The sequence below is a fragment of the Falco rusticolus genome, chromosome 3, assembly GCF_015220075.1.
Source record: "Falco rusticolus isolate bFalRus1 chromosome 3, bFalRus1.pri, whole genome shotgun sequence".
In the NCBI taxonomy this organism is placed as follows: Eukaryota; Metazoa; Chordata; class Aves; order Falconiformes; family Falconidae; genus Falco; species Falco rusticolus.
In genome coordinates, this window is record NC_051189.1 from 118,377,860 (window position 1) to 118,515,982 (window position 138,123).

Below are 138,123 nucleotides of genomic sequence, written 5' to 3' on the forward strand. Positions count from 1 at the left end.
GAGTTCCCTTGCTCTTAAGTTGGGCTCTGGTACATGGCTTCAGGGAAGCAAATTTGCAACTACCTTCATTAAGTTGTTTGGGAATGATTAATCAGAAGTCAGAGACGTAAAATTTTTGCACATTGTGAAATGTTGGTTGAATTCCTGCAGTTACGTACTGTCTGCAAGGGCCGCTTCAGGGAATAGTCAGGGGACAGGTACTGGTGGCTGACAGATGCTTCCTGTCGGCTCTTATCTCCTCTGAAAGCCGGGGCTGATAAGCTCCTGCGGGCTGAATCACAGCCACCTGCATCACGTTGGGATCAAAGTGGTGCAAGAGACGTGTGGCAGAGGCTCCAGCCTCCCGTGCGGTGCACGCCCAGCGCGCAGCCTGTCCGGGCACCCTCCATGCAGGGCACTGCCGGCACAGGGGGGGCCACTACAGCAGGAGACACTGCCGTCACCCCTGAGTGCGCTCTGCCACGTCCATCCACCAGGTGCCTTCCGTGTCACCGTATGCCGTGTCCAAGCAGTGGCTGATGGCAGTGCAGCACAGAGCACCTGCGCCAATGTGCACGAAGCCTGTGGCTGCACGTTCACACCTTCCTTCGCGCCTTCACACCTTCCTTCTGCCTAAAGCTGCCTACAGCTTCGGCTTGGCTTAAACAGCAGTGGCTTGTCCTTGCACCTGATACAACCCGCTGCCCCCGGCCCTCTGTCCCCTCTCCCTTCCTGGTTTCAGCTGCTTCCCAGCCATGTGCCGGGCACGCCGCGGCCACCCCCTCCTGAGGGTCCTTAGGCCCCAGCCTGGCCTTTGGCGTGGCGGGGGCAGCGGGCGGTAGCACCATACACCCCGTGCGGGTCGGGGGGCACCCAGCAGGCGCCGTGGGGCTCTGGGACTCAGTCACCACTTGACACCCACCTCTGATGGGGGGTGGGGGGTGAGGGGGGTGGTAGTTAAAAAGGGTCAGGCCTGGAGTTTTGACGCATTGGTTTTAACCCAAGAGCAGCCAAGGACAAGCTGGGAAGACCTCTGAGGAACTGGCTATCGCCCACGCCGCCGCAGATGTGCCTGCCTGTGCCAACGGGGGGCTTCGCCGCACCGCCCGCCGCTGGCACCCCGCACAGGGGGCCGGGGGCCGGGGGGCCGGGGGGCCGGGGCAGAGCAGGAAGCAGAAGGGCTCATTTCCCTAAGGAGCAGCTTGTCGGGGCAAATCTGCCCGCGTTGCTACACGATTTGCATAAACCCCAGGTGTTTGCAGCAGGGACCTGCCTCTGCATCTGCCGGGGTTATTCCACAGGCAGCGGCGGCGGGGCTGGACGGGGCCCAGAGGCGGCCGCCAAGCCGCGGCCCCGCGGCGCTCGCCCAACGAGGCAGGCCCGGCGGGCCCCGAGGCGAGGCCGCAGCCCGAGCAGCGCCGCCTCCCCGCCCCAGGGCCGCGGCCGGGCGGGGCGCGGGGCGGACCGGGAAGCGGCCGCCGCACCGCCCCCGCCCGCGCTGCCCTTCCGCGTTGGCGCGGCCGCGGCCCGGGCCCCGGTATAAAGCGGCGGCCGCCGCCCGGCCCGCACCGGCCCCATGGAGACGCAGCGGCGGCCCGTCGGCGGCGGGCCGGTGAGCGGGGGCGGCGGGCCGGGCGGGCTCGGGGCGGGCGGCGCGGCCCCGCGGAGGCCGGGCACGGGGGCGCGGGGGGGGCCGCGCGGAGGCGTGCCGGGGGCCGCCGCTAACGCCCGTCTTGGCCCGCAGGTCCGGGGCGCGACCGGAGGCCGGGAGTCCCCCGCGGGGAGCCATGAGGGCGGGCAGCGGCGGCCCGGGCTGGCCTGAGGCGCTCCCGGCCGCCAGGCTGCCGGCGTCCCGGCTCGGCGGGAGGATGAGCGGCAGAGAGCCCTGCGAGGGCCGCGGGCTGGGCCCGGGCCTGCCCGGCGCGGAGCCGGCCGAGGAGGCGGGTAGCCCCGGGCGGGAGCCCTGCGACAGCGCCGAGATGCAGCTGAAGGTGGACTTCTTCCGCAAGCTGGGCTACTCCTCGGAGGAGATCCACGTCGTGCTGCAGAAGCTGGGCCTGGGCGCCGACACCAACACCGTGCTGGGGGAGCTGGTGAAGCACGGCCCGGCCGAGCGGGACACCGGCGAGACCCCGCCGGAGGCCAAGGAGGCCCCGCTGGTCCCGCGGGGGGGGGCGGCCAACAAGGCCCCGGCGCCCGCCCCGGAGGAGACGGAGAGCGAGAACCTGAAGCCCATCGTCATCGATGGCAGCAACGTGGCCATGAGGTGGGGCTGGGGGCTGTGGGTGGGCACCGGGGGCTGCCCGTGCGGGGCCCGGTGTGGTGCGGCTTTTGCCTGAGCTCCAGTCCGGAGATTGGCGTCTGACACGCTCTGGGTTTGGCACCGAGAACAGCCACCGCTGGCAGCCCTGGTGATGCTTCCCGAGGCACCTCGCCGATACGTGCGGCGCTCGCCAGGGCGAGTGTCACCCTTGCAGGCGCCAGCCGTCTTGCTGGCCTCTCCCGCCCGTGGACCCCACAGGGCTCTGGCTGGAGTGGGCATGTTTGCTGGGAGTAAAGATGTTCCCTTGTGCTCTGGCTCATGGGTAGGATAACTGGAGATAGGTTGTCTTCTTACCTAATGGCTTTATGTAAGTTTCTGTAGCAGGAAGTTGCTCAATAAATAATTATGGGGTTAATTAGAGAAGACTTTGTAATATGGTGCTGTCTCCTGCATCGGAGACTGGTCTCCACATTACGACTCTCCTATTTTGGGTGGATTTGGTACAGCGCAGAGGACGGGTGAGAAGTTGAAGAGACACTGTAGCCTATCGAGTCACCAAGGCAGGGCTGCGACTCCTCCTCAGCATCTCTGGCGTTGTGGTGCCGATGGGGCAGGTCCTTGGGCGCTGCAGCCAAAGCAGCCTACGAAGCCGCTTGGGTTGGAGCGGTAATTTGGGAATGCCGGAGCCCTAATATCCACGGAGCACCCAGACTCTCTGGGATGGGTATTTACTGGCTTGATGACCCTACTTTCACCTTGGCGTTTGTTTCCCACGATGGTGAGCGTTGTGTGCTCCCCACCTCTGCACAGGGGGTCTGGGCTCTGTGAATTTAACGCACCAGGTTTCTAAACAGGGCTTTGTCGTTGCAGTTGAAAAGCAAGCCTCCTTCACAGTGTTTTAGCCTAATAGGTTTTGTAGCATATGTTTGTGTGCACAGAATTTTTAATAAAAAAAAAAAACAGACCAAAAAACCTGGGTGACCACAGAGCTGCCGTGTGTGTTACGGTAGATTTTTTTGTCTAAAGCAAAAGTGTTGAGTGGAGCTTTGTTTACGTGTGTGGTTTTCTCTAAGCCATGGTTGACAGTTCTGAGAACAGGACTGAGAAAAGATGGGGTACAGTCTGCTGTGTGTCCAAGAAACAGAGCCTGCGAGTCCCAGGGCAACTGAGGAATTCCGATGGCAATCAAGCAGGGCTGGAGAGTAAAAGATATGACCTTGGTGTCTCCAGGAGAGCACAGTCCTGTTCCTGCAGCTCTCCAGCAGCTGTGCAGTCACTTGAGGAAAATGGCCCACTGCGGGACCTGTGCTGAGCGGTGTGGCTCTTGCAGCGGAGTTTACCTTTGATAAGCGTTCAGCCTTCAACAGAATTGGCTGCTGCTTTTGAAATGAGGAGCCTCTTACCTCATTTATCCCAAAAGCACAGGAGGGATCACAGCAAATGTGACTTAGGGCAGGCCGGGCGGTAACAATGCTGCCGATAGGAGTTTGACATGAGAAAAGCAGTCTGGCTTTTTTAAGCAATTTGCTAGAAGGGGAATTCCATTCTGAAACTTCCTGTATTGATGGTGTGATGTTCCCTGCTGATTCATTTGCAGTGTGTACCGGGGCCTTCCTGAGCAGCTCTTGACAAACATATGCAAATCATAGTGGAAATTAGCTTTTACTTCCTTCTAAGGGAATTTTTTCTTGGCTGTTGCCAAATCAGATCAGCCCAATTAGCTACCTTCTGTAGGTTTGAGACCAGCAGCAAGGACTCAGGGGAAAAAAAAAAAAGTTTTTAAAAAACTTCATAGTAACTTGTGTCTGGCTATCTATGGCAAAAACAGACTGACATTGGAAAAGTTTTCAGAGCATCGTTCTGCTGATTGTTAATATCAGCCTTTCTGTAATTTGGGATTCTTAATGAAGATGCGTTAGGTGTCTCTTCAGGTATTAGTTTTATTGCTAAACTTAGAGTTCTTTTAGAATAAGTATTTTGGTACAACTTTTCAATTTTCATAATAGGAGGAGGGTGAGGACAGGAGGAGAAGTAAAGCCTCTTTCTAGTGGTACTGTAGTAATTGTGCTGCTTAGCTGTGCCTCTGCTGGGATGGAAGCTCCTCAGTAACTTACGGAGGAGTTCACTGGCACGCTAAGTGGTGGTGGGAGTTGAAATGTCATTCAAGTGTAGATGGGAAGAGTAAGACTTGTGGCAGGGTAGTCCCCAGATGGGGAAAATCTTACTGAATCATGAGACCAGTTATCTTTAGTGTAGTACATATTACCAGAGTGTCATCATGAAATGCAGGCTATTAGATCTTGAATGACAGATCAGGCTGTAATACAAAAAAGTTGAAAGCTTGCCAGAACCATTATCAGCAGAAGAACTGATTACACTGTAAATACTGGCACTTGTAAAACAGGAGTGGTAGCTTCCTCTTAGAAGTTCTGGAAACTTACTGATATGACCTAATAATTAAGCAGCAGCTTTTTGCATTGGTACGTAGCTTCTGATGCTGTTGTCAAACTTTGTTCTCAAACTGCCAAGTTGAGACATTCAGCACTGATCCTGTAACCAGGAGTTACTATTGCTATTTTATGCAAATAGTGCACTTATATATGCATATATAAAAATATGTATATATTGGGGGGGGGGGGGGGCAGGCATAATGTAGCGAAGAAGCATTTTTCCTCAGTGCTGATGTCCTTGAGGTAAGAGTGCATAAAACCTTGTTTTCCTTGAGTTATCAGAATAGCTTTACAAACAGAACACCTAGTGAGGGTACAGTTTACACTGGCAGAGGTTAGCCACTGGTATTAGCTGGCAGAATAGGACAAAGGGTGTTCAAGATCCCATTGTACTCAGCACTAAAAATAAAGATCTAGAGTCCAGAGCGAAGCAAAAGCTCTGTTTCAGAGCAGCTGCAACAGTTACAGCTGCTTTCTCCCTCCCAGTGAGGATACGGGTATTTATTGGCATACTGAGGTGCTAAAGGAACAGTAATTCTGTGAAGAGCTTAGTGATGTCTCTTTACACAAGATGAGCAATGAATGCTGATTGTGCTACTCTAAACACTTCTTCACTAAAGATTATCTGAACTGCTGGATCCATTTGCTTAGTATATTGCCTGACAAGTCTGTACATAACCTGAATGTTGAAGTCCTTAATTTTCTTCTTCAATGCAGCCATGGAAATAAAGAAGTGTTCTCCTGCCGAGGTATCCTTCTGGCTGTCCAGTGGTTTTGGGACAGGGGACACAAGGATATTACAGTCTTCGTGCCATCTTGGAGGAAGGAGCAGCCACGACCAGATGTGCTTATAACAGGTGTGGAAATGTGAAAACCAAAAGCAGCTTTTCAGGCTTACTGCTTTGTCACTTAATGAGCTTGCAAAGTTCTGGCTGGTTAATTACTAACTTATGAATGGAAGATCTGAGTGGTAGGAGATCCAGCAAGCTGAGCTGACCAGTGAGAATTAGTCATTAACTTCTCCCCTAAGCAAGTTCTTGCCTGAATCGGTGAAATAATTCAAGAACAAAGAATGTAGTGCTAGTCTGTTTCCTAACTTGTCTCTTACCGAGTTTTTTCTTCTTTCAGGGACACACCTTCATGCTATGTATTTGACAAACATATTTGACACTGTAGACTGTACAGAATTTCTACATGCTAAAAGTTAAAGCTCAATGGGAGCTTAGTCAGAATTATTCAAATTGAGGGGACTTTGCTCTGAACTTGCGAACAGCTGAGATTTCTAAGCAGCTCTCCTCAGAAATCCATGCACTACATGGTACAGCACCATACAAGATACTAGCCTGCCAGCCTTAACTGCTGCATGCAAAGGGCGACGTGGCTGGGACTTGCTGTGTTACAGCAGCCTCGGTGGTGGGTTCTAAGGCTTCTTGGGTGCCATGCAGGCAGCGGGGCTAGGAATCCACCTCTGACAGCCTGATCGATGGTATAAAACAGATGAGAATGCAAGCTGAGCTGTGGAGAGAAGAAATTACTTTAATTTTGTCATTTATTTATAATGTTACTTTATCTGTGTGAAAGCCTTTGGGCTGTGTAAGTGTGTTCACATTTGTGTTTGTTCTAGACCAGTACATTCTCCGTGACCTTGAGAAGAAGAAAATTCTGGTCTTCACCCCTTCCAGGCGGGTTGGAGGCAAGCGTGTTGTCTGTTACGATGATCGATTCATTGTGAAACTGGCACATGAGTCTGATGGCATTGTGGTTTCTAATGATACTTATCGGGACCTGCAGAACGAGCGTCCTGAGTGGAAGAAATTTATTGAGGAGCGTCTGCTGATGTATTCCTTTGTTAATGACAAGTAGGTTCCCATTCTTTCTTTGCTTTAAAAAAAAAATTCTGTGTGAGCGTGCTGTGTTGTTTTAATGAAGCAATAGCAAGTGATGCATGAAAAGAGCAAAATGCTGGTACAGTGTGGAAAAAAAAATCCTGTAGAGATATTGGGAGGTATCTTAAATAGCTGTTCATGGTTTGGAACTAGGAGCTGTGCTGTAGTGGAGTTCCTAAGAGAGCTCCAAGGCTTGATTTCTTCACAGGACAATCATTTGCAGGCCTGGCAGCAGGTACTAATTTGGGTCAGCAACAGCACAAAACCTCTTCTCTGCCTGGAGTGAAGCACTTTGTGCTGGTCTTTACCAGGTGACAGGAGGGCTATCTCTGCAGTGAAATGGGAAAGTTTGGGGTTTTTTTTAGAGCTCAGAGAGCTTTTAATCTTCAGCGAAATGGGAGACTTTAAGAAGAAATTAACCCTGTCCCAAGAAAGTGAACTGCTCCTGACTGAGATTTATTTTTCTTTTAGGTTTATGCCTCCAGATGATCCCTTAGGGCGACATGGCCCCAGCCTGGATAACTTTCTGAGAAAGAAACCTGTGGTGCCAGAACACAAGAAACAGCAGTGTCCTTATGGTAAGACTTGCCTTCTAAATGTGATGACCGAGGTCTCTGTGCAAGTGTAATTCATACATGAGTAAAATTCAGCTGCTCATTCCATGTTCTGCCTTCCCTTGCAGGGAAGAAATGCACTTATGGAATTAAGTGTAAATTCTACCACCCTGAAAGGATCAATCAGCCCCAGCGCTCATTAGCTGATGAACTCCGAGCCAATGCAAGGTTGTCTCCTACCAGAAGTACTGCTGCCAAGGAGGAGAAAAAAGGCAAAAGAGGTTCCCAGGCAGAGGTCTTGTGCTCCGTGCCCACAGAGAGTGATAAAAGCTCTTTGCAGAAGGTCTCTGCAGAGAGGAAAAGCTTGACCCACAAAGCAAAACCCAGTGATGTTCCGCTTCAGGTCAAAGGCTGTGTCTCAGGCAGCGTCCCTCCCAACAGTGGGAACCACAGGTCCTCCGACAGGTACCAGCAGCCTCATATGGACTCTCTCTCTTACATCTCTCAGGAGCATCTTGACTCAGGCATTGGGTCTCTGGAGAACCAACTGTCTGACATGTGGCCTTACAGATCTAGCAGTCACTGTGATCATTCCCCTGCTGATCAGATGGCAGTCTGCAACTGCGGTAGGCAGAGGCCTGTCTACCCACATTCTCCCGGCTTAGAGCAAAATGGTCTGGTCTCTTACAAGCATGGTTCCCATAAATCTTCCTCTGGTGCTAGCTTCTTGCAGTATAGCCCTGAGAGATCTCACTCAGGACCCCCTCACTCTTTCTCAGGCTACGGAGTACCAGTACACCCAGCTAATGCTGGCCAATACAGTCTGCCCAATGAATACGCTGCTCCTCCACCCCATTCTCGCGAGTTCTGGTCTGAACCATACCAGATGCCACCGCCTCAAGTGAGATCTACCAGCGTGCGAGATCCTCGTTCGGTACAGAGAGCCCCAGGGCCAGCGTATGGGGACTCCTGCCAGTGGGCTGTCTCTGACCAGTTCGCAGAGGAGCGAGCCAATGTGCATGTCAAGCTGTGTGGCATATTCCATCCCCATTTAGTTGATGCTGTGATGAGCCGTTTCCCTCGACTTCTGGATCCCCAGAGGCTAGCTGCAGAGATACTAACGTACAAGTCTCAGAACCCCGGTATATGAGGGATGCCGAGGGCAGCCAGGCACGTGGAGAGCTCGAGGGGCAGTGTTTGCGCTCTGTAGCTGCCATAGATGCCTTCTGAGGGCTCCTCCTTGTTTCTTGGAAGTACCGGGCTCCAGTTGGAGGCTGGATTCCAAATGTGGTACGCTCACAGCAAATTCCGGTCTAGGCATGACAGTGTGCCCCTGTTAGAGAGGTGAGAGCACCCTAGGGCCCCGTCTTACCAGAGGCTGTTGAAGAGGCTCTGGGTGCTGAACAGGAGGAGGGGCCGTAGCTTCAGAGCAGGATTTTTCCTTTGGGTTTGTGTGGCGAGTCAGGCACACCCCAAATTCCTGCAGTTGTTCAGGGCCAAATGTGACCTTATTCCTCCTGTTAGCTTCAGGTTTGAGATGGCTTGGTGTGTTATCAGGTGTGTGGAGGGAGGATTCGGGGGAGGGGGGGGGCTTGTGGAAGGTGAGGGGGTTACTACCTTTGCACTGGTGTGAGGCTTATTTGTGAAGACTGAAATGCATCGTCAAGGCTGTTCTTGGCTCTTAAGTAGGCCTGTTTACCAAACCACGCAGATCTGTGGAAAATGTTTGATTATAAATCTAGTACAAAGCTGGGTTTATCTGACTTTAATTTGGTTTTATTGGTGCACTTCTTTAATGATGCTTTCCATACCCCTCCCACTTAAGCTTACCTTCCTGAGATGAGGCAATTCTCCGGTATGTACCACAAGTGCTTAGCAAGCTGCTTAGCTCCCAGAAATGAGAGGAGCTGGGAGCACAATCCCTTCTCGGGATGAGAGGCCTGACACTGCTCCAAAGCGACATGCGAGCTGTGTGTTTGTCATCTGCTGGAAAACACAGGTGTCGGAACATGAGGATGACCACGCTGTTGATGCTGCTCTAAAGCAGTGACCTTGCCTGGTAACCTGTCCCAGGCTATCTCTGTACAACGCTGACAAGGAGGATTTATGATGTTGTGCCTTTTGTCTTCAGACAGCAATAGTTTTGAGCATTCGGTAAAACAGCTGTAGTCATGTCTGGGCTGCTGCCAGTCCTGGTCACGAGGATTCCTTAATATTTTTCTCTGTAAAACTGTTGCTTCATCTTCCTTCTTACTAATGTTCTCCTGTCCCCTTCAGCTTTGTCAGACTAGCAGCATCCAAAAATGTAGAATAAGACTTATTTGGTAAGACTGCTCCCCTCTCGTTCCCTCTTACTCTGTAAGGTGTTTTGTTTGGTTTTTTTTTAACTGTAGATACTGTAACAGATTTTAAATATGCAAAACCAATTGCTGTAGTAATTGGTTCTGGTCCTGGAATTTCATTGTGCTTAGAATGCAAAGATGTTTCTTGCACTTGCAGGCCAGAAGCAGTTGATTCGTTGATACACATTGTATCTGTGTTTTTGTTATGTTTTTAAAATACGTCTATCTTGTGGTTAAACAGAGGTTGTTGAGTGGCATATTATGAAGGGGAGAGTGGAATACGGCTGTTTTCTGAGAGCCCTTTCAGGAACAGATTTGTCTGTTCCTCTTCTTCCCTCTGTCCAAGGAGTGACCTACCCAGACTGGCACCATGTGCCATAAAAACCACAGGGACACAGAAACCTGTATACCTGGTTAATTATGATACATTACAAATTAGTAATGTTTCATGTTAGTAAGCAAAATGCTTCTTAATTCTAAGTAACCTGATACTTTGCATATTTGTAAATTACAGGAAAAATGGTTTTTAATGTTATTGTCCAGCAACTTGCTGCTTGATGCTGTTTTTAATTAGTACTATTCTTGACTCGGCCATTGTGTTACTTGGCGTGGTGTGTGTTGTTTTTCTGGTGGAATGCTGATGTATGCTTCTTCTCTTGCAATCAGAAGGTTATCATTTTATACTCGCAAGCTGACATTTTACTGAACTTTCTGTATCGTTATGCAGTATATAGTTTATGTACTGAATGGAGGCAGCCACATGGAAGCTGTGGCAAAGTAAGAACTTGTGTTATATAAATAAAAACTGCTGAGTTGAATTACTTGGTCTCTGGTGGCTTTTTGGAAGACTGTTCAACATTTTGGTTGTTTTTCCAGGAAAGCTGGAGAAATTATCCCTCATCCCTGGGGTTCCTCTGACAATCTTCAATCTCCATATGCAGTCGAATGGCAGCGACAGTGTGATGGCTGGATATTGACAGGCTTGTTAACTGATGCAGTGTGACAGGTCAAAAAAATCAAATTGCTCCAAATTGGTGTAGCAGAGAATAGTGATAAAAAGTTTATTTGGCATTACTGAAGTTAGCTCGCTGCCCCGGGGATGCACTGGCAGTCGAGGTGCAGTGCAAAGGCATGTGGCTGTAACTGCAGTATGGGAACAACCATGTTGGATGTCTCGTGTGCTAAAGAAGCGCGTGCTCATCATTATTTTGGGATAAACTGTGGGCTGTGCTTCAGTTGTAACGGACAGTTCCAGAGTACAGTCTGGAAATAAATACCCATGTTGTCCAGTTACATAGCACATCTGTGTCAGATGTTGCACATGATCGTATGCTGACTGTAACATGTCAAGACTTTGCTCTAAAGCTCTGTTACCAGCTGGGAAGGAAATGCAGTAGGAATATCAAGGCTCACATTTCTGTGTAAGAATCTTCCCCTCCCACCTGCTGTACCGCAGTACAGCATGTTCTTATCTGACTTGTTAAATACCTTTATGGTCTTTATTCAAATTTGTGCTCTTAATTTAATACAGGGCAATGGCTATTTCTAGTTAATCAAAACCAAGGAAGGCAGTGCTTTGATAGTACATTGTCTGAAAAAATAAACCCGAAACCTCACAGTCTGAAAGGTCACTGACGTGCTGTGGGAGAGGAACATGCCCGAGGACGTCATTTGAAGTGACGGTAAGCTTTTGTGGCTCCGTACAGGTATGGTGGCCAGGGTCTTGGTGGGGAGGGGATTAAGTGATGCGTCATGAATTGGATCAGACCTTTTAACCAGGTGAAGGCTTTTCTGCTGTTTGTAGTGGGGTTCTGTAGCTGAAAAATGCTGCAGGATTTTTAAGGCTGGTCTTCTATAAAATACCTTAACAGGGGACTTTGGTTTTGCAGGACGGGTAGGTGTAGGGGGGAATGTTGATTTTTTACTTCTATCAAAGCTGGGCTGCTGCAACTAAAAAAGCCTGTGCCGAAGCACAGATGTTCATTTACCATAACCAGGAAAAGAAGAGCTGGTGGCCACTTTCTTTGGTTATGATGTGAATGGCCCTTTTCTATTGCAGTGACAGTCCTAGTGGCACAGCAAGTTGAGGGGGTTAGTCCCCAACATGAATCTTGTCAAAATTATTCCCACAAACTTCTGCTGTGTGTGTTGCTGTGCCCCCTGCCCCCCCGAAAACCCAGCTGAAATCTAGCCACTGCTGCTCTGAATTCTCTTGATCTCTTACCCAAGGCTTCTGCATGAGAGACCCCGTGCCTCCTGCCCCTGGAGCAGCCCGTGTGTTCCAGTGCGAGTACTGCTTTCTCCTACGCCAGGCAGCCCAGTGGTGCCCAGGAGCTCGGGAAATGTGGGGAGTGCTGATCGGAGCTGTCACTGCTGCGTATTTTTCCCCCCTGCGCAGTCGTCTGCACTGAGTCAGAGGAGCTGCCTACCTGCACGCTGCGGGCTGCTGCGCTTGGGCAGGTTCTCTGTGCTGTTATTGTGGAATTTTCAAGACTCATCCGGTGGCTTACCACTTCCTTGGGGCACGGCGGCGAGGGGGACCTGTCATGACTGCTGTGCGTTGGCTTTGTGTTTCTTATCCGACTAAAATAGGTTAGACCTTGTCGGGTTACTGCTCTGTTGGTTAAGGAGGTCACACACAGGCACCCCGTGGAAAGTTCCCTGTACCTCAGTGGGCTTGCGCTGCCTTCGTCCTGTTGGCCTCGTGCGGCTGTAAAGCCTTGTGCTGAGCCCTCAGGAGGCTGGCTCCTCTCTGAGCACCTTCTCCTACCCTGACCAGGTGAGGAATCGCTGCTGTTCTCTTTGAAAGGGGGAGCTCCCAGCTGAGCTGGAGAAAAGGGGTGCAGAAGGCTCCTGAAAAGTGTCGAGGCACAACCACGGGAAAGAGAAGGATTACAGAGATGACCCAAGGCTGTTTCCATTGGGCAGTGGGGCCAAGGGGAGCTGGCCGAACAGCTGCGAGCTCTGCAAAACAAGGCTGGTGAGCCCATCCAGTGCTGGCTCTTTCCTTCCAAATCAAGCATGCCAGCCTCCAGCAGCGGGCAAGTCGGTCCCACCACGCGCATTGCCCTCAGCGTGAGGGGGCAGCCGTGGCTGCATCCTCCCCAAAAGCACAAAGGCAGCATAAAGGGAACCAAGGAGCGTGGGCTGGGGTAGGAAGGACTGATGTGAAAGTGAGGAGGCAGTGAGCGTGCTTGTAAAGAGCGATGGGGGGTCCGCCAGTGTTTTGGGGATAGAGAACAGTGTCCTCTTTGCCTTTGTGGTAGAAATAGATGGAAAAGGTAATTAAATATCATCAAAGGAAAGGCTTTGCTCCCACTGCACAAAGAAAGGATGAACAGGCACGAGGAGGAGCCCTCCATAAGTCAGTGCTGCAGGATGTCTTGACTTTGGGCTTTTTTTTTTTAAAATCAATACTCAAAAGAGGGAAGGAAGAAGTGGGAAGCTGTGCTGTGGCAGAGGTCAGGGTTAGAAACTGCTGTGTTCTCATCTCCTTCCCCTGTGCTGGGCGGTGACCCCGGAGGGGCCCTGGGTGGCGGCTGCAGCCCCCAGCCCCGTGGGACCGGGCACCCAGTGCCTGCGAGGCCCCAGCCTTCGCTCGCCTCTCCCCTGCGCCCGCTGCTGTGTGCCCTTCTTGCTCGCTGAACTTTTGCTCGAACCCATCTGGTTCCCTCCCATCGGGGGATTTCCAGGATGTGGCTAGCCCAACTCTCATTTCAAGGCGTTTCCAGAGGCAGGAATCTGACCCAAGGCTCCTGCACAGGCCGTGGGAAAGGGGCGCCTATGTAATGGAGGCACATGTGTGCATGGCATCACGTGGGGGTGTGACAATGCCACCGGCCTGGGGCAGGCCACCTTACAAGGAAGCAGGTTCAGCATCAAACTGCTGATTTCACCCAGCTCTGAGGCTGCAGGGCTACTTCTCTCCCTGCAGAGAGGAAGAGGTGCCCCGACATCTGCACTGCATCTTTGAGGCACTTTGGGGTACAGGTTTGCTGCAAGAGAGAAATGCAGGAAGTGAGCAAGTCTGCAGAGTAAATGCGGCACCAAAGTGAACAGAAAGGTGCAAGGGTGGGAGAGGGTCTGGGTCCTGCTGGAGGGAAGCAAAGCTGACAGCGGCAGGGAGGCTGGAGAGTGCTGCTGGTGCCGGTGCCCCTCAGCACTTGCCCTCCAGCCACGCATTTTTCAGTTCACCTCTCACCATGCTCCCTCGGTGCCCTGAGTACCCCCGGGCTCCCTAAGGCCGAGGTTTGCTCCAGGCGCTGCGCCAGGCCAGCAGAAGTGCTTTCTTCTGTCTCGGTTTCTCCTTGAGCAACGCCAGACCCCAGCCCTCCTGGTGAAGCCGTGACCCATGAGCGAGAAGCAGCTCTCAGCTTCCCCGTGTGCCCCCCCAGGCCTGCATTGCACAAATACTTTGGACTAAATACAGCATCTGGTTGAGCAATAGGTCAGGAGGATTTGCATGGCGTGTTGGCCCGGGGGAAGGTTTCCCCAGCCTGTGAGGCGGTTATTGCCTCACTCGGAGGTGTCACGGTGAGGGTGCTGCAGCAGGGGCTTGGCCACCCATGGGGGGCTGCTCCAGTGGGGAGGAAGAGCTGGTGAATGTAGTTAACGCTGCTTGATTCACCCTCCACCTCCTAAACCCTGCCCCTGCAGAGTGGCTGAGCTGCTGTCGGGGTGGGGGTGACGGGGGATTTCCAGCACAGCCCCGGGGGCTGCCTCAGGAGAGCTGAGCTGTGGGGCCAGGACCTTGTCACAGCGCTGCAAAGCTGCTGTCTGATGTCCCCAGCGCTCCTGAGGTCTCTTCATGGATGCTGCTGCCATTCCTGCAGGAGAGGGGATGGCCAGTTTGGGGCTGGGGTTTTGTGGCAGCAGGGACCCAGGAGTGGCTCATTTGCGTCACCTGGTTTATTTTGATATTTCTTAGTGTGGGCCTGTCCCACCTCAAGCATCGTGCGGGAGCCAGGTCAGTGCAGGATGAGTCAGGCTGCTGTTCCTTGCATTGCATCAGTTCCCCGATGGTGCAGGGTGCTGCACGGGCACGTCGGGAAGAACGATTCCCTGCTCGCTGCAGGGGCCTGTCCCCAGCCCCTGCACCCAGCCAGCTCCCTGGGGTGGGGGCTGCAGCAGGGCTGTGGGGATGGTTTCCACGCGCTCTCTGGGGCGCGGGGGGGGGGGGGGGCAGCGGGCCCAGGGTCGCGGCAGCCATTCCGCAGCGTTGCAGGTTAATTCCCAGAGTCAGACAAGCCTGCCTGGTGCCACAACAAAACCAGAATGGAAGTGTTCCCATCAAAGCCTTTGTGCTGGAGGCCAGTTGCGAGGGCTGCAGGGCCGGCGGGAGCAGGGTCACTGGCAGACCCTCAGCCGTGTGCGCTGGCACTGTTGGCGAGTGCCCATAGTGTGGGCAGCTGGCGGTGGCAACCAGCGCGGTGCTGGGGCTGGCGAGACACGTGGTGAGCGATGGGCACAGTGCGCCCACCTCTTGGCGGGGGCGGCTGGTTTGCACTGGCTGCTCACAGGGCAGGATCAGTGCCTGGGCGGGAGGTGCTGCTGCCACGCGGTCCCCACTGCCCGCGCTTGCCGCGAGCGCTTCCCGGGCTGAGTCCCGGCTCCGGGCCAGCTGCCGTGGCGTAGGGACCGGGCCCCTCTCTGCTTTAGCAAGGGTTCGTCTTGGTACCCCCTCCCCAGATGGCTGCGGGATGGGGGTCTCTGCAGCGCGGTGGCGGAGCAGCCGCCCCAGTGCGTGCAGCGGAAAGACCAAGCAAACAGCCCCGTGGAAGGTGGCTGCCTGTATTTCACAGCGGTGGCTGGCAGCTGGGGGGGGGGGGGCAGCAGCACGCAGCCCCTGAGGCTGGGTCAGGGCTTGGGCACAGGGTGGCTCCTTGCCCCTTGCGTGGGGGCCCAAGGCTGATCCTGCCACGTGTGGGGCGCTGTAGCCGTGCCAGATCTGCCCTCCTGCGGGGTGGGAGGCTCAGCACCCTCCTGCAACGCCCCCCGGCCCCTTCTTTTCCCTTTGCTGGGCCAGGGGCTGCCTGACCCAACCCAGCGCTTTGGAGTGGGCAGAGGCAGGTTTGCCCAAGCCTGTTCCACCCGTGGCACGGCCCCCCTGGCTGCGCCATCCTCCAGGAACAAGGGCCCCTCGGCCGCCCCCGAGAGCCACGTGCTGTTGCAAGGAGCCAGCTGGGAGTTGCAACTTGTGTGGGGCAGTTCCTGCAGGGGACTTATCCGGCCAACGAGGAAGTAAACGGGGCAGCTCTTGGGTTTTGCAATCCATCCGTCACCCCAGTGTCTCCAGCTTGTGCAAGGTGAACAGGAGCTGGCGGTGACCTTACTCCTTGCTCCAGGAAGCTCCCAGCAAGTTGCAGCAGATCAGGAAGATGCTCGTAGCTGGGCTCCACCAGAGACAACCTGCCCAGGGCACAGCCAGCCCCCGGGGTGGCCGTGGCAAGGGGTGGCTGTGACCTGCCCTGGGCAGTGCAGGAGGCTGAGCTGCCTCCTGCTCCCAGCGGACCGGCGGGGCTGGGCAGGGTCCGGCTGGCACTGGGGGGTGGGGGCACGTCCAGGGACACGGCAACACAACTGGGACCGCGCCGTCCTGGCCTGTGTCCTGTGGTGCCTGAGCAGGGAGGGACAGGTGGCTCCTTCTTGTCTCGCTGATGCCCTACTTAAACCTTCACTTACGGTTTCTGCCTGTCACGGAGCTGCTGGCTCCGAAAGGCGGCACGGGCACGGGGCCAGCTGCCAGCGTGGCTCCATCCACCGGCGTCCTTTAACAGAGCAGAAGGGCGAGAGGGGAAGCGATGGCTGGAGCTCTGCCATGTGTGGGAATGCCCAGCCAGGCTCCCAGTGGCAACTGGTACGGAGGGCTGGGAGCCTTCCTCGGCCCCCTCACCTCCCAAGTACCTCCCAGGGCAGCCCATTGCTGCCCAGTGCCCACCAGTGCTTCCCAGTGCCCAAGTGGCAGCTGGTGAGTTCCCCATGTTGCCCACTGGCAGAGCTCAGCACGCTGCCCCCTCCCCAGCTCTGGCTGCAGATGGCAGGTCCCCCCCCTCCCCAGTCACTGCCTCCCTGTCCCCCCATAACCCCCCAGACCCCAGCTGCTACCTGCCAGGCTCTCTCCATCGCTCCCACTGGCACTTTGGTCCTCCAGCCCCCCCAGCAGCTCAGGGTTGTCGCCGCTGTCCCACTGCCACGGGCGCTCCTGCAGCTGGGACAGGGCATGAGGGTCTGGGGGTATCAGGGGGCTGGGGGGACTGGGGGCCCCATGGAGGACTCACCCGCTGGTGCAGGCCTTGCTGCTCCCGCAGCAGCTCCAGGAACCGGCTGCTCCACAGCAGCTTCTCGGCGCCCAGCTCGGTGCAGAGGAAGCGGACATCAGCCTCCAGTGCCTCCAGCCTCGCCAGCACAGCCTCGCTGACACCACCGCGCTGCTGCCGCTCCGCCGCTGCCCTGGCACCACAGCTCAGCTCCCGCCAGCGCCCCGCAACACCCACCCACCCGACCTCTGCACCAGGGTCACCCCTGCCTGCCCCCACCACCGTGCCAGGCACCCACCTGCCTGCCCAGGCTCCAGCGCCGGTGGGGAACCCCCGTCCTCCTCCTCACTCCCCTCGCTGCCACCTTCCAGCCTCAAGCGCAGCGCCACGCCGAGCTGAAAGCCGCCACACACCGCGGGGACTGACATGTCCACGGGCAGCTGAGCCCGGTGGCCCCGGCCCCGACCCTGACCAGGGGACCCTGCCGTGCCGTGCCCTGGGGACCTACAGCCACGTTGGTGCCACAGGGCCACCCACAGACCGTGTCACTGGGCTCAGCCATGTCCCGGGGGTCGGAGACCTCTGCAGCCCCCACAGCCTGGGGCCACGTTGGGGAGTTACCTCCTCGGTGACCTGGAAGGCGCCGTCCCAACAGCTCTTGTAGCAGATCAGCAGGTACTGGGGAGAGGACGGCGGCCGCGTGGTGAGAGCAGCAGGCTCAAACCTGCCCCAGGGAGCAATGTCCCCACGTCCCCAGGGCTCTTGGTGGGCAGAACCGTACAGTGCCTTGAGCCAAGAGCCAAACCCCAAGGACGAGGGTCCCGATCGCCCAGCCACGCTGCTGGACGGCGCGCTGTTGCCCACCCTGGCACCACCGCTACAGAAACAGAGCCGCAGCAGCACCCCCACCCCCTGCCCCGGCCCCTGGCTCTGGGCACCACATCTGGAGCCAACACAAGTCCGTGAAGGCAATTGGGGAAGGGGCCACATGGTACCGACCCACGCCAGCCTCCAGAGCCACTGCAGCCCCCGCAGCGCCATCCCGGAGAGCGACAGGAGCCACCAGCACCCAGCGCGCAGGAGCTGCCTCCACCTCGGCACCAGCGGGCCGTGCTGCCTGCCCATGGGCACCCTGCAGGCCAGGAGACACAGGTGACGTCCCTGCACCCCCAGGAGCCTCTGCCTCGTGCACCCGCCCTGCTCCACGCACCGGAGGGACGTGCGGCAGCTGTGGGGTGCACCAGCTGACACTGGTGTCCAGCCCAGCTCGCCCAGTGCCAGGCTAGCGAAAGGGAAGGTATTTTCAGGGCCAGATCGCAGCACAAGGCACCCGCTCGGTGGGGATGGCTGCTCCCCTTCCCCAGCTCTGCCCCCTTACCTGGCGCTGCGCTGCACCACGCCTGGACCCCTCCCGGCGGCGGGGCAGCTGCTGCCTCTCCTGCCTGGCGTCAGCTCTGGCTGCTGCTCGGCCCCTTGCTCAGGCTCGATAAACTGCCTAATCCTCCTGGCGAGGGATTAGCGTTCCTCCTGCCCTGCTTTCGGTGGCCGTAAGGACAGCTGCTGCTCTGCCAGCCCTCATTTGCTCTGCTCGGGATTCACGTTCTGCAAGCAAAGGGCTTGTGATTTATTTTCAACTACTACCCTTAGCTTTCAGGTAAAAGCCTGTGCAATTCGCTCTGACTCCTGCGTCCAAGGGCCAGGCACCGGCACTCCTGGGGATCTTTGGTCACTCAGGCTGTTTAAGGAGAAAGTTAGCAGTCCTCAGGAATAAAAATCAAAGTTTTAGGCACAACAGCCAGACTCCAGCATCCACCTCACGCCACTCTTGTAGGTGATGGTGCTTCTGTTCCCAAAGGGATCAGAGACCCTGCGTGCTGTCCCCCAACCTGACAGTAACACTGCAGGGAAGCTGGGGCTGTGCCCACCACTGCTTGTCCTGGGACAAGCGACCGTTCCGTCCCGGGGCAGACCTAGACCTCCCGGGGCCCCTCAGCAGCCGAAGGGCTGCTGCCCACCAGTGGGACCTGGGGGCGAACAGCTCCACATCAGCTGAACAGGGTGCCTTTAACTGGGAACCAAGCGCTTGCCATTTAACTTTCTGCGCCGATCAATGTGCTGCCCAGGGCTGCTGCCATCAGACACTGTCCTCGGCAGAACGGCTGTCCCCTTTCTTTAGTGACAAACGCTGCCAGCGGCAGCAAAGTTTGCATTTTCCCCTTGTCCCCGCAGCACCCCTAATGTGCATCACAGGGAAACTGGAGCCGATTGACACTTTGCCACAAAAAATGCCTGTACACACACAGGACTCCAAGGTACACCAGCCCTTTCCTGTGCCTCTGCAGGGAGGTGTTCTGGCCACAAAGGTTACCGCAGCTTTCCTCGAGGTCAGAGGTGCAGCAGAGACTTTTACCCTCTGAAGTTCAGCTGCTCTTGCTATCCTTGCTTTTGGAACAGCAGCAGTAGTGGGAGAAACCTGCTTTTTTATCAAGGCCAACTAGACAAAAACCATCAGCTAAGACTTCTTTGTTTTCCAGAGCTATGGAAAAGCAAGGCCTTGTAGGAGCTCATGCTATTTCCTAGATCTTCCACCCCCCTGTATTTAACCTCTGTGACTTAAAACACGCAAAAGTAGGACAGCTTTGCAGCTTGCCCATTAAGCCGTTACATCCCGACACCCCCTGCAGATAAGCAGTTGCCAGCCGCACAACCACTTGCTCTACTGCAGGATAAGCCAGCTCCCACCGTGAGCAACTACGGAGCTGCCTTCATCCCTGAACCAGACAACAGAACAGGGGAGAACTTGGCTCATATAATTTTGCCTTCACTCCTGGGTAATGCTCTGCACTGACTGGGCTGCCTGGAGGGAGCTGAAAAAGACCCAAGAGATGAGGAAAGCAGAGGTGCAGCAGAACGGAACGAACACGCGGCTGTAACAAGCACACAAGCACGTGCTGGGGGGCTGCAACAACTCTCCCCGTGGCACTCTCTATCGGTGATGTTTAGGCAGACACAAATGCATTACAGCACCAATAACAAAGGCAATTTACCCTCCCGAGAAAAGCAAAGCTTATTTCAACATCAACGTTGATCATCTTGACCTGGCTACTGTGAAAAGCACCTAACGCTCATCCCTCTGCGTACTCTTCCAGTGGCAATGCAGACTGCTCATCCCTTATCTGCGGGCATCCTGCCAGGATCAGCAAGAACCGACTGACATCCAACTTCTACCTTGAAGCGGAATTAGCTGAACGCAGCTGGAGATTAGAGCCTGGCAATCCTTTCGAGTACTCGATGTTGTGTCTACCAGAGGGAAGAAAGCACAAAGGAAACCTCCTAAGGGTCACGAGACAAGGAACAGCTACTATGCAAAAGTGGAAGGATTCCAGCAAAGCTCCTCATAAAGCAGATGGAGCATAAACAGCACTAGGAGTCAAATTTTGGACTGAACAAAACATGAGAAGAGAGACAAACATGTAACTTTTATTGTTTATGTACAAATGACAGAAGTTGGTATTAAAAAGAGAATCCACCCAATCTCAAACATAGCAAAGAGCAAGATGGCTTTGAGCTCCAGCCCTCCCTGCCTCTAAAAGCACTGCGTAAATTTTAGGAGATGTTGCTTAAAATTAAAGCTAGAGAAAAGGGTTAACCACCTTCTTCTCTACTTGAGGAAGAATCAAAATGAGCTGTTCCACAAAATGAAGAACCTTCCACTCTACACGGATTAAAACAAAGAAACCAAAAGTCATTTTGTTAACTATACACTGGTTTAAAAAAAACCCAACAACACAATAAAACCAACAAAAAACACAAAACAAAAACAAAACTACAAAGCTAAGTATTGGCAACGGAAGTAATCTAAGTCTTAGAACATGGATGGGACATACTGAATCATACCCCAGTTCCAGTGGAAAAAGCAATACCTCTCCATAGGTTTGCAGATGACAGGGGTGGCAGCAGCAAGATCAGCCAATATTAGGAAGTTCCCAACTGAGGTGGAAGCACAGAATAGTCAGGAGTTCAGGACTACTACTACTACTATTACTACTACTACTACTACTACACCTTAGTCTTCCTGCAACTCAGGTGATTTAAAAATGATGCAAAGTACATGGTCCAAGATTTTCTCCCCCCATCTAAGTTCTTTAGAGCGAGCCACTCCCATCTGCAGACACTTGGCCAGAGAGCTGCCATCATGCTCATTCAGTCGACTGGCACTTTTCTCAGTGGGGATTCATGTAGACCTAAATCCCGGAAGCATCAGCACTGATGAGTCTAGTAGTCCTGCAGAGAAAGGAGAGGACAGGCACACTGAGACGCTTCTACCTTCAATTCTGCTTGCAGAGCTGGGATTTTCAGTCTTCTCTCATTTCTACATACCATTAGTTGCAGGCAAAACAGAAAAGAGGCTTTTTTCTTGTAGCTAAACATTCAAAAGAAAGGACCCTTCAAAACTTTAATTCAAGAGCGCATCAACTCAAACCAGATGCTTTCAACGTTCCAGATCATGACAAGATAATAGGATGCAAAACAGCTTTTTCCATAAAAAGTGTGTAGGACTTAACTGTGACCTAGCTTCGTAACAAGCCTACCTGGGCTTATTTACTGTTAAATCCACAAGACAATGCTTCTTTCATACCATGAGATTCCTCGACCACGAAAATAAGATCTTAAATTACAGCAGAGGGAGGCTTTTTAAGCTTAGGAGTCAGTCAGCCACTCAAGTCTACAGATGAGCAATGAAAACAATGACAGAGCACTGATACTTACGGCTCTTGGCTTTTTGTTTAACTTGAGATCAATCCTGTGGTTGGAAAGATAAGAGAAATGTCCATTTCAATACATTAAGCCAACACTAGAGTTCAAAGAACCAGCTACTGCATATGGCACAGGCTACAACAAAGACTATTTGGTTAATTCAATCCACATTCTCAATTCGGCTGAGCCAAATCACTGTCCCAATATTACTGGACAAGAAAGCAGCAAAGAGACAGAGAGTGGATTCTTTATAATTTGTCAAAATGCATATTCCGTCCACTCACAAAAAGAGTTAATAAAGGTTCATAATAAAAATCACAGGGAAGTTATGCAGCATAAAGAAATAAGGTTAAATACGCATGCTCTATGTTAATTTGTTAGATGTGTAACTATGCCATAGGTAATTATTCAGACATAGTGGTAATGGTTATTTACTTGGAATAGAGATAGGAGTTTAAGATGACAGGGGTTATACGAGTCAAAGGTACTGAGTTTATTACATTTTTCCAGAAGGAAATATCCAAGTCTACACTAATCTCCTTCAGAAGCAAAGCCAGAAGAATCAGTTTTTAAACTAAGTTTTTAAGTTAAAAAGTTTATCTATTTAAAAATGAAATAGAAAGGTAAAGAAGAGTGAAGTTAATTTAATTTTGCTGAAGTTATTAAATAAAATGTTACCTCCATCACGCTTTTCTGTTTTTAAAAAAAACTTCCCAGCCTAACCTAATATACATACCTACAATTAAACAGATAAACTATGGGTTAGAAAGGTCTCAAAAGGCACATTGGTGTCTACACACTAACAACACAGCACAAGTACTAATTCAAGTCAAACTTACTCAAAGTCATAATCAAACATGCCAGACGGGCTGAGGGGCAGCATTTGAAAGGAAGAAAGCAATAGAAATTAATATACTAATGAATTAAATAAATTAGTTGATTAGCCACCCTAGCGAGATTACTAAAAAATAAAATAAAAATAAAATAAATAATAAAGCCAGTGTTCAAATGCCATAAAGTGCTTAAGATATCTTAACCAGAATTGGGCACAAAAAGCACTCTAGACGTGGCAATCCAGAGTCCCCCTCCCCAATCGGATTTCTGGGAAAAAAGAGGCGTTAGGACAGAGGCAGAGTGGTTTTATGGAGGGAATTTCAAAAGGAAGCTATCGGATACTTGAGAGTGCACACTAGCTCACAGGCAGAGAGAAAAACGGATTTGCTTGCAAAAGCAAACGAGCGGGTGGTCAGGAAGCAGTGGCTTTGTCTAATTATTACGGCAAAGCAAAGCTTGTTCAGGCAGAGGTGGAGACGACACGGAACTAAGTGGCCAACTCCGCATTCGAATGTTTTCATAATGCACGCGCATATGCACACACATCCTCTTGCACTCGCCTCCTTCAGAGAGCTAAAAAGAGAAGACGGTCACTTGGCCAAAGCTAATGACAGTTTGGTAACATTCCCACCCCTCGCCTCAGCACTCACACGGACACCACGGCGCTGCCGCTAGAACCAGCTCTGCCCCAAAGCTAACGGTGTATTTGTTGGAAAGGACTTATCATCAAATCAGCTGTAACTTAGTAGCTTTTCAGCACTGAATTTCTAAGAGGAAACAATACTGTTTTCTCCTGAAATAGTTTCTAGCCATGAAAATTGCTGAGCACACAGAAAATAACGGTCTTGGCATTCCCATGGTCTCAGACGGAACAGAGCATGAGTTCAGTAAAAACACTTTGATTTCCACCTGATGCCCTGGTTTTAAGGGTGGGGAGTTAAGCTGCCTATTCACAACAGTTCTGCCCAGCCCGAACCCCACCTTCCACACAGCTCTGGGTGGCGCACAAAGCAGAAAATCCAGCGGGGTCAGTGCACCTCCTGGGTGCCTGCTCCCATCACCTCCCCGTTCTTCAGGGACAGGTGAGCAGAACTCAGTCGTATGCTGGCAAATGGAAGAGTTTCTGAACAAAAAGACATGCCAGTATTTCTTTTTATTTTTCTCTTTTTCGTTCCGTGACACTCAAGAAACAGACACACCGGTCTCATCTGAAAGAGCACTCTGGGCTGTAATGCATTTTAAAACACTTTGCTACACTTTCAGTAGACTGGGACTGTTTTGTTGTTGTTTCTCTTTTTTACTCTAGAGGTACTTGACAATTGTTTGGTCTTTTCTGCCAAAAATTTAGGGGACAGTCAACAATGGCAATCACAATTTTAACAGAGTTTTTATTAGAAACTTATTTATCCTCTTTTAGTTATCTATCTGGCCATGCTAAGCACTACAAAATAGTCAATTACTAACTTACTAAGCCCTTCTGTAATGTAGATGCATCTGACGTATCTCTTGGGACGTTAAGAATGGCCATACCAGATCAGACCAGGGCTCCTCATGTCCAACACTGTCCCAGACAGTAGACAGCATCAGCTGCTTCAGTGGAAGGAATGTAGAAGAAACCCCAAAACAACACAACCTGTCAGTAGGGCAGTTTCTTCCTAACTCCTGTCACTAAAGTTCGGGCTATGTAACAGAGCAAAACAATTTATATTATTTACACCTTTTGTATTGCACCCCGCTGCATCTGCACTGGATTGGTTTGCTGTCCATTTAAGTGCTTAATTTTATAATTTGTTTGAAAAAGCAATTTTCTTAAGCGGTACTTCAGTTTTACAGACTGCTTCTCTGAATTTGTCTACAGATGTAGTTTCTTGTGTTATTCCTGAACTTCTTTCCAATTGCCTACAGGCCAAAAAAAAAAAAAAAAAGAAAGTTTTGAACTGCTTTGGATTCCCAGCTCATGAGGAACCAAAGGGACATCCAGTACTTTAGGATGTTTGCCCAACAAAAACTGCTGTAGGAAGAAAATTCTGACCTAAGAATTAAAGACACGCTAATGACTCACAACCTGATAAACAAATAAAATTAGTTAAACATTCTTCAAGTGCTATACCTACCTCCGTATCTACCAAACCAACCTTCCCCCAGCAATCTTTGTAAATTTTTACCACTTTTCTTGAAAACATTTCTCTCTTGTGATTGTATGGGAAGGTCCCTTAAAGAGGAAAGTAAAGCCCATCCATACATAAAGCCAACAAGCTCAAAGTTAGCAAGAACACTTTTAAAAAGCTCCTTCTAATAATCTTTAGGTACCATTTGCAGCAATCGTTTCCAGTGGTGCAGTTCTGCAGTAAATGTCTCCTCTCCCCAAGGCCATGGATTTCCATGTTTTTTTCCCCTTAGGCCCCAGCTCCACAGTGCACTGGCAGACGGTGTAGAAAGCCCTGGGCTAGCTCTGCTGGGGGGCACCGAGCCATGGCTAAGCAGCCCGTTATGCGGGCCCACGGAGGGCAGTGCTGTAAGGCAGGGAGCTTATTTCAGATTTCAAAGCCATCAGCCCATCACGCTGCATCATGCCACAGGGGCATACCGTAAGGGGCAGAACCGGTCATCTAAATTCAGCCATAAAGAGTTCAGGAAATCTTTGTTTCACATGAATTTAGGTCAATTTAGTAACAAACACTTTGAGGTCAATGTGACAAAGCAACTTTTCTATGCCCTAATCAAGAGACCCAGTTTGGGATGTGCCAGCTGAAAGGGTTTGGAGTGGAAATCTTCGTGAAGATACTGGCAGTATCCACAGCCCTCAAAACATTCCGATTTGCTTTTACACTCTCCTTCTCCACAGAAAGTACTGACATTCCTATCTTACTTGGTTCTGCAGAAACCAAGAAGCAAGGACAGGAGGCCAGGACCGCACTCTTCCCCTACTGGAAGGAAGGCAGCTTTATGACTCTCCTGGACAGACAGAACTGAAAAAGCCTGGTCAAAAGCACAGCTGTACCGGAGCTGGGGTCAAGCGCCCTGCGCTGCTTGTTTAACTTCTTCCGTGTGCTTTCCCCTCCTTGAGACACTGGGGCAACGGGGTCCTGAGGAACACTACAGGATGCACACAACTGAAACCCAGAAAAATTGCCAAAACGAGCCACCTGAGCTGCTCAGTATTCTAACACGTTACTAGCTCCTTTCACATCATACAGTAAACTCAATGACAGCTGACCATTCAGAAGGTATGACAAGAAGGCTGCTGGTACCACTAACCTGTGTCGATTTTTGTTCTTCCGTTTTTTGTGGCTGCTGTGGTGGCTCCCAGAAGAAGTAGAGGAAGCAGCTTTCTGGGGTTTCACCCCCTGCACAGACCCATCCAGCTCTTCAGCATCCTCCTGGTTGGGCTCATTCTCCTGATTGTGAAAGTCTGGAGAAGTGTCACTTTCTGTGCCACTGCCTGGCTCCCCTAGAGCGTGACAAACACAGATGAGCACAACAGTTACCTCCCTGCAGCTCATATCCCAGGCTGCCCTGGCAAAGCCCTGCATGGAAGAAGCAACTGCCAGCAACAGTAAACGGGGCAGCAGACACACTGAGCCTTATGGCACCAGGAGGTACATAAGAGAACCTGAAAAATATTTCTGAAGGACAGCAAGTGGCCTCCTCGGTAACTGAAGCATGCTAGAATTGCAGCTGATTTGGTATTGACTACAAACCCATTTTTTAAAATCCTGAATGTGTGGCCCCTTCCCACATCACCTGCAACTGACTGACAGACACACAAACAGAAACCCATCCCTTCAGCTCTACTCGCCTCCTTCTTCAAAGAGCACAAAGTCCATTTAAATAAGTTTTATGCACAACAAACCCTTGCTGAACATGAGTTTTCTCGAGAAAGGAAGCTCAACTTCTGTTTCTCACAGTGCCACTTTGCCGACTTGCGTAGCCAGCGGCTGCGCTGGGAGGAGGCGGCAGCCAGCCTACGAGGAGCAGCCACAGGTCCCGGGACAGGGAGCAGCGAGCACAGCACGAATCCAGACAACTGGAGACAGAGCTGAATGGTGGGGAGCAGAGTAATTCTTTCCCAAGTCTGAGAGAAATGAAAAAGTGACTTACGCTTCTCAATGAGCTGGTCCTGAACTCCAGCTAATGCACTGACCGCCTAGAAAACCAAAAGGGGCATTAATGAAAGCCGTAATCCACTTACCACTTTCCGAATGTTCAAAACCACAGAGATCGCCTCACAGAGAAAGACACATCAAGCTTTTGCTTGAAAGAACATATGACCTAGCACCAGCAGAAGGGGGTTAGGAGCAAAAAGGTAAGACACAGATGGCAGTGACAAGTGTGTGGCATGGGTGGTTCTTGACTGCAATTCCCTTTCGCCTCTCCGGACACTAGGAAAAGGGTTTCTGAAAGAGGCTGCGATGTGGGATGAAGGTGCTTGGGTCAGGGGTGACAGAACAGAACAGTGGTCCTGCAGCAGCCTGAGAGACTGCCACGGGACCAGCTGCACTGAGGAGCACCAAGGGGTGGAGGGGACATCGATGGGGACAGGGATGGGGCAGGGGACGGGGCAGGGGATGCGGATGAGGCAGGGATGGGGAAGGGGATGGGGACGGGGCCACCGGCCAGGCCCCACTGGGGCCAGGCCTGGCACTCACCGCAGCCGAGGTGACCGAGGACTTGCTGAAGAGCCGCTCAGCCTCCTTGAACTTGCGGTTCCTTCGGTCGTTTTTGCTGTTGGAGTTCCTGAAAAAGAGAGAAAGGGCGTCGCGGGGGCCCGGGGGGCGGGCGGGACCGGGCCGGGCCGGGCCGGGACTCACTTCTGGTTGGTGAGGTAGCGGTCCCAGCCGCGGATGATGTTCCCGTACATCTGCGTGTCCTCCAGGTAGCTGCCCTCGAAGGCGTAGATCTGCCGCTCCAGGTTGGCCAGCGTCTCCTGCCGGGCACAGGCAGCGCATGGAGCGGGCCCGGCCCCGCGCCCGCCCGCGGCCCAGGCCCCGCCGTCCGCCCGCCCGCCCGCGGCCTGCAGGCCCCGCCGCCCCCGCCCCCGCCGCTCACCGCCAGCTCCTGCTTGCGCTTCACCAGCTCGGCCAGCTCCCGGCGGGTGTCGGGGATCTGCGGGGGGCCGCCGGCCTTGGCGTGCAGCGCGGCCATGGCGGCGGCGGCGGCCTGCGCGGGCCGGGCGGGGCGGGGCGGGGCGCGGCGGCGGCGGCGGCGGCTGCGCTGCCGGGAGGGGCCGCCGGGGGCAGCGCCGAGCCCGCCCCGGCCCGGCCCCGCTCCGCCCCGGCCCGGCCCCGCTCCGCCCCGGCCCGGCCCCCGCCGGCCCATCGCCCGGGCGCGGAGGGGTGATCCGGGCCCGCCGCCAGCCGGCCCGGAGGCCTCGGGTCAGGCCCTGCCGGGGGGCGGCCTCGGTCTCGGCCGCAGCGGGGAGCTGGCCCCGCGGGCCCGGCCCGGCGCAGCCGTGGCGGGGGGGGGGCGGCCGAGCCGGGCAGGCTGAGCCGAGGGGCGTTCCGTGCCCCCGGTGCCCGCAGCCTACTCAGCCGGGCGCGGGCTGCTGTGAGGCGACGCGCGCCCCGCGCACCCCCGCCCCACTCCCTCCCTCCCTCTCCCCCCCAGCCCCACGCACCCCCGCTCACCCCCCGCCCCACTCACCCGCGCCCCCCACAACCCCGCTCCCCCCCCGCAGCAAGGCCTGAGCACAGGGATGCTGTGCGAACCCCCTCGCGCACACATCCCCCCCACCCCCCAAATCACACAAATTTTTTTTAAACTCACTCGGTGACCTGAATACCGAGACGAGCATGGGAAGTCCATCTATTTCAAGGAACACGGGAGAAAAAAAAGACACTAGGGACTAGGAAACTACCAGTGATTAGGGCTAAATTTACAAATTCTTTATTTAAAAATCCCTGGTGTATATATAAAGGAGATCCTCCTAGCCAAAACTTGTTCTACCTACTGTTTGTAGCCCCATGTCAATGCCCCATATTTACACCATAAATGTTCTAGCCTGTGTATACAATATGCAACACTTGTATACACAAAGTATATACACAGCAGGTACAAATAGCTTGTGACCAAAGAACAAACATCCAGGCAAATTAGTAAATGGTGTGGAAAATACACATTTCTTATACCATAAAGCAATGGGGAGGAGACATCCAAAAATAGGCAAGACTTTCAGTGAGTGGGATTGTTTCTTCTCTTCCCAAAGCAGCGTTTTGTTTCACAGGGGAGAAGACTAATTTCAAACAGGTGACTTGTATAACTTTTCATAAAAAGAAAACTTAAATAGTGCAAACTGTGGTTAAAACATGTCACCACGTTAAAGGTCTTTACGTGTAATACAAATGAAACCAAGGAGAAGTTATTCATGGGGCAGGGGTGGCATCAGAAATAAAGGCCCCAGCTTCAGACCCATACACTCACCATCCAGTAACAGCTTCAGCACCACACGCTGGAACCGTGCCGGGCAGACGCTGACCTAGACCTCAGCCCCCAAATCACAGTATCCTCACCTAGAGTCCCAGGGAGTGTCTAACTTTGATTTCAAATTACCTTGTCGTTTTCAGGTAGTGTAATCCAGCGAAACATCCGTCCCTGAAAGTCATCACAAGGCAAAGGAACTGCCCAAAACATACAAAGACAAGAGGGGCTTTGCAACATTTCCACCTTCTCAGTCATGAGCCGGGTAAATCCTCCTGTCTAGAACTCCTAACAGGCAAAGGAATTTGGCAAACTACCAAACAAGACTTCTTACAAAATGCACCGGGTTACTTTCTAACGACTAAAGTAGCATTTTCAAAGGGCTATAACAAAACAATTAACAAAAATAATTTAAAATATGCCAGCTGTGTTTTACACCGTTTTCTAGAAGAGGACAGTCTTTCAACATCTGTCGAGTACTTCCAGCATCAGAGCTTTCACTTCCAGGTGCTCTTTGCTTGTCGGAGGGGGGGAAAAAGCAGAAGAGAAGAAAAAACAAAACAAAACCAAAACAACCCACCTGTATTTCCTGATATGCAGAACTATCAAAAATGAATAATCAGTGAAGTCCCCCAAAATAAACTATGATAACAGACCAGCAACAGAAAAAGGACTTTAAGGCAATAAGAGGCATCGGTGCTGAGATGCTCCAACGTTTACATCCCAATGCACGTTCAACTGCAATGAATTCCTCTCCCCTGCCCGCCCCCCAATTTCCTCCTCATCTGTTAACTGTCAGACTCTTCCTCCTTCTCATCATCATCATCATCGTCCTTTGTGTTGGCCTCAGATTTATCTGAGGATTCATGGAGAAGAACATATTCCCTGCTACTGAACCCAAACTTCAGTACATCCTTTTCCTTGAGTTCGTAATAACGCTGAGGTTCAATCCGCTGGTTATTCAGAAAAGTGCCGTTCCCAGAGCCCAGGTCGATTATGTAGGGCCTCACTCTGCGGCCAACGGTACCATCCGCACGCGTGTACTCCACAAGCCTAGCAAAACAAAAACCACCGATTCAATCACAGCAGCAAGAGACAGAAAACATACTCCAACAGCAGACACGTCTTCCAACATGCAAGCCCCGGTGCTGTTAATGCGTATCTGTCCTTGCAGAGATCTGAACTAGTCTGATGAAAGCGACATGAAACTGCGTGAGACTGAGCAGATTCTGACAGACTGCATCACCTCCTAAAATTTCTGATGATATAATACAGTAATTCCGACAACAGAACAGATGGCCATTCCCTAAGACGGCATCTTTGTCTTCCGCAGCCAGCAACCCCTGCTGCTTCAGATCTGCAGACTTTGTTGTGAAAGACCAAATGAATAAAACCTCTCCTTGAAATACTTTTACTGCCAATTACACCTGCCAGTTTATTTCAAGTCAGATACACACACAGTTCTGTGATTAACCCTGCTGTGTTATTTGTCTTACTAAAAGGCTGCTTGTGGTTAAATGAGAGCAATCGCAGATATTTTTGATTACTGCTAGGACGATACGCCGCAGCGAAACATAAATTCCATCTCTCTCTAACATACTTACACCAAATTCGTACCTCTCAACTGTGCATATCCAGGGTTTTTTTTTGTTTGCAGGTTTTTTTCCTCCATAAATTCCTCAATAATCCTGTTTCACCAGCAGGCAGAGTAATACTTACCGGTACTGAAACACAGCATGCTGCTTTGAGCAGGAGGGATGGTCAATGGGGATATCTGCGATTCTGCGGTGCCTGCCCAGAAGATAAGCACTCTGCCTGTGAATGTACATGACCGGGAGAAACTCATCGTTTTTGAAAGGATAGAGGCGCCACCGCTTCTTCGGAATCCGTGCTTCGGGGGGCTCACTGTACTTAATCACAACACCTCGGAAAGTGTTGGTATCCTCTAGAAGCGCACCAGAGAGTTCAAAGCTTGGCTTCTCTTTGTTTACAGAAGCTTTTGCTTTAGGTTTGTTATCAGATTGCCCGAGTTCTGGATTCTGGTCAACACCATTGCCTTCGTTATTTTGTCGATGCTCTCGTCTTCTCTCGTTATAAAACTCCCTCTCAGCCTGCTGCTCACGGATGTTCTGAACATCTCTCTCTCTCTCGTGGCCTCGAACTCCAGGCCTTTCATTTGCATTCTTCCTTCTGTCAGGGTGCTCTCTGTGTCTATCTCTGTCACCGCTTCTGTCTCTCCTATGTTCTTGTTCTGATGAGTATCTCTGCTTTCGCTCCTCGTTTCCTCTACGACAATGATCATCTCGCTCCTGTAACAAAGAATCACTTATAGTAATGTATTCAAAATCAGAATGAAAGAGCAGTAAGCCTGCCGCGTTTTAAGAAATCACAGTCCTACACACGGACAACGCGTACTTAGATATGCTGTGTGCAGAACTAACACGAAGCGAGGGGAACTTAGTTCCTTGCCAAACTATCTGGATTCTTACAATCTGTGCCGAATAAAGCAAGATGAAGAAACAGCACGATGCATCACCTGCTCCCGAAATGCAAAGCAACTAGCGGGGGCAGCCTGGGTAGGGGGCAAAGGCCGGGTTCAGGTGCGTGTGTGAACGCCCGGTGGGTTAAGGCAAAGCCTGGGGCAGGCAGCAGGAGCCGTTAAGCGGCTATGACCCCCCGACCCTCCTCTTCCGAACAGGCCGTGCTACAACGACGGGAAGACAGTAGCTGCCGGCGCGCGGTGGCTGTCCGTACCTCGCACGGGCGGGTCCCGCTGCCGCTGGGGCCGGGCCCCGGGGCTACCGGCTGCGCGATTTACCTGCTTCACCTTCACGGCGGCGTGGTGCGGGCTGCGGCTCCGCCTGCCGCGCGGGGACCGGCTCCTCCGCCCCGACTTGCTCTTCCTCTTGGGCGATCTTGAAAACAAGAGGGGGGTGTGTGGGGGTGGGGGTGCGGGGGGGGGGGGGGGTGCGCCGCGGAGCCGCGGCCGGGCCGGGCGCAGCCCGGGGCCCGCTTCCACCGGGCCGCCCTACCTGCTGCTCCTGCCGCGGCTGCCCTGGCGCGGCCCGGCCGGGCCCCGCCGCTCCTCGGCCGGCGGCGACTGGCTGCCCCGCGCCGAGCGGGAGGCGGAGCGCCGGGGGCTCCGCTTCTCGGCCTTCACCGTCACCTCCCGCCGCCGCCGCTGCCGCCGCCGCTCGGCCGCCGCCTCCATGGCACCGCCGGCCGCCACAAAGGGAAGCGCGCGCCGCTTCCGGCCCGCGCGCCGCCACCCGGAAGCGCTTCCGCCGGGGGCGCCCCCGGCCGCTTCTGCGCCTGCGCCAGGCCCGCGCGTGCGCGCTGCCCCCCCTCCCCGCGGCGGGCGCCGTCGCCACGGCAACAGCGGCCGCCATGATCCCGCCGCCGGACTCGCTGCTGCGCTATGACCCGCCGGTGCTCGTCAGGCGCCGCACGGAGAAGCGCTGCCCCGGGGCCGGGCCAGGCCGCCCGCCGGCGGCCAGTGCCTCCCGCGCTCCGCAGCCCGGGCCGCTGAGGGGGACGCCGGGGGCCGCGGCCGCCCAGCAGCCGCAGGAGCTCCTCAACGCCATCCTGCCGCCGCGGTGAGGGGCCGCGCCCGGCTGCGCCCGGCAGCGCCCGCGGCCGCCCTTAACGCCCGGTGCTTTTCCTGGCAGGGAGTGGGAAGAGGAGCAGCAGCGCTGGGTGCAGGAGGTGTCCAGCGCGCCCAGCACCCGCCTGGATGTCATCCATCTCCAGGAGCAGCTGGACCGGCGGCTGCGGCAGCGGCAGGCGCGGGAGACCGGCCTGTGCCCGGTGCGCAGGGAGCTCTACGGGCAGTGCTTCGGTCAGTGCCGCGCCCGCCACGGCAGCGAGCGGCGCCCCTCACCCTCTCCCACCCGGCTGCAGCTCCCGGAGCCGCGTCCCCCTCAGCACCCCTCCGGGCCGAAGGCTGACACGGCCTCGTGCCCCCGGGCCAGGCTGACAGCGGGCCACAGGGCCGACACAGCCCATCAGGGTCACACCGGGCTGCAGGGCTGACACTGGCCCATCAAGGTCATGCTGGGCCATGGGGCTAACACAGCCTCAGTCCCCACCGGGCTGGGCTGACACCAGGCCATCGGGGTCACACCAGGCCGCAGGGCCGATACCAGGTCACGGGGCTGACAGCAGGCCAGGAGGGCTGCCACTGGCCCATCAGGCTGACACGGGGCCGCAGGGGGCAAGGGCTGCCCTTCCAGCAGCCGTGCTGCGACCGTTAACCCCAGCTGTCAGCTTTCATACAGAGCATTTTACCCTGTCTCGTTACTCACAGAGCTGACACTCAGAAGACAGGTAAAGGTGTGCCCGTGGTTTGAGCAGGATTCTTCTAGAGGCTCTGAACTCTACTGGAGGCGTCCCAATAACTGCAAAAAAATCATTACAAACGTTTAGGTGTTTGCCGTTATAGCTTTAGTGGAGCGGTATCACTGTTGTTACCATAGGTTCTGTACCACCACTCCACTTTTATCTGCTAGTGCTGATGCTATAGCTGTAAAGTAAGAAAAAAAATAATTACAACCATCTGTAGTAAATCTGCGTTGCTTTGGTGGCACAGAGACTAGGTAAAAGACAAGAAACTGGAGCCTGTGTGTATCCAGCATTCCCGGGTAAGTGTACAGCAGCTACTTTAACTAGGCTGTTGTAACCTTTCTTTAAAGATGAATTGATCCGTGAAACTACAATTAACTGCGCAGAGCGAGGACTATTGCTGCTTCGAGTCAGGGATGAAATCCAAATGACAATTGCTGCTTATCAGACATTGTACGAGAGCAGCGTTGCGTTCGGCATGCGGAAGGCACTACAAGCTGAACAAGGCAAATCTGACATGGAAAAAAGAGTAAGTTGGGCTGCTCAGTCCATAATGTAGTTTTCTGCACATGATACTGCGGAAGGATGTTACATATAGCATTTTGTATGAAATTGGTTATTTCTATTTCCACTGGATGGCAGTAAAGATCATCAAAATACTTGTCTTATTGTTTTCCTAGGGCCTAATTGCACTTCCCAAGTTATGTGCTATTCTATCTGGAACACTTTGAAGACTGTGCAACATACAACTTTGTTCCATCTTAACTGAAAATTGATTAGTAAGAAACACAACTTGAGATATCTCTACTCTTTTCCAAGATTGCAGAGTTAGAAGAGGAAAAGCGAGAGCTGGAAAGACAAGTGAGTGAACAGAAAGCCACGTGTGAAGCTATTGAAAAACGTGAACGTGAAAGGCAACAGATAGATGAAAAGAAACATGCTGAAGAGGTTCAGTTCCTGAAACAAATGAATCAACGGCTGAAGGTTAGTAAAAAAATTCAATTCCAAATAGCAAGGGTAAAACTTCTCATTTTGTAATTAGAAAGATATAAAAGCACCCTTCTGCTTATAGTTCTAGAAGTGTTACACTTACAGTGCAATTGTATTAACATTCCACTTTCTTTAAATTCTTAATGACATGAGTTAATAGCACTTTTGCATTCTCTACTTCCATGCTCAGTCAGCAGCTGGTTGTTACCAGTAAACCTCATGATGCAAACATCAGGTCAGATTAGCTGAATTCTAGAGATACACACATTTGCTGGGGAGAGATCAGAATTTGTTCAGAAAATGATTGTTATAGTCAGCTGGAGAAGATGATGACGTGCATGCAGCTGAACCCCAAATGGAGAGGCTTCAAACTTCGCTGATATCTCAGGAATCTATTTCTGCATAATTTGACTATAAGGTTATAATAGTTAGCACCCCTTCTCAACTACAATATAGAAAATCTAGTAAAGGCAAATTAAGATGGTTTATTTTTTTGCCTTTGGCCATTAAAGCTGACTCCCTGATGACAAAACACACCATTTAACATTAATTATTTCCTAGTAAGAATAATCGTGTACTTATGCAGGAGGGACTGCATAATCACAGCAGTATTTTTGTGCAAGCTGCTTTGGTGAAAACAGAGTTGCTCCTCACTACTTAGCTTTTGAAAGGAAATAATCCCACACCTTTTGAGTAAAGAAAAAATGTACCTTAAGTATTTCTGGCTAGAGCTAAAAACAATTTCCTTTACACCAAGCTGCTTTCCGTATTTGCTGTTCCTACAGTTTCTCCCTTGTAAACCATTAACATCTTCAGGCCATCTTGAAGTATTTTAGGGCGTAAAATGGAATTGCTGTTAGACCAAGTATGTGTTGCCACTGAATCCGTATTTCTTCCTTGAAGTAACAGCTGTGTGTATACCACTGCTGTAGTTTATTTTGATGGCAGCTCTAGGAAGAGGACAATCTAAGAGTCCTGGAAGTTCCGTGCACGACACGCTCCCTAAGCATGGGTAGCTCTCCAATCAATCTACTAATTGGGCGTCAAGTTGTCTCAGTAACTGAGAAACTTGCTGTTCCCAGCTACTTTTGTCCCAGAGTCAGAGTTTGTGTTCCAAATGTTAGAGCCAAATATTCAATTTAGCTAACATAGTCCAGCCTGAAATCAGAGAATTCAGACCACTGTTTCAACAGCTTTTATTTAATTTCCTCTTCAGTGCTTTACATTATAAAAATGAGTCTTTCATTGTATGGAACCAAAGCCAGCTCTTTTCTTCTCAGAATGCAACAAGTGTGTATGCCAAGAATGAAAAGCTAATTTATAAAACATGTAGTAAGTAACGGAATAGCTAGGAGAAAAAAACAACAACCACACAACAAAAACCTGGCCTGCTTCTCTTGAAGTATTGCAGCATCCCTGAGCTCCTCGCTTTGAATATCTACCAATTTATCACTTTACAGCAATGTGGGTGTATTTTTTAGGTTGAATCTAATTTGACTTACTGTCTCATTTGTTTTTCAGGCCCAACTTGAAAGCATCATTGCACGAAATAAGTAGATTTTTTTGTTATCCTCCAGGCAGTGCTCAGAATTGCTGTCAGAGCAAGAAGTTTGCAATTAGTGACAAAGACTTATCTTCATAAAACAATCTTGAATTTTTGCTTACCAGTAACTGAAGGCAGCATAGTTGTGTTTCTTTTTCTCTTGAAGATTTTAAATTCAAAACCTTAATTACTGCGCCCACTTTTCAATGCCATCTCAGCATTTAACTCCTTAAATAGCAAACCTGTCTGGTATTGCCTGCAGGCAATATGCTAGGTGACCTTCAAAGCAATAAACTAATAAAACATTTTTATGTGCAAACATCTTTGTAACATTATTACTTTGAAAATGTAGAAAATTCAGAAACCATATACAAAGTGTCTACAATAAATGTAAGTCACATTCACAAAGAATGAAACTGCAGGTAATTGTTGGATGGGTGTTTGGAGGGTATTTCCTTGAGTATGTGCAAGTCGTACCTCAAAATCCTGTCAGAGCCGTCAGCAGTAGCCTATGAACAACACCAAAGCTCTCTACGTGGTTATTTCAGAGGAAACAAAGGGGATGATGCCATTCCACTTCTCATGGGAAGCAAATGAAATCTTTACTTGAGGTACCTGTATAAGTAGCTGGTTATACACAGCAAGCAGACATGGGAAAGATATCACTGTAGTCATATGAAGAACTCCATGAAGTTAGTTTCCAGAAACAAAACCACCCAGCCCAAACCAAAAAAACCCCACCACCACTGAGTAACACTTCAGGATATGTTTTGCCAGCGCAGTGTTTACTGGCCTTAGATGGAGATGTGGAAATACCCTGATCTCCAACTGCATAAAGAACTTTCAGATGATGCAGAAACAAAGAGTGAGATGCTACTCCTGGGAACAAGACAGACAAGTCAAACTAGGCTTTGAATGGGAACTACAAGTTTTATATTAAAAAAAGCCACTGCATACTAGAGCTGTTTTATGTAAAATTTAATAGAATAAGAAGTTATTGCTTATGTTTGTATTTTTTCTGCTTTGATCTTTGTCCCTCCAAGCCAGTTTTTTTCTTGTTCTTATTCTTATTTTTCACGTTGTGAGTTTCATAATACCGGACTCCAACTTTCTTGGAGCGCTGCTGCCTCTCAGCTCGTCGTCTCTGCAAATACACACAAAACACATTAGCAAGTCCACGGTACCCCACAGCCTGAATGTTTGCATTCTTTCAAATGTTGTTCACTTTGCATTCCTTAAATAAAATGATTTCAAACAAAATATTACACCTCTGCTTTTAAAATGTTAGAGGAAGATATGCTTTAATCTTTACAAAAGTAGTGATCAAGGTATAAGAAACAACGTGATGTGCACAGTCACATAAGAGGTCTTTAAAGGAAGGTGTGACAGAACGTTCATAAGAAGATTCACTCTTCTGCTCCCCTCTGACAGTCCTAACAGTCCACAGCAAACTCCAAACAGCCCTCGCTGTACAAGTTTGCTTACGAATCACTTTCAAAACCCTACAGACTATGTCACTTGGTATTTTAAGTTGTTCTAGAAGAATTGTTTAGATGTGACTAACATGAACAGAAAGCAGCAGCAGCTCCTGTCTGAAGACAGACTAGTGCTGCCCATGTAGTCCCAAGTTCTCCCATCTCCCAGCAGTTAGACCCCTGCTCTCTCAACAGCACCAGTGGGGATGCAAACCCCGCAAGCAGAACAGTTACCTGCAACAGATTCACCCCTTCAACGCTGCCACGGTTACCCGCTGGGTAACCCCATGGGTCCGCGCTCAGCTGGACGTGCTACTGCCCCATCTCACATCAGCAGCAGGTCACCCTGTCTTCGTACTCCCCCTATGTGAGCTACAGTCCCTGCGCTCTCTCCCCCCTACTAGTGCCCAGTCTAAAAGCTCTTAAGGAACAACGGGCAATTATCTATAAAAAAAGCCAGCTCTATTACCATGCTTATTGAACTACAAGAAATTACACTTACTTCTTTGGATGTAAGTTTCTTGCAAGGCTGTTTACCCAAATCATCATCACCATCATCTTCCTCTTCTGCTTTCCTTTTCCTTTTTTTCTCTGTGCTGCCTGCAAAGAGCAGAGATCACATACTCGGGCATCTTCCAGAACACGCAACTCTTCGCAGAACTTAACACAGAGGTCACCAGCCCATCTACTCCAGCAAAGCATTCCTTTGGTTGTATTTTAACAGCTTTTACCTAAGCAACATGCATGTTCCTCAGCAGAGAATCACTCCCTATTACTATGCAAACTGCTCCTGAGAAGCAGATTGCTTAAAGCCCCACGAAATCCAGGATTTCATAGTCTTGTCAGAATAGGTTTCTCCCACATGATTTTGCCTTTAATCAAACCTACTGTTGAAACGGAAGCCACAGACTTCTGGAAGTCACCACAGTAAATGCTACAGCCTTAAGTACCTCTGTGCTTTCATAATATAAATTTTCTAAACCCCCTCCACTCCCTTCCGTGTACTATCACCCCATCTAGAACAGCAATTGCTCGGACTGCACTCTGCCCACAGCATCATTCTTTTGGAAATGCAACATTTGTCTTCACTTTATTCTCCTTCGCTAGTAGAGGGACACGTTGTCTTATAGGGACAGGTGTTCTAACGAAAGGCTACAGCAAGGTCATCATGCAGCCTATAGGTTAGCCATGGCAAGATTTAAATAGCTTTAGGGGAAAAAGAACTTGCAATCAGGTGCTAATGGATGCTTCTCCCCCTAAACCCTCTCTTCTGCTGCTGACAGGATTTCAAAATATAGATTAAGAACATCTACTAATGTCATTTTACCTCTGTCTTCGGTTTCTTTAGGTTCTTCAGACTTCTGCATGGATTTTGCAAACACTTTTTCACTCAGCTGCTTAGGGATTCTACAAAAGATAAAATAAGCAACATAAGAATGTTGTAACACAAAAGGACACCATCTCCAAGAAGTGATCAGTCTGCAATAGATCCAAGTAGTGTGTCAGCAGCAAAACCACAGCCTTTGCACCTAAAAAACATATTACAGTAATCTTGCCTCTGGAGTTACTGGGCTTGTGTGCTGCACAAAGGGACAAAATAAAACAAACTTGAAATCTCAGTCCTCACAAAGCTGGTGGATGGGCTTTTCTAAAAGCGGGCATGGTGCATGAGCTAGGATCCTCTTGTACATGCACGGGGAGCCAGCAGGCACATCCAGGTAGGACACTGGCCTTGGTATGGCTCAAGAAAGGGCCCAACATCAAGCAGAGATCCAACAATGTAATATCGCTACCCAGAATACCAACAGATTTCTAATCCATAGCTTAAGAGGCAGCTTTCCAAAAGTGAGGACTAGTTATGCTGGTAAACAGGGCTTCTTGGAAGACTCTTCCAAAACCAAACTGCTGCTTAGCCAAATTCAAATATTTATGGCTAAACTAGATAAGCTGTGGCAACTGGTGTCTGGCAACACAGAGGAATCAGTCAAGCAAGTCACAAATGGAGTGAAACTATAGCAGAATCACTTTAACCCTTTCCCCCCTCCCCTGCGAAATATCCAAGTCGCTGAACAGATTCATATACCTTATTGCTGAGAATCTCTTGGCTTTGGCTTTGTCCAGAAATTTTTTGTATTTTGCAATCTTATCATCCAAAGCCTTAAGAACTGCCTTAGAGCTCTCCTTGGCACCTACTACAGCCAACTGCGATTCCTCCTCTACTGAATCCTGACGTTGCTCATTTTCCTCTTTCTCCTTTTCCTGCTCCTCCTCTCCAGAAAAATCACTGTCTGTTTCATCAAAACCTGGCACATCTACAGGAACCAGGTCTTCTTCTGAGAACTGAGGTGCCACATTAATCCTCCCAAAGTTCTGCCGAACATGTGCCACGAGTTGCTTAATTTCAGTGTCCATATTATTTTTCTCTTCTGCTGGCTCCACACTTGATACCAACTCAGAGATTTTCTCCTCGTTATTATCCTGGCTTGATGTCATAGCTACTTCCAGTGCAGGAGGCTACAAGAAAGAGCATGATGGATATATTATCCACAAAATCTGTTCCACCACCTTCGAGCGCAATTTTCATTTTATGTCTTTGGAAAAAGCCTAAGATGACAGGCCAATGACATGATAATTACTGATGTTTCTGGTAGTCAGATGATTGTCAAATGGCCCAGACATCTCTTTACAGGGTATTGCTACCTGGTCCTCACCAAATTCAATTGGGCATCATCTGAATCACCAGGCTCGGGCAGAGGACAAGATGCGCACTGCCCAAGTTACATGGCACTCTGGGAAAAGCAGCAGTGAATACCATGAGGAAAACTGAGTAATATGTGAGAAGAGGCACGAGCATCACATTCTCACCTGGGGACCTGTTTCTGCATTCGGTGGCTTCACAAAGAATGGAATTCTGCCCCTCTGCCAGTCATTGAGAACCATCTTGCTCACGGTTTGCACATCAGGCTCACCACCCTGAAAGGAACCAGTAACAATTTATGTCCACGTCTGCAGGGCATACTGCCTTCCCATTTCCTGTAAGCAACAGAAACGTTCATATTTCCCATGATCAGTAACAGGCCACATGCTCTACCGGCCTGCAAATAAAGTTGTCACACCTTCAGCAGTTTTCCAGTCCTACAAGCAAGTTTCTCAAGGAAGTCTTCTGTATCCTTCCAGGAATCAATTTTGTACGTCTTTCTGATGTACTCTGCTTTGGCTCTTTCCAGCACAGCACTAATATGATCTTCAGGGTTCTTAATCTTTTCAACTTGAACCTGAAAATAAACGGTAGAATATCAACCCTTTGGAAAGCGTGCACTCATTTCTTTGAGCCCATCATACTAAAAACAGAAAAAAATCTCCAGTGTTTAGTGCAGATACATACCACTCCCTTCAGCACGATGTCTGTTTCTGTGTCTCCAGATGGATAAACTACACCCGGGCAGTCGATGAGAAAAATCCGCCGCATCAAGGTAATGTATTGCCACACCTGAAAGAGATCAGTAAATCCCCATGTTACCTCTTGCCACACAGCCCACTGTTTTGCTTTTTAAATGCACAGTGTTAATAGAGAGGAGTCATCTTAGGAACTTGGTATCAACACACAGAAACAGAATATAACCTGGTGTTCTTGTTCGGCAGCCAGGATGTACTCACCTTGCTCCTTCTGGATCAGCCAACACTATCCCTACAGGTTTGCATCAAACTACGAACTCACAGCACCAAGGTGAAGAAACTACAGTTACAACAAACTACAATATTCTGTGGTTTTCCTCTTCCATGACCCTTAACTTTAATGATATTTAGGGGTAAAAGGCACAGGCTAGCAAAGATTGCCATAACTTTGTCTTCTTGTTTATTGCCACATTCTTGAAGAACAAGAGTTCCTCAAGCACTAGCAGAGCCTGACAGCACAAATATACCCAATCACGTGACTCAAGAGAGCACAGACCCTGAGCCAGGGTGGCTGAGCATTCAGATCACAGCACTACAGCCCAGGGAGAGCAGGGACGCAGGAATGCTTCCAGTAGCCGTGCTCCAGAGCAACAGCTCCATCAGCCACCCCTCAGACTCAGGGTCACGTAGCCTGTACAGTTCAAGTGCTAGACTTGAACATGTTACCCTAATTTTACATGAAATCTGCCTTTGACAATGCATTGACATAATTATTTTTTATCTTTAATGTAGGGATCTCTTCCTACCTTTGTTTCACCTGCAATAGGGGCCACATTGCAGACCTTCTTAGACCGTAATGTATTGATCACTGAGCTTTTGCCAACGTTCGGATAACCAATGAAACCCACGCTGATCTGTTTCTTGTCAGAGTGTAACTGTTAAGAAAAAACGCATCTTTTTAACACCTCATAGAGAAAGACAGAATTACTACTACAGTTCTGAGCATGTGAGCAGTTACTGTTCTCACTATATTGGAAGGCAAAGGGGGCTCCAAAGTACCAGATCAAAAAATGAGATCAGCTTTTTTCTATCAGGAGAAATGTGTAAGGGTACAACCAATTTGCCATCGAAAAACTCCAAGGATCAAAGAAAATATCTGCTACTTCAGAAGGAAGAAGTGAACCTCTCGCATTCCCAGTTGCTCTAAAATTACTTGTGAATGCCTTATTTGGAAACCATTTAGGTTGAAAAACCAAGCAAATACCAACAGTATGTAGCTGGGTAAAGAATACAGATGTGAAAATTAACCTAAAGACACCAGAAAGTGCCTTTCTTGGAAAGACAAAGACACTTAAAAGGAGAACACCTTAAGAGGATATGCGTACATGCAGGACGTGAACTGGTGTGAGGTATGTTCCCTTCTTCTACACACTTGATCAGACCTAGGAGTGTCTGTGGGATACTCTGTCTACACAAAACCTAGGCCAGAGATTGCTGGTCAAACCCACTCCTGCTGGATCTCCTCAGCTTGACAAACACTTTGAACATATTTGAAGGAATATTTTCCATTTTTAACTCCAGAGAAGGGAGCTTTATTAACGGAGATGTTCGCTGACAATGGCCATAGGGAAGCACACTGAACCCCAAACACTAACAAAACAAAAGTTTCCACCCTAAAAAAATAACTCCAGCCCCTGCACACAACAATACAAATCCCCCAAATTGTTCTGTACCTTTCCAAACTGCCTTAAAAGCTGTATGAAAGCACCTTTGCCAAAAGGGTTTGTGAGGCTGGCGTGAAAGGCGAGTGTTGGATACTCCTGGGAAAGGACAGCAACCCAGCGCTTCTGAAGAGGAAAACATTAACTCAGTTAGGGATCCTGTGCTGCAGAGGTGGTGAAACAATCTGCTTATGAGCAGAAGTACACAGCATCTTCACTTGGGTCACAAATGTGACTGTCTATGAAAATTGCTCTGTAAGAACCTTTGAAGCATTTCACCAACCCAATAGCTAAAAGCACTGAGTATTGTTTTTATAAAAGACAAGCAATTTCCCAAAAATGCCTTCACTGCTAGCTAAAACTAATTAGTTTAACAATATAAAGCAAACCAGCTGTGGTGGATATGGATCTTAAGCGGACTAACATTTAGCATACTCTGGAGACATCAGCTGAACTGTTAAATCCAGACAGAGGAAGTAGAGAATTTGTGGCTGGTGAGTGTTGCTCAACTCAGCCAAACTTGGACAGATTTACATTGTAATTGTTACTTTTATAGCAGACAAGCAGCGAGCTCCCATTGACCCAGTTACATTATGCCCTTTGAGACCAGCAAGAGGACTGGCAACAGAATTAAACCAGAGGCTACAAAAGGAACAAAGAAGGTCCAAGGAATAACAGGCAGGACTGTGCTTACAGTAGCCCAGGTAGGAACAAGATCACATTTGTTCAGGACAAAAATGAGATGTTTCCAGTGCTTCTCCTTTTTAAGATAAGATTCCACATGAGGGGAGCGAGTACCCATGGGATCCCTGGCATCAAGAACTTGAACAACAACATCTGATGAGTCTATCACCTGAAAAAAAAAATCATGCAGAAGGAAAGGATTTTACAGAAAGCAAGACATCTATAACTCCAAAATTAAAAATAATTATTTCCTGAACTACATCATTAATCTGTAACCCCCCTGTATCCTTCACAAACAACTGTTACTTCCCTACAGAGTAGTGAAGCTCAGACTAATATCATCCACTCTCCTCCTAAGTCCCATCCAAATTCAGGCTGGACAGCTGAATAGTTTTTACCTACTCTTATGCAGGAGGAAGACGCTTGTAGCACTTGGGAAAGAAAACACTGCACCCAAACGGGAAAATTAATTGCTTCAGTAGACAAAAACAATGTTCACCATCCATTCTGCAGCAACTCAGTTCTGCCATTTCATAAAGGATCAGGATATAAAGTATGTTTTCTGGATCAGTATGAAACACACAACCAAGTAGGAACCTGCTGTTAGTCCACTAAGCATCTACAGCAGGGAGCTGTCATTTTATGACTTGCTTCAAGCCAAGCAAATTTGTTTCAGTTATTTCCTGCATTTTTGGCAGCGTCTTACTGAAATCTGTTTTGCTCTATCATTCCCAGCACTTTTAGATCTAAATGAAAAGGTTTTAAGCTACATTCAGAAACTCAGAGCAAAAAGTCAAGCAATTTCACACCTAGCAGTCACTGAGAACATACAAACTGCTCTTACAACCTCAATTCATTCTTAGTCTCCATTTCTCTAGCAGCCACGGTGGCTCACAGGGAACGGAGGGTCAGAGCCCTCCAAAGACAACCCTATCAACATGCCAGATGTTTTTAGCCTCAAGAAACTTAAGGGCATGTGACTGGTTTATTTGTGGTGAAGCCCCAGGAATTCAAGGGAAACGAATATCTTCACTCTGCCAGTCTGTCTCTACGTGATATATTATGGATGTCTGTTCCAGGGGGACAAGAGCTCAAGAATCAAGCTCAGTCACGCAGAGATGTGAAAATGAATCTCTGCTCCCTTCTTCAGCTGGCTTTTTCTGTTTGTGTTTAGGTACTCCATCAGTACTGAAGAAAGGGTATATGGTTTCAAGTCAGACAGTTCAACTAGGCTGACAGGAAAGCAGGCAAGAGAATGACAAACTCGGAACAAGTCTGCATGAAGAAAGTCACTTAATGTTTCTAAGAAACTTTACAGCGAGATCAATTGTATCAAAGCTTCCCTAACCGAGCAGTAAATGGTTTTCAGAGCTATTCTGGTTGTCACTGTACAGGATTTCCAACGCTGTGAAGCACCTGACTTTGTAAAGGCTGAAAGACAGATATGACTCTATAAACATTGCTTACCTTGTAGAGCTCACCCCAGATTCTTTTGGACTGTCCTTTCTTATATATTTCCTCTTGTGCTTCATCTCTGAAAGCGGATTACCAAAGACATCAGCAACCACAATAACAGGGTTACGGTGTTGTTTTCTCTAAAGCCATTTACAGACAAAAGAGGAGATGAGGCCCAAGTAACAGAGAGCTGGATTCTGCCCCACTCCCCATCCTCCCCCTTCAATCTACCCATTTGCAGAAAGATCCTACAAACATGTGCCCTTTCAAAGATTGCCATCTGGCCACTAGTCAGTTTTTTACCTAACCCAAAATGTGAGTTTGGAGATATTCTGACAAGCCACAGAGAACAAATCACAAATAAAGAAGAGTCTCATGGCAGTAACAGTTTGGTTAAACACACAGGGACAAAACAGAATTTAAAAAGTCCCAAATTCAGCTCATCTCACTTTCCTTACTCCTCATGCAGTAACAGCATTGATAGATGTACTAGATACATCTTTAAAAATAAAGCTGGCTTTTCAGAAATGTAAACAATGAATAAATTCTCCCTTCTATTTACCTTACACCAGTGTCTTCCGTCACGAGGTCTCGGTCCTTGCCCTGATCATAAGATCCTGATGAGGCTTCAGCATTCTCCACCAGAGACTGCACATCACTTGCAGAAAGATTTGGTCTTTTCCTCTGTGATTTGGGGCCAAATGTTGTTTCAAATGTTTCTGTGTCAAGAATGTGAACTCTGGAAGTCTGACGAAAAACAGGTTGGTAAGAAAAACAAGCATTGTTTTTTCCATCTCTCATGGCACGCAATGAACAAGACCTTAGATCAACACAACCCTGTGACCTGTGACAAGAGTTACAGGCACTTTCCTAACAATGTTTGAGTTTTCCAGCTTAATCTTTGAGAAATATAAGAGTGGATATTTAATAAGCAACAAAACACATTGCACTTGCCAAAGAACTATGCTTCAGTTCTTTCACCATAAATTATGTCAAATGTAATTAAAGCTACAATGATGAAAATTTAGCTGCTATCTTTGATCATTTCTTATTTTTCTAACAAGTGCACAAATCTCGCCAAATTCACAGATTTTTGTCAGGGATAATTACAATCAAAGTTGTAGATTTTAAAGCCTGTAATGAATGCCAACTTTTTTTGGAACAACATATAATTCATTGCTGAAAGTAGTAATTTGTTTTTGTAACGCACATTTTACTTTCTTGTAACTTTTTCCTTTATTTAGGTAACAATTTTTATGACATAAACCTGGAAAGTTTCCACATGAAAAAATAGCATGAGTCCAACATAATAGTTCAGACATCATGAAAGAAACCTGGTAGTAACTAAAACTTGGTGTACTAGAAATGAAGGCTACATGCACAAGCATTTCTGATTCAAGATAAACACATATTTGAGTTCAAATTCATCACACAAGTGTCTGCTGTGTGAAGCATCCTCAGAAGAGGTCCCTCTGTCACACGAGCTGTTAGAAGCATTAGAAGATAAGGCGGCAAGCTGCTACAGTCATCCTAAGGAGGTACGCTAACCTAGGAAGCATTAGAGTAAGTTTCCTAATGGAAAATGAGGATTTCTAGTAAATAATAGATCTTCTCACAAACTACAAGGAAATAACACACTGTTTCTTTGACTTCACATTCAACGTCCACAGCAACAGGCTCTCAAAACCATCCTTCCTCAAGTCATTCACTCCAGCTGCCCCTCCCAGTGCTTCCAGAACACAATATTTCACCAGACTGGACAGAGACTGCACCATCGCCCAGGTAAGTAATAGTGACAACACCTCTGTGCACATAACCCAGCTTTCAGCCCGTACACACGAGTGATACACACGTGAGGTTTAATCCGATCATAGAACAGGGACATCGGCAATTTTTTTTGCTTCATGACCACCCTGTAAGGATCTTTCATGACAGTTTCCATCTCTTCTTGAAACTTCTGTAGGGATGATTGCTTGATCACACGAGTATTTCCTGCATGTAAAGATAAATATTGCACCTGACCATTCCTCATTTTAACCACTTCAGAGACCCCAGGTACACCAATAAAATATTAATACTCCATCTGGAATCAAAAATACCAGTGACAAAAAATATGGCATTTTACTTGAGACAAATCCCAAATTAGGATAAATAAGGCAATCCCTTTCTTCCCCACCACTTAAAAACAAATTTTAAAACTATCCCTAGGACACATAACATACGTAGGCTACAACACACACACACATGGGCAAACCCCAGAAAATGACCAAAGGAGACAGAATAATCACACTTTAGAGGAGTGCGCAGAAAGCAGACACCTGAAGTGCAGGTACATGCACAGTGTGAGCCCGTACTCATGCCTACAGCAGGGGTCCTTCAACTTCATTTTCAGGAACCATCCCACACATCACCGAGAGCACAATTCCAAAATAAACACCCTCCAAAAATACAAAGTTCGACAGTCTTTAAGCTTGCCTAGTCTGAAAGTTGAAAAATACACTCACCAAACCATTTAATATTTGGTTCCACTCTTGCAACTGTGCCTGGTGCCACTGTTGACTGATACTGTAGAGGCTTAATCACTTTACCATACTTGTTTCTAAGGAAGAAATGAGAACACATGTAAATACACAGGGGCAGCACTGACTCCTCTAGCACTTTTGTTTGCTAGACCAGAAAATTCATCCACAAAATCCAGAAAAACCCTTCACTAGAACTGGTGCCCCTGAGAGTGACACCGGGGATGGTACCACCTGTAAAGGCTAATTCACTTAAACACTGGAACAGAAGCAGTAACGTCAGCCAGCGCACGCTCCTAAGCCTCACTCCAGCTTGATCAGACTCTTCTGTTTACATCAGACCAGGAATGGCTTAATGGGGTGCAAAAAGCACCAAAGGACAACTTCCCAGTAAACACGACCTTGCTCTCCCACGGGTTCATGTGGACCTTTTTAATCAGCTCTACCCATCGGCTGGTGCAGAACACTCATCACAAGATGATTTCCAAGTTGAGACCTGGCTTAAATTTAGTAATTTTTAAAAATACATATTCTCCAGTCTCAAAACAAAGTGCAATCTGGCAAAACAAAACAAAACTGCTAATCTGAACCAGGACTCTCAGAAACCCCTGCAGCATCTACAACATGGCAGAGACACATGTTTACAAGGTGGGGGCTACTCCGCAGCCAGCAATTCTCAAGCAGAGCTAAGGGGTGTCTCTCAGCAAAGGAGCCGTATGGAAGTCACGCTATTCAGGCATTCTGAGGCAACTTTTTAAGTTATGCTGTCGTGGGAAATTAAGGAATTCTGGGCGGTTCTGGGTTCATGACATTGCAATGAGACCATGTCGGCTGTTCTGCATCACGTTTCCCAACTGTATTCCCTGATACGCATCGCTGGCCTGGTGGAGCTTCCCAGCTCATGGTATTAGAGAAGACACGAAGGAATGGCTCCGTGCCAGGAACTGACATTCTGTCATCAGAGCCCGGCCAGCCGCCCCCAGTGCGGTCCTGCTCTGCCGCACGGGCTGCAGGCGCGGGCACCGGGGGCCGCACGGCTGCTCCCGATGGGCACGGCCCAGTTACCAGTGCCCGCTCCCTGCCGTGCCCGGCCAGACCCCGGCCCCGCGGGAAACCACCCCCCGCCTAGGGCCGGGCGGGCACACGGAGCCGCCTGCGTCCCGCCGCACCGGGAGGGCGGCTCGGCCAGGCCGCGCTCACCTCCGCTCCTTCTGCCGGTACATGTTGAGGCGCCGGATGGTGGCTCGGTCCCGCATGTTGTTCCCTCCCGCGCCCTCCACACGATCTGCGGAGACAAGACAGCGTCAGCCAGGGGCGGACCGACACGGCACGGCCTGGCCCGGCACGGCACGGCACGGCGACCCTGCACGTACCGGGATTGGTGCTGGCGCGGGAGGGGTTGATGGTGCTACGGCCCTTGTAGCGTGGCTTCACCATGGTGCTGAGCGGAGCCCCCTGCGCAGGGCCGGGCAGCGGTCACAGCCGGACCGGGGGAACCAAGAGGCCGCTCCGCCACACGCACAGCACCGGGCTGGAAGCGCCGGCACAAGCACTTCCGGTGCGGGGGGTCAGCGTCATGACGCACTTCCGCTAAGGCCGTCTTCCGCCTGCGCAGGCGCAGCAGCGTGCCCCGCTCACCACGTGTGCCCCCCGGTCGCCAATGCAATGCATGAGGTGGCCCCGGTCCCCCCCACATCCCCCCGGGTTTCCCGGTCCCCCGCCCCGGCTCGGCGTCACGCCGCGGGGGCAGCTAGCGGGGCAGCCCGGGCCGCCTGTGCTGCGGGGCGCTGCGGGCCCGGCGGGCCGAGGGGGGCGGGGGGCTCCGGGCCGGCCGAGGGTCGGGGGGCTGCGGGGCGCCGTGCTTGGCGGGGGGCTCAGTCACCGGCTCTGCCTCGCCCGGGCCGCACCGCCTGGCCGGGGCTGCGGCCTGGCACGGCAGGGGCACCGCAGGCCGTTCCAAGGGAAGGGGAGGCTGTACTAGCGAGGGCACTGGCACAGCAGCGCTCATTGTTTGTGCAATGTTGTTGTTCACAGAAGCATAATCAGAATCACTTGGGCACTTAGCTTTAATGCTTCTTTCCATTCGCAGATGAATGCATGCGGTCAGCAAAGGGGCTCAGTGGTGCAGGGGTGCTGGCGGGAGCGCTGGCGTCGCGGAGCATGCTTGTATGCAGCAGGGCGGCAGCGATGGGATGTGTGTTGCCACACGGGGTTGTTTTTTTCTGGGTTACTGGCAAGGACCTTTTGAAATTAGAACGGTGGCGTTTTTATATATGTGTGAAGAATTCCATGGACAGTGCAGGAACTTGAATTAAATTTAGGCAAATTATATGTCTAAAGACTAAGCCTTATGTTCATGTTACTGCCAGATTTTTATAGAAATTGGAAAGATCATCACCTAGGGGGAATTAACAAAGCACCACCGAAACGGTGTTAATTTATACCAGAGACTGCATGGGGGCCAAACTGCTCAGCACATTGGGGAATCATTCTCCAAAACGAAGGTGTGGCCTATCGTTTCTAAATAGTTATTAGCAGCAGAGTGTTCATGGCTAGTTAAATTTCCTTCTTGTTTTGCTAATGCTTTTCTAAATCCAGAACAATAACAGAGCTGCTGAGATTTTGTTCTTTTAACAATTTTCAGCATTTTGCTGTTAGGTGGTGCATAGTCCCAGTTGTACAACGAAGTCTTAATGAGTCAAGACTTGCGAGATGTTTTGTAAGATGGCGGTTATGAATTCTGAGTCTGTTTTGATTAAGGCTATGATTTCTGTTTTTGCTCTTAATAGAATTATCTATGCCTTGGGCATTTAAAAAATACACATTGATGTGGGCATAAAAAATTAATTCCAAATTGTAGATAATTGTTTAAGCTATCAGACTTGAGGCTCATGTAGAAGAGTTTTCCCAGGACAAGTGTGTTTTCCATTAGAGTTGATAGGAATCTGTCAGAAGATCCTTTTGACTTTCGGATTTTTAGACTAAATAGTTGAGTAATACTTGCTCTGTTCTCACCCACTCTTTCTTCCTTTTCCTTAAGAAAACACCCTTTTTATTGTAGCAAGATATCTTGGACGGTATCCAGAAAATTGCTGTCTTTTTCTGTGAAAGAATAGAAATAGCTGGCTTCAGACATGAGGTTGTGTCATGGAGAACTTTTATTGGCAATGCCTCAGAGTTAATTGTTGAATTCCCACGTCGAAAACTTTAACAGGGAGGTCTCAGCACCGCTCTCCCCAGCCTTGCTTACGGTGAGCCCTGTTGTCCCAACTGGAGTGGGCGACGAGCCTATGGTTTCTGTCATGAGAAAATTTATACTGATAACATATGGGAATTGCGTTCAAATTGGCATAAATTCATCCTTTCAGCTGCGCTCTCCTCTCCCTCATGTTTTTCCTGACCAAAATTATGTTACTGGGGCTAAGAGTTAGTATTTAACTTGCAGTATCTCTGTAGCTGTGGTTGTTTACTTGTGTATCTGATAACATACGAGTCAGATATTTTACTCTACTAAACTAATTTTTTGTTGCTCTATGACTCACATTTTTTCATTTGCTATTGATGCATCCTCCTGTTCCAATTTTTAACATTTCTTCTTCTTCTTCTTCTTCTTCTTTTTAAATTGGCTACAGTGGGATGTTGTCCATGCTGCGTACCAGACCGGACAGGGGGGTTAGTGATGGATGCCAGGCCTGTCGGATCTGCCAAATGGCCTCAGCTTCTTTGACACGACTAGCCTGACCGTTGCTGAAATGAAATAATTCTAAATTTTCCGTGGCCTCTTCCTTGTCAAAAACCCAGTGAATGCGGTTATGTGATGCCATCAGAATGACTCATTGCCATAATTACATATGTTCTAAGGGGTTATTCCCATTGTATTATTAAAAACTAGTGATGCTTGATTTTTGGCAGGGATTGTCTTCCTTGTATGATTTACAGATTTTGTCAATTGAATGAAGGAAAAGTAGATTTCCAAGACTTCAGAACAAGACTGGACTTGTACTAAGAGCACTTTTTCGGTGTGGTATTGAGCTACTTTGTTTTATTTAACAGGATAAAGGCAACATCAGCCATCTTACTCTCCTTGTTGCAGTGATTCCCTGCAGAGCACAAGGACAGAACTGGGTTTCGTCGCTTGCCTTCAACATCGTCCCAGGCACAGCCAGAAGACACAGCAGGTGGTTTATTACCAGAGTAGTTTTCCCAACTCAGTTCTCGGGAATAGGTTTTCAAGGATGTAGCTTACAAGAGCAGGCGGCAGGGCTCCTTGGCAAAAGGCTCCAGGTTTGACAGGTCCTTAACAGAAAAAAAACAAAGCGATCCCAGATATCATTGCCTTGGATCTGGAGTTCCCAAAATGGTGACTGAAAGCAATAGGGGGAGGCCAGAGGGAGGAAAAAATTGAAAGTCAAGCAAAAAAAAAAAAAAAAAGGCAAAAAGGTGAAAAAGCCGAGCCCAGCACTGTGCCCAGCAGAGTCGAACCCTCGGCCCGAACATCCTCCGAGCCTTCTGCTTTACTCTTTGAATGTCTGCCAGCGCTATAGGTCTTTCACAGGAACTAAGTGTTTACTACCACTCTGGAAGCTAAAGCATTTGCATGTAAATGTTTTACTTTCATAATTTGATTTTAATAGTCATGGAAAGTGACTTCTTTTCTAGAAAGCTGCACATGCTGCATCAGGCGTGTTAGCCTTGCGCGTCAGCAGGATCTGACAGGGCCTTTTTCAGGCCGTTTCAGCAGTGAATGGCAGGTGAGGTTCTAACCAGGCATTTTAGCTTCTGGTGTAAATAACAATGTATTATCTACCTGCTAGCCTTTTTTTTTTTTCTCCCTCTTTTCCCCCACTAAGATTCTGCTGCTCTTCAAAAATCATGGAGATTCTGGCAAGCAGCTCCATCTAAACTACGGTTTGGCATTCAGTTGGGTATAATATATTATCATGTATATAAATGCCATCGGTGTGATTTATTTTTGGTGACTGGTTAACTACAGCTGGTATTTCTGTAGTTTTAATAGAGGGTTTTTTTGAAATGTTATGCCTAACAGCTCTCTCTCTGAAGACTATTGACTTAATAAAGTCTGTAAATATATATAAAATACCTCTTTTCATGTTCTCAGACAATGTAATCCAAATAACAGTATTAGGGATATATATATTCACTATCCTACTCTATTTCCTTTAATCAAAGCTAAGATTACTTCTGAGTGAGAAATTGTTTTAACATAAACATGAACTAAAAAGTATTTACATTGCCTCCATCTCCATGGGGGTAGAAAGCTAGTAAATTATTGTTTGAGAAGTATGTGTGCACACATTGAACTTGACTGTAGCAGATGAAAAATACAGATTTATATTACACAGAGAGGGTAAGAACATAATGCAACCAACCTGTGTTTGGTGAAATTTGTCTGCTTTAGTCTCTAAATCTCGGCAAATGAGATAAAAATTAAACAGTTGCAAGACTGTAAGCTGTTAATAGATTATTCCTTGTTTTTCGTTCCCCATTACATGGGATGAATTACCCCAAAGCTAAGTAAAAGCCTAGAAACTGTCCTGCAGATTTTGATTAGAATTCTGTCCAGTGAATAAACACCCGTTTGTTCAACAGTAAAAATGAAGATTTTTTTCCTGTGCAACAATGTTTCTGAGGAAGGATCTGGCTGGCTGTCTATATATCTAGCAACTGCTTCTCCAGCTCAGCAACTAGGTGGTCAAGGTACAGAACGGGAGTATTCGCAGAAGTCAGAGCAGCAACGTTTCCATGCCGTGATCCGTGTAGGTATGTTCAGTTTCAGGATGGCAGACAGAAGTTACTTAGGAGAGGCTCTCTCTTTCCAGACATTCTTGGTTAGTTAGGATTTGAGTCCAGTTTTGGTGAATAAAGCAAACAAAGCTTGTTCAGCAAACCCAGTTATTTATTTATTTGTTTAAAGAAGCATATTTTACAGTCATGCCATGGAGAGAACACCACAACAGATTTTATTTGATGGGCTGAAAGAGAGCGTTCATGTGCATGTGAGTTGAGATGACATCAACCTGTCTAAGGAAATCTCCGGCTCGGACTGTTGAGCTGAGTGTGCAAATCATGTTGGTCAAAGGCAAAATGTTTCTAAATTCATAAATGAACCAGCTCTCTGGGAGTGGGAATTAGCATAATTCTGGAGCTGATTGAAAAAAGAAATTTGATTTATTTTTTAATACTTTCCTCCTAATTTTTCTAAGACAATTTAATTTTAAAATCACCCATACTGAAAAATCTTGGATTTTCTTAGTATGCATTTTAAACTTTCCTTTGCCTTTCTCCCTTTTTCTTCCCATTTTGCTATGAAAGAGGAAGAAAGAAGGGAAAAGGCCACAACAGAAAGAAGTTTGTCAGTTTTTCTAAAAAAACTGGAGAGTTCTATAAAATAGGTTGGTTGATTTGTTGCATGCGGTGTAGTTTTGAAAAAGTTGTGCTAATATTGCCATGAGTTACTGTAGGGAATCCAGTCAGTTAACAGAGCCTCTGTGTATAAAACCTTACTAATGCACTCTCTTTAATCCTTGTTGAGAACTGGATCGAGATGCTGCAGCAGGAGGGAGGAAGGAGTCGTTTATGAATTAGCAAGCTGAGGTTCACGAAAGGGTTACTGATTATTGCTGCTAAAAAGCGGAAAGGAAAAATGGTTCTGCTTACATGCAATGCCATGGCACAAACAAAGTAACTTCTCTCACAGGCTAGCTGGGGCTAGAGAACAGTGAGATCCGATCTTTCAGCTGGGAGGCTTTCAGGAATCGTCTGAACATGATCCATAAACAACTCAAAGGATGACTTTTAAGAACCTCTTTCTCTCTCTGCTTGGTATGCTGGTCGTTTATCATTGTGCTGAAATGGAATCCCCTTTAAAAGATATAACGGCTCCTTGTTTACTTAAACGCAAAGTGGATGATGGGCTGAAAGGTTTTGCTGCCAGCAGAGCAGTCACAGAGAGCTTGGTACAGCTCAGGAGCTGAAACAACTGTGCAGCTCCCACGTTCTGCACTGAGCCAAAGCAGCCGCAAAGCGGATGGGGTGAAGGGAGAGTTTAGGTGTCCTCAGGCTGGAGTCGAGTCCTCAGCAGGTGCCACGAGCCGCCAGCTCTTTGTGGGAGAGGACCAGGACGGCCGGGCATGGGCAGGCGACCCGTGAGAGCGAGCAGGGAGCCCTCCCACAGGCATCCCTGCTGGCTCGCTCTGCCCTCCAGAACCAGAGCAGAGAGGGTGGTGCAGAAGCACACGCAGTGGAGATGGTATTTGCCAGGTTTAGCTTTGGGTGAGCTTTTTGCTGCTCATCTCCTTACCAGGGGAGCCAGGAGCTTTAGCAGTGCATCACTGATCTGCCCCGGGCACATCTCTGGGAGCCACCACACCTCCCCTGGCTCTGTCCCTCAGGACCAGAGGGCTTTTGCTGAAATCTAGAGGAATTAAATGTCTGCCCATATTTAAATCCAGGAAGCACATTTTAAAATACAAAGGAAACTGAGCAGTATGCCACCTCGTGAGGCTGCTAGAGGTAAAGCTCTCCACGCAGAGAAGGCAGCATTCACGTGCACCCTGCACGAGTCTCACCAGGTCTCTGTCCCGCACAGTCCTCGTCCTGGTTCCTCTGCCCAGGTGTTGGCTCTTGCAGAGCAGGAGTGCTTTTGCTGAATCCAGGGAATTCCAGTCGGTGGCACACAGACCAGTAGTTTCTACCAAACTTTAAAAGTTTGCTTCTCTTCCACAGAGCCCGAACTCTGCCTTCCCCCTCCCGCCTGCCTTCCCTCCTGCTACGCGCCTGGGTGGTGTCCGGACGGATAGACGAGCGTGTCCCCAGCCTGGGATGGAGTCCCGCAGCTATGACTGTACAAGCGGAGACGCGATATTTCGGCAACCTGCGGTTTGTTGTAACCTCTCATTTTCTCAGTCTGCTGTATGTTAACTGGATCCTTCAGTGGGAAATTCCTTAGGGGCTCCGCGGAGCACAGCTGGGGTCCTGCAAATGCAGGATGGCTGATTTGCGGCTGCAGTGCAGCTGGCAGCATTTTCTGGGATTTTCTTAAAGCTTTGGTGAGTTTCCCTTCTACAAGTGAGTCTCTGTCCTGTGGGACACCAGCCTCCATAGGGGCCAAGGCATGAACCACACACTCAGGAAGCTGGTTGTCATTTTGTTTTTTGTTTTTGTTTTTTTTAATTTGAAGTAACTCTTTGAAGCAGATTCAGGGCAGATACCACTGACCTCTTACCACAAATGTTTAACATGTATTCGCAATGATAAAGTCATACAGCTTAAAACACAAAATAAAGGGTGGGGGGAAGAGAAAGAGGCCATGCCTTTGTGTGAGTCTGGGTCCCGGCTTGGGGAGAGCAGCTGTGTGGGGCCAGTCTCGTCCCTCTGGGTACGACCGTGCTGTGCTGAGGCCACGGGCCTGGTCTTGAGTTGAGGCCTTTGGTCATGAAGTCTCACATCTGGGTCCTTCGCTGGCTCATACTCCACCTTTCCTCCCTGCAGCATCCCCCGCGGAGCCCTGGGGAGGTGGGCTTCCCTCCACGTCCACTCCCACTCCTCGGCAGCTTCTTTCTGCAGTCCTGGGTGCTGTGTGTGTGTGCAGCCTCCCTAAGTATCATGTATGTGGTTTCTCTCGGGTCTGTGGGTCAGTCTGGGAGTATATGTCTGTCTTTTCTGGACATGTGTACGAGTTGTGTAGCAGTGCTCTGGTTCGATAAAGCTTTCATATACATAGCAGCAATGAAGTCTTGCCATCAGGTGACGTAAAGGGGCAGCTACTGGGCAGGGCTAGCGGACGTTGTGGGGACCGCGGCCCCTCTCTGTTTGCTCTTCCTCTTCTTGGTGCCAGACTTCGCGTCTTTGGTGTCTTTCCGATTTCTGTTCCCATTTGCATTATCTTGCTTGCCTTGTTCTTCCTTTTTCTTCCTTTTCCCTGCAGTAAAGCAAAGGGGCACTGTGAGGCTCTCCGGCTGCGCGAGCTGGCCTGCGGCCCACCGCTCCCCACACGCAGAGGTGCCCGAGAGCCGCCCTCGCTATGCTTTGCATTGCGAGCTGTTGCCTAAACATCAACGGGGAAGAAGGATCAAATCTGGATTTAGCTTTGTAATTGTCAGTCTCCAGCAGAAGCGTTAACACTTGCACTTCTCTGCGGCCGCACACCAAGCCCCTTAGCTTACGCGCGCTGCTGTGTGCATCAGAGGAACAGATCGGCTGTGCCTGCCTCCCCCTGCCCGCTGTGTAACCCCTGTGGTGATAGCCACCCCTCCAAACCCGTTTCCTTCCAAACACTCAACTCAGCTGCAATCCTTGTCCATCCCGTAAGAGGACAACCAAACGACCATTCATCCTGAAGACACTGTAATTCCTGGGGAAAACACAGACCTAAGCGTTCCGGTAGAGAGAACGACTGCCATCACCACAGCGCACAGGCATGCACTTTGGCTGCTCGGCTGCCTTGCTGCTGTCTGGCCACAGAAGAAGCTAAAATATCTGAAAGCCTGTGGGACATGTGGGAAGCCGTGCTGAGCATCACCCACCCAGGACTCTGTGCTGGTTCCACCCTGAGGTCTTTCTGGCTGCTGTCACGTTGTGTTCCCTGTACCGCAGAGCGGTAGTGAGATGTGCAGCACATTTATGATACTGGACCATTGGCTGAATACTTGTGCCTGACAAAGAAAGGGTGCCAGGGTGGGGTGGTGAAATATTCCGTATCAGCTCACCTTCGGGGCACTGGTTCTTCTGCAGGGTGCATCGCCGCACCTCCGTGGTGGCAGGACACAGGGAGACGTCTCCAGAGGGAGCCTGCAGAATCCGCCGCGTTCGGTCTTCATTGCCCTTCTTGAAGCCACAGAGCTTCCTCTTCTTGGAGCAGGGCCCCCAGGGCCCCCACTCACTCATTTCACATTGTGCTGCCGGATAACAAGAGAGGCCAGAAGTAATTCTCATTATTCTCATTTCTCCATCACTGCCTCAGGACCTCCCGGAGCCCTTGTGCACCATCGCACCTCTCCCCCACTTTAGGTTTGAAGGGCACATGTGTTCCCCAGCAGCTTCCTAAGTTTTCAGGGCACCCCCCTCCTGCCGTACCACACAAACCATGAGTCACGCTTCACAGACATGCAGCAGCAATGCTGGGGTGCTGCTCCCCATCTAGGCTGGATTCCAGAGGCCTCTGCCCTCTGAAGGGCTGGGTCTAGCCTGTACTGTCACCCACTCAACACGGGTATGATGAGCCATCGTCTCTGAGGGGTTTGTTTCATCATATAAAGCAAACTGTAGCAATACATGCAACTGGACCAGACAAAAAGCTCAGTGAAAGGCCCTGAGCATCGCTTACCAGGACTGCTGCATTCCATGGTGCCGTTGGCAGCAGAGTAGCCTTCGGGGCATGTGACATAACATCTCCCTTTGTGCAAATACAAACCTTCCTTACATTTTGTGCAAAAGTTTCGACTGAAACAGGACTCACAGTTCTCAATTTTGCATTCTGGGGAAAAAAGACACAAAGCTGTCACGTAGTCTGATGTGAGGAAAGGACTCGGGAAGATCTTGACTGCTAACTGGAGTTCACTGCTGGCTCCAAGGGGTCTGCCAACAGCCAAGGCAAGTCTCTGAATGTCCTGCCAGGCCTGGTTGTGCTACTTAGAAGTCAGTTTTCTTTGCACTGTCCCCTGGTACAGGACAGAGCCACTGTGCTGCAGCTCTCTTAGCCAACAGCAGCTGCTGCCAGTTCGAAATCAAGCAGGGTGGAAAAGGCTTGGGCTGGTGTTCAGCTTGAGCATCAGTCAGCCAAAGTGGGACAGTGCAAAGAATAAAGTCTTGTGTCAATTGCTCCAGCTGCAGCTACAGTGTGGGCTGCAAAGAAACGGAGTTAGACGGAAATCTGGCCATGATGGTGGTTTGCATGAAACTGCCAGGGAAGTGATCACACTTTTCCATGTCCGCTTCTCTCTGGTGCTCTGGCTGAAAGATGCAGCCCCAGGCCAAGGATCTCATTCAGAGAGCTGCTTGGCCATGGTGAACAGGCAGAGGCAAGAAGAAAAGGTACTTGTGCGAGCAGTACATTAAAACCCGAGAGGATCTCCCTCCTCCTCCTTTCTCCCAAAGCAAAAGGCTGCCAGTCTGGCAGCCCAGGTAACAGAGCTTCCCAAATGTCCTGCAAGAAGCCACCTCCACAGCATATTATGCGGCGCTGAGCATGCTGTGACAGGGTAACACAGTCCTGAAGGCTTTACTGGTGGCCCTCTGCTCTAATGGACCATTGGTCCATCACTACCACCTGCCTGCAGCACGGAGAGACCCACGGAGGCTCTCAAAGACCAGGAAGGCCAAAACTCAAGTCAAAATCTGCATGGAAGGGCTGATGTGGGGGTGGGGGATGCCTACCTGCCTTCTAGGGGCACTATTCGGGCAGTATCTAGCGGCTGCGCAAAGGGAAGGAGCATAGCCTGGCTGCACGCTGACCCAGCTGCAGGGGGGAAGCATCTGGGCACTTGAGGCCCATTAGCCATCATCAGCATAAATTGCGGGGTTATTCCATGGGTAGATCGCTGCCCTGCTCAGCACAGCCTTCTCCCCTCTGATACAGCCCCAGCATCTTCTCTCACCTGACCAGAGGCAGCGTGATCCCCTGCAAAGCACTGCCACCCTCCCATGTCTCGCCCCTTCCCTCCCACCCCCATACTCACTGATGCACTTGTTCATGTCTGTATTGCGAAGGCCAAAGTATCCCAGTGGACAAGATGGTAGGCAAATCCCAATTTGCCGGATATCATTCCTCTCCAGAAGGATGAAGAGTTTGGGGGAACATCTCAGGCACCCATTGAACTCTGAGCACAGGTCGCAGCCTCTGGCACAGCCCTGACTCAGCTCGGTGCTAACTGGAAGAGCAAGAGAGAAGCAGCGGTTAGTGCAGCCCGCAGGGCTGGGCTCTGCACGCTCCGGCTTCAGCCCCCAAATCCAGCACCAGCGGCAGGCAGGGCAGGGACCGGGGCAGACCGAGGGCTGGGCTCCTGCTGCACCCATGTCCTCGCCGTGGCTCCCGGCACCGCTCTGGCCGGGTGTCACAGCCCCTTGCCCGATGCTCGCAGGTGCCAGTGCTGTGCCGAGCGCAGGCGCGAGGGTCGTGACAGTGGCAGCAGTGATGAGCAGGACCCAGAAGCAGATGCCAACTTATACAGAGTCCCAGTGCTGTCCCCCCACCATTCCCCTGCCTCCCAGCTCTGTCCATCAGCCCCGCTGCCAACGCTGGGCAGGCACCCATGAGGGACACGCGCCCGAGTGGGCCAGCACTTCCCCACCGAGTCCCCTCTCGGAGCTGGCAGTGCCACCCCGCAGAGCTTACAGGCACGCTGAAGATGAGCAGGAACCAGAGCCGTGCGGTGCTGGAGTGAAACCGTCTGACTAATTCTGCACTGCACTTGGAGCCAGGCTGCGTCCCAGGCTAGATCTCGCTCTGACCCTGCTTATGTTAACTATAACTGGCAGTGCAGGAGATTTCACTGCCCCCAAAATAGAGATGTGTTCTCAGCTCCTAGATTCAGTCCAAGAAAAATACTCAATCCCATGTCTTGAGAGTTTTCTGCTTTTAATTATCGTATAAAATGATGCTTGTTTTGAAACCAATAGCATTCTTTGCAGGCTAGAATGCAGGTTATTTTTATTAGTTTATTATGCAAGCAGCGTCCTTGTTTATAGAAAAGCTGTGTATTTTAAAAATGTATTCTTTTAAATGCTGTGTTTACTACACTTCAAAAGCAAGCGTGAAGGACCACAATGTTCACATGCCAGACCGAGAGGTAAGAAAACTTCCCTCTCCCCTCGCAGTGACCCCAGACCCCAGCAGCTCCCCTGCTGCCGGTCCCAGCCTCATCGCTGGGTCTGCGGGTGCGGAGGCTGCCGGAGTCTCGAGAAATGAAACAGAAGGCAGAGGGGGTCCCCAGCCCTGAGGACCCTCAGTGCCCGGCTGCCAGGAGGGTTTGCTGGGTCTGGACTGGGACCTCCCCTCAGCATTTTGGGCCCTGAAACCCCAAGCGCAGGGACCCCCAGGTGATCCAGCCCCATCTCTCCCGCAGCGCCGAGCCGCGGTGCCAAGGCCTGCCTCTATGGCAAAGGTATAAACCGGGCCCTCGCTGGAAATTGCACTTTATAGCATTAGCCATGACATCAAGTTTTCCTTGTTCTCACAGGGCTCAGCAGTCCCAGTTTTAATATAAAATCATTTTTATATAATTTAATTTAAAACAGTTTTAATGTAAAACAGTTCTAAAACTAGCTTACATAAATGAAGGCAAACCCCTGTGGCTGCTCTTGCACCGATTCAGCCGAGCTGCCCTGCCTGAGCCCCGCGCTGGGACCGGCCAAGGACCATCCAGGCTGGAGGGAGAATTAAACCCCTGTGCACCTCAGGTCACCCCGCGGCCAGACATCCCTGCAGCAGCTGAGTGGGCACCCGTGCATGGCGCATGGCCAGGCAGAGCTGCCGGGGGCTCTGGGTGGGACAGGGCAGCCGGGGGGAAAGGCCGGTGTGGGGTGGGAGCCCGCCAGCACAGCAGGGCTGCGGACACGGATGGGGAGCGATGCGCGGCTCCTGCTCCCTTCCTTTCCTTCTGCTGCGCCTGTCTCCCAGGCGGGCACCTGACCATGAGGTGGTGGGGGACCCGGAGGCTGCCAGCCTTGGCAGGGTGCAGGGTGGGCTGCCCGCTGCTGCCTGCCCGCTCAGCACCTGCCACAGCAAAGGTGGGCTGTAGGAAGGGGGGAGGCTCACCCCATCCTGCCCTGCAGAGCAAATTCCTCCAGCCTTGAGTGCTCTGTGGGCACCAGTGTGCCTGAGGGCTGCAGCCCTGGGGAGCAGTGCTGGCAGTTCCCTGCCCCGAGCTGCAGGCTGTGGGGCTGCTCATCCCCGTCCCTGCCCGGCAATGCCTGCGGGGTTAGAGGGGGCTGCTGCCGCGGGCTCAGGGCTGCGGCAGGTCCAGTGGGATGGGGTAGCACATATCTCTGCATGGGACTGGGACCCGGGGAGCTCCCAGGGGCACCCCAGGCTCTGCCCAGCTCCCTGGGTTGGTAAACACATTCACCATCTGCATGAACCATACAGCATCACAAGAAGAAGTAGAGAAGAAAAGCGTTTCATACATACTTCGTCTTTGTCTCTTGCCCTTCACCACTTTGCTGCTGCCTGTTAGATCCATCGAGCTTAGAAAAACCACCACCACAAACAGTCCAAGCTGCATAGTAACACTCCAGCGCTGCAGCCCCTCCGTTGCAGGGTGATCGGAGGAGCCTGCTCCACAGCTGGGGATCTCTCTGCTGCTGCTAAAACGTCTCAGGCGGGATCAGAGCTGAGAGTCTGTGCACGAAGCCTGGTACAGGACCATATCCACAAACTACACCAGCAACAGCGAGCTTAGGTAGCAGGTAACATGGCTCTACCTTCATCCCCGTAAGGAGCGCAGGCGCTTGGCTCTAGTCCCATCTGGGGGCTCTGGCAGTGAGCATTAGCTGCTTGCAGTTTCCCAGTGCGCTCGCAGGAACTGCAAAGGAAGAGGAGGACAGATTAACTCAGCAGCCAGCACTGCTTCAGATGACGGCTGGGCTCGGCACTGAGGTGGGAGAGCGTGGAAGCCGTGGGGCAAACTGGGGGAGCGATGCACAAGGGGTGCGGGCAGTGGGGCAAACTGGGGGAGCGGTGCACAAGGGGTGCGGGCAGATGGTGGCACCCGGAGTGGTGTGGGGTAAATCACCCTCCAACCTCATCCACAAGTCAGTGTTGCTTAATAAGTTAGCACACAGAGAAACGCCTAACCCAGCTTTGCCATCTGCCGATGCTGCATACAGTTATAGCTGTAACTTGTTTAAAATAGTGCCAGTCCCCCTCGGCCGCCCCTCCTCGAGTAGCAGATGGCCTCTGCGGACTGCCAAGCGCACAAGATGTTTCCCATCAAGTGGGCACCTCTGGGGCTGGTAGTCGAGCCGAGCAGAAAGCGAGCCTGCAGTCCCAAGCCAGAGACAGGGCTGTCTGGGGACGGGGTGGGATCGTCCCACGAGCTGCCTGAAGTGCCGCGTTTCTGCTTGGAGGGAATTTCCAAACCTCCCAGCTCCCATTCCCCCGGAGCGGCAGGGAAGGGTCAGCGCTGCCTGCGCAGGCAGAGGCAGGGCCGAGCACAGGAGCTGCTCTGCCCAGGGCTCACTGGCTCTCGCACGGCCGTGCCAGCGGAGGAAGCCCAGTGTTTGGCAGCGAGCGCGGCTGTAAGTGCTTGTGCTGCCCTCGCCAAGCGGCAGCAATGAGTTGCCCGACATGCGTGGCAGGACGGGGTGATGAGACAGCAATGCCGGGAGGACAGGCTGGGCAACAAACCAATTGCTCTGCATGAACTTCTTGGAGAGCAAAGGGAAGCCCGGTGCAGCAGGAGATTGCCGGGTGGCAGCCAGGCGCAGCCAGTCCGGGAGCTGCTGTGTGTCCTGTCCTCACCCTGGAGCATCTGAGACCTTGCTCCTGCTGGCTGCCTGCCTGACTCTGGGGGACAGACAGCGCAGGCAGGGCTGCTGCAGAGCAGCGTGCTGCTCCTCTGAGAAATGACCTGGGAGGTGGTTTTCTGTGTGCCCTGTGGCTGGTGTGCAGGAAAGGCAACCTCTGAGCTGCACCAAGAGCTCTGGCACTGCCAGGCAGAGCCACGCTCCTCTCTGCAGCTGGCAAAGCCCTGCCAACGGCTGCCATTGTGTGGGAATAAAGGCGACAACATTCACTCTGTGAAGTCAAATGAAACAGAAAATGGTTTTAATCCTTTTATAATAACTGCGCAATCACCGATGCTCCAAATGGCCAGTGGTGATGGTGCTGGAATGAAGCCTGGCTGCACCCTGCACGCTGCCTGCAGGACGGACATGGGCCCCAGGGTGCCAGCCCCCTCCCGTGCCCACCATGGGGTGGGGGACCTGCCGAGGGGCCACCAGCTGGTGCAGCTCCCCCACTCCAGCCCAGCTATAGTGTAGTTATGACTACAGCAGCAAAATACCTGAATGGAGAGGGCTGCCCACAGCAGCGGTAGCGGGCTGGCAGCATCTTCAGTCAGCTGCTGCCTGGAGATGTGACTCGGGCACCGCCAGGTCTTGTAGCAGCACATGACTCAACACCGAGAGGTGCCCCGGGAGCAGGCACCTCGTGGTGGCTTTGGCTCACATGTGCTGGCAAGGCATGGAGGCCATCGGGTGCTGCAGAGCACTACTGCCATCCTCCCGCCCTGATGGCTTTGAACTTTTCACCATGTCCCTGCTGCGACTCTGCGGAGCACTGCTGGGGCAGGAGCACAGCGCTCCCTCCCCATGTGCTTGTCGTTACAGCCCACAGCTCATCCACAGGATTTTCAAATAAATAATTAGTCACTTGTGTAAACACCAACTTGTTCTGCACTTCCAAGTCTGTTTGCTGCAAGCTGCTTTATAAACACTGTCAAGTGCTTAAGCTGGGCTGTTGGGAGTGTTTACCCGAGCGGAGAGCCCTACAGAGGGGGGATCCCACCCCAGCCCCACAGCCTCCCTCCGCACTGCACTCATGTGCAGGGACCTGGGCACGGTGCAGGGCTCCCGTGTGCAGGGGTGAGGCAGCATGGGCAGCTGGGTGAGGAAGGACCCTCCGGCCAGATGGCATGGCACACTATGGCAATGCCTGGCAGGGCACAGGCAGAGGACCCCGGGGATGCTAGCTGGTGTGAGCAGGGCAGCGTCAGAACAGCAAGCCCAAACTCTCCCCAAATTAGTGCTGAGCGCCAGCTGCTCTGGAGGGAGCATGGTGTCGCCACCCTGATCCAGCTGCCCCTTGTTTTTAATTACAGCAGCTTTGCAGGTGAAGCGCATTTGCAGGAAGTACACACTGAACCCGCTCCGCGTCCTGCAGTGTTTACACAACACTCACAGTTTAGGCAAAGTCTCCTCAGTGTGGGGACAGCAGGGATATTCTCAGGGAGCAAATACAGCCCCGGCGTGCCAAGAGCCAGCGTGAAGCTCATGCCGCTGCCGCATACCCCATCTCTCAGGGTTTGTTCAGTACAAGGGCAGGGAAGTGCCATGGGAAACCTTGAGGGCACAATGCAAACCAGACAAGCACATGCTTTTTCTCCTTGTATCCTTGTTTTCTAGCCCAAAGGGAGCTTGGGCCTCTGGCCAGAGCTGCCCACTCAGCACAGAAAAGCTACTGGCATCCTGGATGCTGAAAAGCCAGTGCCAAGGTGGTCACTACCTTGGCGTCACTACCACCATCTCCATGTTTCAAAAGCTCCCTGCGAGCCCACAGTGCCTGTGGTGTGCCCGCCGGTGGAGGCTGCAGCAGAAGGGCTGGGCTCCCAGCTCTTCCCACCCTCACCTCAGGACACAAATTATGATTCTTTCTGCTATTGCAGCCATCGGTCAAGCTCAGGTTGCTGCAAACAATTTCCAGTCTAAACTTTAGCAGGATTTATGCCATTATCCCATCGACAGGAAGAATTTGGGGTAACCTGAATCATTCTGAATTCATTTGTGGAGAGACCTGGCCCCTGCATCTGAGATGACAGTAAGCCTTGTTTGCAATTCAATCAGGATAAATTGGTCCTTGGGAGCTCCGATACAAACCAGAAAATGTAAACCATCCAGATAACTTACCATTAGTCCTCCTACACACAAGGTGAGAAAGACCAACATTATATCCCTGGGATATTTGAGACCTAATCCAGAATAACTAAATTGCTGATATATTGCCTCTTGCTGAATGTATCAGGCTATCTGTAATGTAAACGGGCTCTCCAAAGGTTTACTGAGCCTGGGAGAGAAGGACCAGATGCTTGTTTGAGGGCTGGAGGCAGGACAAAGTCCGACTACAGCAGCAGCATTAATGCACCCCCAGGAACTGCCAGGTCAGCTGCCAACAGCCAGCTGGACATCAGCGATGGATGCAGGGGAACTTGGGTTTCCAGGTCCTGGAGCCAGCTAGAGAACTCAAATTTCACCTTGGCAGCCTGTTTAGGGGGTGCAAATACACAAGGAGAACAGGTTTCAGAAGCATCTTTGCCTGCAGGAGGAGTCACAGTTTTGCAGGGTTTCACCCAGGTTCCTTTGGTCCCAACCGTCTCCCAGCCCTGCACTCGGCAGGCTCGAGCCTGGGCGATGGCCGGCACCCAGGGCAAATTGCCTCAAGCCCTTCGCAGCCCCGGGGCAGGCAGAGTCTGGCTCCAGGGAGGTTGTTTGTGGCAGCAGCCAGCTCCACGCTGCCGGCAGATTCCCCAACCTGCCTTTACGTAAACTTTCAACAAGCCCATCCAATAACGATAATGGCACCCAGATATCAGATGTACTGGGAGGAGAGCAGGAGGAGGAAGAGGAGGAGGAAATGAGGGCAGGCTGCTAAGGAGAGCAGGGCCACATGCGAGGATGGGGTCTGTGGGGCACGTGGCGGTCCTCGCTACCAGCACGATGAGCTGCTGCCTGGCATCGGAGCCAGCCAGAGCAGGGCTGCAGGGAGACAAATGCCAGGGTACCAGAGGGGAGATAAAGGAGGCTACACAGGGGCAGGAGGTGCCTCTGCAGACCGGCACCAGGACCGGCCATCCCATCCAAGGGTGGCACAGCTCCCCAGTGCCCACCAAAACCCCTAGGCCGGCGTCAAGCAGCAGTAGGATGGAGCGATGGTGGTGCAGCACCCTGCACCCTGCGTCAGGAGACACTGCTGCCACCATGAGCTCCCCGCAGCCTCCCCAGTCCGGCCCGGCCCTGCCCTGGAGAGCGGCCGAGCTGCTTTTGCAGCACGGCTGAACCTCAGCAGGTGGGATATAGCCAGCGGGAGAGGAGGCGTCTTTCCAACGAGCAGAAGCCCACACACGCGTTTATCTCACTGCGTGCCTTGCCCTCCCCTGGCAAAAGTCTCCGGCAGGCAAAGCTTCCCCAAGACATCTAAAGCTCGCAGCCCCAGGTGTGGCGGTGCAGCTCCCCAGCCCGGCGAGGGAGCTGAGCCAGCAGGCTCCGCAGCACACACCTTCCCTTGCTCCCCTGCGCCTGCCAGGAGACGCGGGTGTCAGGAGCCAGCCCCGGGGAGGTGAGTGCCGGCTGCCTCGGCACAGAGCCCCTTGGGGCAGGAGGCAGCAGCAGTGGGTGAAGGCTGCACAGGCGCTGCAAGCTGGCGTGCTGCAGGACCAGCGGCAGCAACACCCATCTGCCTGGGTGCCCCAGGCAGCTCCTTCAGCCCTGTGGCACCATTACTCCTATTTTACAGGCACACAGAGATGTGTCCACGGTGCCGGTGCTCCCCAAATCCCATGTCTCTGCTCTGCCTGCACCATCCTGCCTGCGTGGGGTGACCCTGCATGGCTGGAGCTCCCGGTCTGCTCTGGCAGCCCTGGAGCAGCAGGAAGGCAGTGGCTGCTGCAGGTAGCAGGCTTGGGGACCCTCATTCTCTTTGGGAAAGTCTCTCTCCCCCACTGCCTTTCCGAGGGGTGTTTCCCTGTCAGCAAAGCAGAGATGGTGCTGAGGCTACAGGAGCAGCACTGTGAAACCCTCCACGGAAGAAGGTCCCACACACACACGGCTCAGTCATTGCGACTGCCACAGGGTGTCTCACACGCCTTCAGACGGCAAACATCTCTGCACATGCACATGCAGAGCCACTTTGTTCTGCTTAATCCTTGAAGCAATAAAAGAAGGCTGCATTAAGTCAAATTTCCGAACCAGAAGGTCTTCATTTGATATTATATCTGAGTGCCAAGTTCTGCAAAATCCCTAACCCATAAACTTCACTGAAAAAAATAAAATAATAAAACCAATCTGGCAGCAGAGTTCTCCACAGCATTGTTGAGGTCTGACTCCTTCCACCAGCTTCTGCACTGCATTCCCCAGATCTGCGGAGCCATGCTGTGACCCACTAATGGGGAATACGTCGAGGAGAGGCTCCTGCCCGCGGCTGCCCCCCTGCCCCAGCCTGGCGGCGGGGAGTCGCTCCAGGGCTCTGCCGCAGCAGCCCCCCAGCCTCCCCACCGGCTCCAGCCCCCCGCTCAGCACCAGCTCCTCACCCGCCTTGTGCAGCACCCGGCACAGTAGCTGCTCCAAGTAATGCTGCGATTAATAGTGCCACAGGCCTCTCTCTGGGAGCGCTTGCGCTTCAGCATTGTAAAACATCAGGAAATTTTTTACTGGGGGATTTCCATTACCCTCTTGCTAGCACAAGAGAGGCAGCATATTGGTCTGGAGGAGAAGGAAGCAGCAAAGCCTCGAAGCAGGCTGCAGGCTCAGTGTGTGCTGGTTCACAAAAACAGAGCAACGTCTGAAAAAGCACTGGCGTTGTCCTGGCAGGCACAGCTGTGTATTGCAGACGGGGAAGCTGCAGTCACCGAAAAAGCAAACCTATTTCTAGTAGGTACAACTTCAGGTAGGTTCAAGCCTCCTACAATTCAATTAATCACCAGATGCCAACCAGGGACAAAATGCACTACGACAGCAGCAATCAAAACAAATTTCAGACCGGGAACTGCAAAACAGTCCATTTCAGAGCAATGCAGACCAGGGCACTGAAAATCTCGCTCTTCCATCAAAAGGGCTCTTCAACAACCCTAAAGGCCCTATCCCCATGCAAGTACATGCTCAGCAGATTCCCCGGGAGGTGCAGAGTGGACACACACCATGTTAGCCCACAGCCCCAGCTCATGGAGACCCTGAGTGTGGGGGGAGCAGGGGAGTCTAATGCAAAACAGGAAGCATAGCCAGGGCTGCTGTGCACACATCCAGCTCAATACCCAATTCCCCTCTTATTTCACTGCTAATGTGTCTAAAAAAAGGGCTTACAGCAGCTTCCCACATCTTACTCTAAATGCAGGCTGTTTAAAAGCAAATTTCCAGGGCTTGCAGGAGCCCAGTGAGTCACAAGCCGCTGTGCTAATCAGACGAAGCCTGGGGCAAAGACCCTAAACGGCACCTGGGGCTTTCTGCTTGGCCATGTGCAAAGGAAGCATCTGCCAAGTGTGAGCTTCCTGCAGGGATTCCCAGTGCACTGGCTCTCCCACCGAAACGTCACTGCTTGGGAAACCTGAGCCCTGCAGAGCCAGGAGCAGCACCGATTTCAGCAGCAGAAGAAAACACAATTGGGAAAAATAACAGGAACCTCAGCTGTGGGCACTGGGAGGACAGGGCATTCGGCTGGTAGGAGCGAGTGAGCAGAGCAGCCTCAGCTTTTTCCAGACCAGCCATTGCTGCAAGGCTGGCTCAAGCACGTGTGAGTTCTGCCCTTCAGAGGGGTGAAAGCAACCTGCACCACCAGGACAGGGGGAACGGGCATTGCTCGGGGTGGTTTGCAACAAAAGACATCCTGCAGTTGGCCCCCATCAGTTGGCCCCCAAGCGTGTGGGGAAGCTGAAATCCCAGAGGACCATCCTGGGAGGCAGGTTGGTGGTGGGCACAGCTGGAAGGGTGTCTCCGTGTTTGCCAGGTTCTCAGGCAGAGACAGGCACTTCTGTCCTCAAGGACATGACTGGTTGCCCTCACGCAGCCCTGGGGAAGGTGTCTGCTGGCCGGTCCCCACCTCTCTTGGCTGCGTGGTCCCCACTGTCCCACTCTGGGGCCATCCACACAGGCCAGGGAAGGCTGACCTGGCCCCCAGCTCTGGCGCTCACTGCAGTGTCACGGCCCCGTAATGCAGGCAGGGAGCTACTCTGCCAGCTCACATCTAGCTCAGGTGATGGAAAAGTGGGGTTTATGCACCGTTCTGCTGCTGCCTGTGCACGCCAGTGTGGGCAACTTGTTTCAGCTGTGCTCAGTGGGTCACATCCGTGGCCCCGCACCCCTGGCTCACTCCCTGCTGTGTCCCTCAGGGTGGTGCTGCTGCTCTCGCAGCGGCCATGCTGGGGCCAGGGAGCTGATCCAGCTGAAACGAGCCTTTTTTCCAGGGTGGTTTCCAGGCATGTCGCCGCACCGGCGTTCCCAGGCCTGTGGTGCTGCCACCATCCTCCCACCCAGCCTCCACAGCCCTGGCCCTGGAGCGCGGATGGGGTGATCGGCAGTCAGCAGCTCACCTGCTCCAGGGTCACGGATGGACTTCAGACAAAATCGTTCAAACTGGAGAACACTCCAGGCAGGTGTTTCAGTGCAAGTGCTGGGTCCCTGTGGGATCTCAACATAAACCCAGCCATCACAAAAAGCACCATAAGCACTGCCCCAACTTCATGGACCTTCAGGTACCAGGATTTTTTGCACCGATACACACTGACCACTGTGCAGGAGAGTGAAGGCTCCATGCCTGCCATGCCATGCAACACTTGCTTCCGCCAGCATTACCTTATTCTTTTGCCTTTCAGCATAAGACACCGCTTCAAACCCAAACCGCATCACCTGAACCGCCCCTCATCCATCTCCAGGGCCATTCAAGGAAACGCACACGCCTGAGCCTACGAGAAACGCCAGAAGTCCAGGGACGATCATTCCCTAGTCACCCACACCCACGTCTCGCAGCGCCCGGGCTCAGTCGGTGCGGAAGACCAGGAGGAAGGAGGCTGAAACGTCACCTTGACCCGAGCCCTTGTTGGGGAGCCACGTCCCCGCCTGGCTGCAGGAGCATGCTGCAGTGAGCCCCAAGCCCTCGCTAACCCACGGGCTCGGCAGCCCAGCACCGAGATCCAGCAGCGCTTCCCCTGCACATCAGCATGGGGTGTTAACATGGACGTCTAATTATTACCATGATCGCTGTTAACCATTTCCCCACTGATCCCCCATCCAAACACCCAGGGAGTACGTACTTACCCCGCACTCTCCGGGTGCCTGCCGCGCCCCCATGGGTGCTGTCCTCTGCAGGAGGCTGAATTAGGTGCAGCCACAACAATACTGAGACAGCAACTGCTTAACTGCCTTGTCCCCTCATTGCTCAGCTCGGACACGCTCCTGTCTCTGGAAGTCAGTGGGAAAGCAGGCAGGGCACTGCAGCCTGCTGCGTAGCACTCAGCCTCTGCACTGCGGCCGGCGGGACCCTGGGCTGATCCAGTATCAGCAACGAACTCCAGCGAACTTATCAATATTGCGACCAGCTCTCCGTGTCCCCTTCCCCGGTCTGGGAAGGTAAGAGTGGCAGGGGACAGCGCACAGCAGCCCAGCTTCCCTGCAAAGCCCCACGCACCTTGGGGGTGGGGGAGACGGGGATCCCAACAGATCGTGCTGTGATTTCTCACAGCTTTCATTGTCTGAACTCATTATCCACATTGCACAAGGCAAACCCGCAAGTCGGATGCTGACAAGGCTTGCGTTCCTCATTAGCAGCCCACATTGCAAAAGCTTCATCTAAACAAACATGCATTCTGAAACCCTTACCTCTGACTTGTCACTCCCTCATCACTGCTGAAAAGACTCTACTGGTTTCTCAGTTTTAAAACACTACAAGACCAACTACAAAAATCCTCGGTTCCTCCAGAGAAAGTTACATGCACGTTTCTGTCAAAAAAAATGAAAAATATATTCATGGCGAATTCATGGAGAAGTCTGGTGCGTTTGGGTCTGGGTACTTTGTTCACTTGTTTTTTAGAGCAGGTTTCAAACAGCTTCCCAGGTTTTGCGCAGAGAAACAAACCCTTCTGTGATGTGCAGGATTTCAGCTCGTAAAGATCGCCCAGGCTAGTTCATACTCCATCAGCCCACGCTGCTCCCTGCGTATGCAAAGCAGAAAGTATGTGATCATATCAGAGCAATTTGCACATTAATAAATCCTGGTCTCAATGCCGTAGACTCCATCCCCATCCACCGGGTAGGGGCTTTTTATTATTATTATTATTACCAGAGTATCCAGCTTTGTAAAGGCATCTAGTGCAAACTCCTGCATGAGGGAATTCCACCCCACTAGTACCACCTCCTAAGACAATATCCAGCCAAAATATTGTGACTGTTGCAAAACCCGGACTGGAGCTCCACAAAGGACCTTCCCAGCGTTGCAATCCAGAGCCAACGGGGTCTCAGTAAATTACTGCAGAGTGACACACCATCTAGTTGTCTTTGTAGTCTTTTTTATTTATGACAGTTAATTCGGAGTTATTACTAACATTTCAGTGGTAACTGGCATATGAAGTCATCAGCTGTCACAACTGCATCTGTTAATAAACATGTCAAATATTAAAAGCAGCTTATTATCCTCTGGAGGGGGGAAGGCGCTAAGGCAAAGAGCTTGAAAGCCTGCTTGTTTTTCAATCTCTGGCTGTGCAGCAGGAGGAAACGCTCACGCTCAGGAAGGCAGCGTGACTGCAGTGAGGCTGTGCTGGATACGTGCCCTCCATCACACCTGAGCAGCCCAGGAGCTGTGCTCCCTGTGCCATCACCAGCTCCCCTTCCCTTCCCTGCCTTAACTGGGGTGCCCAGGAGAGACACAGGACAGATCCCTGCTTTGTGCGGGTGCACTGGGGAACATCAAGGCTTGGGCACGCTCCCTGAGATGCACTGCACCTGGCAAGCTGAGCAGGATCAGGCCTCGGCAGCATCTGGCAACTTGCCCTTGCAATGCCCTTGCGACTCCCCTATGGAGGAGGCAGAAGTGCCCCAACCCCGGGGAGCCCCTATCCCTGCGCATGCCCCTGGCAGCAGGAGCTCAGGTGGGGAGTCGGTGCTCCCGGGGCACACGGCCATGGAGCCATGCTGGGATCTGCATGGCATCTCTCTTTCCGAGCGGCCAGCAGTGCCGTGTGGCCAGCAGCAGCGGGTGCCTGTGCTTGACTGACCCTCATCCCTGGCTCTCGTGGCACTGATGCTCGGTGCCCCAGCCGGTGGTCCCAAGGGCATGGCTGTGTGGCAAACCCCTTGGCACACTGTGTCCTGCAGACCCTGGCAGTCTCCTGGGGAGGGTTGATGCTTCTCTTTGGTGTCTCTGAGAACTGGGGGAACGCGGACAGTCCTCATGTTCCTGCTTTGCAGGGTCACGGCCCACCCCCACTCCAGGGTGGGCTTAGGAGGACACAAGGGTGTGGTGGGAGGGATGGCAAGGTCTGCTCCATCCTCCCTTATCATTTAAGGCCATCACCCTCAGTACATGAGGATGTAGTACGTCTTCTCCCTGCTTTGCTAAGCTACCCATGCTCTCGGCCTCTGCAGCTGGGGAGGGGGCTGCTGCTTCTTCACGTTCACCTTCCCTCTCTTGGGAATCTCACACAGAAAGCTTGCCCTTCTCTAACTCTTTCCTTGTCCAATTGCCTCTGGCTTTCTCTGGCTGAAGGTAATTTGCAGGCTGTGCTTTTTGAGGAGTGATGCAAAAACCAGTGCCAATATCTTCTAAACTCTCTACATGAAAGTTATTTGCTCATAACACAAGGTACTTTCCTTAAAGCCCAAACCAGTGACCTTTACCTTCCCCCTGTTGTGGGTCCACTTCTTTAACCGTCTGGACATGTTTCAGCATTTATTTTAGGTGGAAGATCCACTCAAGGAGATACCATTCTGTAATGGGTAAAATTCTGTCCTAGCTTCTGAGAGTTCCTAGGGACATTGCAGGACAACGTGCTGGTGGGTGAGAGACCTGTGCAAGCAGGGTGACTCACCCTGCAGTGCTTACAAAAGTCTTGAAGCAATGAGAAGCATTATCTTCACTTGATACTCCCCAAGCTTGCAGGGCTCCTAGCTGGAGGCCGGAGGGCACAGGCTCTTTCAAAGGCTGTGAGGGGCCCTACAGTGGCTCCTGAATCCCCTCAGGTCCTTCGCTGGGGGACAGAGCAGGTCCCTTTTGATACTCCGCTGCCCATGGGCCCCTCCTGAAGATGTCTGTGAGCATCCCCAGCAGTCACTGGCATGACCCCTGGAGCACGTTGTGGGGCTCAGTATGGAACTGGCAGCCCCGAGGAAAAGGAGGGATGGGGGATGGGACATGGCATAGAGCAGCCCCCCAGACACACTGGGGCTTGGAGAGTCTCATGGATCTGTGTTCTTCACACACTTGCAATCATCTCTGCTTTGCACAGCGCTTATGTGGGGGCAGGTATGAACACAAAGATGCAAAATAACCCAAAACAGGCAAGAAGGAAAATTCACCCCTTACACAGCTTTTCCTTTGCATTGCATTTGGGTTAATGCATGTGTGTATGGAAGTTTTATTCATCCTGAATTTTCTCTGGCACCTCGTTAAATATCCCTAGTTTCCTACTTGTAAACAATATCTTCTGAGATCATTGCTATCTCACAGGAGCATTTGTGAATGTGTTTTGAATATTGGGCAGATGCTAAGCCGTCACTGTTGCAAGTCTCCTTATTAAAGACCTTTTCTATTTATATTTGGAGCTTTTTTACTTTCTATTTTAGGAAATTCTGAAGTACCATCAAATGTTGCGCTGAGACAAAATCACCTAGCTGACTGTAAGAGTAAAAAAATCCAATGAACCGAAGATCTTGTATTTTATGCTTGCATTGAATAGCCAAACTTTTTTCTTCCTAATCTCCCTCAGAGCACTGGAACTCCAGTTGACAGCTGTAGATCAAGTTTCAGTCTGGAGCAAATGTTTATAACTAAGCAATAAACCCTGAAGACAGAGCTCTGTAATGGACATGCTGACAAACCCAGCTGCAAGAACAGGGCTACCGGACACGTCAATAATTAGCGAACAGAGCAGTATATCTGACTGAAGGCAAAGGAGACGTGCTTGCCAGCTTCCTGGTGTTAGAAGGTATCATTGCAGAGGACAGTAAATCACACTAAATCCTGCCTTAACACCCTCCACAATAAATCCAGCATCAAGTCCCACATTTCTTCCCCTTCTGACAGGCAGCTAATTTACCGTTTGGGTTTTCTTTAGCTAATGGCTGTGGAGGCTGATCCTAAATTAATCCTAAACAGGTTGTTTCTTTCTTGTACAAAAGGACATGAAATTCCACATTTTAGCGGGGTAAAAACGCTGAGCGGCTCCAGATTGAAAGCAGAGCTGCTGAGCTGGGAGGTTTTCCCTGTCACCCACAGAAGTCCTGGCCGAGCAGGTGCCCAGCAGCCAGGGCTCCTCCGGCTGGGCCATGCGGGTGCAGCACCACGGCAGGCGGTGGTGGCAGTCCCAGCTTCCAGTGCTGGAGAGCAGCACCCACAGCCTGCAGCATGCCCATGGGTATGCCCTGTGCGGAAAAACGGGCAGACAAAGCAGGCAAAGACCACCTGAATTCACCAGTTTCAGTTGCATTAGGTGGAAAAGCAAGAGACAGGTCTAATCCTGCGCTACAGGTATCACCCAGCTTGGGCGACCCTGCCCATTTGGTTCCAGCCTTTCCCTGGCCGGGCTCCATGACCTGCTGTGCACGAAGCCAAGGGGAGAGCCTCACTCACCCATTTCAGCAGCGTGAGTGCTGACTCCCCCCACATCCCCCAGTCTGCTGTTCAAGCACGTGGTTCCCCTCCCCATTAAAAACCTGCCATTTTCTTGTCTTAGCTCATCCCTCTCCGGTTCCTGCCCTGCGTCTCCCTCTGCTTCTCTCAGCCAGGGAAAAGCCTCTTCTCCATGGAAAGCCCACCCTGTCCGGGAACCGTGGGGACTTCCAGGCTGGGGCTGAGCTGAGTCCTATCAGGAGCCATGTCCCTCAGCCTCTGGGTGCTGCTGAAGGGCCCTGGGGTGCAGGCAGCGGGTCTGCACCCAGCAGATCCGGCACTGAGCACCACAGCTTCTGTCAGACCCAGGGCTCTGTGCCCTTGACATTAACCCTGTGTGCAGAGGCAGGTACCAGTGCCTACAAGTTCTCAGCTGGCACAGAGGGTGCATTACTCATCCTTGGTGCCTCATCAGCCTTTGATAATATCTCAGCATAAGCAAAAAGCAAAAAAGACGCTCGCCGAGAAAGCAGAAGGAAAGCAAGAACGTCCTGAAGTTGTCTGTGGTGCTCCTAGACTCAGCCTACGGTGTGCTGCTTCTCTGCACCCTGCTTCGACACAGAGGGCTGCTTCTCAGAAGGCTTATCTCCTGCAGAATGATTGATAGCCTGGGCAATTGTTTTTAATAATATCTGAACACCTGTGGTCCTCAGTCCCCGGTAATACAGTTATCCCAATTGCCTAACTTACTGCATAAACAACTGCTCTGGTTGCAAAGACGACTATCAGGTTCCTGACACAGGCTGCACAAGCCGCACTGGGGGGTCAGGCATGGGGGCACGCAGGATCATGCCTTCCACGGGGCGATGTGGGAGCGAGAGGAAAGGGAGCTGACTTTCTGATAGGATCACCCAGGCATGCCTCTTCTTCCCGGGCAGAGCAAGCAAGCCTGGGCTTTCAGCCGGGCAGCACTGCTCGCTGGCCTTGCTTGACGGAGGCGGTGCTGGCAGCCTAGCAGAGCCAGTGCCAAGAAGTGTGTCTGCACCCGGGAGTGTCCCCGGAGAGGTCACCCCAGTTTTGTGATGAGCAGCCATGAGCTGCAGAGCCATGACAATGACTTCTGCATAAAACTCTTTGTGGGCAAAGGAAGAGCAAGATCTGCATGCCCCATCCCACCCCAGGTGTGGTGTGGGCAGCGTGCCAGGTGCCTGCCTGCACCCCCCATGCCCCTGTGGACAGGTCAAGAGGCATCTGGCAGGACTGGCTCTCTTTGTGCTCACCAGGCACAGGGCAGGGAGGCAGAGTTCGCGTGCGCGCCCCGGCGAGCTACCCTGCTTTTCAGGATCTCTCTTTCATGCCTGCCAGGTTTTCTGACACTGTGCCCCATGCAGGCTGGACATTTTGCCTCTTTCCAAGGAGCGACGCTATGTGCATGTTGGGAAATGCTCCTTTCTCATTTGCTTCGAAGGCCCTTTTCCCCTGTTGTTTGAGGAATGCTGTTTGAATTAGCTCCATGGATTGCAAACAGACCCTGTTGTTTTCCTTTCCCAATGCAGGGAGGCTTCTGTTCTCTTTGGCCTGCTGGATTAACCAGGGGGCCTTACACACTGACCCCTCTGCAGCTCAGGGAAGCTAATTTAATCCCAATATTGTTACAGATCACAGCAGGACGGATCTCACAGATTCCTTGAGGCAAACCAGCACGGAGCTCTGGCAGGGACAGCAGCACACTGTGTTTGTAGAGGCAGGAGCTGCTACAATTTTTTCTATAAAAAAAGTTTCTACAAAACTTCTGTGGCTGGGGAGGAGGGCAGTGCTGGTGGTATGGTGGGGGCACCCTGGGCATGGGGTCCCACAAAGAAGCTGCTCCACCTGCATCCCCCAGCATCCTTCAGCATCCCCTAGCTTTCCCCCGCATCCCCTGGCATGCAGGAGGGTGGAGGGCCACTCTAGATCCTGGCAGAAGAGAAGGAGATACAGACTGTCATCCCCTGGCAATTTCTTTCTCATTATTTTTTTCCCTTGGTACCTGCTCCTGGGGTTGGATTTTTGAGATGTGTTGTCATTAGGCACATACAACAGCCACACTCAAACCCTGCCTGCTCCCACCAGCTAGCACCTGCTCCATCCCTGTGTCAGTCCCTGGACGGGTCACCTTACTTCACATCTGCAAGGTGGAGCCGTCCCCACTGTGCTGGATCACAAGTGCCTTGCTGCTCATCCCCAGCGTTGCTATCAGCGTGGAAATGGCAGGGTTATGGCAAAAGGTCCACAGCTCCATCCCCAGCCCTGGCCCGGCTGGGGCTGCCGTGCTTGTTGCACCAAGTGCTGGGCAGGCTGGAGGTCCCTCTGCACTGCCTGCACATGGCCCCACACATGGCCCTGTGCACTGCCCTGCTCGTTGCCCCACACATTGCCCCATGCATGGCCCTGGGCACTGCTCTCTGCTGTCTCTCTCTCTCAGTTCATCAGTCCCCTACTATGTAAGAGCCCAAACAGGCAGGTGGGTTTGGAAGCACCTTTCTTGGACAACTTGACTCTTCAGTAGCTCAGCTCCCCACCACCCTCCCTTCCCCACATGTAAGCCAGAGCGCTCTGAGGTCAATCATAGCCAAACCATTGGTGAAGGTGGACACTCATGCCTGCAGCCTTTTCTGCTCCTTAATGAGTCCCGTGGAAGCGGTCTGTGATGTGGTGCCGAGCTTGGAAAAAGGCATCCAGCACCTTTACAGTGGGGCAATCAATATAAACCTCACTTGTATTTTCATGGGGAAGATATGCCTTCTCATCCTGCATGCAATGCCTCAGCTCTTCCTCCCCTTGCTCTCCCAGCCCCACATGAGACACATCACTCCCCCCAGGGTGAAAGTCCGGCTGTTCAACAAACCCAGCCCAAGCCTTGCTCCATCACGCAGTGCTGATCCATCTCCAAAGCACATCACACCTTTCACTTGGGCCACAGCAGGGGCTGCTCTATGGGCCAGCATGGGAGGGGACAACCAGCCCAGTCTGCCAGCCACAGCCAAGGGGGACATCCAGCCCCAGCGAGCGGGGCAGGGCAGGGGGAGCAGGAGCCACTGGGATTCATGAGGGAAGCCCTGCCTCTCCCAGCATCTCTCCTGGGGGCTTTGATTTTCGGGAAAAGTAAATTGCTTTGGGACACTATTGAAGGACAAGTTTAAATGATGACACACCACAGGGCTGGGACTTCCAGCATTTCTTGTGACTCTGACCAGAGCTGGAAGTGGAAGAGGCTACTGGCACAGCCAGGAGGACACAGAACCAAGAACCTCTGCAGCAGAAGCAGCTCCATTGAACACCTTGTTCCTCTCCAGGCTTCTGCCCCCTCCCTTCTGCCTCCACTGCTGTTGTGCCCAGCAGCAGCAGGCCAGGGGCTGGTGCTGCCATGGCCTGGGCTGGCCCCACTTTCCTGGGAGTGCAGGGCAGCATCTGGGGAGATGGGACGGGGCACCAAAGGGAGCCACAGTCCAAAGGGCTGGTCCTAGGAGGCTGGGCACAGGGACGGGAGCTGGGCATGAGGGCCCCTGCCTGAGCCCATCCCCCCTTCGGCCATGAGCAGCTCTTGGGAACATTCCTGCTGCATGACATTTCCCAAGGCATTGAGAAAAGAAAAAAAAAAGGCACTTTTTTCCCAATATAAATTCTTGCAACATTAAAAAAACCCACACAATAGCTGTAAGCCCTGAAACGGCTGGGGGTAAAAAAGCTACAGCTTGACATGGAAATAGCACTACCATCCCCACCAACCGGTCGAATCCCAGATGTGAGACATCATGTGTGACAAAACCCCAGAGGCAGGACACGCAGGAAGCTTGTAATTGTTGTGGGCTCCCATTGCTGCATGGGGACACAGGCTGGTGACCTCGGGAGTCCTGAGTCCCCCTGTCAGTAACCTGCAGCAGCGAGAGCAGAAAGTTATGGCTGCGCTGGCTCTGCGACCGACGTGGGGCCAGGGAGAGCCCCTGGCATGGCTCCCTGGAGGGACCCAGGCGGGTTCAGGTCCCTGGGGCGATATGGGGACCTGCAGACATGAGTTAGAACTACCCGCTGACCCACAAAGGGCCGCAGCACCAGTGTTGCTGCTGGGGGTTGTAGGGAAGTGGCACGGAGGGGTGCACAGGGCCTGTCCCCAGTGTCCCCAGTGATGGCGGGCATGCGTATGGCGGGAGGGAGCCTTGCAGGTTAGCCCAGGCCCGTGCCAGCAGACTGGAATATCACTGTACTGAAACCAGCCTAAATAAACCAGCTTAAAACATATGTTGAGGGGATCCTTGTGAGGCCAAAGCCATAGAAATGCACTTGCTCTGCTGTGTTCTCTGAGATATTTGCAGTACACCTATAATTATTTTAACTACAATTAAAGATTCACACCGAAGGAGCATGGCGAGGCCTGCGCGCACGGCCTGCCTTCTGCTGCCATGGCTTCCCAGGGATTTCCAGTGGAGCCAAAAGCTTTGCTGGTGTGGATGGGCTATGTCTGCGTATTGTGTTTTAAACTATATAATTAATTGAATGCAGTGCTCTGCGAGGAGCTAATTCTGCTGAGGGATTTTGGTAATTGTACAGACATTGAGAGGAGCAAGGCCCAGCCCCGCGCTCGGTGGGGAGCCACGGGGAGGAGGCCGGGTGGCGCGGGGGGCCAGGCCCTGCTTTTGGGGATGGCAGAGGCAGGGCAGTGAGCGGGGATGCACGTTCGTGTGGCTGGGCAAGGGGAAGGGGGAGGCTGAGACGAGAAGGACGAGGGGGAGATGAGGAAGCCAAGAACTGGACGGTCCGCCATGATGGGGCAAGCCTAGCTCTAGTCACCAGGCCCACGGCTCAGTGGGAGGGATGAGCAGAAGAGTGGTGGCAGCTCTTCCCTCTTCCTCCTTCTGCCTTTTTTCCCCCCTTTCTCTCAGTTCTTGAAGTGTTTGTCGGTGAGGCTGGCCCAGCCTGTGCCCCACATCACCCTGCATCGCCCTGTACTGTGGTACTTATTGCACACACCGTCCTCTTTAAATATCTGTGTCTGCACGGGAATCATTTGCATGTATTTTAAATATCTTCAAGATGACAGTGTGGAGAAGAGAATGGATTAAGCCTGGCTTTAAGAGATGACAGAGCACAAAACAATGATCCCGGACAAAGGCGAGAACGCCCCAGCCAGGCCTTCGCTGAGTGGGCTGGGCGGTGGAGCGGCACTGCCGGAGCCGGCTGTGGGGCTCTGCAGTGCATGGAGCACACGGAACCACAGTACTCCTCCTTGCCTTGCACCTTTTCTTCCTGAGGAAAAGCTTAGGTCGTGCTGGACAAAACTGTCTGTGGCCAGCAGCTTCCAGTTCAAGCAAATGCATATTAGACACTATTTCTTGGAGATGCCTTTTCATTTACAAGGCGGGGAAGAATAATACCGTAATGTCAGCAAGAGAGCTACCACAGCCGTGACAGCCTCTCGTAGTGCTTCTGCCCTGGGAGCTTTGGGGTTTCTTTTCCAATCAAGTTTTTCATATGGTAACATTCAGAATTTTGATGGTAGATGAGGCTACTTTTGTTCTAAGAGAGAACATACTTTCACTGTTGCATGGCCCAGGAATGAGTTCTCCACTATTAAAATGTAATTTAATTTATCTCCATGGATTTTGTGATGACTAGGATTTGTTCTAAGGAGACCTTTAAAGGAGAACTTTTGCATTATTAAATGTATGTGCTAGGAAGTTGAGTTCTGGCATCCTCTGATAACCAAATTTCTTTTCTATCCTCCACTATATCCATCATGATAAAAGCCCCTGCCAAAGCCCTAACTCAAGCCATGCTTCTGGCATATTGTGAAACGAATCAGGAGGGAAAAAAAAAAGAAAAAAAAGAAACCCACAAGATGATCTAGTCCAGTATTTTTTTTAATCAAAGTTTCAAGGATATTGATGGTTTACCTCATAAGGTAAACATTTGTAGCCCAGTTGCTTTCCCAGGGTTAAACCAGAAACAAGTGGCTAGCTGAAACTGCAACTAATTTGCTCTGACAGACTCCAGTCAGACTCAAGATGAGTTTTCTTGAAAATCACAGGCCCTTTACACGCGGAGCAATGGCACTGGTACCTTCCCACAGTGGGCCACAGGATGATCCTGTTTTCCAGGGACAAGCCCGATGGATGCCCAGCTCCTGCAGTTCCCCAGGGGACCCTGCTGTGCTGCAGGACAGCTCTGTGTCCTTGGGGCAATGGGTGAGGGATCCTTGTCCCTTTGCCCCTGCCTCACCTTCCCATGGTGGGGAGACACTGCCTGTTCTTGTGAAGGGCAAACCCCAGCCATGCACTGGTCCCGGCCAGCAGCAGATTGCCCACCCTGGCGTGTGACCATGCCCCCACAGCACATACCCAGGAGCAGGGGGACAACTGGGGCAAGTCAGATCTCTGCTTGGCCGCTGGCATCTGGGATGACCTGGGGCAGGTCCCCTTGTGCCACAGAGCTCATTCCTCAGCTACATGTGCCCCCAGGCCCCCACCATTCCCAGATACAGCCCAAGAGGCTATGGAGGGGGTAGCTCTTGTTCCAGATACACCTTGGGGTCATGGACATGGCCCCAGGACCTCAATCCCAAACGCAGGATGGGGGCACTCCAGTGATGGGCACGGCATACACGGCTCTGCCAGTAGGTTTCTCCTGCCAGCTTCCACACAGTACGCTGGAGGGGACAGCCTGAGATGGGCAGTGCAGCCCAGGGTGTCCCAACAGAGTGGGACTTAGGCAAAGAGACACTGAATATTTTTGGGTGCCCCACAATTTCTCCAACGGCATCACTTGTGCCCTCCTCCCATGTTACCCGTGTCAGCTAACCCCAAACTGAGCCATAGCAGCACGGGCTGGGATTGGGAGCAAGTGGCACAGGCAAAGCGGGGTCAGGCTGGAGCGACCCAGCCCGGCTGTGGGGACACTGGTGTCTGTTTGGGCAGCCAGTGATTAACAGCAGCATTCTGCTGTTCTGCCTCCTCAAAACTGCATGCAGCAGCCTGGGGCACAGCTCTCAGGGCTGTATTTATTCTTCACTGACAGCTGCTTGATGAGGAAGTCACTGTGAAGCCTTTCTCCTTGGAAGACCCAGAATTAGTGCACACTGGTTCCAGCTCCATGTTCACTACCTGCTAACCCATGAGAAAGATCCGGGATTTGACGCCAACCAGCACTTATTTAAGCACCAACTCCTGGCCCCAGCAAAATCTCAGCACCCTGGAAATCCACATCCTCCCTGTTCTCCCAAAATCGCCTCAAGCAAGGCAGCGCATGTGTCTCCCCATTCCTAGTGGTCTACCCAGTGCTTGTCCAGCACGACCGCAGTCTGCTGCTCACCGAGCCAGCATGCTGGGGCTCAACAGAGGAGACAGCACAAATGATCTTTCCTTGGTTCAAGACTCATGGTGCTACTGTGCTCTCTGTTAAAGGCATGTGCAGTATATGGGGTTTCCTGCGTACAAAGAGGAAGGTACTTTTTTTCAGTGTTTAATTTTATTACTTCCCCGATGCATTAGCTCATGGATCGGAGCCACAGCAAACCATGCCATGAAAAGAGCTCCCTTCCCTAAGAGCGTCTCCAGGGCATAACAACGGCTCTTAAGCCAGGAGAGAGCCGAGATGATTTCACCACCAAAGCTGGCATCACCCCCAGGACTCAGCATGGCACGCAGCACCTTATTGGCACAGCTGGCACAGCTGGCATGCCCGCCCAGCAGGTCACCATGCTGGTGCAGGAGGACAACATGCCTGTGCAGTCCCGGCTGCCGGCTGCAGAAAGCTGCTGCTCTGCTTTGCGTATAAGTCAAAACCTGTAAGCTACTGGTTACAGAGACACTCACTGTTTTAGCAGACTGAAGCAGGAGAAGGGAGAGAGCTGCCAGATCCCAGCTGGTCTCTGCTCCAGGAGCTGATGGAGGATTAGCCCAGTAGCATGTCTTTACAAATTGTCGGTTCACAGAGTACACAAAACAAAGCTCTGAGGACTGAGTGTCTCAGCACAGAGGCAAAGGCAAATGCTCTGGGAACCTGACAGCTCTTTCCACCCAGACACACAGATACGGGGACCCTGGCTTCCTGCAGTCTCCGCAGAGTGCTGCCTGTCCCACAGCCGCTCAGTCTCGGCTGGGGCTGGTGGCTCAGAGGAAATCCCTCCTGCCTCACAGCCTCATGGCTCCTGGCTGAGCCTCTCCCTTCCTGGGCTGATGCCCCACAGACCAGAGAGGGTTTGCAAAATGTCTACGGGTCCCTCCTGGCACATCCTGGCACGAGGAAGCCATCTGCCCTGGAGCGTGGGGAGGCTGCTGGAGTCGCTTCTCTGCCCCACACAGCCTCGACCTTCTCTGGAAGGCGTCAGCCCTGGGGGCTTGGGGTGGACTGACAGCACTGTGGAGAGCTAGCAGACAGGCCCAGAACTGCACCGACCAAGTACGGCACTGGGGGAAGCTGTCATGACCTAACATCTACAGCCCTCCCAGCCCGGCATCGTGTCCTGCCCCAGATAGGGAGAGAGATGCAGGGCTGTGCTTGCTGCACGGGCTTATGGCAGAGCTGCCTGTCCCCATTGCCATCAGCTGATACTGCAGCACATCCTGCTCCCTGTCCCAGCTCCTTGCCTGGATGATGCTGGGAGGCTGTGGCATGTGCCGGGTCCGAGCCGATCCCTCTGCCTGCTGCTGCCCACGGGCACCGGGACATGCCAGGCGCTCTCCCCATGCCCTTCCATCAGCCATCCCTCCCATTAAATCCCTGCCCTAAATGCACGGCTGCAGTCCTGCTGCTGGAAAGCAAACGCATGCCAGGCTGCGGCAAGGCATGGAGAGAGGCGTGCTGCCCGCTGCATGCTGCCTGCTGCCCGCTGCCCGTTCCCTGCCTGCTCCTGCTGCTGCCCTCCCGCGCGGGGCCCGGGCCTCCCCACCGGCCACCCTGTCACACACGGTGGTGGAGCTGGAAGCTCTCGCTACTTGTTTCACGGGAACTTCCGACATTTCAAAAATTGTTTTCATTCTGGCTTGGAATGAAGACAAATATTTCAGAAATTTCCTGGATAACATAAAGTTTAAAATATCCTCCAAACTAAAATAGAAGTAGTAGGCTATCTTGCATTATGTCATATCATGCCAGCTCATGGTACACTGAGCAGAATTACAGATGACTTGTCATGAGATGTAAACAAAAATACAAATAATGTCAACAAGAGAGGAGAAATGAAATGCTGAAATGAGAAATTCTCTAAAACTATTCCCCCCCCCCCCCTTGTGCAAATTGATTCTCCATGGGATATTGCTTGGATTTTATAAAAGGGCACGATCTGGCCAAAGCAGCTCTTCTGTTCTCTGGAGAAGAAGGAACACCCTGCCGGTGCTCCCCACCAGCCCCTTCCAGCCCCACAGTCCCGCAGCAGTGCTGCTGCAGCCGGGCTGGGTCCAGGATGTCCCCTCGCCCCCTGCCCCCTGCTCCCTGGCCACGCTCAGTCCTTTATCTTGTTTCTTGCAAGCCAAGGGCATGCGTGCTCCACGGTCAGCCCAGCACACCCCGGGCCCCTGCTGTCTGCCAGCAGAGATAACGCCAAGATGGATAAAGCTGGGCGCTGGGGTTAACGGCGCGAAGCGACTGTAGGAGGAGAGGAGGAGGAGGAGGTTGTGTGGTCCCGCTCTGCCCGGTGCCGGCCGCAGCGGGGCCACGGCTGGGGACAGCGCTTACCTTGGCTCAGCTCTGCCCGGCTGGGGCTGGCTCCTGCCCTCCCTGCGCCCGGTGCATCGCCTGGGCGGCCGCTCAACACCGGCGCGGCTGCCCCACGCCGGGGCTCTGCGCCGGGCAGACCTCCGGGCGCCGGCTGGCACCCATCCCCCTGTCTGCCCCGTGCCTCTCCAGAAAGGCACTGCTGGGAAGGAGCGCCGAAGCTCATGTCTCAGGCGCTGTATCCACCCCTTCCCACCCTCTTGGGGTTCGGTCCTGCCAGTTCCACTTGTGGGCTGTCCTCACCACTTTGGGCCTTTCTACCGCTCCCCTTCTTGTGGCTCTGGATGTCACCACAGACACGCTTTTATGAGAGTGGGCTTGTGCAAGGCTTGTATAAAGTGTTCTCAGAAATACGAGGTCCTGTCATTTGTAAAACTAATAAAAATGTCCAATAATTTTTACAAGGGAAAAATGAGTCATTGGATGGCACATTTCTCATTACTGGCATTTTACAATTAAAATGAGCATCTATTGAATCAATCCAAAGCTCTTATTGTTAGCAGACACTAATAACTTCCTGAGCTATTGAAGATACTTTTTTTCTGAAGAAACATGACCCCTCACCACGGCATTTCTCGTCGAGAGTGGTATCCAGCTGAGACCAGCTCTGCTCAGCTCCTGCTGGAGTGGTTTCAAACACATCCTGATGAGACTGGTGGCTATAACTGGGTGGGAAATTGTTTTTAAGCCCTCAAAAATGTTCAAGATTTCAAAATTTTTCCCGCTCCACATGGGGATGAATCCAGAATTGTTCAACGTTTTTACCAAAAAGAAGAAAAAAAAAAAAAAGTCTTCATGGAAACCAGCTCCGGAATAGCCAATAACCATCAGTCATGCTGAGCCGGGCAAAGCGGGGACTCCTGCCCGCCCCAGCCCGCTGGCGGCTGGGACCGCCATGCTGGTGGCTGCGCTGGCATGAACTGACTTCTCCTCCCAGGGTGGGACACCCATCCCAGACCTCATGACCTTCTCTGGTGAAAAATGAATCCAGTGAAACTTTCCCAATTTCACTGCAACAGTTGCGCGTGCATGGCCAAGCGCTGGTCTGTGCTGTGTTCTGCCCCATGCAGGAGGCAGACCAGCAAAACAGGGTCATCACCACCTATTGCCTTTGGAAGATGGAAATTTTTGCAGCTGCTTCTGTTTTCAAAACCCACTAGAAACTTCAGGACGATATAGGAATCCTTAATTTTCAATAGGCACTAAAACCATCTGCTGCTATCTCCTGAAAATCAGCCTCCCTCCAGATGTCTCAGGATGGATCCTGGCAACCACAATCACCACCTGCTTTTGAAAGTGGACACCCTGATAGAAAATGAGGGATGGTCTGAGAAAGGTTCAATGAGAAAAAGTCCTGCAGTGGCACAGGGTGCAGCCAGTGCTCAGAGGCTCCCAGTGCCCCCAGCCAGTTCTCCTCTGCCTACGAGGGCTCAGTGCAGCCTCATGAGATTAGTCTGAGAAGAGCCAGCTTGGCTGTGGGACTCATTTCTCAAAGTGCCTTTAGATGAAGCAAAACACATTAAAAGACAGAGCCCACATATCGCCTCCAGCAGAGGTGTCCAGGGAAAGCTCCTGCTGCAGAGTTTAGCTGGGGGAGCTCCTGGCTGCCGTATGGCCAACCACCAGCCAAACCCTCAGCATGTGCCCTGAGGTGCACCTGCCGGGAGATGGTGCTGAGGACAGTTGTCACTGGTGCAGCCCCGGGGGGCTCCCACGGCCACCCACACCGTTTGCCAGGACACTTACTCCCACCTGCTGGCAAAGCCCAATGAAAAGAAATTCACTTGGGCTTTGGGTGACCTTCTTCCTCTCTTTATGTTCATGCTGGCATCAAGTTTGTTCTGAACCTTCTTGTAGAAGGCATGTTTTAGGAGTGCTGTTTTCCCATGCGCAGCCACCTGCACATCCCCAAGGCAGAGGGAGAAGCCTTTTCCTTGCCATGATGCCAGAAAAGAGAAGCCAAATTATCCCCACGTGCAGAGAGAATACAGTCAGTTTCTGGATGAGAACGGACATCTTTCCTCCAAAACCCCAATGGACCCTGGGCAGCCAGGCTGCTGTCACTTGTGGGGAGGTTCAGTCCCTATTTGTATGATCAAACACGTGCAAAGCTGATGAAAAACTACCATGAAATCCCACTGCACAGTAGTAACAATGAGCAAGTGCTGGCTTCCAAATACTGAGTGCCCTGCCAAAGAGCTGGCAAGTACAGATCCTGCTGGGCTGCGGGGGTCCAGATGCTGCTTTTGCCACTGCAGATCATCTTTGTGCAGGTCTGCAAGAGACAAGCCCCAACCCAGCCACCTCTCTAAGAGCCTGCTCGCCAGAAATGAATGGCCAAAACACTAACACTCATCCATGGTGGAGACTTCACTCTGTCCTTGCTAGAAGAGTCCTCATCTGTGCTGAGTAGAGGACTGGAGCAGGCACTTGGTGCTTGCTGGCTGAGCAGTCCAAACTGGGCACATCAGAAGGATGCTGGGCTCTGCTCCCTGTGCACCACGCTGTCTCTGGACTCTCCCGTCTCTCCATGCTCTCCATTTCTCTCTGGAGGGGACAGTTTTTTCTCTTGGGAAAGTGCAATGGCAGTGGGGATGCTGATGCAGGGCCCAGATGTTGGGGAGAAGCAGATGAGGTTGTTTTCCATTCTGTGTTATTGTGCAATGGCTCCAGAGCTGGAGACGCTTCCCACTTCTTTTCCTTTGCTACTGAAACACGGGGGTTGGGACGACAATATGTATTGTCGTTTATAAGCACTGTAAGACTCTCCTGGGACCTACGTGCATAAATCTTGTGTTTGCTTTAGCATTCTTTTTCTCTCTTACATCCTTGCAACAGAGCTTCTGCCTGTGCTGTATGTGTGTGAGACTGAGCTCCGCAGAAAATGAAGTCCTGCTCCCAAGAGCATCAGTCTGTGCTGCTGCCATACTCCTCTCGTCCTGCTCCAAAGGAAGGGCCGTGGGAACTAGCTGCTAATCCAGCCTGTCCCAGCCAAGGTCCCGCTGTGGCTGCCAGGTGCCTGAGCGCAGCGCACACAGCGGGCATTGCCGACAGCCGGCAAGAAATGCCAAGAGCTTCCCTTTATGGCTCCGTATTTCCTGTTAAATTTTTATGGGATTTCCTCAGTGTTCAGATTTATGAACATGCTTGCCTGGCTTTGGAGGCCCAGGATCCTGGTGTGGGCAGACACTGGCAGAGATGAATGGGGAAACCTGCTGCCAGGCGGGGGCAGGGCTGGGGGTCTGCCTGGCTCCCCGCTGCCCAAGGCAGCAGTTGCCGTGCTGGGAGGGCAGCCCCGAGTACGGGTGCCATGGGTGCCCCTGGCCCAGCCGCGGTCCCCACCACCCACCCGCCACAGGGCCAGCTCCCAGGTGCCATCGCAGGCATTCGGCCCCGGCTCCCGCAGGGCTGCCTTGTGCCTGGCCCTGCAGGGAATTTGGCGTCCCCGCCACAGGGACTTATCGGCTGATGTCGCAGGATTTCCTCACCCCGCCGGGAGCGCACAATAGCGAGGACAGGCTGCTCCGCAGACACCCTAATCCCTTGGCGATTGTGCTGCGTTTCGGGGGGTGACAACAGTTCAATGAAGGTTTGCAAGGTTAGCAGGAACGTTAATCCTTACAGAAGAAAAATGTGACAATTATTTAATGCCATGGCTGGAAGCTTTTGTGCTGCCCTTAGTACAATGTGTTTGTACTGGGCAATGTCCTATCTAAAGCATTGCTGAGGACAAATGCTACACAGGCTACCTGGGCACTGGCTGCACGGCTGCCAGGGCTGCAGGGCGCAGGGTACAGGAGGGGATGGGCATCTGTGCCAGGAGGCTGCAGCTGGTGCTGCCAGATGTCTGTGCAGCCTGGCTCTGCTTCTGCTCCGTCCCTTTGAATTTTCATATGAGCAAGGGAGTTTCTGCCATCATCCAATGAAAGCACAAACATGTACACGGCCAGAGCACACACGGACAGCTCTTGGGAGTAGCAGAGTTCTTTATTGTCTGAATTCAATTTCCAGAAAATTGGGTGTCTTTTACAATTCAGAGATGCTGCAGAAGAAATGCAGCTGATGAGCTCCTGCTCTCCGAGTTTACACTGTGGTGAACTGCCGGAGGAGAGCGTGGAGGCACACGCCTGCTGAACTGCTCCAGGATGCAGGGTGGGGAGTGTGCTCCAAAATGGGTCCAGAGACCTGCAGAGGAGGGGGCAGGTGGCACGGGGACAGAGGGAGATAGAGGACCCTCGGTTACTGGACAATGATTCCCAGGGCACATGATGAGACTATTGCAGCAGTTGCCCCTTCCCTACAGAGTAGACGTGCTCTGTGGTCCCAGCACCCCAGGGGCAGCTCAGCAGGGTGGGGAGCACCCTCCGTGAGAGCCTGCCACAGCTGCTGGGGGCTGGAGGAGATGTGTGAGCGCAACTCTATCTGTGTGAAGCCTTGGCCGCTTCCCGAAGGACAGCTCTTCTGGCATTAGTGAGTTGCTGGGAGGTGGAGGAATGAAACACCCTCGGCGCTGCCAGCCAGCTTGTGTGCAGAGAGCTGTGACAGCCATCCGGGGATTTCTCTGGCTGCAGGGACTGAGGGAAGGGAAGGAAGGGATAAAGCACTGAGATCACAGGCGGGATCCCGCCTGCTCGCCCAGAGGCAGGCTCAGCACCACAACACGCCCCTCCAACCTGCTCCCAGCAGCGCTGGTGAAAGTGCCGACGTGCTGTCCCTGCCTGACCCCACACACATCCCCGCAGCACACCGACAGCCAAAGGCAGCAGGAACAGCCAGGTCTGGCGGCGCTGCAATGACTCGTGCACGGCCAGCAAGATGGGGGAACCCCGCAGTGGTGCTTGGTGCTCCAGCCAGGCTGGGGCAGCATCTCAGCCTGGCCAGAGGCAAAGGCCTCACCAGATGTCCCCTGTGTAAGACCAGCAGCCTTCATCCTGTCCCAGCTCCCTTTTCCTGCCTGCATGGCTGGGGCATCAAACTAACTTCTCTGGAGAGAGAGGAGCTGCCAGAGGGCAGCCCCCAAAGCACATGGCAGGCTCCCAAGAGGCTTGGGTCAGCCTCCCCCTCACCTGCCCCTTCCCTCTCAGCATCTCCTGGCCACGACTGTCCCCTTGGGCATGCCAGGCAGGGCGAGAGGCCACTGACCGTGGGGCAGCAGGTGCTGGCTGTCACTTGGTGCTGGTGGCAGGCACTGTCCTCGGTGGACAAGCATGTTCACATGGTGGTGTGCATGTGTGTGTGCTCGTATGTGCGTGTCTAAGTCATTGCGGCTCCATGGATTTTAGGCACTGCAGGCAGAAAGTACAAATCTGCATCTGATTAAAACGGCCCTTTGTAATATAACCTATATGAGCCTGCACTTAACACCCATCATCCTGAGGAAAGCCCAGGCTCTCTTCCAGCCAGTTGGACTCCGTGCCTCCGGGGCAGATCTCCCAGGGACATGAGACTGCCGGGGCAGGAACTTGGATGCGTTTCTGTGTGGATTCTTCCCCCTTCTAGAGAGGCACAATGGGGCTTTGCATGAGTGATACAAACATGCCAGTTGTACTTAAGGTTGACAAATAATGTAAACCACACAATCTGGTTTGAGGGAAACGACTTCACCACAATTTATTTTAGTGCTTTAAACATCACGCCAAACTCTGTAGTGAATTGCTAAATTAATGCCGGGCTGCCATCTAAATAGACATCTTCAGATCACAAGCATGTTATAGGGGGAATGGTTTCCTTTGAAATGGTTCCCACAGCTTAAAGGCTGTGCAAAGAAAAAATGTGCCCAGGATTCAATTGCTGCCAACATGTGGTGGCCACATTTCTCTGCCGCTATTGGCCAAGTTGCACAGTAAAGCTGAGGAAGTATCATTTGAGGTGGATAGATAAACCAGTGATTGCAGAGAGACAGGGAATGTCATAAGCAGCTCACTCCGAGGAAAGGGATAAAGCAAAATAGCCTCAGTTCCAAGCTCTTAGCCTGCAAAAATGTGCCCTGCCCAGGAAGGCAGCTGGTCGTCCCCATCACACAGTTTCTCGGCTGCTCCTGATGCAGCAGAGAAGCTCAGCGAAAGCACAGTTGGATGTTTCTTCCACTCTTGGTTTTCCATTGGCGTCTTGGCTGATGTAATCAGCATTGCTGCACTCCTCTGCTCCCCTGGCTGCAGGCGGCCAATGGCAATTTCCACCCGCTCACAGCGGTGTCCCAGATCTCTAGAGAGAAAAGCCCATCAGATCCACTTGACGGGGGAAGCCAGGCTCCTGGGGCCAGAGCTCGCTCACTGGAGCCAGGAGACTGCACATGAGAATCGCAGGGAATGAGAAGCTGGTTGAACACCTTCCTCATCTACAGGTCCACTTATGGTGCAGTTTGGAAAGCTGCAAAGTGCATGCAGATGTGTTTGAGCAGGGGCTGCAGAGGATGCCCTGCAGCAGTGTGGAGGGAAAGAAATCAGAAGAGACCCTGCCCCTCTCAAGGCAGCACAGCTGGGCGAGGGCAGAGGAAAGAGCTGGGTGCGGGAGGAGGGCTGTGCCGGGGGAGGTGCAGGCAGCATGTCCCTGCCTGTGTCCTTGCTAGCTGTTCTTTCAGTGGCTCCATCTGCGGGATGCTGGGAGCTCATGGGACCAAACACTCACCCCAAAGCACAACATGGTACTGCCCATGCTGTGTGCTGCTGAAGGTGGGGGGACAATGGGACCACGACAGCTGCCCCCTCCAGCATGGAGGAGCTGGGGAGGCTCATGGTGGGCACTCACGCCACATGTGTGCTTTACATATAGACTTCAAACACTGGAGATACCCTGGCATCCAGCAGCCAGGCTGTAGCAAGCACCCTGTAGACAAAGGATGAGAAGACAAAGGAGAGGGAAGGGAGCTGTCACTTGGCCACTGTTCCCACCCAGGCAAGTTGGGTTTTGTTTCCCCATCACCAGCCCGAAATCCATCTTCCATGCTTTCGTGGCTCAGTCGCTCTTTCCCCTTATGGTTTCCTTCAGCTGAGCTGGAGGAAGAATAAAGAAATGTCTCTCTGGGCCCCAGCCTCTTACAAGGCTCATAAATATGTCTCTGCTTAAAAACTCAAGGATTAATTAACTCATGAGTTTCTCCTAACCAAAGTTCTGGGAAAGAGCACCCTCCTGCGTGGGATTCAGCATGTCTGCAGGAGATTTCTCTGGGGCCTCTTCCCTGCCCACAGATGCCTGACCAGGATAGACCTGGGGCTGGGCATCACCCAGCAAACAGGACCCTGGCCCCACAGCACTACTGCACGCCAGCTGTGCTGTGCTGGGACTCCGGTGCCATGGGGCACCTGGGTGGCCATCAGCATTGGGCTCCCAGGACATGTTGCCATGTTGCCTTTACAGTGTTTTCAATTAGGTGCTTGACAATGCCCAGGCTCGGTGGTCCGTTGTAAATTTTGAGGGTTGACAGTGCCATGGGAAAGTTTGGACCAAGGGGGCTGGTGCCTCAGGGTGCATCTTGGGGCCTGGCTTTCAGGATGCACCAGCTGCTGGCCCTCCCATGCAACCCATCCCCAACCCCACACCACTTTCAAGCCCCTCACCAGAGCGGCTGCCCCAGCATGGTGGGGATGCTCCATGCTGGGCACCTGGGCACTGCCAGCCCCCATGTGGACCCTGTCAGCGGCTCCCATCTCATCATGCGCCCCATCCTGCTTTGGGAGGTGCAGGCTGCTCCCAAGGTGGCTGCCCCTTCTCCCAAGAGGTGCAGGGCAGGAGGGCAGGCGCAGTCCCTGTGTTGCCCTGCCCTGGGCCCAGCCCGGAGGGGTGCCGAGCCCTGCAACAGGCACAGGACGAAGTGGACTGAGGGGGCTGCTGGAGTGTGTGCAGGATCACACCCTTTGCTCGCAAGGTCCCTCCACCTCCACCGCTCACTCGGGCTCCCTCTGCAGCCTGGGTCCTCTCTGCAGCCCCTATGCCTCTGCACGGCAGCGGGTCTGCAGCCCGGCCAGCCTTGAGACCCCCCATGGGCGCTGGCACCCTTGCCGAGGAGATGGCTCACTCTGCGGCTCGGCCGTGCCCAGCACAGCCCCTGGGGAGGGAGGGTGTCTCCAGCAGCCGTCTGGTCCTTGGCACAGCGTGTCGGCTCAGTAATCGCTGGTCTCCAAAGAGCAGGAGCTGCCAGGAGCCACTCCTTCCTCAGTGGGTCTAAGCAGAGCTGGTACGAAACAAACAACTTTTGCAACATGTTTTGTTTTCCATCATTACATTTAAAAAGTAAATGGATTAAATCCATTTTGCTGCCACTTCACTATATCAAGTGTAACCTGAGCACTGCTCGCAGGGGAGGCAGTGCACTGCGCGAGGCCTCCCCCAGCTCGTGGCACAGCTGCCTGGCTCTGCTGGCACCTGGGAGCAGCGCAGGGATGGGCTCGGACAAGCCGTGTCGGTCCTGTGCCCATCACCCCCGCTGCCCTGCTCGCTCCCAGGAGGGGTGTCCCCATCCTGCATGTCAGGCACGCAGGGCTGGAAGGGCTGGTGCTGAAGCAGAGAGGTGTGCAGGAAGCTGAAATGCCAAAGCTGAGCAGGGACCATCCCTGGCACACAATGCCACTGAGGAGGACTGCAGTGTCCCCCAGGGCTGGCGCCGAGTCTCTCCTTCCTCCACTCCTGCAATACTTCCCACCTTCTTCCCAACGTCTGCTGCCCAGCTCAGCATGGGAAGGAGCGAGCTGCACGCATCCATCCCAGGCTGCTGCGTGTCACATGGGGCTGCATGCACAGAGTGTCACCCAGCAAAGCACCAGCACCAGCAGGAGGTACCCCCAGGAGCTGTTTACTGTAATGACATGGTCTCTCTCAGTGAGGTTTTTGTCCTGTCCTCAGCCCGGGTGGATGAGAGGCCCTGGGGACAGCTCTCTGCCAGTCCCCATCCCCAGTCCTGGAGCTGAAAGCATCTCACATGGCCATGCACCCAAGGGCAAAGGGGCTCTGCATATTCAGTTGCCCACAGCTCCCCCAGGCAGCCCCCACCACCTTCCCCAGCCCCTTGGAGATGCCACCCCTGGCCAGCACACAGAAGAGGCAGGGGAACAAACACCCTGTCCCGAACTGGCTGTTCCTCACCAGGGCATGCCGGCCGATTGGGCTGCAAAGGCAGCTCCGCTGTCCCAGCGAGTGGCTCGGGAGCGCTGTGTGTGTGCCAAGGGCAGAGCCTGTCTGAACTGCAGCGCAGGGTGATGCACTCCAAATCCCCTCACAAATGCAGAGCAGGGCTGGGAGCACCATTCAGAGGTCTGGATTTTCTCCTCTCCATGAAGGCAGCTGTCTGCACCCGGGACAGACCTTGATTACATTGGCACCACAGTCAAAGCACCCACTGATGTCATGTGAAGTGGAACTTGGCCCTTGGTGTGAGAGGACTCAACGCTGCTTCCAGCTGGCCTCCTCGCTGCTTCTCGCACTGTCTTTGGAACATAATTAATTTGCTCTGTTGGAAGGGTGGTTTCCAGCTAAGCAGGGATCCTCTGGGTTTACCAGTTGGTGAAAGTGGTTTCCAAAGCACGGGCCACCCTTTCTTCTCAAGAACTGGTTTGGAGAGGCAGTGGCAGCCCCCGTGGGCTCCTGCCCATCACAATGCCATACTTCTTTTTTGGATAAGCCCAACAGTTTAGCTTTATCAGACACCTCTAGATACAACATGGTTTCTCTGAAGCGCTATGGCAGCTTTTTTGCTCCCTGTGAGGGCTGGCTAGCATCAGAGAAGGCCATGGACTGGCTGCTGCAGGGACCCAGCTGCCCCGGGATCTGATGTGATCTCCCCAGTGCCGCCCTTAGCCACAGCAGCCACTGCGAGCACGGATGGGCTGAGCTTGGCCCTGCCCTGAGGGAGCAGCCATGCCGGCCGTGTGGCACCGTGATACCCAGGCGGGTGGCCCATCCCCGATGGCGCCCTGAGCAGTGGGAGCGGCTGTGGGCCGAGCCAGCTGCTTGGGCTTCTCCTTCTTCCACAGAATTTCTTCCCTCTGCCTCTGCACTGCCTGCAGCAAAGCTGCTCAGTGCTGGAAACCCAGATGTATTTCAGTGTCCCAGATGGGCCCTGCCCTTTGCAAGCTCCAGCCCCAGCTTTGGGAGCTGGAAGGTCAGGAACCCTGGGGCCACCCAGCCTGGACAGCACCTTGATGCCCGGGACGCTTGGGTGGCCCCTGGCCCTCTCCCACCTCCACCCCAATTACTTGCAGAGGCATTTTCTGAGCTGACTGCACCTCCATCCATCCCATCTCGCCCCTTGCCCGTGTGTGCACAGTCAGGCCCTGTGTGTGCTCCCATCAGGCTCTGGTCTGAGCTGGAGGAGAAGAGGAAACATTTGAGCAAACTGTTTTACCAGAAAACATGCAAGTGACTTTTTTAATAATAACATCCAAATGAAAACAATGTGGGCTTCAAAGTCCATCCTCAGGATGCTTTGTGGCTCACGGGCTTTCTGACAGCAACACTCCTTTCCATCCCAGGGAACGCACCCAGGAACACCAGCCCCTTCCCACGGTGCCTGTGCTGCCTCTCGCCGTTCGGCCACCCTGCATGGCTGAGGTCTGGGGAGAGGGTGCCAGCAGGGCTATGCTGGGATGCTGGGGATTCTGTCACTTTATCTGTCACAATTCTGTCAAATTGGCCCTTCAGTGGCTTCCTCTGTCCTGCCTTTTGCCAGGATTGCAGGCAAGAGCAGCCCTGGAGATCAGCGTGGCCACGGCTGTGCCTGCTCTAGAGGCAGTTTCTTGTTACCCAAACATAAATGTTGATGTTTGAGGAGGAGAGATGCTGATGGAAATGGAGCTGGCCCTGTTTGTTTGTTAAAGCAGCTATTTTAAACAAGTTCTGTTCACACAGCTTGCAGTTCGGAAGGAAGTTTTCCCAGCCATAATATCCTAGCTCAGCGCTGGGCAGACAATGGTTCAGCAGTTGCCTGGGATTAGCATGGTGAAGTCACCCTGCACAGCCTGGGAAGGGTGTCTGGGAAAGGGCAGCGGTGGATTTTGTGCTGGGGAGGCCGGGGGGGGCAGGAGCCCCCTGGGGAGCTGCGGTGCGGGCATGGGGGTGGCAGCTGGGCTTGGAGCAGGGCACTGTGCAGCTGCCCAGGCTGGCAGGGTCCTGGGCGAGCGCTTCAGGACAGCCCTCCGCGGGCACTCAGCATCTCTGTGCCCTGCTTTTTTTCTCAAGAAAAATGGTTCCATGCAAAATATGTTTTTGTTAAAATATTTCCCACAGCAGTAAGCCTGAAAATGAGGCACCTTGTCACCAGCCACGCTGGCAGCAGCTTTGCCATCTGGCAGTGCTGCGGCGGTGAGCAGAGCCAGGCTGTGCAGGGTGACGGGGAGAGGTGCCCCCAGCCCCGCTCCCTGAGCCCAGGAGGGCGTGAGATCCTCTCGGAGCTGTCCCTGCCCGTGCCCTGAGCACGGCCGTGCCATGAGCCCCGCGCCGCGGCCGCCCGGGCGCCGAGGGCCTGGCGTCACGGCTGCTGCTCCCTGGTGCGTTTACTTCGGGAAAGCAGACAGGGCTCTTGGAGGGTGGCGGAGGCGGCAATGCCAATTCCTTTATTCATTACAGCCTCATATACAAATAAAATCTTTACAAGCTTGCCTTAAGCTTTTAAAAATGCCGTTTAGGACGTGTCATTTGTATTGTCTGACTTCAGCTCCCTTGCACCATGGCTGATCTCAGAGGCAGTAAAACATTGCTTCCACGTAAAACCCAAATGATTTTATTTTATTTGCTGGGGCAGGGCAAGGGAAGCACTTACCAAGCAGCTTCCTTGGCTCAGAAGTGACACCCTGCTGCCCTGGGCAGGTCACCCTTCCCGCTGGGACATCTCTCCTCGAGTCCCCGTGTGAAAGCCCTGGGGGTCTCATGGTCTGGGGGGCACGAGGCCCTGGCAGAGCCTCTGTGGATGCTGCTCCCACCAACATGGGCACCAGCCACACTCTGGCTCACTTCTCCCCACAGCAGGATTTCCCAGACATCTCTGGCTGATGCCTTGTCAGCACCCCATTTCTGGGGGCCCCAGCCCCCTGAGGTGTCCCTGCCACTTGCAGCCCCCTGCCCGGTGACTTGCAGGGTGTTTTTGCAGAGGGCCATGGGCAGAACCTCCTCCACCACGTTTCCACTTGGGATGTCCCAGAGAGTGGCTGTGGCAATGTCTGCACTGCTACAAACATCAGAAGAAGATGCAGAAGATTAAAACAAATAAATCTCTGCCATCCCTTTGGTTGCTCTACGAATGCCAAGGCGTGAAAGCTCTGACTCCGGAGGTGCACATGGAAACTCTCCACCAAGGGGAATTAATTGCAGGAGCACTGGCCCGTAGCATGAAGATTTTTTCATTAAGGGCTCAGATGAAGCTTTCTTTTTCTTCCTCCTCTTAGTGAATCTTATTGTGATTAAATTAAAGGAATTCTCGTTAAAATGTTAATATCCTTCTAAGACTGTTTGTTGTTTTTCTCAGCTGCCTCTGGTCTCTTTAGAGCCTCTGCTGCCTTTTCCTAACATTTTCCAGCTCTTCCTCCCTCTTTATGCTGCCCTCCCCCCTTTTTCCGAGGCAAACTGGAAAGTTATAGTTGTGGTTGACTCGTGGCTGCAGGCAGTGAGTCACGCCGAGGATCCCCACTCGCAGCTCGTAAACAGGAGGGATAAACACACACTCCTGCCTGGGGCCTGGGGCTGCACCCAGGGGCCTTGCAATGGGATGGGATGGGGACAGGGATAGGGACAGGGATGGGGCTGCCTCCTCACAGCCTCCTGGGCCTTTCCCCAGTACATGGGGCAAAACGAAGTCAAAGCCTGTTTCCTCGTGGCTGTCACCAAGCCGTGGGCCAGAGGAGAGCCCAGGAGAGTAGCTGGTGACCCTGCCTGCCCCAGTCCCTGCCTGCCCCTCCAGCAGGAACCATGCACACAGGGTCCAGCAGCACCCCCACCGTGCTTGTTGTTCCCACCACCAGGCACGTGGCCATCCCTGATGCATCCCCTGCTCCCATGTCCCCAGGCCAGCAGCCACCGGGTGGGGTGAATGCATAGGCGGCTTCCAGTGACTCGGCAGCAGCGCCTAAAAACATACTAAAAAGTTACTGAAAAGTAGAGGAATGATAGGGGTTTTTTCCACAGCTAAGGAAAAAATGCTTATTTGTGGGCATTTTCCATTCAGGAGCATCCAATGCAAATACATTGTTCCTCTTTGAATTCCTAAGCATATGGTATTTTGGGCTGTTAGAGTTTAATATTCTTTTCATTACTGATATCTAATACAGACAAGTCTTGAGGGTTACACAAAACATATGCGAACCTAATTTGTTTTTACTGTGCCACATGTTTTTACTCCCTGCATCACTCAGTTAGCTTTTTTTTTTTAATCATGTGATCAGCAAAAACTTAATGCTATTTTTAAGCATGGTAAGAAAGTGAAAAACACATTTACTGTGACTGCAGAGTAAGAAGGGTGTAGATCTCCAGCTCTGCAAAAATAGCTGGTAGGGTGTGATAGCAAAATGTGATACTGCTGCTGTAAAAATGGCATTTCTTTAGCAGTGCAACTTGTCAAAATACTGCACTGCTTGTAAGGCAAATTCTAAGAATTCTGAGTTTGGAGTAATTTATCCAATGATTGAAAGAGATGAGAATGTGCTTCACAAATACATAGATCTGTGGCCAGCAAGTCACCACCTTCCCACGTGCCACAGGGAGCTCACCTCCTGCCTGCCCTTCCTCCTGCTTGGGAGCCTTCTCCATCTTTTCTTTTTCTGACATCTCTCTGGAGAGAACATTAATTTATTGACTATATAATCTTTAATGCTCTTTTTTTTTTTCTTTTTTTTTTTCATTAGATTAGCCAGGTGTTCACATGGGATCCATATTCGTACAGGGGATACAGAAGGATAAGTAACTCAGAGCTGTGGTCACCATGCCAGCACTGATGAATTGGTGCTTCAGTCTGTGCTCTGCAGTTGCGTCCCCAGTCAGCTGCTCAAGTTGGGATTGAGTTTATTTGGGAATTCTGGAGCCTGGAAATGAGGAGAACAGGGAAACAGGAGAGTCTGGGTGGCTGTGTGCAGGGCAGCTCTCTGCAGCTGGAACAGAAAGCCTATGTAGATGTCAGCTGTGTAGGCAGGCTCGAGAGATGCTCGTTGCCCAAGCAAGGCAGGTTCCTGGGCACAGGTCTCTGTAATGCAAGTGACCAGTATTAAATCACAACCAGCCTTAGGTGTAGATGGATCTTTAATCAAATCTCAGCCTTCTGACCCTCGGTTGTTGGGATCAGCAGGAAAGAGGAGGACGTGTGCTGACCTGCTGGTGGGCTGGAGGGAGGGAAGCATTGCCCACCCACGTGAGTCCGTTTCGGATGCTTGTGGCTGTGCAAGCCTCCTCCACGACAGAATTGGTGTTCATTGCTCAGCTCCTTGCAGGTGGCCAAGGAGAAGTGTGGCACTCGGGACGGCAGTGCTGTCCTGCTGCCGGCTGAGCACCATGTGCCAGGAGCCTGCCCCGGCAGGTCAGGCAAACGTGAACCCTGGCAGCCCGTCATGCCGGAGAGCTTCAGACAACCCCAGACGCAGGAAATCCTGGTGCTGCCACATGCTGGATTCTCCATTCACACACATGTGCCTTATTAGCAGTGTCAGAAGCCTCCAGCTTGTGGGTGACTGCTAACCACAACCACCAGCATTAACCTCCTGCTTGGGGGTCATTTGCAACAACCCACAGAAATGCCTCAGAACTGGGCCATGTTGAAAGAAACTGGTGGGTTCCTAAAGAAAAAAAAAAAAAAAAAGCACTTTATTATTTATTTATTTGGGCCTTTGAGAATTCTAGAATACAGTAATAAAAATGTTGTGGACATCTGGAGCCTTCCAGGCCGGGAATCCCAGGGTGGCCATGGTGTAGGACAGCTCCATTCATGGGCTGCGATCACGGTCGCCGGGCTCTGCCTGCTTTGTCGCAGCATCATAGAAGTATGTGGGGCCTCGCTCACCCTCTGACGACCAAGCGATCTGGTGTCAAAACCATCCAGCCACCCTGGGATGAGCCTGGCCACAAGTCATGGTAAACCCAGTCACTACAGAGCACGCTGAGCAGGTTGGTCGTTGGCCCGAGGCGTTCAGGGGAGTATTGACATTTGCAGTGGGATGGTGGAGCCGTGGGAGATGTCAGCTGCACAGACCAGAGAGGGACAGTGGTGAGGCCAGGACATAGCGCTTGGTGGGTCTGCAGAGCTTCTGGCTGCTAACGCAGAACTCCTGAAGGTGGAAACAACTGCTCCTTGGACAGTGCTGCTTCTGTGGGAAACCACAGTGCAGAGCTCAGTGAGGGACATGCTTGTTTCCCTGCAAGTCTGCAGCGATGCTCAGGGACGGCAGCACGGCCAGCAGTCCCAGGGGACAGAGAGCCGCAGACTCACCACGTCCTGGGTCGTGGGTTTGCATGCTGTTCTTGAGAACATTCACCATGCTGCAATGCTTTGCCTGCCCATCCAGAGAGACCCCTGCCGTGTGTGGGAGCCGTGCTGTGAGAAATGCACAGAAGAGTGCTCCCCCCGCGATGCACTGGAGCAATATAGCAGGAGCAGCTTGCCTAAGCCAAGGAGAAATTAAATCTTACATTACATAACACTGCAGCACATGATGGAAGGGGAAAACAGGACACCCCAGCAGCTTTCCCAACACAAACGTATCTGTTCTCTCCAGCAGGAAAACTCTAGAAACTCCATTCAGGTGTCACTGCGGGAGCCCCAGCTTGCACAGCAAAGCAGAGGCCAGGTTTGCTGCATGCCGAGCAAAGAGGTTGGATGCCATGTGAACCATGGGGTGATGCACCATACATCTGCATCAGATACTCCCAGCATAAATAATCCATTGTGCTCGGGAGCCTGAGTCAGCCATGCAGCTGGGTTCTCCCGCAGGTCATGACTCATTTGGCCAAGATGCTGGATTTGTGTCAAGGAGCACATTGAACCTGAGCCTCTTTGTTACAAACAGGCCCTGGTCTTCAAAGGGTTAAGGGTAATTTGAATGATTCCTTTTGTTTAGATTCATTTCAGGTTTCGTGATTTCTGTTATTACTGCATAAAATCACTTGCAGGCACTCGAGGTGGGGGCTGGAGGGAAGGATAGCTGTAACAGATGTGAGCTAATTGGAAGCACAGCAGCAGCAACAGCAAGTGCTGCACGGTTCTTTGGGGGCCGAGTGCCGCTCAAAGGCTTCGTCACACCCCGTTTGCGAACTGCGCTGGCCATGGGGAGAGACTGGGAACAGGAAGATGTGCCGGGGTGGGATGGAGGATGCTAAAGAGCAAGTCTCTCCACTTCAGTGAATGTTGAAGTTCTGCTAATCCCAGGCCACCACCAGCCAGGGCCAGAGCACCAGGTGGTGCCCAGCTCCCAGCACCTCGGCACAGCTTTGAAGTCAGTGCCTGCAAATACCTCCAGGGTGAGTGTCAGGAGAATGGGGCCAGGCGCTTCTTGGTGGTACCCAGCCAGAGGATGAGGGGCAATGGGCACAAACTGAAACACAGGAAGTTTCAACTGAACACGAGGAAGAACTTCGTTACTGTGGGGGTGACCGAGCACCAGAACAGGCTGCACAGAGAGGCCGTGGGGTCTCCTTCTCTGGAGACATTCAAAACCCACCTGGACACGGTTCTGTGCAGCCTGCTCTAGGAGAGCCTGCTTTAGCAGGGGGTAGGACTGGATGATCTCCAGAGGTCCCTTCCCACCCTGACCATGCTGTGATTCTGTGAATCTGTGAAGTTGAATGATTCAGATTTCCGTTTAGTTTACAAATAAAGTTGGCTGGGTAAAGGCAAATATGATAATTACTGCAAAAAGCGGGCTGCTCTGATTGCAGCAGCTGCCTGGGATGTGGATAAGAAATGGACCTGAAGGGCTCCTCACCAGTGCTTCAGTGGATGGGCTGTGTGCTGCTGGATAGGGATGGCCCCAGTGTGGCCAGGATGGGATGGGATGGGATGGGATGGGATGGGATGGGATGGGATGGGATGGGATGGGATGGGATGGGATGGGATGGGATGGGATGGGATGGGATCGGATGGGATCGGATGGGACAGCAGGCATGCCCACCTGGGAACCTGCCTCCAGCATGAGTCATTGCTGCTAACATGGCAGACCACAAAAGGATTTTACAGAAAGAACCAGGAATAGGCACAAACCCTCTCTTCCCTCACTCCTGCAAAGCTGGCATCTGCAAGGGCAGCCCCTCTCCATCCCATCACCCTCCTCACAGTGTGCAGCTGCCTGGTCTGCAGCCCCTTTGGGCCATTGCACACCAGTTCACCAGCGTGTCCCTCCAGCTCCCCAGGATGTGACTGGTCCTGTGTGGCATGTTCAGCCTGTGAGGCAGCCGATTTGCTTTTCACTGAGAGACGACCCAGCCTCGCCCATCCCTTCCAAAGGCAGGTGTGAGATGCCTCGCTGTCTGTTGGCAGCTGTTCGCTGGCTGAGGGCAGGATTTGCTCCTTCTTGCCATCCACAGAGAGATGCTGGGTTAACAGATGTACCTCATCCATGCCAGGCACAAGCTCTCTAGAACCTGCCTTGTTTCCAAAAAGCAGAGCAGAAGCTGCTGTTTTGCTAATACCCACAGAAAGGGTCCCATCACGCTGAGAGACGTGCTGGTGCCGATTAGAGCTGGGATGCTTGTGACTTGCCACAAACCTGCGTCTCACACCGCGAGAGGGGTGAGAACCTAAGAAGGTCATACAATAAAAATTCAAAGCATCCCGATCCAATAACCAGATGGAGCTGCAGGTGCTAATGAGATTGTGCGTTGTCTGTTGTTCCCCAGCTTGCATCTGTCAAGAGCTTTCTATGCCCCACCATGGCAACATTTGCTTTAATTAAAGAATCTCTGCGCGGCACCAGAGGGCAGATTCACCCAGCCGGGATTTGCTGCATTCACTGAGTCGCTAGACAGTCTGTCTCTCACCGGGGATTAGGCTGCGGGAAGCTCTTGGGCTGCTTGGCATAGAAAAACAGGAGAGCTTCTGTGTGAATCTGAGGAACGTGGTTCAATTAACTTTTCTCACTCTCCCTTTGGGACAGACACAGAGTGTGTCTGGGGGTTCACACCCCAGGCAGGTGACAAGGCTCAGGATTAATTAAGTAGCTGACATTCCCGGGGCCCTGCTCTCCTGGGAAAGCAGCGTGGCGCTGGGAGCCAGTGGTCCACTGAGCTGCCAGCGCTGCCCAGGGGGTCCCCAGCCCCCCCGCCTGCTTCAAGGGGGGCGGCAGGCAGCACCTTGCTCCTCGCTCTTTGTGGCTGTATAGAAAAGTCACATCCATCACCAAATCCATAGATTTGGTGGTGTGACTGGAGAAACCAGACACGGTCCAGGTCAAACAGAGCCTGCTTGCCCCAGGCCTCCGTCGCCAGATGGGTACAACTGCCCGCCGGGACCCTCGGGATGGGGGACAGGGGCACCCCACATAGGGATGCCCTGGCTCCCCCCAAAACCTACGGCTTAGCCATTAGACAGGCATCCAAAGCTGTTGCCTGCTTGCAGCTGAGGGACTGCCCTACCAGGCATTGTCCTCTCTGTCCAGACCTGGCAGTCCCTGGGGACTGCGGGAACCTCATTAAATGTCAACAACTGCCAGGACCTCATTAAATGCTGAGGGGATGGGCTGTAGCCCAGGGGGAGCCTGGGTCTGGGGCCTCAGCCACCCTTGCTCTGGCCCAGCCTTCCCGTGCAAGCTGCGTCTGGTTGCAATTGACTGCAAGGCTGCGGGTGATGGACCCATCCTCAGGTACCTTCAGAGCATCTCGCCTTCTCTTTGGCCAGAGCATGAGAAGCTTTCTCCGCACCATCAGGACAAAATTCCTGCAGTTCATCATTTTCAGTTGTTCCTGCACTAATTGGCCTTGTACCAATAAGACACAGCTTTTACTGTGTGTTGGAAACATGCCCTCAGCTCATCCATCATACCTCCTCGGCAGGTGTGCTCGGTGAGCGTGTCTGCGGCAAAAGGCATCTGCAGCAATGACTGCGCCCCGGTGCTGCCCGGCACAGCCATTCATCAGCACGGCAAAGGGCTCTTAACGATGCTCTCGGGGTAGCCCTGTGTGGGGCTGGGGGCTCTGCTCACCCCCCGGCATGGTGATAGCGTGGGGGAGCCTGCAGTGGGTCTGGTCCTGTTGTGCACGGTGGAGCCTGGGGGGAGCAGAAAGGCCGGCAGATAACGGAGGGAAAAGAAGAGCCTCAACCACCCGGGAGTTGCTGGGGTTTGTGGGGGGGTGTCCATTTGTGTGTGCATCTCGCTTGGATTTGAGGGGTTTATTTTTCCGAAGCACAAACAGCGTCTGCCTTCAACTTGGCCTCATGACTCAACTCATGGGATGGGAGCTGTTGGGATTCATTACAGTCACAGCCTCTTAGCGGCCAGTATTAATGAGTGCTGGAAGAAAATTTTGGACCAGCGGTAGGGGAAGGAGATGTGTCTGCCCGTGTCCTGTCAGAGCTTGTGGTTCTTCTTCCGAAATCACAGCACTTCCTGCAACCTGGTCGACTTAACCAAAATATCTTTCGAAAGAAATCTGGAAATAGACTGCTGACACTATCAAAACATCCTGTTTTGACATTTTCTGAATGAATCATTTAGATTTTTTACTTGGAATGACCTCACTGCCTTTTTTGGTAGAGTGAAATAGATTACATTTATTGAAAAGTTGTAATCAAAACAAAGCGATTGATTTTTGCCTCGATGAAATATTTCAGTCCCCCTCCCTCAAAATTTGCTTTGAGGTTTTATATTTTCTGCAGTGAAGTATTTCTCTATATTATAGCTCTGTTCCGACTTAAAGCTAGATTTTGCAATCCCAGGATTGCAAAATTGGTCCGGCTGTGCAGCCCCACACACATCCCACCTGGACCAGCCCCTCGTAGGGTGGCACTGGGGGGTCTCTCCCCTGCGGCCCCGGTGGGTGCATGGCCCCAGGGGCAGCCCCATGCAGGGGGGATGTCACCGAGCCCCCAGAGCCCCCAGAGCCGAGCAGCTGCTGCAGGCTCCTACCTGGCGGCCGGGGAGTGACAGGGGCCGCGGGTGACCTGGCTATTAGTGCTATTTGACAACTTGTTAGGATTAGAAAGCTCATCATAAAAATCTCCAAAATGAGCGCTTTTTGTGTGTGTGTGCAAGTTAAGCTTTTCTGCCCCAACCAGGAACAGATGTCTGGACTGGTTGATGAATTGGAAACATCTGAAACAACTTTCCAAGCTGAAGTACAATAAATATACCTTTCATCACGATCCCTGCAAGAGGGTTTTAGAGGCAAAAATCACTGAAGTGTTTAATATGGCCCACGGTGAAGAATCATTATAACAAATGAACCAAATTAAATGAGAATTTTTCCCCATTTTAGTGACTTTGCAGGGACTCCAGGTGTCACCTTTTGAGCATGCGGCTGGCGCTGCCCTGCCAGCCGTCCCCAATGGCTCTTCACTGGTTTAATACCAGCAACCCCAGTAGGCAAAGGGAGGATGGGGAAGCGGCACCTCCCCCTGAGCACGGAGCCCCCAGGGCCTGCCCTGACTGCGTGGGCAGGAACCAGGCACTTCGCACCAGGGTGGGTGGCTGTCACCTCCTGGCACATCAGGAGCTACAGTCACGCAGCGCACAAAGGGAGGCAGGTCCCCCGGTGCCTCTGGAGCCCTTCACAATGCTTCAACATCTTCTGAAGCTGCTGGTGAAGCCTGAGCTCTTCCCCGCTGCCCACGACGCCTGCCTTAACCCCTGAGCTGCCAGTGCTGCCATAGTCTGCCACTTCCGCACTGGGATGGGATGCAGGGGTAAGGCTGTGGGGGTCTCTAGTGTTGTGTGTGCCCCCCCCCCGCTCAGCACCCAGCACCAGGCTCTTCACGAGGGCATTGCCTGCCAAAGCCAGACAGTGCTCCCAGGGCTGCACCTTCCCAGCGTGGCACACAGGCTGGCTCTGCAGCTGCCCAGGAGCCAGCCTTGTCTGGACCAGAAGCAATCCACAGAGCATCCTCGTGCTTTAGTGCCAGGAACATCTGTCAAAGCCACGGAGGGCTGCCTGCCAGAGTTCAAGTGGCTGCCATTCTTGCTGTTGATCCTATGACCTGGATAGATGAGAATCTTTCAGCAGGAGTTGTCAGAAAGAGTTTATTTTTCCATGTCTCCACTTGGCTTATTCCACTGAGCAAAGTCATGTTCTATTGATTTATTCTGAAATCACATTTATTTTCCTTTAAGAAATAAAACCCAATATTTCTTCCTTCAAAATTCATGTGCATTGCACAGGATTTGAGGGTCAAATTTTCAAGCGTGAGTACATCCATAAAAATCTCGTGCACTGGCAGGTAGCATCATTTACACTTGGAAAGCTGATACTAGAACACGTGCTGGCGCTCACCAAGCAAAGTGAGTTGCAGCAGTTCTGCTGCTTCGGTGGAAATTCGTTCCCGCTCCCATTCTGCAGCAGCCTGGGGCTCCCCACTGGTGTCCTTGCCAAAGGACAAGCATCACAACCTAACACACAGGAAGGATTTTGGATTCTGCACTGGTGAGTGCTGTAAAACAGTGTGAATAGGTGAAAAGAGAACAGAGAGCGGCTCCACATTTTGGTGTCTTTGGCCCTGGCTGCATTCGGGGTCCTGCAGTGACCCCCTTGTGTGGATGGAGCGGCTGTTGTCCCCCAGCCCTGCAGCCCTGGCTGCCACTGCTGTGCCACCGTCCTGCCGGGGAGAGGTGGAAATAGTCCTGTGGAACTTGCTGGGGACACACAGAGGTGTGGGTACACACCGACCCCCTGCCGGCACCTCGCCAGGGATCCTCTTGCCTTGGAGAGTGCGGCAGGCTGCGGCATCCCCCCGGTGATGCGTCCCCATCCCTGTGAGACTGGGGAAGCGTGCCGTGTTATATAACAGCTGGGTACTACTTTTATACAAAATACATTATGAAAATGGCCAAAACATCCCCAACACATGCTTTGACCAGAATGAGTCACTAGAACATGAGTCATAAATAAAGTGGACACCTTTGATGTCTCCATTTTCAAACACTCAGCGAGCCGGCCGTGGCAAGGGCTGGGGAGCGCTCGGGCTATCGCACAGATGTCTGTAATGGGATACTTATGCTCACACATCGCTTCCACGCCATAAAGTGATGGTGCCCCTCCTGAAAAGGAAGCATGTGCAGGATTCATTTCCTCCAACTTGCCTGGCTAAAACTTCCGCAGGGACTGTTCGCTAATCCCCACCCGAGCTAATGGAGCAGCTTTTGCTAATGGTGTGGATTAGAGAGCACGTCCCTGCTGGGGGACAGGGACGTGAGACCCACATGTGCACCCACGGGCTTGCAGGTGTTGCCTCTGGCTTCACCCCCCGCATCCCCTCTGCGCTACACGTGTCCCAGCAGCACTTTCTGAACAAATCCCTTGGGACAAGTGACCAGGAGCCCAGAGGGTCTGAGGGAGGGATGCTGCTGTTCTGGAGTCTGCTTGGAGCATCCAGTCATCCCTGGGAGTCACAAGCCCCGAGGAAGCCCCAGTGGGCAGGGGAGCTGACCCCAGCCACGCTCCTTGTGGTTCGTGTGCTGTGAGAGTCCCTGCGTGGGGCTCCTCTTCACAGCTGGCTGCACCGGGAAAGGCAATGGGAAAAACACTGCCCCAGCTGCGGCCAGATGCAAGCAGAGATCCCAAGGCATCGTGCAGACACAGGGAGAGAAGCTGCTTTGCTGTCTTTTTGATTTCAAGAGATAATAGCCAGACGTGGAGTAGTGGCAGAAGAGCTTTTGCTGGGGTGTGCACTGGCCTGGCAGCCCCAGACCCCCCTTCACGCCCACCCCGGCAGCCCCACACACCCCTCAGAACCCAAACGTCTATCCAGTGACCAAGCGCCAGCACCGCTGAGGACCTGCCAGCTCCCAGCTGCCACCTTCTGTAGTTTTCACCTAACGAACTGCGCATCCCTCCCATCCAGCTGGTGCAAACTGGCACCTTCTGTGCCAGGAGCTCTGTGCTGGGGATGGGACAGTGACCATACAGACTCTGTTGTGGTGCTGACTGAAAACTAGATTTATTTCTTTTTAATTTTTCTCCTATTCATATTTTTTTTTTTTTTTAATTCTATTTCTACAAGCAGGAAATCCAAAACCCCTCCCTGGCCCTTACAGCAGAAAGCCTACTGCAGATAGGCCATTGCTGAGGCTGCCTCGTATTATGAGCACCTACATGCAGTTGCTATTAAATATGCAAAACGCAAGTCAACTGGGTTGACATTTTCTCACTTGTGTGCCTTCCTTGGGATGCATTTTATTTCACTGCATTTTGTTTTGATTTCCAGGAAGTTTCACCTTAAATGGTCCAGTTGCATCTGAGAATGAAACCAAGGGAACAATCCTTACAATGTCTAAAAAAATATTCTGGCAAACCCCTTCTTTGAGAATCCCTCATATTTTCATGCCCTGAACCAGAGGACTGAAATGTGTCGGAGAGCAGCAGGCGTCACGTGAGGGATGCAGGTTTCGCTGTCCTTTTGAGAGAAAACAACCCACTCGTATCTGACCAGGCTGCTCAAATACGCTGAAAATACCCACTTGCACCCTCACCCAGGTGATGTGACCTGCTGCACCCCAAAGCTCTGCAAGCTCTGCCTCTGCCGCACAGGGCACTGAAAGCATCTCACATCTCCTTTTGGGGGGCAGGGGCAGCCCCTGCCCCGCCAGCATCTGCAAAGTCCTCAAGCAGCAGAGGCTGGGCAGCGAGCCCGCACCCAGCACCCTGCACCCCGCACCCTGCACCCAGCCCGCAGCCCCCCACACCCTGCACGCTGCACCCAGCCCCCTGCAACCCACACCCTGCACCCTGCACCCCACACCCAGCCCCCAGCACCCTGCACGCTGCACCCAGCCCACAGCAACCCACATCCTGCACCCAGCCCCCTGTACCCCACACCCTGCACCTGGCCCACAGCAACCCACACCCTGCACCCAGCACCCCGCATCTTGCACCCATCCCCCAGCACTCTGCACCCAACCAGCACCCTGTACCCTGCACCCCGCACCCCGCACGCAGCCCCCAGCGCTCCGTACCCAGCACCCTGCACCCCGATCCCCCATCCCACCCCAACCCCAGTGGGCTGCAGCAGCCGGGACGGCTGCAGCCCCGTGGAGGGAAGCGAGGCCTCTGCGGTGGCAATAATTAGATCAAGGTGCAGCCAGGGTTTGTTTTCCGGCGGCTGCCTGGGTTCAGGCACGGGGGCTCCGTCCTGTCCAAGCGCCCGCATAAGAACCGGCTCAATCTGAAGCAACTTTCTCATTTAAGAAAAAATATTTTGGAAGCCACCACCTCCCTCCCCTCGCCAGCAAGTTTAGGGTTTCATAAAGCCTGCCTGGTAATGGGTTACAAATGTACCTATCAGTTTTACATTTGTTTTCATTCAGGCTCAGTGAACTCTCCACCGAACCTGGTGGTGGGCAGGGAAAGGCCCCCCCGCCCCCGCCCTGCACCCGCTCCCCTCTCAGCACACCCACAAGTGAATTGTTCTTCCATAATCTAAACCAACACTCCTCTCTGGCAAATTGGATTTCGGTTAAACCCTGTGACTTATGTGCAAATCCTCACAGCAGATCGCCTTGCGCAAAGCTCCCCGCGGGGCGCGGAGCCACCACGGACACGCGGAGCTGGAGCCTCCACAGCTGGTGTCAATCGGCTCAGCCCAGCGGCAGCAGCTGGGCAGCAACATTGCACCCCCAGATCCTGGGCGTTGCACCCCTGGGTCCTGGGCATTGCACCCCCAGATCCTGGGCATTACACCTCTAGATCCTGGGCATTGCACCCCTGGGTCCTGGGCACTGCACCCCCAGTCCCTGGGCGTTGCACCCCTGGGTCCTGGGCACTGCACCTCCAATTAAGCAGCAGAAAAAACAATCCCAGCTATGAGAAAAACAGCACAGTCTGAGTTCAAAGAGCCTCATTTTGATGTCAGAAATTCAGAATATAAAAGTTATCACGGTAAAATAGGCATGGCAGGCACTAGCTACGTATCATAAAATATATATTCTTTTCTGAACGTTATTGAACTTTTGAAGACGTAATAAAGTACAGTTCCCAGATGAGTCAACCAAACAGGTCTTGTCTGGATCATGTGAAACTGAAACTAAGCAAAGTCACCCATTTCTAATTTAGTTACATGGTGATTACATGGGTTCTCAGCTGAAAAGCAACAAGGATTTTTATTTTCTATGATGAATGAACATTTTTAGTGTCTGGAGTAGCAGCTGTCACACAGCTTGTATTTTTGCCAAGAAAGTAACTCAGAGGGGAAAGCTAAATTTTAGCTCAATGTTTTTCTGATTTTGAGATTTAGGACCAAAACGTGACCGAAAAGCCCGCACATCCTTGGGAGCCAGCTGGGCTGGGTGCAGAGCAGGCAGCAGGTGTTGCCACAACGGCAAGACTGCCTCAGGACTGGTGGCACGGGACAGGACCAAAGCTATTTCGCCTTCCAGCCTGCTCTGCACTGCCGCACAGTCAGGGCACCTCCCCAGCAGCTTCCGTTTGTTCACCCGTCCTGCATGTGGGAACAGCGGCTGGAGAATAATTAACCATCTTCGAGCAGCATCTTTGAGCAGTTCGGACGTGACCAAGGTAACACAGCCCCCACGCCTCCAGCCCCCCGAGGTGGGGTGGAGCTGTCCCAGCCCTTGCCCAGAAGCGTTTCAAAATGTGATACCCATAGGGGAAGGTGACAGAGCACCATACGCGACACGCCGACGGACACACCGACGTCAGAGCATCGGACACACCACAGCTCCATCAGACACAGCACAGCTCCGGGGCTTTTGTTTGCTTAAGCTCCCCCATGTCTGAGCAAAAGCTGCAGACATTAGTAAGATCCACTTCCCAGGCAATTATTCAGAGATATTACTGGGTTCTTCATGATCAACTCTGCTGCGAAGAATTCTCAGATGGAAAAAATCTATTTAATTTTGTGGTCTGTTAGCAATTTAAGTTGAAGAAGTGGTGTTCAGTTCTATTGTTTTCAGACCGTGATGGTCGTGTGAAAGATTTCTTTGATTCAGGATGCTGCAATATATGAAGGAACTGCAGACACTATACAATAATAGCACAGTTGTGGAAACATAGATAGTTGATCATGACCTGATTGCTAGCAAGATACCGATGTTGTTGTTTATTTAAGGGGATGTCATCAACTTAAAATTCATGTTTAATTTATAAGTTAATTTATATGCTAATCTAGATCTTACACTGACTCCAAATTAATGAGATCAGGAATGGGTGTTTTTCTCTGTTTCACCCGTCTTCTTTACTTTGTGCTCTTTGCCGCACCTTGGCCGAACCCTGCCTTCCCTTAGTGCATGTATCCCGGTGAAAATACTTGCTGCAGTAAAACCAAACACATGTCGACATCCTTGCCAGCGCCAGCCAGGGGCCTGGGTGCACGGTCTGTGTTCACAGCTTCCCCAGCACCGGGTGCGTTGCCCTCACCGTGTGCTGCAGCCGGCACTGGGGGCAGGAATGCTCCGTGGGGGGAGGCCATGCTGTGTGGCTCTCCGGCTTCACAGGCAGTGCAGGGGGACGAGTGCTTTTCATCCTCCCCCTCCTCTTTCTGAATTTCATATCTGGTTTGCATTAATCAGCTTCATTGTTCTAATCAGAATATCCAGAAGACTAGCAGCAATGACCACATTTGCGTCCCTGGAACTGGTTCCTGGGTGTGGGAGAGTGGGTGACGAGCTGGTGCATGGCTGCAGACCCCATCCCTTGTATCCAGCCATGCCCCTGCCCCGCTGCGCAGGAGCAGCAACCCGCATGCCTGTGCTGCAGCAGGGCTGGCATAGGGCTGGTGGGACAGCACAACCAGCGTCATGCTCTTGGCAGAAACGTCGCAACTTGTGGCACGTCCATGAAGAAATATCCATGCTGGAGATCTGGTGGCAAATGAGCCCCTGGGAGACAGGGGAAAGCAGGCAAGAAAACTGGGCTTCAGCACTGCCTGTGCTGCCCTCGCCTCAGTCCTGGGGAGCTGGGGAAAGGTTGGGTTTGTTGGCACCATCCCAGTGCGCTTGGGGACTGTCCCCAGCTGCTGTGAACCAGCACTACTTTGTGACCGTGTGGGGAGGCACTGACTGCTCCACTCAGAGCCTGGCCCCCATCACCCACCAAAGGGTCTTGATCTTTTATTAGTCAGGGCCTGACTGAGCCACATGTTTCAGCCTATAGGCTTTTCTTTAAGCTTTGTGGCACTTCTCACATCACACAGGCTCAGCAAGCGCAGTATGTTGGTGCGGACTGAAACGCCTGGTGCAGAGCAGCCCAGCGCCCTGATTGCCTATGGAGAAATAAGGAATTTATCCCCATCCTTGCAGCCCCCTGACTGGGGGGGTTTGCTGGCAGGACCCGCGGATGCTCAGCCCATTTCCGCAGGCGCGGGTGCTGCTGGAGGCAGCAGGACGGTCCCTGCCGCAGCACCAGCTCTTGGGAGCTCTGCCGTATGGGGCCCCGTGCTCACCGGGTGGCACCATGGGTGCAGAAGAGCCCGTGGGAGGCCGGAGGGTGCCCGTCACAGCCCAGGGCACTGCAGCACTGCACAGCGGCTCTGAGCAGCCCCGGGCTGCCAGCGATGGGCTTTCCCCCTGAGCCCCACAGCTGCCCTGGGGCTGAAGCTGTGGCGAGGTCCTCCTGTCTAGTCCGGGTCACCACCATGCAGTTGGACACCCACCACTGCCCAACCTGTCCCCCGGGGACCCATAGAACAGGTTGTTTCCATACTCTTTGTGATAATCTTTTGCTTATTTGAGGACTACAGTCACATCTCCGTCGGTCCTCATGCCCCCAGGCTAAACAAATCCAGCCCTGGCCATCCTTTCCCACGGACCATGGTTTCCAGACCTCAGGCTGTCCTCCCTCTCCTCCGGAGCTCCCCACCACAGTCTGTACCCTCCCTCAGCAGGATGCAGCTCTCCAGCCGAGGCCCCCCAGCAGCAGGGGGGAGATGTGCCCCAGGAACCCGCAGCTGGAGCAGACAGAATGGGGTTGTGCAAGGTGATGGGCGGCTGAGGCAGGCTGAGCACCGCCGCCAGCCAGGGCTGCAGGCGCAGCAGCGCGCAGTGCAACGCTCTCCTTTTTTGTGTGACTGCAGTTCGGCAGAGAAAGGTCTCACTTCATTCACCCCTGACTGAATTACTCGCAGCCAGCCTGGGGCTCCGCTTTCGTAAATGAAATACATGCTGTGATGACTGCTCCATTTGCCAAGAGACTGCTAATGGGTGACCCAGCGCAGTGCTCATAATTAGTTTCTCTGATTCCACCAACCTCCTCCAGTAGTCTACTGATACCAACCAGTACCAAAGCAGCCCAGAGGAGGGGATTAGCCTTGTTGCTGGCACATGTTAAACACAAAGAGGCTTTTCTGTGTACAGGCAAGCTTTCGCGTGCTGCACATTGCCCCGTTTAGTTGCTTACAGATCATCTTGTTGAAATGCAATGAAACGTGTACCCGCTTCTAAGATACAGATGCCATCTGCCAGGGAGCGATGGGCTCCTGCACCACTTGGGTTGGAGACCTCAGGGGAGAAGGATGCTCCTACAGCATCGTGTCCACCACACACAGTGGCTATCATTATTTATCATGCTTGAAGTATTAGCATAGACATTGATGTAGTGCTTAACAAGTCAAAGTGAACTTGGCCCGCTAACTCCACAGTGACATTAAGCAAATCTGCTTCTTATTATTATTTATTTTATCTGTTTAATGAAGCAGCAGGGACAGCTCCATAATTAAGGTCAAGCTGAGTGTTGCACTCAAAGTAAAATTGTCGTTGCAAACTCTCCCTGAAATGCCATCATTTTCAAAGGAATACTTCTGAAATTTTACAAGAAAACCTCTTATTTAGGTTAGTACTTTCAATGGGAATTCCCCCGAAGGGGAAGATTTTATATCCCTGGATCAAACAAAATAAATCCTCTCAAGTTATGAAAAATAATGACTAAAAATGTCTATTAATCCTGAATAAAAATTGCTAGTTTTCTAACTAGCTGTCCTGCTAGTTCTGGGAAGGCAGAGCGGGGGGTGGGGGTTGGGGGGGGCAGAGATGAGGGGCATGTGTGCGTGGGGACATGTGGAAGCAGAAAGGAGCCGCTGGTGTGGGCAGAGCTGGGGTGCAGGGCTGCGGACCCGAGTGGGCTGGACGCTGGGAGGTGGCCCTGCAGCGGTGAGATGGGGCTCGGGACAGAGGGGCAAGAGGAGCACCAGGATCCTGCCCTGGCCACTGCCACCGGTGGGAGTGACCCCGCCTGGCCACCCACCTCCTCTGCCCTCTTGAGCACTGTGACAGTGCAGACTGCTCAGTGCCACAGGCTGCTTGGTGCCACGGGCTGCCCTGTGCCATGGGCTGCTACGGTGCCACAGGCTACTCTGTGCCATGGGTTGCCCAGTGCCATGGGCTGCCACGGTGACCCTGGACTGCCCTGTGCCACAGGCTGCCCGGTGCCATGGGCTGCCCTGTGCCATGGGCTGCTACGGTGCCACAGGCTACTCTGTGCCACAGGCTGCCCGGTGCCATGGGCTGCCCAGTGCCAGGGGCTGCCACGGTGCCCATGGACTGCCCGGTGCCATGTGCTGCCCTGTGCCACGGGGTGCTGTGGTACCATGAGCTTTGCCAGTGCCCAGCTCCACCCCAGCTCCTCGTGTCCCAGCCTGGCTGCGGGCTCCGCTCTGTCTCCCTCACCTCCACGAATGCTCCTTCTTGCAGCTTCATCTGGAACCAGCTGCAGTAGGAAACAAAATCAAACTGGCCTCCTGCCAGGCTGGTGCTGGCTGGGCGCTTGTGGCACTGCCAGCCCAGGGGGAGGGAAGGGACACCACTCTTGGGCTGCAGCCTGGTGCCAGGAGGTGCCAGTGCTGTCCCGGGGAGCTGGGCTGACAGCACCCCTGCCTAAGGACGGGTGGGTGCAGACACCCTCCATCGGGGCTTCCTGGGGTGAGGGCTCTGCTGCGGTGTCTCACCTGGGCAGGTCAGGGCTCATTTCACCTCAACACTTAGGAAAGGTCCGAAGGGGAGGGCTGCGGCACACCGGGCTGGGGTCTCCAGCAGGACGCCCATGGTCATGACGGGGCAGCAGTGGGGAACAGCAGCACAAACGCGCATCTATACATCTTGAAGTGGTTCCTAGCCAGAGGCAGCAGCGCAGGCAGCGGCGTGGCAGCCACGTGACAGGGCTCCCTCTTGCCGAGCAGCACGAGTGTCCCACGCACCCGGGACTGTGGGGTTTCCCTGGATGGGAGTGACATGATTAATAGTCTCATTACTGCAGCTTTCACTGCGCTGCCTGACACACGCTCTCTTGCTTCTACACAACTGTTGAGTCCTTGCTCTCAGTGCCAGCTCTGATTCATATGTCAATAAACACAGTGAAAGAAAAGTGGATTTCCTTGCCAAACGAAACAAACAGTATCTTTTTGGTTAGGGCTACAGCATCCCTGTGAAATCGGCGCCAAGGGGCATCGTGCTGCCGTTATTCCCTGCTCTCTCGATGCTCCCTGTGCCCTGCTGATGGGCCAGCAGCCCTCGGCAGGTACGGGGCACCCTGGAGCGAAATGTCCTGGCTCCCTAAGGAAGCAGCGTGCTCCTCTGCCCATCTGCTGCCAGGCACCTTACAGCAAAAATTGGAAAAGGATGGGGGAATGCAACGTTTAATGGCACTTTTATCAATAAAAAGGAGAGTTATATTGGCCTGTAGCCCTCCTGAAACTTTAATAAAAGTCAAATGATGGTTTTTCTTCTCTCCTTTTCCATTTATTTCTAATACAGACCTGCACTGGGACCAGATCAAGAATGCTTTTAACCTGTCAAAGAGGCCTGGTGGAGGCGTGCCCGGCGCAGGGTGTGCAGGAGGAGGCTCTCCGTCTCCGGACGGGTGCCTGGGCTCCCCTGGCACCAGCAGCCGGCATGGGCTACGTGTGCAGACGCCTTGCCACGAGCTGCCTTTGCCACCCTCACACAGTGATGTCCCTGGGGCTGCCACAGGCAGCTGCTGGCCATGTGCTGGGCAGGGATGTCCCACCAGCCCTGGGAGGTCCCCATTCTACCCCTTTCAGCATGCAGGGATGTGGTAATCATGACATCCCTGTGAAAACGTTTTTGGGTTTTTTTTCCTTCCTGGAATTTAGAATAGCTGTACTTGGTAAAGATGATGAGATTTAACACAATGTAGTTTTGTAATTTTAATGAAGTATGAAGATCTACCGGAACTCTGGAAATAGATAGCAAGAAACGAGCTCAGTGACTTTCAACGAGCTTAAGGAGCAGGACGTACACCCCTGATGCTCACACAGCACTGCCTGAGGTCTAGTGCTAATTCTCCTGGCTTTCATCAGACCCTTTTGCAACACCAAGATATTTTCCCTGCCTCGTTCCCCATGTGGAGCCAGCAGGCTCACTCCCTGCTAATGCGATGTCCCAGCCCGCGCAGCACTGCCCTGCTCCCGAGCAGGCAGAGCACTGCCAGGAAACAATTGCATTGCAGCTTCAGCCGGGATTAATCGGGATCTGTTTGCGTTGGCCTGACACCGTCTGGAGGAGCTTCAGCCTGAAACCAAAGCAGGCAGGGGCTGCATGGCAGGGGACAGCCGCATGGCAGGGAGAGCTCAGCGGTCAGCGTGGCTTTGGGGGGACCTCACTCACCAGGATGCCGGCACGGGGAGAAGGCAGAAGGAAAGGCGTGCTTCGAGTTTGAAATGACCTGCAAATCTTTGTGACTTAGTTTCTTAAAATTCAAGCATGCAGCTGAACATTCAGCCGTCTCTCTTGGACCTTGGGAAATTCCTCACCCCTTTTTGCCTGTCTCGTAGTGCTCCTGCCTCTGGCTCGCTGGTATATCTGACAGGAGAAATTTTTGAGCTGTTGTGTTAAGATGAAGACTTACTATATCAATATAAACAAATATATAAAAAAAATTATAAATATATATACTAAAGACCAAATATTAAGATTTATTTGTTCCTCATATTGCTCAACCCTCTGCTGTTTTTCTCTCTTTGGGAGGATTTATTTCTCCCCCTGCCTGCAGTGTGCTAAGTCTCCTCCCGTACTCGGGTCCACACTCTGCACAGCCACCGGCACCAGAGCTGGAGCCGGCACAGTTATGTCCTACAATCTGGAATCACCAAAACTTCTGCTTTCCACAGTGTGTGAACTAAGAGCGGGGGATAGCATTGCTGGCTGAGCTGGCATCACATTTAAATCCAGCTTTCAAAGCAGTATTATTTTCATATTAAAATGTAAATAATACAGGACAGTAATTATTCAGCAGCATATAAACACAGTCTAGTTTTGCTTTTTACATTCTTCTCATCCATCTTACAGTGATATACTGAAATTGCCAAAATGAGGTGTGATTTGCAACCATAATTCCGTTGCCAGTTTAAGCAGCCCTTCAGCTGGAGTTACAGGTGCTGCTCTCCTAAGACTGAGAGCTAGATATTGACTCACATCAGCTGATAAAATGGCTCAAAATTTAGGTCCTTGCACCTTGCAAAAATCTGACAGCACTCATCATGAGAGCGGAGGGATGGGCATCGGGGAAGCAAGGGGATGCTGGACCAGCCTGGGACCGGCGCACTCGGTGCTCTGTTCTTTTTAACACTTCATGCCCTCAAAGCCTGGCCATGCGGAGTATTCCAGATCAAATTGCACACTTCCTTGGTAGAAACAGCTGGATTTGCCAAAGGATAAAGGAAAATGTTTTCCATTAACACATCTAACACCCCCATTAGTGCATTGTCGGTTGTACGAGAGTGCTAATGAGATTTCACTCTGACACCATAGGAGGAGAGGCAATAATTGGGGCATGTTTCATTTTCATGGCTGGAGTGGCTGAACAGCAGCTATCTTATGTGGAAGCAAGGAAGAAATTAGTTAATACTTGAGTGACTATTAGATGGCTGCTGACAGATGCCAAAGGAGGTGAAAATGAGCAGTTCTGTGGCAGCAGCGCTGCTTTGGGTGTCCAAGATTGGACACAGGCACGGAGGTGGGCACAGGCACAGAGAATGAAGGTATGTCTGGGTGTGCTAAAGCAATCTTAGCTCATTCCTTAATTCCCTAAAGATTTTGCTGTGCTGTGCCCTTACCCAGGGGGTACCCAGCTGGCTGAAGGTAGCTCTGAGGAGATGTTCCCTTCCAGGGTAGGTCCCCGAGGGGGCTGAGGTGCCACTTGCCCTTTGCGCTGCCGCTGTGGTGCAGGTGCTTTGTGCCTCAGACGTGGCAGCACAGGGCGCGTCCTGGCCTCAGCCAGCCCAGGTCACCCTGCTGGTGTCTCGGCACGAGTCATGGGTGCTCCTCATCCTGCTGCTGGGACCCCTGATGCCGGGTGAGGGAGATGGGCTCTGCAGCTGTGGCTCCCCCCAGCCGCCCTGCGCTCCCCTGCGAGAGCTGCCCAGGGATGTGCTGGGAAGCCTTCCTGGTGGAAGGCAGCGATGGAGGGAAATATTTCTCATCTTAGCTAATGAGAAAAGGGAAAAATAAGGTGAGTGAATGTTTTATTTAATGGACGATTTAATTGCTGACATCTGTGATAAAAGCTGGTTTTTTCCAAACTGGAATTTGTGTCTATCTCAGGATGAAGCAGGGATGTGGGGGCAAATTCTTTGGAGAGTCCTTTTGAGTCCCATCCAAGGAGGATAGGGAATGAAATGTGGCACATGTTAAACATGTAAATGAGGTACTGATTTACTGATTTATCTGTTTCTCGCATGAGATCTTCTTTGGCTGCATCAAAATTACTGTATTATTTATAAGCCTTAAACATTTAAAATTAGATGTGTGGTTTTAAAACAAAACATCAAAACCTTCATGCAAACCACATTGTTTCAATAAGAAATTAGATTAAAAAAAGCGAATTCAAAATGTTTCTGTGCTGGATCAAACCTGCACCTCATGTGGTTCACATCCACATTGGATCCATTCTGTAGGACTGGGTTCTCTTTGCAATGATTTGCAACAGCGAACTCAAAATAAACAGATCTGGTTTCATTCATGGAATATTTCCTTGTTATTGAAAAGCATCATTTTCTGCACTGTCCCTTGACATTTCTTGGGGAAATCCTGGAGACTCACAGCTCATCTGAGGCACCAGGACATCGTGCTGGAGCCAGCAGTGCACGATGCACAGAGGCAGCTGCTCTCCCCACCACGCTGCTGACGGCTCGGGAGCTGCCGCTTCGCTCTCTGCGGGCTGTGGCCATCTCCCGGGTGGCAAAGCACGTTCCCCAAGGTAGCTGGCCCTCGCCGAGCCATGCGATAAAGGATTGGAGGAATCTGTGGAGCAGGGCTCACTGCCGCTCCCATTTCATCCCAGGGAGATAGCGTTGACTAGCATGGCAGTGCTCTGCCACCCTCTCCAAAGACATTGCTCTGGGCTAACGGAGAGCCTGTCTCATCCTCCGTGTTGTGCAGTCACCGTGACACGCTATGGCTGAAGTCATTCATGAGAAATGCAGTAAATCTGCCCTGGAAGGATAAACCAGCAAATAGCATGCTGCAGCTCGAACACCAGCAACCTCTCGGCCCCTCTGCAAACCCCTGCATCTGGAGAAGACGTGCAGATGTTTGCAGTCCACAGACCCCAACATCACCTTCTCCCTTTCCAAAAGCAAGACAAAGTGTAAGAACAGCTGCAGGCAGCACCCTGCCGATTTGCTCGCTTGCAGGGCATTGGCCTGCCTTTCCAACTCCAGGCTAGAGCTGCAACCTGGTGATGCGAATTAAAGGTCTGGGGCTGCCATGGTCGCTACTTTTGTGAAGCAGTGCGAATCATGCCTCGGAGCATTATGGAATCCTGGATTTAGTTGTACCACAACTTCCAGCTTCTGGCTATTTGTGCAACTAGTGTGTTCTTCAAACAGGGGAAAAAATGCTGATGTCTCTCACTTACCCACAGGGGCCGTTGCCCCAGCATCATCACCCCATAAACATGTCAACAGCGAAATGCAAACCAAATTGCAGTAGAGAAGCGCAACCATAGTCAGAATCACATCAGCCAGTTTGCCACTTAATCTGTAATTACACTTGCAACAAGAAGTTGAGAGAGGATGAAGGACACCAAGGCTCTACATCATGGGACCAGGCTTGACACAGCGAGGAGGTGTGTTGTGAGCCGTGCTGCATCTGCTCTGAGTCACGCTGCGGCGGTTAACGTGCCCCAAACCAGTAACTTCCTCCCCGTGAGGTTGGGAAGGACCAACACCCCATCTGACGGAGTGGTCACGGGGCTTGCCCGGTGCCAGGCACGGGGCTGGCATCACCCACACTGGTTGGGCAGTCCCACAGCCTGGTGTGAGATGGAGACAAGAGGAGCGGCAACGGCACTGAGCCATCCCGCTGTGGTGGTGCAAACAGCAAGATGAAGTATCAACCCATAAAACATCGAGAGGAGCAAAGACGGAGCCGCCACTCTCCAAGCCACTGGACTGCCATCGCTGTACATCTTGTGTGCGGGTGGGTCACAGATGTCACTGCCTATTGTCATTGTGGGGGTCTCCTGTCATCCTCTTCCCACTGATCCTGATGTTTGTTTTTTTTTCACTCCCAGCTTTGTGGTGTCTATGAATCAGCGTTACCCTCTACAGCTCTTCCCCTCCATCCTTCTCAGCACCCACTCCACACTGGGAAAGCCAGGAACCTTACTGGAGGACAGGAAGCATTTGCTAACACCCTATTTAATGCACATTTTTCTAAAAGCAATGGAGGAGTTGAGGGGAAAAAGCAAGAATTGCAGGAATTGCTCATTTCATTTCCTGTGGTTTCATAATTCTGTTGCTTACCAATTTTGAATTTCACAAAGCCTGTGGTTTCCCAACAGCCTTCGTCTGTGGGGAGGATACATTTCAGTAGCATACTGAACTGACATGAAATCCCAAACAAAAATAATATGACAGCAATTGGCGTTCTAAGCTATGTGAGAAAGAAATATAAATACCCCGCTGGCTGCGTTTGGCCCAGACAAGGAAGCAAAGCAAAACATCCCAGTGTCAGCAGGTAACCTCTGAGGGCGAGAACCAGAGATCACCTGAAACCCTGGGTCTCCATCCCTACACAAAATGAACCCAAGCGCGGGCCAGAGCCTCACAGCCCCACCGGCCCGTAACTGATCGCTGGTTTTTGGGAGTGGAAAACACCCAATTGCACGTTTGAAAACCACCGTGTGTTTCCACTGCCTTTGGGTCCTGGCGAGGAGTGTGCTGTGGCGGGTGGCAGGACGGGAGCAGTGGGGGCTCTGGTGGGTTTTCATCCACAGGGTTTATCATCCAGGTTTGGCACTGGGACCCCCTTGCTGGGTTCCTCTGCCTCCTGATCCCCTCCAGCTGGCCCAGTCCAGCCTGGAGCATCACTCCACTCCCCCAGCAGCATGTGGCACGTCACTTCACCAGGGCACCCCCCTCACTGCCACGCATCCCCAGCAATCACAGGGATAAAGAGCAGGAGAGAAGGAGACTGGAAAAGAGGAAAATGTCTTCCTGAATAAACAGATGAGCAGGGTGCCTCTGGCATCAGCCACACGCAGATGATGTTTTACCGCCTGTGCTCACGTGGATGCAACGTCCAGACAAGGAGAAGGCTCCTGGCAGGGCAGGGTTCAAGTGCGTTCCCAAATCGCCCGAGGCACAAGTGGTTGCTCTCTGCAGGGGGTGCTCCACGCCTGGGGTGGGGGCAAGCAGCCCACCGCTGCCAAAGGTGGCCGCAGCAGAGTGACAGCGTGGGAGGGGAAGGGAGCAGGGGGTGCGTCACCCTTCCCTCTTCGAGCAGCCCTCCCTGGTGTGGGAGCTGGGGCCCGTGCTGCTGGTGCTGCTGGAGCTCGGGATGGGCGAAGGCTCCACTCACAGCCTGGGCTGGCCCATTCCCATGGACTCGGAGCTTGACCCTTGTCAGAGGAGTTAAGTGGGTGCACCAGAGAGAGATTTGTCCTGTTGCAGCTTAACGGAAAGCTCAGGGATGTCAGCAGAGCGAGCCCTGCTGCTGCGGTGGCCTCGGATCAGGTCAGGGATGGATGAGCCCGTAGCGATGCTCCCCTGACCCCGGCAGCTGGAGGGGAAGCTTGTGCAACAGCGCAGTGCTGGGACGGCACGAAAACATGTCTCTAAGTGGCTCGCTGGAACGATCCACGGATCACGGTTGATTAGATACAGTAATAGCTGCTAACATCCTCCTCTGGAAACTATCGGAGGGTTAGCTTGTGTTTATTGAAAATAAACTTTCAGAGGTGAAGAGAAGCCTATTGGTGAAGAAAATATGTCTGTGCACTCAGAATTTATAGCCTGCCTCTATAAAGCTGTCCAGAATCCGCGGATCTTTCCTTCAGATACTCATGTTAAAATAATTTTCATTCTGTTAAATGAAAAGTGCTTTAAGTTTGGCAGGGCTGTGCTGCTCATGCTCTCACCACTTCATAAATAATACTTTATAATAACAGCTCAGAATAAAACAAAAAAAAAAAAAGGGGGGGGGGGGAGGGGGGCCAAGGTCCGCGCTGAGCTCTCCTTGTCGGCTGTAAATACCTCTCGCCATGATGTCAGCTGCTTTGACAGAGGATCTGCCCAAATCACTACCACATGTGTAGCCAGGGGATGGGCTTTACCTGGACTTTCCACTTACTGAGTAATGTGGCTCGCAGTCCTGGCAGCGCTCTCGCATGGCTCATGGTTGCAGACTCCTCTATATTTTCCTGTTAATCAGTTACTAATATTGGGCAGCGCCGTTTCACCAAATCATCTTCTATTTCCCCCACGCTTTTTCATCCTCTAAATAAAAATTACTTCACACTTTCCTGAATGTCTCCAATATGACTTAATTCAAAACACGCAGTCACGGGAAGAGGATGAGTGCTCCTCGTTCGGACGGAAACCAGGACCCACGTAAGGATGGAGCGAGACGGTCCCACCTCTGGACAGTGAAGTAAGTGTCAAGAAACAAACTCCTCACTGCAGAAGATGCATCCAACTGAGGCTTTACTGCAACAATGCAAAACCAGATCTGTGGCCTGAGACACCCTGCTCGTGTCCTCTGCTCTGCCGGCAGGCACCCGGCGTGGTGTGCGAGGGCTGGGGACGCTGGCTCCTTCGGTCAGTGGCATGGGCAGCGTCCTCGTGTTCGCAGGTGTGGAGGAGCTGGGCGGCTCCTGAGGGATAAACCAAGGGGCAGCCGTGCCCTCCCACTGTCCCTGCCGTGGCTGTCCCGCTCTGCCGCGGGCTGCGCGGGTCCTAACAGCAACACAGGGCTCTTAGGACCAATAATACTTCTAATGACCCTTGAAAATTGTTTACCAGCCCTTGAAGGAGCTGAATTAATGAAATCTGCCCAGACTTGGCCTGGGTGTGACTGAGCCCAGGGAGGGATCTGCCCCTCACCCTGCAGAGCAGCCCGGGGGCTGAACGTGACCCCCCCACTCTCTGGATGGCTTAAAGAGAACTTTTTCTCCCCGCATGGCTTTGTACCCCTGATTTTAATTAGTCTGCTCTGTGAAGTGGTTTGGGGATGCAGCTCGTATGAAAGGCACAGTAAAAAAGAGCACAGCCGAGTACTCAATAGCAGAGGGACGTGTCCACATGTGGCAGATGTTAGTCACATTGCCGAGCCCTTTGTCTGGAAGGACTCGGCCACATACACCCGGCTCTGCCATGAGGAAAGCACAGGGAGCGGCTCAGGAGCTGAGCAGGCGCTAGAAAATGGTGTATTTTGGCCAAAACTTTGAGAAATGCATGTGTAATAACCTTCACTAATGTCTGGCTGCGGCAAGCATTTCTAGCACATACCTGCCTTGAAGCAGGACCTTTAACCCGCACCTCCTCGCCCTGGCAGAGCTGATGCTCCAGCTCCCGAGCTCCCTGAGGTTCCTGCTGCTGCTTGAAGTCAATGATACTCGGCTGGGTGTTTCCCGAGTCAGGGCACGAAGACCACGGGCTCGTGGAAGGGTGGCAGCTCGTCACCCAACTACAGGCTTCGTTATCCAGCCCTGGCCCCAGCTTTTGTGTTAGCGGGAGGGAGATCTCTGAGGATTTGGCTCAGTGCAGACAATGATGCCATGAGTGCAGAGTTCTTTTCAGTGCCAACAAGTCTAACCTAATAAAAGGGGGAAATTTCCACTGACCGCAGGGGAGCAGGATGGTTGAGACAGAAAAAAGAGGTGGAAAATTATTTATGACAGTGTAATTGCATTTGAGACAACTTGTATGCAGCCAAGATTCCACAAGAAATTCAGGAAAGAAGAACTTTAGGTCAGTCTGACTTTGTCCTGTGTGTGTAGGGGGGAAATTTCCCTTGTGAAAATTGGACTCTGCAACCATATAAGAACTCATAATCAAAATTAATGTGGAAAATAAATTGCTGGCTGGCATCCCTGTCAGCAAGGGATGCTCACTTTAACTCTGCCGTCCTGAGACAGTTGCACATCCCAGCCTCCCCAGCCCCACAGAGCTGGCATTTTCCTCTGGTTCCTTTAAAATCTGGTTTTATTGTCCCCGGGGCTGGAAGGAGGAACAAAGGATGCCCAAGCTGCGGGAAGGGTGGCAGAGCCTGCGTAACTCCAGCTGGGCGAGGAGGGGCCGACTTGCACCCCTGTCCGAGGGCAGGACCCTGCTCTGCTCCCTGCCCTTGCAGGGTGACAACTCGTCCTCGACTCGTCCTTGGTGCCTCCCTGGTGCCAGGTCCCGGCTCGGGCAGTTGCTGGCTGTGCTGAGCTCTGGGATCTGTCCACGATGCACCAGCTGTGCCATCTCCCCTGTGCCGGGGCTGTGCCCCTCCCTGTGTCCTCCCGGTATTTTGGAGCATCTACAGTATTTTGGGGGGGGTGATTTGGGAAAGCAGTTTCATGCCCCAGAAGACACTGGCCCGGTCACTTCAGCTCTTTCCATGACTTCTCGAAGCTCTGGGGGCTCAGCTGCTGCTCCCTGGCCAGCGCGAGTGGCCTGAAAAATGATGAATATGTGCTTCTCTCCAGTGCCAGCTGGGCTTTTAAGCATCACGTGTTCAAGCTTTGCTCTGCCACCAAAGAAGCTTGAAACCTTCATTTTTTCAAATAAAGGTGAGATGTTCATGAACTCCTGCCAGAGTCTCTCTCTGGGCTCATTTGCTGGAGTCCAGAAGCTGGAACTTCAAGAAAAAACACCAGTTACTGCAAAAAAAGTTACATCCTTGTCAGACCAAAGGCTGTTTGTGTTCTCTAACAGAAAAAAGGGGCTGCAGAAGGAGCCCCCGGCCGTGCCGATGGGGAGCAGCACATGGGCTCCGGAGGTGCCGTCTCCGCAGGGATAGGTTACTAGATTTTAACGTGGCTCTGCCAGAGAATATGCTGCTAATTCCAGTGGTTAATTTTATTATGTGTCATTTCCCTCCATTATTTGGTTCAAAGATGAAGACTAAACGTACATTTTAAAATTGTCCAGATTTCAGATATTGCCCTTGGGAAAGCTTCAATCTCATCTTTTGTTTTCATTTAGGTTTTTTGCAGGTCTGCAAATGTGTTTGTTTTAATAATGCAGCTGCAGGACAGATTAAAAAAAGCAAGTATTGCTGGCATTTAATATCTCTAATCCAGCAGTAAGACAAGCCTGCCGACTGTTTGCTTAATGTTCAACATCCTTTTCTGATTAAGCAAAAGGTTTGAAGTGATTATAGTTTATTTACAACAAAAGTGGACTTAAATGAGAGTTAATTCCTCCCCCTCCTCCCTCATTGGGCCGGTTGCCAGTTACCATGTGTCTGCTCCTCTCCCTCTTCGAGAGCATCCACAGAAGCCACTGGCAGATGTTCCCACCAGGGCTCTCCAAGAAGAGATTCTCCTCTGGGGGCGTCTGGGGTGGGGGGTGTCCCCGGGGGTCCTAGCTCACCCCACGGCGTGGTGGCCATCCCACGGCAGCTCCGTCGGGGGCTCGGTCCTGGCACTGCTGCCCGCTGGCTCTCGGGTGGGTGCCCTCTTCCATTTCCCTGCAGAAGGTCCAGCATTTCTGCAGCTGACATGGTATGAGACAGTTTTCATTTCAAGCACCAATATGCTTTATTTTTATTATCACTCATCAAACAGGCTTGAAGAAGCCAGAGGCCTCTCAGGCGAGCAGTGGCAGCAGAGCCTGCAGCTTGGGCACAGGGCTGGGAGCGTGGTTCATGTCCCCCCACTGCCCCATGATCCAGGGGGGGAGCAAGGAGAGAAGGGAAAAAACCAGAAAAAAAGAGGTGAGAGTGATAGAAAAAAGGAAGCAAAATGCATTCCCCAAGAGACCAAAAAGCTAAATGGATTTTATCAAAAAGCTAAGTAGATTTTTATTTGATTTCTAGTCAAAATTAAAATATTTGCACTAGTAGCTTGCAGATTGGTGTGTGTGGGTGGGGTTTTTTCGGTAGACAGCAGCATTTGACAGCATATAAAGGAAGAAAAGCCAAGGGGCAGCGTCCAGGGGCTCTTCCCAACAACACTGCTAGGACTCCCTAACGCCGACTGGCCAGGTCTTCATTCCAGACCCCTCAGCGCTTGTCAGTGCACTGCAGGTGTGAGGCACAGCTACGGGGCTGCAACGAGATAATTATTTAGAGATGCAATTGCATCCATTAGGCACTGAGTACCTGGCTGATAACCAGGTTACTGCTAAGGCACTTTTCGGGTGAGCTGCGCAGCCTCCAGCACAGGCGCTGCAGGGAGGCGATGCTCGCCGGGCACAGACTGCGGGGGCAGCCAGGGGATGGCGGCAGCGCCCAGGGACCCCCCTGTCCCAAAGCCCCTTCCTCCTCATGGGCAGGTGCATTTTCTGGTTGGGAACCTGGCAGGTCTCAGGCCTCCCTGGGGCGACTGCAGAAAGCAAGGGGGGAGACAGGGGGACATGGGGCACCATGACTGCCTGGGACCAAAGGGCTCCGGCTTCTCCCTCGGCTGCACGAACGTGGCTGGAGACCTTTGCGGTCCTGGTTGGACAGCTCATCATCCCTGTGCACAGACAGCCTATTTGCGACTTCCATGGCATCATTTCTTTGTTAATTGGCAGTAATTTTCCTATAAAAATGTAAAATTGCTTCTACAAACAAAATGTCGAGCGCACGCCGCACGCCGACGTGGTGAAATGCTGTGAGCGCAGTTCGGCATCTGAGCCGGCGGAGGGGTCACCCCGCTGCCAGGCAGGGCTCTGGCTGGGAGAGACTTGGCATTTCCCAGCAGCGACGGCAGCTCAATAGACACAATAAGGCTGGCGGGACCCCGAGGAGCGGCACGCTGGCATTGCCCATATTACTACCTAGCAGATCAATGGAGGCCCCGGCTCTCACCGGCAGGGAGTGCAAGAAAGAAAGACACAAAAGCTGCAGAGAGTGAATAAACTCAATTAGATCGCTGTAATTGCAACAAGAATTAGTGTGGGGGTCGGGCACATGTGCCGTCTCGGAGCAGTAATTAAAAGTGCAGTGTTTGCTATGCTGGGGAGGTGGCCTGCTGGGTCCCAGCAGTGCCCTTTGAAAAGCTCCATGATGGAGCTTCTAGCCTGGATAAATACAAATGTCAGTGCCTCGCAGCCCGTGGGGGGGACTCTCAATCCACAGCCCAGTGGGAGAATCCCCTGCTTTACATTCCCAACAGTTGGGCTAATTTCAGAGTCAGGCTTTGATGTGCTTTGGGGAGCCCTGTGTGCTACACACTTTCCCAGCGAGGCGCCCTCTCCCTTTCTCAAATGCTTTATTAATTTTCTCCTGTGGTTTTTTTTATCCTCCCTTTCTCTTGGGCCCGCCTGCAACTTCTCTTTTGTGCTCACACAGCGGGGTTCACAGCGGAGAATTTATATCATTCTGAAATATATATAAAGAAGGGATAAAAGAGGAGATGTAGGAACCTGCAGAGACTATAGCAACAATCAGTGCTGGGAGCCAGGGTCCTCTTCCTCCAGCCACCGGCGCCGTGTGCTCCCAGCGCTGATAACACCAGTTTCCCAGCTGCAGCCAGGGCTGCTCCTCCCCATCTCTGCCATCAGCACCGAGACAGGGACAACTGATGCCCCCAGGGACAGCGGAGGTGACAGTAGGCTGTTAATAACCATAACCAGGGCCATTAGTGCCCCACAGCAGCAGGACGGAGCAGCCAGGCTTCCCACCCCGGTTTCTGCAAAGGCCAGGCCAGGGGTCCCACGGGGACCAGCCTTTGTTGCCTGCCCGTGACCAGTAGCCACTGTAGAGGGCGGCGGTGCCAGCAGTGTGAGCACAGCATCTGCTGGCTGCTGGCAGGGCAGGCAGCTAGTGTGCAGGCAGCAGCACGGCTGTGGCACAGGACACTCGTGGCTCTGCCGGGGTGCAGGATGCTTGCAGCGCCCAGTACACCTCCCAGTGCACAAAGGCAGCATCTGGGTGTGCCCACTACAGGGCCCTGCCCACGCTGCCGTGGTCCCCAGTGCTCCCCTCGCCCCCACACCACCCCTGGTGCTGGTCGAGAGCAGCCAGCACCCGCTGGGCGCTGCAGATGGGGGCCAGCCAGAGCATCGCTGCTGGTGTGTGCAGACTCAGGGTTCGATCTCGCTGGAGCTGAAGCCCCTCTGTGAAACTTCAACTTCCTCCACCCTGTCCCTGTCCCCTTGCCTCCCCCTGCATCCCACCCTGCTGCTGGGCGGTGGCAACATCCACACGCCGCAGCGAGCAGACCAGAGCTGCTCAGCTCCTAAACTGGCATCGAGCTCCTTCCCTGTTTTTTATTATCAACTGAATTTGGCATGGAGGGGATTCTCTCCCCACATCCCGTTGGCACACAAAAGGCTCAAAAACCAGCAAAACCATTGTTTGTGCTTGAAGGGCGGGGACCAGGGTGAAAAGAACAGCATGTTTTAGAGCCCAGAGCTAGGAACCATTAGAGCATCTGGAACAGTTAGTGGGACAGGGGCGTTACAATTAAATAAAAATGGGCGATTACAGAACCATTCCCTGGCTCTGACATACACAAGGGCAGTTGCTGCACACGCCTGAGCATGCAGTTAAGGGGATTCCTCTCCTACAGGCCCAGAATAAATGGGGTTTTCATCGGGGAAGCCTGAGGTCGGTGCGGGCGCCTTGCGCAGGACAGAGAAACGTGGCTGCCCTTTGCCAGGACGTGGTGCAGAGGCATCTCCACCAGAGGTGACAAGCGGCTTCGGTGGAAGGAGGCACGTTCCTCGGGGCCAGAGAGGCACCGGGGCCACGGAGCAGCCGGAACGCGGCAGCAGTGGTTCGCGCTCAGCCGCAGCCAAGCCCACGCCGCCCCAGCTGCTGCTGCAGCCGGCTCCCTGCACACGGTGGGGAGGCTCCCGCGCCTGCCAAGCTCCCCGAGCTCTCCGAGGGCGCGGGGTGTTCAGCCTTGGCTGTCAGTTTGCAGCTGGGATGAAGATTCTGAGCCAGCTTTCTCTTTTAATAGTCCCTTAGGAATGTTCGTGCACCATCCCTCCAGTTCCTGCTATTCAGAGGGAACTGGCAGGACTGGACAGCGCAGCTTTTGCCGAGATACAAAAGTCCTGCAGAAAAAGTCCTACTGTTCAAGGACCTTAGCCCTGTCCCCTGAAGTATGCTGTTTTCATTAAAGCAGTGAAATCAGATTTCAAAAAGACCAGGCTTTGGATAGCGGCCCTTGATTTGGGCCTGATGAACAAGATCCAGAAGCAAAACAAAGGCTGTTTCCACAATGGTTGGAGGGAAAGGGAACTGGTCCAATTGCAAAACTTGGATCCTGGCACCGAGGAAGTCTTTGTGTGCGAGACCTGTGGCAATGGATGGCAATGACTTCGGGAAATTCAATACTCGCCTAGCTCATAAACAGAAAACAAGGAAAATAAACTTGGGCAGATGGGAGGAAGCAGAGAGCCAAGCCGTGGATTTCTGCTCAGCTGGAAAAGAGCCTGTCTGTCCCAGGCTGTGGGTCCTGGGCTCAGCGGCTGCCCAGGCTGCGCTCGGGGTGCTCGGAGCTGTGGTACCGGGCGCTGGGCACCGGGCTGGGCAGCTGCGGGTGGCGGGAGGCAGCAGCCACCCCTCTGCCGCAGGCGCCGGCCTGGAGGAGAGGCCGTGGGGAGCCAAGGCAGGAGGGGCACGGTGGGGACGGCACAGCAGGAGACCCCGTGCCGCAAGACAGGAGCAGGGACAGCGGCAGTGTGCCCACTGTGGCTCACCCTGAGGCACGGTGGAGGCGCAGGCAGCAGATTACCTTGTGCCATTTCATGTGGAAGCTGGAAACACTTGGCTGCGGCGGTGACAGGGGTGGGATGACAATTTGAATAGAAAAGAAAAGAAGTTTCTCTGCCAGCCTGCTCCTGGCGTGCGCTGGTGCGTGTGCAGCCGGATCCCTCCTGTAAACCCTTGTGATTGTGCAACGTCTCTTGTCTCGGCACTGCCACCTCCCCCTGCCTGCTTGCAGCTGCTCAGCGGAGGAGAGCCAGGATCTGTATGCATGGTGCCCAGGGGTGGGAAGTGGAGCCTGCTTAGGTTAAACCATTCACCGTACGTGCTGTGGGGCAGAAGAGGAGCCCACGGTGCTCATCAGACAAGGACGTGATGGCTGAGGATGTGACAAGAGCATGGAAGGGCTGCAACGGGACAAAGGCAGCAGTTAAAGGTTCAGTGAAAGAAACGATTTTTGAAAAAAGCTTTTGAGAACAGAGATGATGACTCCATAAAGCCTCAAGTCCACTGCCAGATGATGCCGCCTTTTTCAAAAACACAAGAACTAACTGTTCTCTCTTGGCCACAGACAAGAGGAATCAGTATTTAGACCATTTATGGGCCACAGAGGGTCAGCAGAGATATGAAATCTGTGGATTCATTGAATTCCCTCATTGCCACAACCCTACATTTGCAGTTCCAGATTCATGGAGCTCAGCATCCTGCCTGCCACCAAATGCTGCCTGTAAGCCCGCTGCATGCACTGTCCCGGAGCCGAGCCAGCTGCCCTGGTACCATGCCAGGCACCAGCCTTGGGTGCACCCTGGGGTGACAACCTGACACAAGAGCTTCCCCAAAATCTGGTACCGGGACACTGGAGTGTCCCAAGTCAGCTGCTGCGGGAGCAGTGTGCATCTAGGGAAAGCCTACGGTATTTTTGTCATTCCTTTGGCTCAGGAAGAGAAGCAGCATCCTCCCCTCACATCAGGCAATTATTGTTTATTTCAAGTTTTAAACTACTGGCTCATAAAAGAAAAGCAACCAAAAGTGGAGAAGCTCATCTGAGCTGCGCATGCTGGAACGCAGCGCCAGCGCCTGCACGGCACCGGCCTGGCACCACCAAACCCGCCGGAGGGATGGGGTCTCCCCGGAGCTGGGGAGCTGGGGGCCTGGCCGTGTGCCCCTGGCTGGACCGCTGCCCAGGACCCCAGCCCACTCCTGTTCGTGTGGCTGCAGCCACGCAGGCACCAGCGCCCAGGTCAAGGGGCAGGACCTGGCCAGCCCTAGAGCTCTGACCGTCCCTGCCGTGGCGGAGCCTTTGCCTGTTCAAACCAGCAAAAACAGACTAAAGAAATCCAAGCCAGCCACCTACTGCTCCTCCTTGGAAATTCATAGAAGCATCGTTGGCCTGACCTTCCTTTCTGACAAAGAAAGAATGGCATGAGAAATAGGAGTGATAAAATACAGTGGATACTTTGTTGGAGAAAAAAAATCATAAATCAGTATGAGAAGCGCACTTGAAACAGTATTTTAGAAGAGTATGTCAGATACACTGGCCAGCCATTAAACTTCACAGGTTCAGTTTAAGAACTTCAGGAGATTGCTGGCATTGCCTGAAAGGGAGAGGAAAATTATAAACACATGCTAGGGGCTCCAAGTGAGATGCAGAAATCTGGAAGATAATCCTTATTGCTATTCAAGATATAACTAAATAGCCACAATAAAGAACCCCATTCACCTGCCTGGAGAATGACTGACTGTAACCTCTAATGCCAGCAAGATTAAAAACATTTCTTCAGAGCGAGTGGATCAGATATTTTATGACAACCGTGGGTTTGCTCAGACCTCATCTGGCCTTCTTCAGCCCACACCCCACCCATGGCGGATCTCTCGCTGCACCACCACTAGTCTGCAATGTTGCATAGTTGATCCCGCAGCTGCAAAGGCAGAGCTGGCACCGGGACCCCCGGGTGGGAGGTGGGCGTCGAGGGCAGGGGCACCTCCGGCCACCGGTGCTTGCTCAGCTCCTCCTGCCCCGCATCGGCCGCTGCTGCCCTGGGCCTCCCTCCTCGCTATGCTCCCAGCAGCTTCCCATGGGAGGCAGAGCAAGCCCGGCGCAAGTGTCTTCCTCAGCCTCGCCTAAGAAACAAGCCAGAGCATGGCAGGCAGGTGGCACATGCCCGGCGCAGAGGCCACTGACAGCCATCGCCACATTCTCGCCATCGCGCGGGCACCGCGTCCTGCCAGGAGCAAGGGCTTGCGGCTGGCTGAGCTCGGCACTGGCAGCCGCTGGTTCCCGGTGGAAGGTGCAGTCTCCAGCCGGTGTTGCTCGCCACCCGCTTGGAGAAACGAGGCGTGCTGCAGTGCGGCTCCCTGGGCTGGGGCAGGGGGTCCGCTCCCCAGCTGCCTCAGAGGGTGCAGACATGGGGTGCAGCAGTGCTCATCACCGTGCAGCCGGGTCCGGCTCGGGGGGAGGGGGTGTGCGGGAAACAGAACATTGCTTCTGTGGGGCTGCTCTGGGAGGGCAGCGGAGAGGTGCTGGCTGACATGCGATGAAGAGGAAGCAAGGAGACAGAGTCACAGAGATTTTAGACCTCTCTAGACATAAATCGGGTCTTTGGGAAGGCAGAGGGAGGTGAGAACCAGGGAGGATGGGGTCACACTGGCTCCTGGGGCACCCTGTCCTTCAGACATGGTCACAAAACCCTCCTGCCCAGCCTCCAGCACAGGTGATACTGAAGAGCCACAGAGCTGAGGAGCATGACAACATGGGATGCTAGACCAGAGAACCACCAGGACATGGGATGCTGACTCGGGGAACACCAGGACATCGGATGCTGGATCAGGGGAGCACCAGGACATGGGATGCTGTACTAGAGGGCCACCAGGATGCAGGATGCTGGACTGGGGAAGCACCAGGGCATAGGATGCTAGACCATGGAAGCACAAGGACGTGGGATGCTGGACCGGGGAAGCACCAGGATGCGGCCCTGGAAAAGTGCCTGGGAGCCCACTCCTGGGAATAAGGATCTTTGAGTGGTGATATGCATAAGCGAAGCACTTGGAGCTCAGGGGCATCCATGTAGACACGGTGGGAAAGCCAAGGAGCACCGTCTGCAGGGGCTGCGGAGTTGGGAGCCTCTGGATCCAAGGAGATTGTTACTATACTTCAGATTATATAAATAACTCACTGAATAAAACCACATGTGACCACATTCTGTTCTCCATCCCTCAGTGCTCTGCCGACAGCACACAGGCTCTTGCAACACTTGTTTACTGGGGAGACTGTATATAAAGTGAAAATAATTTGCTAGGTCTTATGTTTCCACTTTAATTCTCAGTGTATAAAAAAAACCTGTGAATTTGCTAATGGGCTTTGAAAATGTATTTTTAAAGCTAGGGCAGCATAAGTCGGTGAGTTGTTACAAAGGATTACAGAAGAAACAAGGTTTGCTAGAAAAATTATTCCCTTGAGAAAATCTGTAACAGCTGAAAGGCCAGGGCCTGTTTCTTTCCAAGAAAATAAACGCATTTCTGCATCCAAAATCAAGCCTCATTTCAGGTATGAAGGAAGCTTGTTTGTTCTCTGGTGTTTACGTACTTCCCATAGGCTTTGTTCAGTTTAACGTTTGAAGGCCAAACATACACTCACAAATTCCCTCCACAAAGCAAGATTCCTGTTGCATCTTTAAAGCACACTTTTGGACAGAGATAAATGGCTAAGAGCTTTGGGAACGTTAGAGCCATATGGTCAATTGAGATTTCTTTGTACATTTCTGAATTTCACTCCAGAGTTGATCTTGCATAAAAAATATTTTTTTAGCATTTGCTATGACTTGCAGACCTGAGGAAACCTCTGGAGCAGAAGGATTTGCAAATGGTCTGCTCTGAGGGGCCACAAACCTTCAGCTCATTCTTTCCTGATCATTAAAGTCTGCGTGCTTTGGGGTGTTTTGTATGGAGAGCCGATTCAGAGCTTTTCATTTGCCGGAATTTTTTGTTAAACGATGCCCATGTCTAAGGGAGCAGCCCCTCCTGTGCCCTGGGAAAAGGGGAATCCATGGCGAGCGTTGCACTTCTCCAGGTAGTTCATGTATTTCCTAGTCACAGCCTAAACCTCCCGCGAGTTGCTGAATGGACTCTGAAATTCTCCTCCAACATTTGCAGTTCCCTGACAGCCAGGAATAGGGGGTGGGAAGGCAACAAGCGATGATCAAATTTATAATGTTACAATTTAATTTTACAAGGTCTGCTGGGGAAATACCATTTTCCCCACGCCGATGTGCTGGATCATTGCGAGGGGCTCCCCAGCAGCTCTGCCCCCCCCCGTCCCTCCTGCACTCCTGTTACAGGCACCGTCCCTCTGTGGGAGCTGCGTCCTTCCCCAGCAAGGTGACACGGCACCTGCAGCTCCCTGCAGGGTCAGATTTTCGGTTGCAATAAACTAGTGCAGCTCCTGCCTTGGAGCACTTACACCATCTTCCCCCTTTCTGCAGCCACCTCAACGTGCCTCTTGTGAGGGCTTGATTTTCTGCATCGCTTTAATTAGAACCAGGCAGGACCGCTGCTCCACGCACCTTGGCCTGACGAGAGAGAAGGAGTTAACGGATCCTGCGGGATGAGGAGGGCTGTAATTGCCACTAGGCTTGTCTAAGATGAACTAGCTTTTAAGGACTGCCAACTTCTGAATGGAGGTAAGGAGGACCAACAACAGCATCCACTTTTAACAACCAGCGACCAGTGGCAGGAGCACATATGGAAGCAGCGCGGATCAGCTTGAAATAAACCCTGGAGGTGTCAGGGCAGCGGATAAGGACTGTGCTGGCAGTGTGAAGGTGGAAAAGATGAAATTCTGGATGCTGGGGAAACAAACAATGCTGCCAGCCTGGATGTGCGTGTAAGGCTTGCTTCCCTGTTCCAGCCTAAGGACCCTTCGACACTACACTCGGGTCGACTAACAGATGCTGGCTGGTTTTGGAAGGCCATCCTGCACTGTTGCAAAACAGCTGCCGGCTGCATGGCTCCCACCAGGGACACATCTCCAGCCGGGGACGCAGGCTCCTTTGAACCCTGGTGAGAAACAGCAGAGAAATCCAGAAAACCAGGCATGGGGCGTGATCTTGGGAGACTATGGAGAGGCTGCCCTACCCCAGGACCCCACAGGAGCAGAGACAGCTGCAGGGTCCACAGGCAGTGGCGGGGCTCCTGCGAGGACCCTCGGTGGGCAGTGCCGGCTGCATCCCAGCCCGGAGGGAGCACAGCTCCCCGGGGAACACAGTTTATAAAATACTTCCCTCAAGGCAGGATGATTTTCCGGCTGGGAACAGTACACAGGCTGTGCCTTGTCCCCACTCCTGCCAGATGCGGTGGGCCAGCGAGGGGCACCGCGCTGCCCTGCCCTTCCACCAGGCCAGCATCGCTGCCTCCTCTCCACCAGGTCCTGTGGCACTGAGGAATACTGGGGACTCGCTGTGGCATTGGCCCTGACCCTGAGCAGCTTTTGGAGACCCAAGCAGCAGCAGACATGTTTAAAGCATTGTAAATAATCTTGCAAATATCTCCATGGAGCAGGGGCAGTGGTGCTCGTATGGAGGAGCAACAGCTAAGTTTAAACATCTGGTTCTGTGAATTCCTATATTGTAATAAAATAAGTCTTCCCACAGATTTCACGTCATCTTTGTCTGGGCATCACTGAACTGTGAAGGGAGAAACTTTTTTGTGGTTTTCAGAGGAACAAAGAGACAATGTGCATCTGGTGAGGTGTCCTGGCAGCCTCCTGCGCTCTGAGCCTGCATCTCGCGTTGGCAGCGTGGCCTGGTGTCCTAGGATGACAACTGCCTGAGTCGCAGAACCCCAAACAGCAGAGCCTGGAGCGAGGTGGTGGTCTCCAAGGCCCGGGGAATGTGAGGTAACCTCGCTGCAGCCCACAAAGACCAAGAACAGCAGCCCCTGAACAAAAAAAAGGCACTAGGAAAATGCCTGCAATCTGGATCCCACCTTTTTGGCCCCCGTTCAAATGAAAGGGCAACAAAGAACATAAAGCAAACTGGTCAAAACCTCACAGTCTTAATGAAGTCCAGAAAGAACCGTTCCCTGCAGCTCACCCAGTCCCCTGCATGTGCCCTGCAGGCACGGAGCCGTGAGGCCGGCAGCGCAGGACTGAGCTTGTCCCCAGCACACAGAGCTCCCAGCACCTCCTCTGCAGGCACTTCTGCCTTAGCAGCATTACTGGTTTCTCACCAAAATGGTCTCCAGGAGCCGAGAGCTCACTCTGGTTCCAGGCGAGTCAGGAGCATATGGTGACTTGTAGTGGAGGGAGGGATGTGCTGATCTGGGGTGTGATGCTCAGCCTCCTGTCGCCAGTGCTTGCCTTCACGCACGGGGGGGGGGGGGGCAACTGCTGGGTCTCCCCAGAGCTGCCAGACAGCAGCTGCCTGCGGGCTTTGTGCAGGTGCTGGTCTCTTTTTGAAAAGCTTTCCCTGCAAAATACGAATCTGCTGGAACAGGTGGTTCGGCAGAGGGAGCGAGCACAGAAACCTGCTGGGAAACAAGCAGTGCAAAGCTGAGGCAAGCTGGATTGGATCATGTTTTGCATTAAGCACAGGGCCGCCTTTATTCCCTGGGAGCAGACCCAGAGCCCTGCATTCCCAGACTCGGGCAGCAGCACACACATCGCCTGGGCTCCTCCCTCCACCGCTGCCTGCAATGGGATCACTCAGGTGCTATTTGCCTTTGATTATTGCCTCCAAACATCACGATGCGAGTGTGCTCCAGCTGCCTCGCAGGCTTGCTCACCTGCCTGGCATCCTTTGAGGACAAGTGACTCTCCAGCGCCAACAGAGTTGTAAAGTCTCCTTCTCAGCTGGCCCATTCGCCATATCGCTGCCTGTAACACATCACAGCCGCTCTGTTTATTCGGAGGCAGGCATGTTTAAGAGACCCTGGGCTTAGCTTAAGTCTACCACTTATGCAGAGAAGAAAGGCCCACAAGTCTGTTGCAAATGAGGGGGACGTTTGGCTCCAGCTGCCCCTTGGGGATGATAAATGGCGGGTGGGGGAATGCAACGGGAAATGTGATGACCTGGGCTGTAAATACGTGCAAAGGGGGTGCGATGAAACCTGAGCATTTTGAAGAGGGGAATGTGACCCCCGCTCCTGAGAGTTCCCTGCCCCTATTGCCTGGGACACACTTGCGTGCATCCCTGCTGATCAGAGCAGGAGATGGCAAGCATAAATCTTCGGGAGCCATTTTTCAGTGGGACTAGATTTCATTTAGTCCACAGACTTACCAGTCTGTTGGGGGAAAGGGATTTCATTCCTTTGCTGCTTCTTGTCAGGATGGATTTGCTGATCCCAAACATGTTCCTCACACTTTATTTAGGGCTTAATATGCATCATTTACATTACTGAGCTGTCACCAGCCTGTCTGAGCTATATAGGCAGGCAGGCAATGCATTTCCCTTGCCCCATTGCTCTCCCTGCCAGATGTGGAGCTGTGAGGATAAAGCAGTCAGAAGATCCCTTGATAGATGTAATTTGACTTTTTGGGGGTGGCTGCTTATTCCCCTCCGTGCAGGGGCCTGGCAGGCTCAGCACGGATGGACACCTTCCTCCAGCTACATTCCCAGCAAAAAGTCACCTGTAACAGGCAGTTTTGCGGGAGAGGATTCCATATTCTCATTAACAGATGCCAAGCGATGGCTCCTGAGCCCAGCAAAAGCCTACCTCTGTCTGTGTCTTTACAGAAGGTTCCCCAGCGCTGATAGCATTCACTAGACAGCTCACATCTGCCTGCAACTGAAATACTCCTTCCTGAATTAGTGAAGCTACAGAAATTCCAGGTCATTAGAGAGGGCGCTTACAAAAATGACGGTGGCATCTAATATACAATGAAGAAGAGCAGAGGGTGGGGATGGGAGAGACATGAGGCTCTTGGGACCCTCGAGCCTCTTACAAGAGCTAAGAAGTGACCAAGGCAAATGACCTCTCTGCCTTGCTGGTGGCCCCTCCATCCTTACTCCCCAACAAGGGACCCTCTCTCCCGTCTTCTCCAGTGCCGGCTGACGGAGCCAGACAACACTCGGGGCTGCACTCCCAGACTCAAGTGTTTGACACCTGTTTCAGTCTATGAAAAACTCATCATTTTTCTAGGCTGGCCATAGTTGGATGTCCAATCTCAGCCACCCAGCTCCACAGCAAAGCTCCTCACCTTTGGGCACTGCCTCGCTCAGCCGATGGTGCCATCGCAGCCAGCTGGCACCTGGGTCCCAGTGTCATGGCTGTGCCCAAGACGGACACATAGGAAGCACCCTGCCGCTGGCACAGCTGCCTGCCCAGGGCTGGCAGGGATTAGACGTGTCTGGTCATTGTTTCCTACAAGGAAATCTTCCTCTGCTTCTCCAGGAGCTGTTTCTGTGACTGACATTGTCCCTGCTCAGGGCCGTCCCTGCCCCGGGTTGTCCCCACTCCAGGCTGTCCCCGCTTTGGGCTGTCCCTGCCCCAGGCTGTCCTTGCTTTGGGCTGTCCCCACTGCGGGCTGTCCCAGCCCCAGGTTGTCCCCTCTCCAGATTGTCCCTGCTCTGGGCTGTCCCAGCCCCAGGTTGCCCCCTCTCTGGGCTGTCCCCACTCTAGTCTGTCTCCACTTCAGGCTGTCCCCTCTCCGGGCTGTCCCCACTCTGCACTGTGCCCATTTGTGCACCTTTGCTGACAGCAGCAGCCTCACCTGCTCCAGGGGCTGGTCCCCCCTTCACAGCCCCCCGCCGTGCGATCCAGCAGAGTCTGCCTCCCCACCCAGCACCCAGCACCCAGCACCCAGCACGAGGAACGGGGCGAGAACCCAAACCCCTCCTGCTGCAGAGCTGCTTTCCACCCAAACGGAATCCAGGGTTTCTTCCAGGACTCCAAGAACTGAACTGCTGACCTCTGGGAGCTCTGAAAGCAAAATGAACAGCAGCGTTAGCGTGATGGATCCCTGATGATAGCGCAGGAGGGGAAACACAGGCAGGATTTACATTCTGTCCCTTACGAATCGTTTGGCTGATATACTAAAAGCTGGATGGAGCATAAAAATGGAATTTATTGAAATTAAATGGTTGCAAATGTCATACTACATTGAGCCAGAAAGTT

The 138,123-nt window shown here is 52.5% G+C and overlaps 7 protein-coding genes and 1 long non-coding RNA gene across 19 annotated transcripts; 3 read left to right on the forward strand and 5 right to left on the reverse strand.

The window, feature by feature from the left end:
• The first annotated feature begins 1,542 nt into the window (after window positions 1–1,542).
• On the forward strand, window positions 1,543–10,292 carry ZC3H12A (zinc finger CCCH-type containing 12A). Its single transcript, XM_037379344.1, has 6 exons — window positions 1,543–1,591; window positions 1,724–2,245; window positions 5,410–5,549; window positions 6,317–6,551; window positions 7,050–7,156; window positions 7,261–10,292. The coding sequence occupies exons 2-6, from the start codon at window positions 1,767–1,769 to the stop codon at window positions 8,280–8,282; spliced, it is 1,983 nt and encodes a 660-aa protein (XP_037235241.1). The 5' UTR covers window positions 1,543–1,591; window positions 1,724–1,766; the 3' UTR covers window positions 8,283–10,292.
• Window positions 10,293–14,367: 4,075 nt separating this feature from the next.
• LOC119144254 lies at window positions 14,368–19,144 on the reverse strand. Of its 5 annotated transcripts, none has more exons than XM_037379346.1 (7): window positions 18,109–19,144; window positions 17,730–17,862; window positions 17,352–17,408; window positions 17,029–17,125; window positions 16,752–16,918; window positions 16,579–16,675; window positions 14,368–16,241 (listed from the first exon to the last, which is right to left on the reverse strand). In XM_037379346.1, the coding sequence occupies exons 2-7, from the start codon at window positions 17,853–17,855 to the stop codon at window positions 16,168–16,170; spliced, it is 618 nt and encodes a 205-aa protein (XP_037235243.1). In that variant the 5' UTR covers window positions 17,856–17,862; window positions 18,109–19,144; the 3' UTR covers window positions 14,368–16,167. The 5 variants fall into 5 exon arrangements, with proteins under 5 accessions (XP_037235243.1, XP_037235242.1, XP_037235245.1 ...); XM_037379345.1 differs by having other exon boundaries at window positions 16,579–16,681; window positions 18,109–19,138; XM_037379348.1 differs by lacking the exon at window positions 18,109–19,144 and having other exon boundaries at window positions 16,579–16,681; window positions 17,029–17,234; window positions 17,352–17,454; window positions 17,730–17,834.
• Window positions 19,145–20,184: 1,040 nt separating this feature from the next.
• On the reverse strand, window positions 20,185–27,517 carry MEAF6 (MYST/Esa1 associated factor 6). 7 transcript variants are annotated; one of them, XR_005103030.1, is made up of 8 exons: window positions 27,372–27,516; window positions 27,134–27,249; window positions 26,972–27,059; window positions 26,424–26,469; window positions 25,581–25,773; window positions 22,167–22,224; window positions 21,501–21,534; window positions 20,185–21,014 (listed from the first exon to the last, which is right to left on the reverse strand). XR_005103030.1 is itself a non-coding variant. In XM_037379352.1 (8 exons), exons 1-8 carry the CDS (start codon window positions 27,465–27,467, stop codon window positions 21,006–21,008), a joined length of 612 nt encoding a protein of 203 aa, XP_037235249.1. In that variant the 5' UTR covers window positions 27,468–27,516; the 3' UTR covers window positions 20,185–21,005. The 7 variants fall into 7 exon arrangements, 5 of the variants coding, with proteins under 5 accessions (XP_037235249.1, XP_037235250.1, XP_037235251.1 ...); XM_037379352.1 differs by lacking the exon at window positions 22,167–22,224 and adding an exon at window positions 22,328–22,357; XM_037379353.1 differs by lacking the exon at window positions 22,167–22,224.
• A 659-nt stretch (window positions 27,518–28,176) lies between these two features.
• On the reverse strand, window positions 28,177–31,991 carry SNIP1 (Smad nuclear interacting protein 1). Its single transcript, XM_037381362.1, has 4 exons — window positions 31,772–31,991; window positions 31,558–31,654; window positions 30,459–31,048; window positions 28,177–29,792 (listed from the first exon to the last, which is right to left on the reverse strand). The coding sequence occupies exons 1-4, from the start codon at window positions 31,948–31,950 to the stop codon at window positions 29,528–29,530; spliced, it is 1,131 nt and encodes a 376-aa protein (XP_037237259.1). The 5' UTR covers window positions 31,951–31,991; the 3' UTR covers window positions 28,177–29,527.
• A 95-nt stretch (window positions 31,992–32,086) lies between these two features.
• DNALI1 (dynein axonemal light intermediate chain 1) lies at window positions 32,087–36,350 on the forward strand. Its single transcript, XM_037380551.1, has 5 exons — window positions 32,087–32,335; window positions 32,408–32,577; window positions 33,431–33,609; window positions 33,900–34,064; window positions 35,592–36,350. Exons 1-5 carry the CDS (start codon window positions 32,127–32,129, stop codon window positions 35,625–35,627), a joined length of 759 nt encoding a protein of 252 aa, XP_037236448.1. The 5' UTR covers window positions 32,087–32,126; the 3' UTR covers window positions 35,628–36,350.
• Window positions 36,351–36,576: 226 nt separating this feature from the next.
• Window positions 36,577–48,421, reverse strand: GNL2 (G protein nucleolar 2). Its single transcript, XM_037380550.1, has 16 exons — window positions 48,237–48,421; window positions 48,064–48,148; window positions 46,849–46,943; window positions 46,197–46,336; window positions 44,907–45,091; window positions 44,357–44,423; window positions 42,900–43,058; window positions 42,218–42,331; window positions 41,291–41,419; window positions 40,474–40,578; window positions 40,205–40,363; window positions 39,954–40,061; window positions 39,172–39,602; window positions 38,416–38,495; window positions 37,591–37,688; window positions 36,577–36,757 (listed from the first exon to the last, which is right to left on the reverse strand). The coding sequence occupies exons 1-16, from the start codon at window positions 48,298–48,300 to the stop codon at window positions 36,608–36,610; spliced, it is 2,169 nt and encodes a 722-aa protein (XP_037236447.1). The 5' UTR covers window positions 48,301–48,421; the 3' UTR covers window positions 36,577–36,607.
• A 4,385-nt stretch (window positions 48,422–52,806) lies between these two features.
• On the reverse strand, window positions 52,807–83,979 carry RSPO1 (R-spondin 1). 2 transcript variants are annotated; one of them, XM_037382212.1, is made up of 6 exons: window positions 83,831–83,979; window positions 61,010–61,403; window positions 58,560–58,751; window positions 57,209–57,358; window positions 56,592–56,780; window positions 52,807–55,804 (listed from the first exon to the last, which is right to left on the reverse strand). In XM_037382212.1, exons 2-6 carry the CDS (start codon window positions 61,101–61,103, stop codon window positions 55,647–55,649), a joined length of 783 nt encoding a protein of 260 aa, XP_037238109.1. In that variant the 5' UTR covers window positions 61,104–61,403; window positions 83,831–83,979; the 3' UTR covers window positions 52,807–55,646. The 2 variants fall into 2 exon arrangements, with proteins under 2 accessions (XP_037238109.1, XP_037238110.1); XM_037382213.1 differs by lacking the exon at window positions 83,831–83,979 and adding an exon at window positions 70,180–70,658.
• Window positions 83,980–119,133: 35,154 nt separating this feature from the next.
• LOC119144869 lies at window positions 119,134–120,260 on the forward strand. Its single transcript, XR_005103237.1, has 2 exons — window positions 119,134–119,358; window positions 119,453–120,260. It is a non-coding gene; the product is annotated as an uncharacterized LOC119144869 (long non-coding RNA).
• Window positions 120,261–138,123: the final 17,863 nt, after the last annotated feature.

Coding starts and splice junctions, on each gene's coding strand:
- ZC3H12A (XM_037379344.1), top strand. CDS start 1,767: ATGAGGGCGGGCAGCGGCGGCCCGGGCTGGCCTGAGGCGCTCCCGGCC. Junction 2,246..5,409: donor GGCAGCAACGTGGCCATGAG/GTGGGGCTGGGG, acceptor TCTTCAATGCAG/CCATGGAAATAAAGAAGTGT. Junction 7,157..7,260: donor GAAACAGCAGTGTCCTTATG/GTAAGACTTGCC, acceptor CTTCCCTTGCAG/GGAAGAAATGCACTTATGGA.
- LOC119144254 (XM_037379345.1), bottom strand. CDS start 17,855: ATGGGCAGGCAGCACGGCCCGCTGGTGCCGAGGTGGAGGCAGCTCCTG. Junction 17,126..17,351: donor CCTTCCAGGTCACCGAGGAG/GTAACTCCCCAA, acceptor GGCGGCTTTCAG/CTCGGCGTGGCGCTGCGCTT. Junction 16,242..16,578: donor CGATGGAGAGAGCCTGGCAG/GTAGCAGCTGGG, acceptor GCTCTGTTAAAG/GACGCCGGTGGATGGAGCCA.
- MEAF6 (XM_037379351.1), bottom strand. CDS start 27,467: ATGGCCGCGCTGCACGCCAAGGCCGGCGGCCCCCCGCAGATCCCCGAC. Junction 27,250..27,371: donor AGCGCAAGCAGGAGCTGGCG/GTGAGCGGCGGG, acceptor TGTGCCCGGCAG/GAGACGCTGGCCAACCTGGA. Junction 25,436..25,580: donor AAGAACAAAAATCGACACAG/GTTAGTGGTACC, acceptor TCTGGGTTTCAG/TTGTGTGCATCCTGTAGTGT.
- SNIP1 (XM_037381362.1), bottom strand. CDS start 31,950: ATGGAGGCGGCGGCCGAGCGGCGGCGGCAGCGGCGGCGGCGGGAGGTG. Junction 31,655..31,771: donor AGCCGCGGCAGGAGCAGCAG/GTAGGGCGGCCC, acceptor CTTGTTTTCAAG/ATCGCCCAAGAGGAAGAGCA. Junction 31,049..31,557: donor CCGCCGTGAAGGTGAAGCAG/GTAAATCGCGCA, acceptor TCTTTGTTACAG/GAGCGAGATGATCATTGTCG.
- DNALI1 (XM_037380551.1), top strand. CDS start 32,127: ATGATCCCGCCGCCGGACTCGCTGCTGCGCTATGACCCGCCGGTGCTC. Junction 32,578..33,430: donor GCTCTACGGGCAGTGCTTCG/GTCAGTGCCGCG, acceptor CTTTCTTTAAAG/ATGAATTGATCCGTGAAACT. Junction 34,065..35,591: donor AAATGAATCAACGGCTGAAG/GTTAGTAAAAAA, acceptor TTTGTTTTTCAG/GCCCAACTTGAAAGCATCAT.
- GNL2 (XM_037380550.1), bottom strand. CDS start 48,300: ATGGTGAAGCCACGCTACAAGGGCCGTAGCACCATCAACCCCTCCCGC. Junction 48,149..48,236: donor CCGCGCCAGCACCAATCCCG/GTACGTGCAGGG, acceptor TTGTCTCCGCAG/ATCGTGTGGAGGGCGCGGGA. Junction 46,337..46,848: donor ACCAAATATTAAATGGTTTG/GTGAGTGTATTT, acceptor CTTTACATGCAG/GAAATACTCGTGTGATCAAG.
- RSPO1 (XM_037382212.1), bottom strand. CDS start 61,103: ATGCAGCTTGGACTGTTTGTGGTGGTGGTTTTTCTAAGCTCGATGGAT. Junction 56,781..57,208: donor CATGGAATGCAGCAGTCCTG/GTAAGCGATGCT, acceptor GTTATCCGGCAG/CACAATGTGAAATGAGTGAG. Junction 55,805..56,591: donor GAAGAACCAGTGCCCCGAAG/GTGAGCTGATAC, acceptor GCTTTACTGCAG/GGAAAAGGAAGAAAAAGGAA.